The 121896-nt window shown below is 36.8% G+C and overlaps 1 protein-coding gene across 1 annotated transcript; it reads right to left on the reverse strand.

Annotated features, from left to right (window-relative positions):
* Window positions 1–57198: 57198 nt before the first annotated feature.
* On the reverse strand, window positions 57199–120856 carry GRB14 (growth factor receptor bound protein 14). Its single transcript, XM_074910969.1, has 14 exons — window positions 120849–120856; window positions 119501–119633; window positions 85107–85263; window positions 79330–79451; window positions 77252–77326; window positions 70761–70898; window positions 69628–69738; window positions 69338–69433; window positions 68679–68759; window positions 66347–66463; window positions 66187–66244; window positions 66008–66095; window positions 61662–61755; window positions 57199–57580 (listed from the first exon to the last, which is right to left on the reverse strand). Exons 1-14 carry the CDS (start codon window positions 120854–120856, stop codon window positions 57434–57436), a joined length of 1425 nt encoding a protein of 474 aa, XP_074767070.1. The 3' UTR covers window positions 57199–57433.
* Window positions 120857–121896: the final 1040 nt, after the last annotated feature.

The following is a 121896-nucleotide window of genomic DNA, read 5'->3' on the forward strand; positions in this document are numbered from 1 at the left end:
TCCTCAATCCGTTCCTTATCCCTTTCACCTCTCTTTCTCACTCTCACTCCGTCCCCTTGATCCATCAGACACAGCCAAGCTATCTGACACCTATGCCTTAAAGTAATTTTGGACAGAAGCAAAATGCCCTAGAATCCTTAGTAATCCTCCTCAGATCCATGTACTGAGCCCTGGTTTGGCTCTTTTATAGCCACAAACAGTCTTTCAGCTAGCTAGCCTGGAAACTGAAAGCTGTTTCAGTAACAGAGGAAGGACAACAAGTCCCGAAGAAAATGAGCCTGCTCAGGAATTAAAAAAATATATATATCTTTTTTGGTGTTAACATTAATATAAGCTAGAACAAACAAAATGATCAGAAAATGAAAGTTAAGGAACTCTAACTATAGGAGGTAAATGGGTAGAGAGTAAGTTCATGAGAGTAGGATGTGTCTTTTCATGGCAGTTGCATACACTCTGTGTCCTGGTACAAGACAATAGTTTATAAACACCAGTGGTTGTGTGAATTATTGAAACAGCTACAGCATTCTGTAAGCCCGTAGAAAAATGTCTTTCATCCCTTATCATTCCCTATCGAGTCAAAGTGTAGTTTTTGACATACCAGAGTGGGATTTTTCTTTGTCCTTTTCTAGCACAACTCAATCGAAAGCCGTATGGAATTCAGCGAGATAAATAAAAAATAAAACACAAAAATCAATAGACTACTGCCAAAACCCAGAAGATCATACTAAAGTCAGAGCTAAATTACCTTTCATGACTAAGCAAGAATCTAGAAAAACTGAAAAGACTACTTGTACTGCACTGAGTTACAAAGCTGCTCTCCCCCAGGCTCAGGGTGTACCGGCACTTGCACTCTTCGGGTACAAAAGGTAGATTTCGGTGACAGGCTGTGGGTCCTAAAGCTATCTCATCTTTGAGAGGAAAAAATATTTGACAAACTTACACTTCTCGGTGTGGGAACGTAACAGATCTTTCTCTTTGCAGCCTAATACAAGGTCTTGTTGCATCTTCACTTCCTTATCTTTTCATAGAATCATTTAGGTTGGAAAAGGCACTTCATGAGGCAGACCTTCCCAGCAAAACAGAACAGTTGGATACAATTAGGGAACATAATACATGATGAAAAGCAATGAAGGATTATCTTTAAATTATGAGTATTCGTACTGAAAGAATGTGGAGATTTTTGGAAGGGGGGAATGAAAGAGCAAAGAGAAAGAAGAGGAGGAAACCAAGGAGCCAGAAGCTGCTTCTTTCTACCAAGGCCCATCAGGCTTTGGCAAGTAAGGAGACATATAGCCAGACACCATGCACAGAGTACCTCAGGGTAAAGACTTCATTCTGTCCTCAGCTCTGCCTTGTTCCTGTAGTAAATCCCCAGGGATGATGGATGCCAAAAGACTTGCATCAGACTTACTCTAGCATAACAAAGAGCAGAACCTGACATCAAGTTATAGCAAATACAGTCAGATGAACTAATTCTCAACATATCTACCTGCTGCTGATGTTAGATTAGATTTTTGCAAGTTAAAAACAGAAGCGCACCCATTCTCTGCAATTAAGCAATCAGGCATTTCCAAACCTACTAACTGGTATTCCTCTGCAACAAAATAAAGAAAAAAAAAGATACTGTACAAAACTTCTTTTTAAAAAGAAAAAAAAAAATCATCACTGAAGTGGAACATACCTGTTACTAAGAGCTACAATAGCGATATAGCCAGCCCCCAAAGAAGCAATTTACAACCTTGAGAGGACATAAGTCAGGGGATCAAATACAAGGGAAGTTTAAAAGCAGGTTTTGTCCACAATAGTGATGCAACCTAATGGGGGCAACAACAACTTAATGCCATATGAATCCATTTTTCTGGTAGAGCCATAAGGCTCTAAAACAGCTTGACAGTTGATTCTACCTTTCCAGGATGTCAGCAGGCAAAGCTCTTTAGAAACACACAGCCCAGACCTAAGAAGCTTTGCTCACTCTTACTTCCTCATGACGAGTTGCAGTATGTGCCACATCAAGAGGCAACAACTTTCAACACTGCCATGTCCAGTGCTCATAGCATTAAGCTCTTGAATAAGTGGGGTTTTTTTCTGAAGATCCTGCTTCTAAACTCAACTTTTGCTTACAAAAAAAGTGGAAAAATACTGGGTAATATAAGTTTAGTAAATTAGAATTAAATAAAGATACACTACCACAGAATGATCATCACAGAAGACATGAGATTAGACAAGTTCATGATTTCAGAAAAACCTAATTTTTGACTTCTTTAGTCTGGCAACAACAATTATTTGAGAACCTAATATGAACAGAAGATGATCTACCTCACATCTGTATGATCCTCCATAATTAATGGAAAAGTTTAGGAAGAAGAGTGTACGTGAGATTCTGGTTTACTGTATTTTGCCAAAACAGGCATTGTCAAGCAGGAACTCGACCGTAACTTGTGGATGGCTGACTTCAAAACACATTTGCTTAGTCTGCTTTACAATAGTCATTAACTTATCTCTCCAGTACTATAGTAACAAGGTAAAACTTTTAGTTGCAACCACTCTAGACATCTGTCAATATAAAAAAACATAAGTACTTCATTTGCAAGGGTCAGTACTGTGAAACAGGCCAAAAATCAGGTATCCCTGTTTTAGTTCTCACCTACAATCTAGTCAGTCAAGATACATGTACGAAGACATTAAAATATCAATAGTGTTTTGCACACACTAAAATACCCTGTACTCTGTTTTCTTTAAAAGGTTTGCCTTTATACACTTTGTCCACAGCAGCAACATATCCGCTACAAAGCAACAACAAAATCCATACCTATAATCTGCATTTTCTCTGATTGTATTGGTGCACCAGCTTCCAGGCATTAGCAATAGCTGAGTTTAATAGTTTATTTCTCTTCCGCTACCTTAGTTGGAAAAGAAGAAAAGCTTTTTTTTTCCTTCTAAAACATATCTATTGATTCTGAAAGCATCTGCTCCTTAGCATGTTTGTTCCAATAAACTGTTGTTTTCTTTACTCCACTATTCTTTTATACAGTTATAGTTTAAAAGAAGCAGTTGCTTTCTTCTAAGTTTTATATGGGGTTTTTGTCTTTTACTTATGGCAGTGCTTTATCCTTAATGAAGTTATAGAATACACCATATTTTGCCATATTTTCACATTTTCATTTTGTAACTACTCTTCTTTCTGAAAGTGTCATCATTCACAGCAATTTTTAAACAAATGCATGAAATCTAGCAAAGTTTTAATTCATTAATAAATGCAATTGACAGATATATACAGTTGTACACCTGTATATCTGAAAAAAAAAAATCTGTTTTGTTGCTAATAATGAACCATTATTTAATGCTATTGTATAACTGGAAAATTCTAAACAAACATTTCATTTAAACATATTTAAGACGACTGGACCTCTCTTAGCAAAACAGCTATCTGTCTTCCATTGCATGTGTAGCTATGAAAAACAATTGCTTAGGACTTCAGTGGCCTTGCCCAGTGCACCAGTCAAGCTGATTTTTGCTGAATCAGGGTCTTAGTTCTAAATGATACCAATTTTTCTTTTCACACTTCAGATTTCCTCTCTTTGAAAAAAAAAAAAAAAAGAAAAGAAGTTGTGTGTTGGGGAGCAGTTTATCTGTTCAGAAACACTGGAATAGTAGAACCTCTGTCAGTCAATTAAAAAAAAAAAAAAAGAGGGGAATAGATCTACTTTTATCAGAAATTTCCAGTAGAGTTACTCTGATTCAAAGTCATTAGTCTTAAAAAACAAAATGGAAACAGATAATTTCTATGACAAAGAATAATAAGCCAACTAGTAGATTAACACCATTGTTACTTCCATATGCTAGAATATCTTTACAGCATCATTCTGTACTCTTAGTTGTCACTGTTATGATAACAGAAAATTATCTGCAAGGGGCATGGTACAACTTCATTCATGTTGTTTTTCACTTTGGAGAAAAGTACATGAGAATAATCATGCCAGACAACTGAGAGTTTCTATAATGACAAATGTAATTCTTAAATATTCTGGGCCAGAGAAACTGAGAAAGTATGGCAATTTTGAATGGCCTTTTTCTTATTAAATTCTAAATGACTGTTGGTGTTTGCATTTTCCAGTTCTCATAAAAATACCTTTTTAATCATGAAAAAGTTTAATATTTGGCTAAAGGAATGTTTACATCAGTAATGGTATTGTCCATTTTAGAAACTTAACTTTTCCCAGTATGTTTTATTTCTAAAGCAATATATTGCCACCAAAATAAATTATTCTCTCAGTTCTTTTCAGTCGACAATGCTGTCACTAGAAATCTAGCTTCCATGTTAATGTATCACTGGAGATACAGATATCTCTTCATGCAAGCTGGCTGTACACATATCCATACATTTTATTCGAACTACAACTAAACATAAATACGTATGTATTCTTGCCTTTTGTCCTTTTCATCCTCATTTTCCTCCATAGTCCAAACAACTGAGAATTGCACATTTCGTCTGTTGCCAGTGCCTCAATAATTATGATGGAGCTATAAAGGAAATGATACACTGTGCAGATGATTAAATCAGCCTAAACATTCTACTCTCATGATTCATTGTGGCATGAATGAAGACACCATATTCTTAGCCTTATATCTGTCCTGCTAATTTTCCTTAGCTTCATTATTTTTTTGCCTGGTATCTTTGACCCTTCTTTTGCTTCCCCCCATCATCTGTCTCTCTCTTTTTTTCTTCTAATTAGGCCACTTCTTTTTTTCTGTCCTTCTTGCTCCAGGTATACTTCTGTCCCTGCTCTCACCTCTTTTCCACATTATCTCTTTCTAAGCACAATACCAATGCCACTTTTTTTTTTTTCCCTTTCTGATTTGTGAAAGTCTTTCTTTCCTCTGTCCCTGCCCAGGCTTCCTACCCCCTGCCTAAGCTTTTCCTTTCTCCTCTATTATGAGGTATGGTCTCTCTTGTATTTCTAGCTCTAAAGTTCACTGAGCTTTTGGGAAGAGAAAACTACAGCTGTGGTGAAACAACATAGGTTTGTCCAAAACTAGTGTTAGCAATTCAATTCAGTTATCAGCTTTGTTTGTTCTCAATAGTATAATTGCCCTAATTACTGGAAATTCAGAAATTAAATAAAAACATTTAAAAAACCAAACAAACAAACAAACAAAAAAAAAACACCACCAAGACAAACCTCTTGGGGAAATGCACTTACAGAAATAGTTTTGCTAGAAGTTTCACAGACTGCCTACACTATGTGGTTGTTATTTAGAGGTTTATAACACAGTAAAACTCAACAGAAATTGCTAGACTTAAGTGTAGATTGAAGCATCTCTACTAACAACAAAACTGCACTAACATAATCCAGGCGAAGAGCTAGTTCTTAAAGCATACAGTTATATGGTTATAACCCTCATGTGCAGCATACACCCTCTACACCTATTCAGTTCAGCTTCTCTGATATCTAATATTTCAAATCAAAGAGAATTTTATTACCTTATTTCGTTTTCAGTACTACATAACATGTAAGACTGAGGAAAACAATGATCAATTGGTCATCATTTGCAAATCCTTAGATAAAAGCACACCAAGGAAGAAATGCTGTAATTGTATATTCATCAGTGTCATACTTTGTCTTGAAGTATGCTGCATTAAGACTGTTGTACTCTAACAATGTAAACCAAAATTACACACCTGCACAATGCTCCTTACAAAACACCTTCTTTTTCAAGACAACTCTTCAAGCTAAATGTAGACACTTCTATAAATCTTTCCTGATTTGGCTCCTACATTTTAATTTCCTTGTAGCCTTCTCATTTTTAAAGATATTCCTATTTCTACTCCCATATTATCTTATATCTATACATCTTTTCAGCAGAAACACCCATTGCTACAATACCCTCTACTGCTATCTTGCTACAAAACAAAAGGACAGGGAAATTTTTCTGGAAAATTAAGTAATCATAAATTACTATTAGATTAATAGATTCTTTTAAATGTTGCCTTTAGCTTTCTTTTTGTTTTGTCTAAGGAAAGAAGTCAAAAATAGGCCTTTGTAAAGTAATCTGTAATGTCAAACAGAGGGTTTTTTTGGATTTATAGCTTCATAGTTTAGTAACTTTTCCTTCTTTTCTTGACTAAAAATATATTACTGGGCAATATTTCCAAAGCTTGGTATTCATATACCCAAACAGAAGTGGCCAGTTCTCAGAATTATTATATTAAACACCTGAAGAAATCTTAATGATCATATGAAATACACGGAAAAGAGGCTAGGAGTTCCTAAGGCATAGAAGATTTATTTGCACATCTAATTTTAGGCATCCGATATTAGAAGCTTTGAGGTGTAGAAATTATGGTAAACTTTACAGGGAAAACATACCTGTACATAAATATGTTAATTAGTTCACAGAAACCATTATAATCAATTTATGGTCTGCCACTCTGTATTCAGTAGAAACATACTTGAAAGCAATTCAAAAGAGCTAAACTGCAAAATGTAAGAAAGAATGAAGAATCCAGCCTTTACTAAAAAATGCCATAAAGCAGCACAGCATTAACGAAATAACAATATCTCACATACAAATTCTGGAAGGACTTTATATTAAAGACTGAGAAGCAAATACACAAGATGTTTGACTGCTTCTGAATGCTATACACTGGATGAAGTTTTTGCACTCGCCCATAAATTAGAAGCAGAATTTGAAGTCTTACATTGCAGTAGTCTAGTTGGTGCAATTCTACAGCCCACTTCAGGAAAACTGTTAACACAAGCTCTAAAAAAATTATATTCCACTCACTGCCCCTATATATTTTAGAGTCACTTTAAGATAAATAGTGCTGTGATAAGAGGAAAAAAAGCATTAGCACTAGCATTTCAGCAAAACTATTTTTTCTGAAGAGTTCTGCAGAAATCACACTATGCCAGTGATATTTAATTGTAACATAAAAATTAAACACCATTTACTTGATATAAAATTGGGATAGTATGTAAATTAAGTAAGTTTCAATTCATGTCTTCTTACTCACATCTGTTGGCAGTTTAAATAGTTTTACCGTCATTAATTGTTATAAAAGTGCAAGATTTGCTGTATGCTTGCCACTTAGGACCAAAGGCACAAAAGTCTAATTGAACTAAGTAATTAGTAATTTGTCATTTCCTATTGTCAGCAATTACTTTCCATTAGAAATCCTCACTGAAAATTCTAATTTGAAGTGAGGTTTGCATTTTATTGCTGTCCATCCAAATTAGTTTAAAATTGACAGCTACATTTTCATTTAAAAATTTCAAGATATTAAATATGCTTGAAGACACTGAGGCATATTCTACCCCATGTGTAGTTGTGATAATGTATTGAGGCTCGAAAGAATGAGAAGGAAAATCAAAAATATTTCTTTTTTTGTTTCCTCAATAACAAAGTATGCACCAGCATTACATAGTAGGCCACATCACACTCTTGCTCATGTGAATAGTCCCCTTAATTGGCAATTTAAATGGGTAACACAAACAGAGTATGGCACAAAAAATTATATAAGGATTCAGTGGATTTCTTATTCACTTTTACACAGGAAACCAGAAATAGGTATCAAAATTGCAGGTGTAGTAGGAATGGAAGTTTGTATTTTCATGCCTTCTCCTAGAGGCTTTTCCTTGTGGTTTTACTGTAAGAGCAATTTTTCTTTTGTTATTTTTCAGACTTGTTAAAGCAATCAGCACTGTCCAGTTGTGAAGGCTTGGCGTGCAGCATGAGGCAGCACTTGGGAGGGCAGGAGTGCTGCAGGTTCCTCAGAAACGCACAGGGCTGATTAGCCAAGAGGAGGTAGAGATTTATAATTAAGATGTGTCAAACAGATATGTACCATCGTTTCAGGGCTCATAACATGGAACTGCCTAGCAAGCAGCAACTTGCTGCCTGGTGAAATGCTTCTGCTGCCCAGCCTAGACTAGTACTGAAACCTGGGGACAACTGGATGTCTAAAGCGGCAGAGTGGTTCAACTTTACTCTGTTGGCGGAAAGGCAAAAATACTAATGGTATAAATTCACCACTGTCCCCGAGCTCTTTTGCAAGCAAGTTAAAAATCTGAAAGCAAATAACATGGGGTTTTGTTTTTAATGTAAAAAATGCTCAAACCCTGAAATAAGATAATGCTTAGTGACAGTTGACAACATTTTCAATGTTAAAGCTAACAGTTTAGCAGAGGTTCATACTAAATGTGTTCAGAATACACCAGCTGGATATCAGTTGTTATCCACTTGCAAGTAAGCCTCTCATAAAAACACATACAGAAGATAAAAAGTATATGATAAGTTTTCGCCATAAAATGGGGGAAGGGAATTTGCTGTATAAAGAGTTGGCCAAGTGTGTAGTGATATTTTAATGTATTAGTTTACAGAATTAGAAAACTATTAAGTCCAGAAGACATTGCACAATTGCACAATTGTATGTCTAATAACAGAACAGTTATTAGAGGTATTATCAAGCACATTTGCACTTCAACTGCAGGTCTATGGTATACTGCCATCTTTCTTTTTCTTAATTTATGTGATACGATAATTAACCTTTAAATCTAGCAGTGGTGATGAATTTTCCTTAAATAGTTATTCTACATCCATATTTCCTGAAAGCACACATCTTTCACTGTAACTCTCTCTGATAACTAGTTAATACACATCACAGATCACTAGCACTCTATATTAAGCACACATTAATTACTATTAATTCAGAACATAATTAGTATGAAGAAATATATCCACGTGCTTACAAAAATCTCATCACAATTAATGCTGTGAAAAAGAAAATTGAAGAATTCTAAGGTTTCATCACTAATAAATAACAGGCATTGTCCACAGTGCTTTCACAGCTGAAGTGGACTGTACCAAGGAATCTCTCAAAAGAGACAGTATCATAGGCTTCTTTCCTTAAACTGATTTAAGCACTACGTTCACTAGGAATAGATTTGTTCCCTCTTGAGGGGAGGATAAAAAAAAAAAAAAAAGAGGGCACCAAAGAAAACAGAAGGGGAAAAGGTCAACTGGACTCTCAAGACAACTCCACTGGACTGCCAGAAACCTCACTGAAATACCCCTCTCACCTTCCACTGTAATCAGTTTTACTTCATACTGTATTGGTAGGAGCTGATTATAATTAGATGTTTGATATGTATTAAAGAAAAAACTGATCTACAAATGCATAGACTGCTTCCTAATTATGTGTTTCCTAATTCCATGAGGTGCTCAAAGCTAGGGTTTCGAGGTATTTTCAGAATAATAAAGATAGCGGGTATATTGCAAACTATTATTCTGCCATTTCTGCAGCTGTGTTTAATTGCCAATAAGGCACTGAAGAAAACAGAGAATTAAATTAAAAGTTCAATAAACACTGATCAATATTCTTGTAAATACCAAGTCTATAAAATGATCTTCTCTTTAAATGTAGTTATACTACAGGTACCGTGTAGATGATCTGCATTTGAATTTCACGTGTTGCTAGTTAAATTTCCAGTCTAGTTAAATTTCTTTCTAGTAAAAATGTTTTGAATTTAGGAATGTTGTCAAAAGAGATTATAAACCTGTTTTTATTCTTAAACTGTTGCTGTCTTCTGATTTCGCATTAGCTCACGATCAGCTGAATAAAGAAGTCATCTTCTGTCTAACATGTAAATAAATCATCAGCTTCAGTTACTTTACCACTAGCTGTTTGTCATTCAGAAAAATAATGGTTAATCAATGACTAATCAATGAAGATGTGTAACATATTAGTTTGCAGTCCTTCATCATCCTATTTTCCTCAATTGCCTGGGGGTTTGTGTTCAGTACTTACAGAATCGATTACAATTGTGAGTGATCATTCAGCTCATGTTGAGAGCTGTCAGCTGTGCTTTCTGCTAGGAGTTTTTACCCTCCTGTTTAATACAAGATGCTAATATTTAGCTGTATCTGACAAGCTAGATACCATAGTAGAAAATTTTATAAGAAGTGCTTAAGTAACTAATTGCAACACTACATGTCACTTGATGAAACTAAACTTTTCCTGACTTCACAATAATCATAAGCATTACTGGCTTGCTGTGGAAAATTAAAGGAAAATAGCTGTCTGCTTGAGTCTGATCATGCCTGCAGGGAAGGTCTAAGAAAGGCAACTGACAATGATGCCTTTGTGCATAACTGCAGGGAGAAAACAGATAATTCTTCAATTTTCATATAAACTGACATTCTTCACCATATGACATTCATGTGTGCACTCAATTTCCTACCAGAGCCACTAGAAAAGTTGGACCACAGACTTTTGATACACAACAACATAAATGAGTAACAAAGGTTTCTATAACGAAAGTAATGTTTCACTGCTTGACAAGACTGTTTGCTTTGAAACAGATTTAAGCTTGTCACCAACATAAGGAGAAAAGATTGGCTGTTGTTCCCACACACACGCCAAATATATTACTACCAACGTATAGGTTTATTCACTTTAATTATTGTTTTCATACTTCTCTTAGAAAATGCATGTCAGTAGTAGTCATAGGGTGTGATGGTGGAAACTAATAATTGTTAATGTATTTCATTAAATATTTAGAACTGAGCAGTATTGATTAAAACGGCAATGTGCAAGTGCGCATTTCTAGTAGTTTTAGCTCCAACAGCTCCCTCTTGTGATTGAAATGTCAAAGCTCTCTTGCCTAAGCACCTACGTTTGGATGCCATGCTAAGCTTAACGGCACTTTTTCCATAGCCAATATTAAGAAAAAGAGGGAGAGAGAAGTTGTCTTACCAGAAAACCATGCTAATATATCTTTTTAACTTAAAACATTGCAATGTAATTCAATAATCAAGGTTAATATCCAAATTTAATCTAGAAAAGTAAAAAGAGTCATTTCTCCATTAATTTAAGGAATATAACTGACCTAAGAATTATTTTAATACTGTAGGGCTTTGTTCAGTTGCCTTATTTTTAGCTGATGCGATAGATGGAGAAAATAGCAATAGATTTCAGGAAAAAAGCACTTTCTTACCACAGAGGATAAATGCTGCACCGATACCCATGGTACTGAAAATACCATGACCGGTGTTGGGTTTTACATAGTGCACAGAAACAGTCCAAACACATTCCCTATTTCAAAACAGTGACCCATTAAAAATATCCACGAATGCAATATTATTACCTTGCTATAGAGAAGAGCATTCCCAGCATTAAATCTTATTTATTTCTGTGGTTTTGTCCCTCATCTCTATTGGAAATCAAACTACCTCTGGCAAAATAATAGGTATTCAAAACTTTTTGGTAGTGTATTCATCATTACTGCATACAGCAAAAATAAAACAAATTAGCTATTAGTTACAAGACCGGTACTAGACAAATAAAAATATGAGGCCTACAAGTTATGTGTAGCAATGATCTCCCTACAATCAAATGACAAGCATATATTGTAAAGGAGTAAAACCACACAGCTATATAGTCACATTATCCACAACAGTTGTAAAAGCAAGACAACAATCATTATATTTAGCCACCGTTTTGGGAGAAACTAGCGTTGTAACTTAAGACCATTTGCCTAAGATGCCCCCAAGGATCAGAATAAAATTCCTACTTGATAGCTTGGTTGTTTTCCCCCTAAAGTTTCCTATAGCACACAGAAATATTTAGACATGGTCAATTCATCTTAACAACATCTTGAACACGCACCCCAGCTCCCAGCCCTTCAGAATGACAACACAAATAATTGCTCTGAAATCACAAAGTAAAGGAAACAATATTTTTAAATCATGGATGGCATTTTTAGTGCAAACTCCTATTGTTTCTCATTTCTTAAGTTCCTGCCAAAGACTCAAAAAACACAAATAGGCAAAAAAAGATCCATTCCCTCTTAGTTATTCAGTGTATACAGCATAGCCGTATTTTGTTGGACCAGTTAAGACAAGAACAAAAATACTTGTCTGTTTATATCAAGTTCATACTCTGGATTACCTTGCTTTGTCAGCTGACACTTTTTCTTTTAGTCTGGAAGGCCCCAGCTCATGGTACTACTATTATCAATAACAGTCAGAGTATGGTGACTATAATCTTCTCATTTATGACTTTGCAAGTGAAACTGTTCTGACATTTCACAAAAATGCATTTCCAACATACTTTTCTTGAGTAAAATTGTTAATCTTTGTGTTTAAAATGAAACATTTCCACCAAAACATCTAAGCAACTTCATTACATAAGAATGACAAGTGCTAATTTTATCCAAATAATTGCTAAGTCTCATAAAATATGATGTGATTCCTCATGCACAGAACATTTTTCTTTTTTTTCCCCTTTTATTTTTAAAAGATATAATCATCAAAACAATGACAAATGAAAGATTCAGAAAAGGTTATGACTTGACAAAGTAACATTTTTAAAACTTGGACACCAATCAAATTGATACAAGCATCAGTGATGCAACACTTTCTGACACTAAAGTCTTTACCACTGTCTAAAATATATAGAATAGCCTATTGTGATTGCTTAATGTCAACTTTTGTTCATAAGCTCTTTCATAAAAGTGAAACAGGGAAAAATGATTTAAAGCAGTTCAATTTGTCTATTTACCTTAATCTTTAACTATTCCCATATGTCTTAGCTACATGATGTATGACTCGCCATAAACCAATTTTTCAAAGATATACAAGACAGAAAAAAGTCAGGCTCCTAACCTTTTATGCACTGAACTTTCATAGACAGCTGGCAAAACAAAACACTTCTAGGCTTCAGGAAAAGCTGAAAGGTTATTTTGCTCTCCTGGTTTTACAAAATATTTGTATCGTTAAATAAGAAATATTTCATCATTGCAAACAATCTCAAGGGAGAACGATCTTTTTTAAAAATTTGAATGAAACCAAAAAGTTGATAGCTGCTATTTTAATACAAAAATTAGACGTCAGTTTTGGAAGCGAACACCAGAGTTGTGTATTCTTTTCTGAAAACCAGCCTGTGACACTGTACGAATCCTGACATTAAAAATCACAAGTGGTGCAATCTCACTTTATGGTCACATGCGTAACTCACAGCACTAAGTCTAAAAACTGTTTTTCTAAGTATTTAGTAGTAACAATCACTTTAATATGCATAAGTCTGAAACACAGGGCAATGCAATGCACACTTTTGCTTTAGTTTAGCAAGACCTTCACTGGCAATTTAGAAAATAAGAAACACACTGCAGAATGAAAGTGTCTGACTTACCTAGAATGGTCGGTAGACTGGAGCAAGGTAGAGATGTGTTAATTAGCAGGAAGTTTTTGTTCTATCCAAGAAGTCGCAGCATAGCATCCATTTGGGCGTTAGGAGCAAGCAGTGTACCAGGCAGGATTATTTGGAAAATTATTACTCCCACTCTAAAAAAATTAAAACCAAAAACAGAGAATAAAAATATGCATGCATGGAAAAGGTTTAGTTTTCTTATATACAATAAAAACCATTTCTAATTCTGTGTACTGTGGTAAACCAATTAGAAATATAATCTTCAATTTATATTAAAAAATGTCATTCATATATATTTTTTGTTTCAATTTGAAGTATTGAAATAAACTTGCACTTTAAAGGACGGAACTGTGAACTTCATAGCTCAAGACAGCTTCTCATATCAAGAGGAGCTAAAGCTTTTCAGTAAGTCTAGCAACATACTTATTGTCTGTAATTTGGTATCGCTATGGATTTCAAAAACATTTGGTGTCAGAGACAGACCAGGTAGAGATATTTGACAATTCAGAGTGGGGGGTGGGCTGTGTGTAAATTTTATGACTGTATGTTCAGAAACCTCACTGTCATAAAATATGTTTGTGTTAAAACGACAAGAATGTGTATATATAGAAAGAGGAAAAAAAACCTCACCTCTTAAACTTACAACTTTAGAGAAAAAAATAGTTTTAATCCAGAATATATATTTGTATATATATATTGAATCCTAGAATTAAAATGGTTGTTTTTTAAACTTCAAGTAAGCTTGAGAAACTGACTGTAGATCATGTATACAATGTAGGGTCAATGCTGTATTGAATTTCTAGACCATTTTCAGACTACCTTCTGGCAATGGAAGCATTTTGACCACTGACACTCCCTATGGGTATATCTGACTATCCTGGTACAATGCACCATTCCCCATTATTGAATCTACAACAAACTGCTGTAGGTTATTCATTGATTGAGTGTTTAAGTGTATTCTTTGGGAGCAAATGGAGAATGAAATCCGTAAACAATCCCGCACACAAAATCAGCAGAATTCTTCACTTGAAGATGGTTTTCAGTTTCAGTACTTAATTATCTGTATTCTTCGATAAAAACTCTGTCACTTTAAATAAAGATGCAGAGGAATTTTGCTTTTAAAAGATACACCAAGCTACAACGTGGAGCTGCACATTTTATCTCAAAGAAAAATTAAGCCATCATTGGCCAATATGACTACATAGGGACATAAGGTTTTAAGCACATCTGCCATACTTTATGCCAACATCTTTATCTAGATCAATTACAATATGCACTATCACTGTTAAATAACCAATATAGATGCAGACTGCAACTCTATAATGTTCCTAATGGAGGTTAGAACAGATATTAAGAGCTACATTTTCATAGCTCAAGCAGTAATTGTGTGTACTTGTACGCCTGTGCATATCTTCAATCAAGCTGTATTTTGATATCACAAGAAAATGTTCCTTTTTCCACTTTAATCAGTGAAAAAAACCTCTTCCTTTCTCATATTTATATCGCTCTGAGTTCATTTGTACAGTTTGTCTGCCACTAAGTATTTATAGCTATTGCCTGAATGAGTGGTTCATACAGTACCAGGGAGCTAAAAAAACCCAAATAAGACATTTGAAGCTTACTTCATCATCTTTTCCACCTTTCATTTAAACAAAAAATAAGAAAAAGGGTCATCCTGAGAATATATACAAGTGATAATGATTTCAGCTTGAGAAAACTGTATTTGTATGTGCCACTGCAGTGCAAAAGCATAATAGAAAGTTTATATTTCTTATAGTTAAATCTTCAAGGTTAATTTTACCATAAATCTACAATGCAGCTTTATTATTCCCTCTCATTCTCACTGAAAAACTGTAACTACATCATATAGTTATTTTCTATTTCAAAACAGCATCTAAACGTCAGGGATACAGGAGCCTTCATCATGTGAATTCCTTTTCATACATGTAGCGAAGATTTGGCTGTGCTTCAAAGACCTCAAGGCTGAGTAGCTTGGAAGAAAACACACATGTTGAAAAGAACATTTTTGCTCTATGAACTGAACTTCAAACTACATTACAATTCTGTTACACTAAAGTATTGAAGGGGGAGAGCCTGCATGCTCTGTGCATGAAGACATTGCAATTTAAGTTGAGCACAGACTAGGTTAAAAAAAAATAGGTGGTTTATAGACAGATCAGACACTCTAGGTATGCATATTTACAGACAAGAAAATCCACAGGTATCATAATAAAGCATTTTAGCTGCACATGCACTGCAAGACAACACTCCTCTGTGCCTGCTGGCACCAGACACATATGTGTGTCTGGTGCAGGCTGGAATGAGGTCTTCAGCAGGGTCCCCTTGGAGCGGTCCCCTCAGAGAGAACCTTAAACTCACAGTCAGTCCAGAAGGATTCCATTCAGACAATCAGAGAATAAGACTGCAGGTTGCACCATGAAGAACATCTGTTCTGCAACTCAGACACTCCCAATAGGTGCTTTTGAGCAGACACTCAAATGTGTTGTTAAATTGTGGTAAGGTATCAGTTTCCTCTGCTGTCTGACAAGGTTCAAATCCATACCTCCTACCTCCCCAGGGGGCAGGTCAGCCATCTGCCAGTAATCCCAGCCTATGCTTTTCCTTCCACTTCAGTAGAATCATGCACACATACTCAATGGGGTGTTGTGGGACTGGGCAGATTCATGTTCAGATATTCAAAAGTATCAGCCTCTAGATGCTTGCTTAATTCCATAGATGTCTAAAGCTGTGCCCAGGAATGGGATTCAGTTGCATCCCATTACATGTACTTTTGTAGCAATCCTATTTTTCTGGTCTCCAGCTGCCACTTCAGAAACACACAGGTTTCCCATAATATGTCTTCTAGCTACGTGCAGATTATGTTGAATGCTCCAAGACTGAAACAGCACAATCTACATTTTGACACAGCCTACACTTAACCCACAATAGACTATAAGGTTCACAAGGCATCTCAGACACCAGAAGCAGTCTAACCATATTAGCTTTCTTGAGATGTGAGAATTAGTACAGTCAGTGTAGCCACAGCTAATATGGTTTCATTTTTTTTAGCCTGTAGTTCAGGTATCTCTTCAGACACTCCTTGGACCATGGTGACTTACTCTCTTGTTCTGCTTCTAAATATGCCCAGAAGCATCTTATTCTTGAGCACTGAACAACCATATATTCATATAGCCCACTGGGAAGTTGCTTTTAAGAACAAGATTTCATTCACTTTGTAGGAAACAGTTACTGGGTAAAATACAGTCACTGGAATAACCAGCAGAGTGTCCCAGCCAGGAGTCCTGCTTGTTCCCTTCAGGCCAATACATCTTATCTGCAAAGAACGAGGGGAAGAGCAACCTCAATATAAGATAGTGAGGTCTCTCTCTGAAAGAAGAGATATGGGCTTGAACCCGATATAGGTTCAAGTCTCTGTCAGTCTGACCAATGCTCCTTCTGCTGAATACCTCATGCCAGTGGAAAGAAACTCCTTTCAGAAAAGGAATATCCTGTTTTGCTTTCTGTAAAGAAACAGCTCCAAGGATCAAATACCAAGAGATTACTTAAGGATATAAATATCACATAGAGGTAGATGTTCAAGCTCTGAAAAATTAATGCAGTGCTTCGATATTGCTTGTAATCGTGATTTCTTATTGACTAATTTAGATGGTCACCTTATAAGTATCGTTGCATAAATGAGATCGGTAAATCTAATGGTTTATGCCAGCAGTAAATCTCTATCAGACAGAGAAGCCGATGTAGAGGTTTCATGTCACAAATGAGGCCCCTAAATGTCAGCTATTGCTACATCCAGTGTCATAACAGCTGTACTGTAACCCTTTAAGGGCACATATATCTGCTGGTCCAAACTGCGTAGGCTATACAGAGAACTTGGAAGCACTTTAAAACTCACCCTGAATCTCTTGTGGCTGGCTAACTTCATGTTAATTCTATTATGTCATAGGACTTCCTTTGGAAACCTCTGGAAATGAGGGGTTATGCCATCAGAGGGATTTTCATAATACTTAAAAGCAAGGCAATCACAAAAGCAGATATAGCAACAAGTTGAGGGGTGTTGATTGTATGGGGTATTTTATAGTTAATAAAGTTCAATGCACTGATAGCTATGCTTTCCTGGTAAGCTCATCTTATATTTTAGCTGGTAGGTGAAGAAGAGAAAAAGGAATTTCTTCCTCTGCATACTAAACATGTACAACAAAGCAAACTATCTTCATAAAGAATTTTTCCTTTGGGACAGTTCTCTGCACATACCTATCTTTAAATTATATTAACATGGAAAAACTAGGGCATTCAGTGCCTTGCTGCACAAAAATCTATGATGTTCCATTTCCCATCCTGAGGAGGACACGAAGACTGCATGTAATCACTTTGTCAGTGTTCCAATTTAAGTGTGGTCAGAACTTGTGTTGTAAACTCCCAAAAGCAGGACTTAGTCATTTGATAGCAGACATTTCACTCCCCAAGACAAGTCTGTTGAAAGAAATTGGCTCTCCTGTAATCCTCATTTCTAAGTTGTTTTGTTTTAAACACAGGGAACACTTTACACATGATTACATCAAAAGGGCCACATGGAAGAAGTCTGATTCCATTTGGGTGAGCAAGTTGAAATCTGGTAGGGATGTGGCACTTGCCATTAGGGCTGCACTGGAAAGAACTCGAAATCAGGAAGTGGCAAGGCTTGAGACTGCACATACTATATTAGCTCTGCTCCTGGATGTGCTACAATGTAGTCTTGAAATATATGGTCATTTCCTTTTTCAGTCAAATATGTACTTCCTATAGGTAAACACATGTAGTAACCTATGTTACATATTTCAGGCAGAAAAAGTGTACATCCACAATGTACGCATACAATAAGGAATATCATTCTAGAATATAGCAAACCAAGTGCAAACAACTGGTTTATGTTTTCATTCCGCCAAATTCTTAGTTACCTGCTTCTACCTTTTTTTGTGGCACCTAGAGAAGTCCTCACTGATGGCTGAAAAGAAATTTGTACCATGGGGAGAAAGACTTACACCTTTAGGGTGTACCACTGCTGAATATATGTTACTAAGATCATCTCAAGTTTTACCAAGCATGGGTTAGTAGGCACTGTTTTAGGAACTATGAAGTAAAGGAAAACCGGATTAAATATGCTTTTCACAAATAGTCATAGTCAAGACGGAAAACAAGTATTATTTTGCTTTCCTTTTAAGGAATGAGAAGAATGTATGACATACAAAAAACTCTCTGAATGTTTAGACAGGGGTCCATCTTGACTCCCTAGTCCTGAGTTACTGCCCACCTTCTCTTTCAAGGAAAGCTTTTTCAGTTCCCATTATCATGACTTGGAATTTTATCTATTCTGTAAAATTCTGTAGTAAGAAAGGCTGAAGTAACAATTTTTTTAAATAATTTTGTGTTACTGCTTCTACTACAAAATTTAAGGGGGAATGGCAGAAGCAGGCAGGGCAACTTGCAAGAATCTTGATGAATCACAGACTCATTTAGGTTGGAAAAGACCCTCAAGATCATCAAGACCAACTGTTAACACAACACTGCCAAGTCCTCCACTAAAATGGTGATATATGACTAGTCTGGTTCTCTGCCTGGACAACTGTTAAAGTCTCTCATTTGGGAGATAAAACTCAAGAAGTAAGAATAACCTCAAAGTCCTATATATCAGGAAATCTGCAGAGCAAAACACCTCAGAAACAGCCTTTTGAAATGACTGAATTCTGATCAACCCCAACAAGAACAATTTCCTTCTTAGAAAACTATTTTAAGAGGAAAAAAAAGTGACAAAGGGAAGACTTCTGTGTTTTTGGAATTAAATTACTTGCAATTAGTAGATTTTCTGAGTACAAGATAGTCTCTTAATAATCTAAGACCCTTTTCTATGTTAAAGGTTTGTTGGTCTTGCACCTTGACAGATTCAAAAGGACCAGGATAGAAGTAATACAAGCATTTACCTTATACCTTTTAAGAGTTATATGTTAACAAAGGAGAAAAGTGATTTTAGAAGCTAGACTATAACACCTGAATACAATAAAGTGACTTCTGAAGGTGCTACATTTAATTTGTATAAAGCATAAATAAGGTGAGTGGATTTTTTTTTACATCACAGATCAGAAAATAACTGTTGATCTAGAACAGCTGGAAAAAAATTAGTTATTGACACATCAGTTTAGAAAAGGCTTAATGCATAAGGACAAGGAAAGGGGTTGCATGTTTAACATTAGCATAACAGAGTGACACTGCAAATTTAATTACCTAATATACATATTTGAAAGTTGTCTGAAAATAATCACCAATGACTTATTGTAGTTACTGAAAAATTAGCAGCTCCAACTGCTAAGGATACTAGAAGCTGACAGAGGCAGCGTTTGCTGCTGTCAGAACAAAGGGAGAAGCTGGTGAGAACATAGGCTCTTTTTGGTTAACTAAGGTGCAGATAGTGGGTAAACAGTCAGTTCCAATGGAGCATAACAGCTAACAGTATCTGATAGACCCTGAAGAACTTTCTCTTCTTCCTCCTTCTAATAATTCTCCTCTTCCAAGTTAGAAAGAAAAAGCCAAGTATGTCTAACATGGTGGGGAATCCAGAAGAGAGATATAAGGACACCTGACTGTTGCTCACAAAATTGGTCCTTTACTAACTTAGGAGAAGCTAGTCAAAACAAAAAGACTTTGCCCTTAGTCAACTGAATGCACCAGGTGAGCAGGGATACCTGTGATTGATAAAACATACAACACTTGGAAGCTCAGGAACAGACTAATCCATGAAATACAAACCTTCAGAAGAAAAATAAAAAAAAAAAAATCAAAAAAAAAAATCAAGCCTTCCACTCCCAGACCAGACTACAAGCTCCTCCCAAGGAGAGATGGATAAATTTTATCTTGTGCCTTTTGATGAAAAACAGCTCTAAGGATGGCATATCTACATGGTTGTTAGAGAGATACCAGCCACATAAGCACCACAAGCCAGCAAATTAGCTTGATCAAGGCAGAAAGGCAATATAAAACTCAGTAAGAGCTATTTTAGTCTCTTCCTAAAATACTTTACTGCTTCTGTATCGGTCAGCTAAAAATCACTGAAAATTAAAGATTAATGTGAAATTATACACATGCCACTAAGCAACAGAAGTCAAATTTAATTACATTTGGCTGCTTGGTTCAAATATTGCTTCCAGACATCAGATAACACAATTCAGAAATCAGGAAGTTTAGACTGTGATTATATTTACCCCATATAAATAGTAGTCTTACCTAATGCTTTCACTACCTAAATAATCTCCAAATGCCAAGGCATAAGACAATGACCACAGTCATACAACAGGGTTGTACTGCCCTCCTTTCCATTGACTAGGATATGCATTTATCCATATTAGGATTACAGAAATGAAGAAGGGTTGTGTGACACAGTATTACCTTGCCTTATTTTTTTCACCTGTAGCATAAATAAGGTCATTTCGTCTGTAACAGAGACTGGGCATAGAGAAGAGCCCATTTAAAAGTTTTCCTTGATGCCGGAAATTAAATTGTAGCCCTTTCTCTCCAGCAAAAAGAACCCAGAAGGGAAGAATGGTAAATTTTCAAATCAGATTAAAAGTGTGTTTGATTTCTTAGGGATCTGAGCTAGACACTGTCACTTAGAAGAAAAAATAAAAAAATGCTTACGAGTGATTTACTGCACAGCAGGACTTTGGTTGTGGTTACTTGCAACCTTCTCCCTGACAGCTACTCATCCATTCTGTGTTCAGTGAGTCTCAGAGCAAAAGGAAACACTGAATGCTTGTTGTTAAAATTAAACTGCTTTTAAAAAAAACAAGTGGACATCAAGCATCCAGCCCTATTAAAACATACACAAGAGTCACCTGGCTCCTTCAAACACTGTTTAAAGTACCCTGAATTTCTGATCAACAGAAGATTGGTTTTCTTCATACAGGCACAACTGCAAAGGGAGCATTTGTTTGAAATTGATCTCCCCATCGCAAGTTTTAATGTGTTGTTGAACTCAGCCATTTAAACGAGAACCGGTGAAATAAAACTCTGATGACTCTTAAAGAATTTAAGATTAACGCAGGAGGAAATTACCTTGCCTAGTCATGCCTACTTTTATTAGTACCCTGCAGTTGTGTTTCATTTTGAATGTGGCAAAAGTATGATTTGAAAGTCAAGAAGGCAGCTTCTTGAATTTTCTATTTAATTATTGAACACAGAACAATGCTAAAGCCGCATTTCCTAAGTTTGTGGTGGTGTGTTTTGCAAGTTTTGCTTAATAAAACTGCAGTCACGGCAGTAAGAAACTTTGCCTTCCCACAATCATACTGAGAAAGAGCATGTGTATCTTTGAATACGTATGTCTGGTAATTATACCAGCATTGCAGAATTTGACAATTTGCCTTTTTTTTTTTTTTTTACTTCTCTTATTTTTAGATTTTTTTTTATTACAGTGAAACAGTCTTCAAACATTTGAGGAGGTCTCACTGATTTCACACATGGAGGACAAACTTTGAGAATATTCCTGGTGTATTACTTTCAGTTTTTATTGTAGTACACGGTTTTAAGTAGAGAGCTAGTTTCAGCTTATGGTGAAGCTGGTTTTATTTATAAGGCTACAGTGTACAGGGAATTCATTAGCAAAATGGCAAAACAAACTAGAGCAACTGGGTTAGAGAAGTTCTAAAACATTTATCAAGTTCTTCAGATGAATTGTACTCCCCTTGGCACATCACAGCACACTATGTGGACTTCTCCCCGACTCTCTACTCATGAGCACTACACAGCTATATTCTTGTGCAAATGTTTCGGTGCCTAATCATTAGGTGAACAGCTCAAAACATATTCAATATATGAATTATTTTAATTTAAAATTACTATAATTGGCTCTTTACTTAGCTCTGCCTTTAATTACAAAGCTGAACTGAATAAAGCAATTTTGTCACCTCCCTTACACACTTATCTTTTCTCTACCCACTAAAATAAGTCTCCAGAAAGTGCCTTATCAAAATACATGTATAATAAATAGCAACAGGCTGGTGGAAGGCAGTGCACTGGTGAGAGACACTGAAGAACAACAATTTTTATTGTAGTGGTGGTGAATACAAGAATCATACAAAAATAGCATTTGGTGTTTCAGGATTATATTTTGATCATTGTTCATGTGACCAAGAACTAGAGGAAAAAAGACAAGTAGCAGTATTAGATTTCTAAATATTTCCTAAATATTCTTTTCTTCTTTTTCTGGTCATAAGAGGGAGGAACTTTACAGAGAAGAGTAGCAAACATTCTTCAAAGTACCTTGAACTCTTCATAAAGAAACATGAGACAAATAGTAAAAATCCTCTGAGGTATGAAATGCTTTCATCATGAAAGAAGCTATTACATGCTGAGATTCAAACTTCAACTATGAATTACGCAGAACTCCTTTTAGCTGTTTGTGTGTGTGCGCAAGTGTTTAGCACAAGGTCAACAGCTCTATAGAGAGCTAAGCAAATGGTGACTGTCTTGAGTCTACACTTAAACCTGTCTGGTCCACACTGAGGTCTTTATACCACTCAGCATCACCAGGCAGTATTTTGGGGAAGAAAATATAGAGTAGATTTTCCATTTGAAAACACCAAAGACACTCTTAGGAAAGCAAATGCAATGACAGAAGCTGGAATTTGGCCAGGTCATTGGCATTATGTTTCCTCCTCTTGCAAAAAAAGAGTGCCATGAAGTCTTCAATGACTACAGGTGGTCAGGACCTTGAATTTGCATCTTTCCTGAAAGACCTGAAGTGTGTTATGCAAGCATGTATGAAAAAAGAAATCCTTGAGCTATCAAAAGGGTAATTCCTCTAGTTAAATTCAAATGTCAAGAAAGACTTTTAAAAACCCCTAACACTATCTGATCCCTGAACTCTTAAATTCAGTGAGCACTTTTTATTAAGTCACTAAGAATAAACAAAATCAAGTTTTAGAAGTTTTATTTTGTGACCTAGAAGTTTTACATGCCTTCACTGCAGATCGGACCTTCATCTGAATATAAAGGAAGCAAGAATATCAGCAATTTATTAAATCCAGAATCTTGGTGGAGGTGGGAGGAGGAAAAAGAAAAAAAGTGGAGCTAGAGAGAGAAAATACTGCAACAACTGAGCATATACTAGGAGGGCCAAAAAGGAAAGCAGTTGATCATACCGATAAAAATTCATTTCTATATTCAGAGCCATTTACTTGGAGGCAAGGGGAGGGAGAATCTGTGGGATTTTTCAGTTGCTTTATTCAACAAATCGCAAGGTGTAACTGAGCATGACATCATGCAATACCCAGTCAACCTCTAAATGATAAACCAATCCAGCCCGCTGACCAAATGAGCACTTGTCTCAGGGTTAGAAGGGACTCAAATTCTTGAAAACAGATTTTGAAACATGAGCAAGACTGATTCCTAGCCTTTTTTTCCACCTTACCAGGAAGATGTATTCACCAATATTTACCCGTTTCTAGTACACCAGAGTCCTGAGCCCAAAAAGGCCATTAGATCAGTAACTAGCTTTCAGACTTTAGAAAGAGATCCGTCACACCACAGCTGTTTGAAAGCATTAGCATTATAGAGTAGTTTGTCACCACAAGCCACTTTCATCCTCTTTGTTGCTTTCTCCAGCACAATCAGCTGTTCCAGGTCACTCCATAACAGTCATTGCCTCTTGTTGTCACCAAGAGAGGGGACCAAACCTACACTGGAGTCTTCACCTCAATAGGCAGCTGTCACATGCCAAAGCAATTCCTACCCTAGACTCTGACAGCAGCAGGGACAAGAAAGTTTTCCACCCCACAGCTCCCTTTGGGATCAGTCCTTCCTCTTTCTGTAACAAGAGCCAGCACTGTCCATCATCTCAGCAGTACTGGAAGGTGCCAGAGCTCATGCTTACAAAGAGAATGCAAGAGTGGAGGTAAGTAGGTAGGTGCCTGGGGGAAAATTAATAAATACACATTCTGAGGAAATAGTGAGGGATAGCTTCAGATATCCTGGCAGGATAAAAGTAAAAAAAGAAATCTGTTCCCCCAACAACTGCATCCCTCTCAGGACTTCAAAACCAGCCCTTCTCCCCAACTCTTCCTCAAAACCTGTCCTTACCATCACCAAAATTATTTAAATTCTGCTTATTCCATAAAGAAGTCTTATGTCAGCTGAACATCTAGCAGCAGTCTTCAACAGGACTTAAAAACCGTGTACAATTAAGTATACATGCAACTTCAGCTTTATTATGGAACACTTTCACAAACATTTGCTGCATTTCTCCTTTTGCCTAATTTCAGCCTTTTGATAATATAGAAGACTCCCCTTTTACTGCTTGCTCTTAATCCCTTGTTAAATCCTTCATTTGCATAGCCACACTATATGTAATGATAGATTATTTTTTAAATCATCTCCAAAAGTCAGTTCCTCCCACACACATACCCCAAACAGGATTTTTTTTTTCTTCATCCAGACTCCTCTTTCTTTGTGTTACTATAAGCAAGTAGGATTGAACAGCAAGAATGGCTAAATTTCATCACTACTTTGGCTTAAGTAATTAGATAATTCATAGGTTCTTGAAGATAACTCCTTTACTTCTCTTTCTGAGGATTTCTGGTCATACTTTTTTCTTAGCAGTCATCAGGCTTAGTACACAGAACATAATCCCATCTCTGAACACAGCAGGAGGAAATCAGACAACGGAAGCTTATTTCCTCAGAGTGAAAGACTTTTTACTCACACCTAAACAAAAAAAAAAGTCCCTGTTTAGCTGATAGAAACAGGATATGCTGTTGGATCTGTAGGTTTGGAGTCTTTTCCTCCTATATTTATACAATACTACATATAGCTGCAATTAAACTGAATTTGCACTGCTTACCTACGGCATGGGAAAACCCTTCTGCACCACAGTTCATGTGCAGCCCTCAACAGCAGCTGATTTGCTTAGCCAATAGTTACATCTCCATTCAGACATCATTAAACAAGCATTTAATGTTTCCCTCCTGCAGCCTGTCAGAAGGCAGCTTGCACAACCAATAGTTCTGGGGAGATGTTGTGATTGTACTGCCAAGGGTTGAGCAACACTTATTGATGTGAAACTGTGCTAGACTTTGTGGTGTTTCTGCTTATCTGTGTGATATCTAAGTATTTCTAGGGTTTCTGCCATTGCAACATGTAAGCCTACACTTAAAAGCTTCTCTCTGTACTCTGAGAAATTGTGTTCACTATGAACAGGAAACAGCCGAAGGTACTGAAATCACAGCAGGACAGTGTTGGGAACATCAAAGGAGCAACAGTTGTGTCACCAGTCAGGCTAGCAGAGCCAGCAGGGAAGCTACACAGAGGATAGAGAACACTAGGTGTAATAAATTTCAAATTTTGAAAAGTGTTATAAAAATTCAAAATTAGAAATAGTACAGTGCGAGCAAAACAAAAAAAACCCACACAAACAAATATACCTTGGAGAAGAGGGACAAGTATTTCAGAAGACAAAAATAGGAAGAATTAAACAATGAAGGTTCTAGTGAACAACCAACACACAGCATTTCTCCAGGCATGCTAATAGAATCACAGTATTACAAGTTACACTCAGGATGTCCAGAACCAAAATTTCCCTAAGCTCATGCACAAGACTAAGAAGATCTGAGTCTCCAAACATACTTATGCACCTGTGTTCACTAATAGTGGTGCTGTTGTACTTAATGTTCTACATAAGTAGAAGAGGTGACCCTTCTTTGGACCCTTCTTTGGAAACTTAGCTTAAAAATCCAATTTTATGTAGTTTGATTAAACAACAGTGAGAAGACATACAAGTTTCCAAACACAAGTCCTGCTTCGGGTGTTTTAACTTGTTTCTAGATTGAGAGCTATCGCTCTTAAATTTCATTTGATTAATTTGAAAGAGATTTTCTAATCCCTCTAATAGTTTCTCTTCAATAACAGTTTCTGAAACAACAACATGAAAAGCACAGTCTACCCAAGCTGAAAAAAAAAAAAAAAAAAGCCTGCAGACCACCTACTCCCAGGCCTCCAAACACAACAAAAATTGCCTGAGAACAAAGACAGGCTCTCAAACACTGCCTCACTTGGTCTGAGCACTTTGAGCAACCCAAGGACACTTTGCAGATACTCCTTTAACCCAGACTCTTTGGACTTTCCTAAAACCTCTAGGAGACATGTGACTCCTTCAGAGATGTACTGTGTACATACTCAAGATAAAGAAGCACACAATACATCTTTACCCTAGATTGTCATCTATCAGCTTTCCTTGAAACCTCATTAAGCCATTACAATTTATACTAGGAGATCACACCTCAGAAGAAATTTCACTCTCAGTGGAAGATTCTGCTTTTAGTTTTCAAACCCTGTAAGTCTAAAGCAAATCCATCACTGTAATCAAATACCCCACAAGCCATCCTTCACCTAATGGAAGCAGGCAATCACAGAGCAGTCAGGACAGAGGATGGCCATTAATTGCCATAACTACACCATCCTAAAGTTATTTACACCTCTTACAAAGCCATCCATGGTTTCAGCTAATTCCTAACAACCACTGTGAACCTAAATATGAATAGAGAACTGATAAAAGGGACAGAAATACTAATAGTTATTGCAGAGGGGTTTTTTCCACAAAAGAACCTTTCCATATCTAACTTCTCAGCCCTGAAGTGAAGAAGAGCTTAAGAAACAAGTAAGGGACAAGAACAGAACTAACATTCACAGCTCTACAGTGACAAAGTGACAATGTTTTTTTGGAATATTATAGTTTATTCACCAACCTTCTACCCCTAAATATTGCCTTAATGTTCCACAAATGATGATTATCTGTCTCTTTCTCTGTGCCACAGAGGTTAGTGACCTTGTCACCCCTCTCCTTGTTAATACTTCCCCTTTGCTCCACGGGTCCAATCACCTTTTCTTTCAAATTGCCTAATTGATGAACATAATCAAGTTAAGCTCAGAGCAATTGTTCTCAACCTATATTTAATTTTGAAGGTTTTTTGCTTCTATTTCAGACACTAAGAATGGCTTCGTGTTGAAAGGTTTTTTTGTCCCTCCCCCCAACTCTGCAGCTACAGCAGTTGTTTTTTATCAGTCTTATCAAAGAGCTTCATATAGGGAATAAAATTTGTTCAAAAAGCTGAAAACCATACTGTTATTACCTTACTTAAGCCTTCAGATATGTGGAAACTTTACCTAAAGAGTCAATTTATATCTGTAACCTGAAGTTCTGGAAGAAGAGATAGGAGAGCACCACATAGTTTTCTGTAGTTATTTTTTCTAGATCAATAAAAACACAAGCTAAGAACAAGATGTATCTAATGCAATGATAATAGCCCTAAGTGTGATGTAGAGTCTCATGTTAAGATAATTCCCTCCCCCTCGACCTCTAAATCAAACTTATCATGGCTGCAGCAGCAGGCTTTATGCCAAGCAAAACACAGAATTTTCAAGGTATCAGTGGCACACAGCTATGGCTTTTTTTTTTTTTTTAAGAAAAAAAACGAAGAGAGAATCTTAAATCTTCTTCCACCTTATTTCCAGCAAAACTTGGGGCTCCTAAGGTATCTCAGCTCCTTTGAAAATATTGATAAACTTTCTGTTGATGTCAGACGACACTGTTTTGAGCCAAGCCAGAGACAAAGACCTTCCCTTCCGAGTACAGGGAAATGATGCCAACTACTGTTAAAAGTCCCTCAACTGCCTGTTATTCTAGTGATGGGCCATGAGGCACATTAGGATGGTATAATTCATTGATGGGGTCCAAAGAATCAAGCTGAACTTTGTCAGTCCTAATACACACTACTTCTGCCAGAAAGCTGTTCACGCTCTGTAATATCAATGGCTCCTTGCTAGTAAAAGCAAATGAAAACTTTAAGCATCATTTTGAAGTTAATCATTGTATCATCTTTTCATTTCAGAGCTTTAATTTTTTCTTCAAACTGCACTGACTTTTCCCCATACAAAGTGACTCAAGTTATACATTTATCATACCTTACAGTTAAACACTTAAATAGCATATATTTGAATAATTAGTCCAACATTACCAACAAACCAGTCCAAATCACTTCTGCAGCTTTCAATTTTAAATGCCCTGGAAAGAAAAATAGCTATTTTACAGCTGAGGCAAGACTAATCTATTGCTTTTCTCTCCGTACTTTGGAGTTATTTTATTTCTGCTGGAAGCAACTATCAAATTATGTTTGCCAACTTGCTTGTCACTGAATAGGCATCTTCACATAAGCAAACCAAGCTATCCAAGAGCTGTAGCGTCCCTGCTTTCCAGCTCTCAACATGCTTATAATTGAAGCTGCCAACTGTACTGAATCTTGTGGTTTTAGATGGCATCTATACCAGCAGCAAGAGAGAAACAACCAAACTCTTTTCAGCACCAGCAATATCAATAAGATCTGAACTCAGGTCTGCTGAGGTGAAAGGAGAGTGTATCAAGCCCACCATACCACCTAGCCCTCAGTGTATTAAGATATTAATTAGTCACTTTCCTTATTATTCAGTCAAAATATGCTGGATTGAAACAAATTAGATTTTTAGCACATATTTCACACATTGGATCAAGTCTTGCAAGGGTTTTCTTTTATTATTTATAAGATCATGTGCTGTCTTCCTGCTGAAAATGAGATGGTCTGCATGAGGAAAAAGGTAAAAGAAAAGCAGAGAAATGAAAATCAGATATTCCCTAATGATATTTAAAAATAGAAATTTTGCTACTGTTACATACAGCATGTTCCATCTTTTGAGATTTAATGGCTCTCTTGTGGTTTAATGGAGAATTACTTTCAGTAATTGATTATTAAAATTTAAAATTGCTAACCATCTTCATTATTAGATGAGCGAACATGTTATCCTTGTAATTAAAAAAGCTTGAGATTCACTTTCATCCTGTTGACAGAATGGGCAGATAGGCTCAGCACTCCAGTGTGATGGTTTCAGGGTTCTTGTTTGACAAAAATAGCCAGCAAGTTATTTGATGATGAAAATACAGAGCATCCACAAAGAGTGAGCAAAAAATAATGAACAAAGATAAAATAATAACAAAAAGCCCTACAAACTAATTAAAGTTTTCAGTCCAAACTATCACAGGAAGAATGCACAGAGTATTTTCCAATGAATTTCAGCTGAGTTCAGGAAAACAAAGAAAAGAAAAATATATGCATATTTTGTGTTACAAATATATATTATGTGATGCATTGGAAATTTTTTCCTAGATGCAGGGCTATTTTCACCGTTTGGAATTCAGTGGTGGACTTTCTACCTGCAGTAATATACAGAAACATGTCTGGGATGAGTCTGAAGATGACCATCTTCCCCCTTAAGAAATCCTTATATCCGAATGAAGGGAAGTAGACTGGCCTGGTACCTTCAAGTCATCTTAGATCCTAAGGAAGGAGAACCAATTTTAAGATAACTTTTTAAATACAATCCAAAGGGCTAAGTGTTTGCACAAGGAAAGTAGTTCTTTGGCCTTTCTCTTGAGACCACCAACAACATTTTAGGTCCTAATACCATAGGCAGAACTGAAGAAAAATTGAAAAAAAAAATATATTTAATACAAAATTTTAAAGTTAAAAAGCATACAACCTTTCTGAAACTGTCCGCATTATGCTGTCAGTTCCCACACTTTGGAAAAGGATAAAGGACCATCAAAAGTTCAACACAGTAGCAGAGCTTCAATCAGCATGAGAATCATCTTTTCATCCTATATATTTAATAGTAGTTTCTTTGCCAAAGACCTTGCTTGCACGAGTCTGTTGGTATATTTACTCCAGTTTATTCAGTGAGATGAGAAAATTGCCACCTACATTGTTTATCCCAAAAAGCACATGAATTTTCCAAAATATATTGCAAAGATGCCGAAGAACAATTTTCCCATTGTAATTAGAGTAGGCAATATGCTCTTTTTACTATCATAGTGTGTGATCTTTCTAACCAAACTGGAAAACCAGTATCAAATCTCTGCTAACTATATCAAGAGCACAGTCCCCGTAATATTTATAAGTGAATTCTCCTGGCTATTCCAGGTTCTGTTTTCTTCCACTCAGTTCTTTTCACCTCCTCCCAAAGCGTAGGAATGCTACTTACTCTATGTATATGTCAGTATAGGTTGCACCACCTCAGCACAATGCAACAGCAGATTGAGAATAATTAACAGCAGGCATTGACATGTTGTTCACCAGTAACACCCTGGGACATAATGTCAATAATACTTTCAAATATGCCATGGAGGGAAATCCCAGATCCTTAGCAAAGTATGCTCCAATACATAATGTATAAAGTAGTACCAGTTTTCTTCCGTATAACTACTAGCAAATGAAGAACAGCAAGTATATTAACTGTAAAATAGATGCCATATTGCTTTCTAGTGTTAAAAATACATTCATGTTTGTTACTGTATCTGGAGCGGCTTAACCAGAAGCAGCCCTTCTAAGCACTAGTGCTGCCTTTGTTTTAGTGATTGAATATAATACACCATACAATACCATATCCCTAGTCTAATTCTACAAGAATTATGCAAGAGGCATTAAACTATAGTTTGAAACGCAGAGTAGGACCAAATAACCTAACTTCAGTACACCTACAAATCACTATTAGCTAAAGTGTATTAGTAAAATACAAAGTACAGATCTGTCAATATCTGGTAACAGACAACCCCTTTCTGATCCCGTGTCTGTGAGACGAGAAGTGTGCTTTAAGGATCCCTTCTTCTATTTACATTATCCAAATGAGACAAAAGACTTCAAAGAATTTTCCTATTTGAAAGGAAAAATGAATATGGTTTGCCTAACAGGATGCAAGATGTATACAGCCATTTAAAAACAAACCATAGGGGTTTTTTTAACATAGACAAGCTGGAGCTTAAAGAGCTATGGGTTGATTTCATGTGGTTCCTGTTACACGTATAGCTCTAAAAATTACCCACAATTTACATAAAAATGTAAATCTAAAATCTCTAAACATTACCTATATTTTACATAGATCTGAGATTCTCTTCATCCTCCAAACTGCAAAAGTATTTACGTCAGAAATGACAGAATCACAGAACAAATTTCAGTGGCTTGCAATGAAAGAAGAGTTCACTATTTCAAAAACCTTCCTGCATGAAACATTTTGTATTTTTATGTATCCCTGATTTGAACACTAGACACCTTGAGACTCACTGGCAGATAACAAAATTCCAAAGTTAAATTATTTCTGAGAGTGAGCATTGTAGGGTTAAGACTAGGGAAGTACAAACTGAGATGCCAGTAGGATTGTTTACAGGGATAGAACCAGAAGAACGGAATCTTTAATTATAAAAATAAAGTTCTCCCTGTGTTTTCAAAAATTATGTGAAAGTTGTTTGCATATACCTGTGATATTCCACAACATTAACAACCCTGCTGTCCATTTTACTTCATTATGCCTGCATTTCACATGAGGTATTTAATGCCTTAGCAGTACAAGGATGAGGACAACTTCCACCCTCTTTGACTGCAGGCAAAACCACATCACAGAGATATATTCATGCCAAAGACATGGATGGGCTTGGGAACATTTAAAAAAATGTCGTGAACAGGTCTGTTTTCATCTTCTCTTCATCCTGTAAGGCACAGAGAAAGCAGAATATTGGCAGACATCAGCAAGGTTTTAAGAGATACAGCTATTTTTGCACACTCAAAACATCAGCAGATCACCCGTTAGGCTCAGATTACAGCTGAGATTAAGGTTAAACAGAAGGATGTGAAAAATTAGATTCGTTGATTCATTTGAGCAGGCTATTACAGATAGCAGGAAGTACTTGGAAGCTATCCAATGGGTTATGTTTTATTTTGATCCTGTACAAACTGGTCCAAGTTATGAAGGCTTGAAGAGATGGGTATTGAATGGACTACATTTGGTAATCTCCAAATAGTCCCACAACTACAAGTACTTTTGGGGGTAGGGAATGGAAGGAATCAGGAAAGGTACAGATGGAAGCATGTCTCAAAAGCTTTATACAGATACTAATTCCAGTATGATCCACAGAGCCTAAAAGCTGAGTCAAAGATGGGGGGGGGGCAATTTACATTTGCTGTAATTTGCCCTTTATTTTAAGGGCACTGAATTCCTGGTAAACAAGCTCTACCACAAGCAGTGCCAGCATGAAACATCTTTTCAGATGTCTAGATATAAAGATCATACCTCTAAGGTTTGTTTTGGGAGAGGACTGGTGGGGGGAAGGAGCAGGGGGCAAAAACTCCCAAAAGGTACAGATACAACTTGGCAAAAGAGCCTCAAGACCCAGCTATCCATGATAAGCAGCCACACAAAGCTAGTGCAAATATTCATACAATCACACAACTACATACAACATATGTAAAAACAAAACCCTGTGCATGTTTGTGCTTTGTTTTTCTCAAGTAACCCATCACATTCTCTTGTATGAAAACACTAAATCCCTTGAACTCCACCAAAGGATCTATTTCCATACGACACTTATTAAAATTACAGATTGCTCTAATTCAGTTTGTCATTAACTAATGTTGTTGTGGCTGGATTACAAACCCATTGTCACCTCTGCACGTGATACACTGGATATCAGATGGATGTTTGGCTCTGTGCCTGGTTACAGCATGGGAGACCCAAGCCTTCAAAGCTGGCCTCGTGTCCTCCTTCTCTCCTGAGAGGGTTTCTCCTTGTCCTTACATGGCTCTGCTGTGCTCTTATTATAGGAACAGAATACCTAAAACCTAGTGCAAAGACAAATAAATCTCTACCAGCAACAACAGAGTAGAAATGAGCTAATTGGGCAACATATTTTTTCCAGAAGTCCATTAATCTCACATATTCCTGCACTTACATTATGCAATGTATATGCATTGCTTATGCATGCAGGAAACTTTTTCCTCTACTTGTTTTGGTAACTGCGTGCTCAGTCTTGGGTCCAACATGCATCACCCTACCCAAGCTGATTTCCATTCCACTAATATTCTAAATTACTAGTTTATACATAGTTTTCCATACAGTCAGTCAGCAAAAACACCCTAATTGTTTTCCTTTGAGTGAATCAGCTGAAGTTATGTGTAATTTAACATGGATGTTTCTTTAACCAAGATGCAGAGAAAAAAATTTTATTCTTAAACTTTTAGAAACACTATCAGAAGTCTACTTGTACTGACTGCAAAACCATGAAGTTATATTTTAAAGAAACATTTAAAAAAATAGAGAAGCATTTACAATGGAAAAGTCTACATCAAGTTTCACAGAGGAAAAAAAAAATAATGTATAAAACCAAAAAATTAACTTTCAACTCTAATTAGAATCTCAAAGATCTGAGAGAATACTCAAAAAATCCCCACCACACCAAAAACCTCATACATCATCTTTTTCTTCTTCTGGATGCAGATGAAATCTGATGCTAGTGACACTTGTACTAATATTATAAACTGTTAAACATTACCATTATAATTTTTCATCTCTATCTACGTTAATTCAGGTAACAAAATAATCTATCATATGGCAGCTAATGCTTCATTTAAAAAAGGATACACAAGTGCCTAGGTACTGCATTTGGAAGGGATGATTTAAGACTTTAGTATGTTTTTCAGTACCTTAACTATCAAGACATACCAAATTCACAACATTACAACTGAACTACTAGTTCCAATATTGTCTTAAAAACATAAAGGGGAAAGGTGGAATACCCTGAACACTGTTTTCCAGACAGTACCAGTGACACAGGCAGGTATAACACAACTTATTCTACTGATACATTTCAAATAAGCCTGAAAAATAGCATTCCAATTAAACTGATAGTTTTGTTAAAAACTAATAACTTCAGCTGATAATTATAACAAGCCAGAACAGAATGTTTTTTCTCCCTATGAAGCTATAGTGTACGTGCTCTAGATTTAGAAGCCTATGCCACAACCTTCTGCAAGTACAGTAGAGTGTCACCAACTGAAAAAAAGACTTCATTAAGAGAGGTTTGCCTTTATTTCAATCGTCATTAAGGGATTGAAATATTACAGTTATCTTCACCCAGAAAGTTTGATAGGCTTTTTCTTTCTGTTGTAACCATGATAATTCCTAATTATAATATAGCGATCCATTTAAAAGTATTTTCATTAACATAAACAGTATCAACTTTTCTCAATTTTGATCTTGCTGCAGGTAATAAAACCTTCAAAAGATTATCTAACTAGCTAACTAAATTTTCATACCACAGCAAACAGAACAATTGGTGTACTGATGCAATTCAACAAACAGGACTTACGAAATTCCTCCAGTCAGGTTTTTCCATTGCTTTAAACCTATATCTGTTCAACTTGTAGGATCTGCTTTAGCTTGCTAAACTCCTGCAAATCCAGTTCTATTACAGTGCCAGAGGGATTTATATGTGGCTTTGCTTTTATAAACTGCAGGCTGAACACAAGCAATGTTTGTCTGAGAAAACGATCCAATCTGGCACACCAATGACTATGAATTAGCAGCAGGTAGATTTACTGGACAGACATGGGGAGCCTTCCTGGGGTACATGAAGCTACAGTCACCTATCCCCACCACCTCCAGGGAACTCAGAGCTCTACACCAGTCCCACAGCATTCATGTGCCCTAGGGCAGGGGACAAGTCAAGCCTCTGAACCCAAAAAGCAGCTCTGGAAGCTCCTGACTTACATCAGCTCCCTATCTTCCTGCTGCCACTGCACAAGGAGCTCTGCTCAACCCTAAGAACATCTATTAAGATATTAGGTCTCTCTTCAAATCATTATTTAGCTGAAAATGGAGTCTCTTGGGTCTTAGATCAAAGTACCACATGATCCCATTCATCTGCTTTTGTTCTCCTTTACCAGCAGAAAAAGACAATGGTCCTCAGCCTACAGTCAGCTCCCATTTAACTAAACTGTTCATGAACAAGAAACATAAACTATTACCTTCACAAAAGTCAAGTGTTGCTATGAAGCATCATTGCAGTAAGATGTCTCTAAACCTGTTTTAGTTTCATAGTTTTAGCAGAAGAGGTGAAATAAGTAAATAAAAATAAATTATTTAAATGCACACATATAAGTCCAGAAACAAATACCATGTCCACTCATATCAAGGCTTTGCTAATTAAGCAATGAATCCACCACCTGCACAGTAATTAACTGTAGCATCTAGCCCACAAGATTGAAACAAGTTTTTCACCTTAAAATAAACAGAAAACCTGATGTACCTGCATACACAAACAAAATATTCTTAGCTTTTTACAGAAATCATACAACACTGTACTATCAGAAACTGCGCAAACTGAGCACCAGGTTCTAGTCTGATAGCGCGATAGGTATACAGATGTGCAGAATCTGACCAATGTGGTGTAGATATCAGATATTATTTTATGGGAGGCACAGTGGAAGCAACAGTTTTTATTTGTGCTCTCTGCTGATTTTTCCCCCCCTCTCTGCAGTTTATGAACATTGTCACTCTTTTTACAGAGAATCAATGAGTTGTGATTTGGTTTTGTTTGTGGGATTTTTAGGAAGGGTTTTTTGGTTGGTTGTTTTTTGGGGGGTTGGTTTTTAGTTGTTTTGTTTTTTTAATTTTGAGTGGTCACCCAGACACACCAACTCAGCACCCTGGGAGCTACATATCCTTCATTACAAAATGTCCTTGGACCAACAGAACAGCATGGCAGCCATCATTTAGAGTCACAGGAAAGAGCAGTTAAACCGCTGCTACGTTAACTAAAAAACACAGTGCACTGAAAATTGAATTTTTTCCCATTGCTTGTATGGTTTATATTTTTTCCATTCCATACATTTGCATAAGTACTGTGCAAAATCCAAACTGTTGTACACGGTTTAGTACTCAAAGCTTATGATTTAAAGAGCATGACAATTCATACTAACCAGCACTACAAAAATCAGTGCAATGATTATAAAAGTGTGCTGACCTCTGAACCTGGGTCTATTGTTTAGTCATGGACTCTACAAGCATTTTGCTGTTGCTTCATAATGTACCAAATAGCTTAGGTTACAGATGTTTGGTTTCTCAGTCCTGCCTTTGCAAGAAGAGTGCTGAAAGCCTGTAGCCAGTCTCAGACTGCAGACCAGGAGAGTATGTTACAGTTCCCTGCTGTGCTCAACACACTGATGCGAAAAGTGTAAGAGAACAAGGACAAAGCTTTGCCTCTCCAGCTCTAACAGTTCTGGAGTGCCCTGTATTAGAGCCAAGACAGCAAGGCTTTTATTTAACTAGACCAACCTAGAACATAGAGTACCGGCTATCAAAAAAAAAAAAAAAAAAGAGGATAAAAAGAACATCATCTCACATTAACTAAGAAAGTGAATTGAACTATCAGGTTTTATCCAGAGTCAAAGCAGTGTAGAAAAGCAATTCAGTGGCTGCCAGGAAGAAATAAGTGCTGCTTCCAAAATTGATTAGGTAAAGAATTGAAATTTTAGGGTGGTGGGAGAGAAATAACAGACTGACAGATATTTTAGTATTGTAAATGTGTGTTTTCTTACACACACACCAAAATCCAGCAGCTCAAGTGGAATATTTTCCCTTTACTGAAGGATTTTGAAAGAGACACCATTTTGATTAAAACCTAGGGGCAAGCTGAAGTGATAAGAGCAGAGGGAACAGCTCCTGCTCAGTACAGTGGAAAAACAAAGATCCTGTTGTTCATAACTGCCCTGATCCCAGGTCATGTTAGCTTTTTGTGGTATTAGGCAACGGCCTCTTTAAAAACTGTCTTTCTGCAGTCCAGGGGACAAAAACACAGCAGTGTAGATCATTACTTTTCTGATAACACTAAAAAACCTAGGGTACAGTTGAGCTGCTAATAAAGCCTGCAAAAGCCATTTTCTCACACCCCACATACTCTTCTGGTGTGTCTTCAAGGCACAGTTATTCCTTTTTAATCATATATTACCTGTTAGCAGCTCTTCGTCAAAAGATTCCCAGCCTCTCTTCCTTTGCTGTGTAGGAGGTAGCTATCACCCAGTCTTTTAGCTTTCTCCCTCAATTCCTGCAGAAAAATCTCACGCTCCAATCCTTGAGTCACAAGTGTCCCTCTCTGCTCAGGGACCGTCACCACCTATCTTCTCTTGTCTGGTTGCCCAGCATGTTTGATTCTCTCTCGAAGTAGAGTTGAACAGCCTTTTACGCCTGTCTCCTTAGGGCTTGCAGATGCGCTGCTCAGCCAACCGGGAAGGTTTCTAGGGTTCTCTTCTTGGTAGAAAGGAAGTTGTTCTGTAATTCTTGTTTAAGAATTACTAAAGCTTACGATCCTTTTGGATCTTCACATCACTTTTACAGATCTTCATCAGTAAACCAAGTACAGATCTGCAACCTTCCTCCAGTCTCTCCTGAACTGGAATTTCAAGTGCAGTAATTGCCACATTTTGTTTCAATAGGATTTTTACTGCTATTAAATTTAAACCAAGTATGAGTTGCAAATTGCTTCTAGCCTAGGGCAGACACATTTTACTCCAGAGCTTAATACTTCATTTGACCCTAGTTTGACTTGATATCAGGATCTACAAGACTAATCAGATGAGTAGCTTCAAAGAAGCTTCAGGCATTAGGTTTTTAGGCCTTTTCCTTAGAAACTGTTCCTCTAAGAACAACCGCAACAATAGTAGTCAGTGTAAGAACAACAGGGCAACTGTTTCCACAAGCTTTTCCTTTTCTTCCAAATAGAAACACAAGACTCAAGGACCTGCAAGTCCTCTATAAACAGCAGCAACCTTACCCAAGAAACATTACACATAAGGCAATAACACAGGTACTACAAGGTAGAATACTAATGTGTACAAGCAGCTTAATATGTGCAATACTCAATTTATCCTCTTCAGGAATTCTGACCTCCTACAAACAGAGTCAAGAACAAAGACAGACTGTGCCTATAATAAATATGGCTATAATCAGCAATAGTCATATTTTGCATTTACAGTAAACTCTCTAATGGATGCAGATACATAGCCCTTAAAAGGTCTGAAAGCTTGGGAACTTCTTGTTCAGTTCATTGCTTAGCATCTGGAAGGGCTATAAGGAAATCTTTCCCCTACACATTTTTGACCCTTTTGCCAAAATTCATACACTTAGTATCTTATGTACTGTGATAGATGAAGCTGCTTTTTCACCTCTGTTTGCATGTCATCCCTAAAACTCATGACATTATTAACCTCTGTTTTTCAGCATCTAATAGATGTCACCAGAAAAACAGGTTTAATAAATGCATCCTGGAACATTCAGTTTGGAGCTAAGGTACCATATGTGAAAAGGAAAAAAAGAATGATAAGTGATAAATGGGATAAAGATTTTAGGGAAATTTTATTGTATTTAATTAATCTACCATTTTTACTAAGTTGCTTTCAAGTGAAATGGCTTTTTACCAACTCCTTTCGAAAAGGTTAGAAGGGTATTCCCTGAGCTACAATCATTAGCATATAGATGTCTCTAAGTGTTAATTTCTGTTTTCACTGAATGAATGTAATTTAAAATGAGGCCCTTTCAAATCAGTTAACTTTGGCCATTTGAGAAAGATAAGAAAAACGGACTCAAGCATGAACCCCAGCACAACGTGCTTCTTAAGGATAAATATGTGTCACTATTTAAGTGTCTCTATTGCCACATGCTGCAAACGATAGATTTCAGGAAAATTATGGGAAAGGGTGGGTGCAGGGATTAAACTCCCACCAGTAGGTGATAGAATCCATTAATAGGGTTAACAAAAAAGAAGGGTTATTTTTATAGTTCATTTTTTAAAAGAGTTGAAAACCAGCCTGGAAATTAGAGTTGTGGCAATTAGTTTTATACCTACAGCAAAACTTGTTGAATTCCTTCTTTTTCAGTTTTATGCAACAAAAGGAAGAATAATTTAGGAGCTGACCCAGCTCCTAAATTAATGAATGGTATACCATCATCTTCAGCTGGATCAGGCTCAGGAGCATTCTGAAGTTTTCATTTTAAAACAACATAATTCAGGTTCAGTATGAAATACAATGAACCTCTGACACAGATGTCTATCCAGGCATGCCACACTCCCCAAGAAAAGAGGCTTGCCATTCAGCAGGTCTCCAGCATATATATACACTCTATAACATAGTTAATAAAGACAGAGAATATTTGTAGTTAAGCATGTCTCATCCCCCATTATAAAGTCATATCCCCTCAAAAACTTTCCCAAAATTATGTTTTTCCCCAGAGTGATAATTTCTTGTTTGAATATCTTTTAACTCATGGGAGGGAAAAAAAAAAAAAAAAAAAAAAAAGAAACAACCAACCAACTTCAATCTTGGAGAACACACTTTCTCATGAGAATTATGGAATTTTGGAAAGTGAGTTTCCCTAACCTACATAGAACTTCCACCTGTTCTGGCAAAGCTACAAGGCTTTTAATTGTATTTAGTTTGCACATACTAAAATGATTATTGCCATATTTTGGCAGTCATGTCCTCAGAAAACACGTTTGCTCTGAACATACCAGAATCTGGAGAAGTCAGACCCAAGTCACACTGTTTTCTTGGCAGCAAGAAATCCCTAAGGCATGGCAGGCACCAGAAAGCAAACCAGGAAGACCATTCTTTGTTTTTAATCCATATAAGATAGCATTATATTAGGGAAGAAAACAGTGCAATGATCAGAAAGTCAAAAACAAGAGTTGGTAAGAGGAGGGACTAATGCCTTGTCAGCCCTCTTTCCATAAAGAGAAAGCAACAGCAGCCAGAAGACTGTCTGAGAGATGAAAGTTGAAGGGACAGAAAGTCAGACCATGAATACATCACACATATCAAAAATATGAAACAAACAACCAAAAAAAATAATCACCAGAACTCAGGTTCTACATTCTTGTTCATCAACTGAGATTAATAGTATTCTTCTAAGTTACTTCTTTTGCCACTTCTACAAGTTGCTCCCTTAAGTCAAATGAAAATTCATGTAGGATATACTAGATGGATTGGCCAAGAAATAAGTCAATATTACTCCTTTCATATAAGTTTTCTATTGTTTCCTACTTTATAATCAAAACCAAGTAATTATACTGAAATAGCATTTAAGTCAACATTCAACAGGGAGGAAACACTACATTAAACAAGCACTGATAATTACAAGTGCCCAACCTGTTTTGAGTTCAAATTGTTTGTCTTTCTGAGAAAGGTAATGTCAGTGCAATCTTTCCCCTCTAAATACTCTAGTCAACGTGTCTCAGCCATGCTCGAGATCAATTCTCTTGCCTCAGCCTTCTCTCTCCTCTACCAAGAGCCAAAAGGCAGGCCAGCTGATGTCAGCTGTAGTATAGACACAAACCTATTTGGACTGGGACTAAGACCAGCAACATGGTATATGAAATAAATTGAACAGATGGTAAGATCATTCAGCTTTGATATTTTTTTTTTTTTACCCCAGTCACTTTTCTGCAAACTTGCTTAAAATATGCTGACTATGCAAACCCTGAAAATGAGCTTTATAGTTTTCAAACAAATATACAATATTAGATTGGATAATATATGTAACAGCAAATATATAAAAAGACCAATACATAGCTAGTATTACCCTGAATCCTTGCTAATAAATCCAGCTTAAGTCAGTCATGCAGTGGCACTGCAGGTACTCCAGTCTCTGCTCTTGAATATGAATTGGCCACAGAGGGAGGGATTTCCCACCCACAGAATTCTTAGTAAGATTTCCCAAATTCACACTATGTATAAACATTATCTACAGCGCGTATTGACTTCAACAGCCCTGTTAACTGAATAAGAAGCATTTACATGTAAAAGGCTGAGTGGAAGTTATGAAATCACCTTCACAAGTTACAAGCATATCTATGCCATCCTTTGTCCAGTGCTTTCAACAAATTCTAACTTAGATTTTGGTTTCTATTCTGGAAAAGCACAATATCCTCTTGATTCTTATTTAAATCCCTGCGATTCTATTTTGCTTTTTAAGTTTTTCTACGTATAGTTCCCATACAGTTTCAAAAAAGTTCAATAGCTAAATTTCTTCACATTACCTCTTCCACAACAAAAATGTAAGCATGTTTTTAGCACAGCTGTAAATAAAAAATGCCATCATATTCTGTATTTTTTGCAAGGCTCTTCATGCAAGCAGAATCCTTGTGCTCTGTTACTGTGTATGAAATGCGCACAGTCTTTAGAAATGCAGATAATCAAAAAAAGAGCCACTAGGGAAACAAAGTAATAACATTAGCTAATGCCACACAGTAATGTTTATTTAACAAATCTGTGTTGCATGCCTGACATTTCCCCTGGCATCAATTTATTTTGTTTTGCTTTTCTCTGATAGCAGCACAAATGCATTTAAAATGTAAACTTATTTTACACCTACCAAAGTGTATACACAATATAATAAAAACATATACATCTTTTTTAATATCTTATGGGAATACATACTGGAGATGTGCAGAAAGCCCACCAGCGAAAGTAAACGATCTAGATTATGGAAAATGTTCATTTTTAGCTTTCCCAATAGCTACTAAAACTGCAATTGTCAGTGCACTGTACATCACTGTATTATGTTATTTATAAAGTGCTACAATGTGACAAAATGATGCTATCCATCAGGATCCAATCTTAACTGAAAGTGGCAGGGGAAGTGGAGTGGATGGAAAGATATCTTCGCAGTCCATTCAAACTGGCAGTTTGGAATAGTTACAAATGGCAATTTTCAGAAGTTTAATTTGCTGGTCATTTGTAAAAGTGTACACAAATGATTCTAAGAACAAAATTAGAAAAAAAAAATTTCTACTTTCAAACTCCTCTGTAACCAAGCTGTCTCTTGGTCCACTTTCCTTCCAGCCAAAGATCATACTGTTTCATTCATGCAACTCTTGATTTCTTCATTAGATCCCTACATTTATCAGCCTTTCTTTTCAGTATCAGTACCTTTCTTAACCTAGAAAGTCAGTCCAGCCAGCTGTCTCCAAGAAATCCCCTTTAATTTCCCTTTTCTTTGCTGTCCAGCAGTCTTTTATCTTTGCTACCTCACTGGACTTTTTCAGAACACTAAAATCCCAAATTTTATGTCTTCTCTTCTAAAACATGCAAGTTATGTCAGACAATACCAAGGACAACACACCTGGGAGGACAACATCATCCCTCACATATACCCACATACTACCTTTGCAGTAAGTATAATTTTTTAAAAATAGAAAAATTAAAAAGTGTCATCAAATTCAAAGTAATGGTGTCATGGTTTGAGCCCAGAGGGAAACCAAGCCACTAACTCACCCCTTCCCCCACCAGGAATGGGAAGGAGTAAAGCAAGCAGAAGTTTCAGGAATCATGATAGGGACAGAGAGGGATGATTCGCCCATTATAGTCACAGTCAAAAACCAGACTCCTGAGGGGAAGAAAAAGAACACCATTTTAATTGAGACACTAACACCACCAGCACCACTTAACAGAGTAGGACAGTGAGAAGCATTACTGCATCTTAGAAACACCTTCCCTCACCCCTTCCTTCTTCCCAGGCTCAGGTTTGTTCCTGATTTCTCTACCTCCTCCCCACAGCTGCACAAGAGATGGGGTTACAGTGAGTCCACTGCTCCCTCCTCCTCAGATTCTTTCCCTGCTCCAGCGTGGTGTCCCTCTCACAGGAGACAGTCTTCCACAACCTTTCTCTGAGTCTTTCCCACGGGCTGCAGCACTTCCCGAGTTGCTCCAGCATGGGTCCTTCCCACATGTTGTGGTCCTCCCACTGCTAAACTACAGCAGTGGGGCCCTTCTTCCCACAGAGTCCCAGCCTTCTTCAGGCACAGCCTCTTGCTCCAGCATCGGGTCCTCCACAGGCTGCAGGTGGGTAACTGCTCCACTAGTGACCTCCGTGGGTGGCAGGGGGGTGGCCCTGCCATCTCACCACGGGCTGCAAGGGAACGCCTTTGCACTGGCACTCCTTCCCCCTCCTTTCTTCCACTGACCTTGATGTTCACAACTCAACTCCTCCTCCCAGGTTCCCCTTCTTAAATATGTTTATCACAGAGGCACAGCCACCATTGCTAATCAGCTTGGCCTTGGTGCAAGTGGGTCCAACTTGGAGCTAGGGGAGCTTCAAGAAGCTTCTCACAAGATGCCACCACCCACTACTCACACAAACCCAGCACAAATGGGAAAGAACAACCTGAAGTATGCACATGCAATGATTAGCCATAAGTTAGATACTACCACTCCAAAAACACCAGTTCAGTGCTCAGAGGTCAGAAATATAAACAGAGTATTAAAAAAAAAAAACATAAAGAAGGAAAAATGAGAACAAGACAGTAAAAAAAAAATCAAAATATTATGTGACTTTGTAAATCCAAATACACACAGATCTTTCACTCTAAGTGCAGCTCTGATAACCTCATTAAAGGAAATCAGAGAGTTCAGAACAGCACAAGAAGAATCATCAGGAATATAGACAATGTTCAAAAGGGAGAGAGCTCAACTCTTCAACTAGCCTCTTTCCCAGCAAAGAGGTGTTACACCCATGTTTGTAAGGTAACAGTGAGGTAAAGGTAATGACAAGTCACCTTCTCACTACTTGTTGCTTATAAACATCTAGTAAACATATCAAGCAGCATGTTCCAAAACCCACAAAGAACTTCCTTCGTGTAACAAGAAGTGCAACTCTTTGCCTGAGAGGTGGTGGAAGTTGAACATATAAATGGGACCAAACAGAGCTGAAAATAGTTCATGGTCCAGCAATGACTAATTCAGAACAGAAAAGATGCAGCCTACTGTAAGGAAGTTCTCTAACAATAGACTGGTTCCAGAGCATGCACAACAGGCAAGGTCCCTCCATACAGCTCCTGTTGCCTATTCCCTCTACCAGCATTTACAACTGACCACCTGTAACAACAGAACATTGAGTCCATTTGACTTACATTACTTTGGAGACATTACCAAAAATCATAATAAGCATTCCCCACCCCATCCAGCATTTTGGAGATGAGGGGAAGAGGAAATCCTTACTCTCGGAGTGGCTGTTCCTAGAGGCAAAGTGTACTCACCCTTTCAAATTGTTTAATCTCATTTTTTCAGCACTCCATTGTGCTTTTTCCATCTCTCATATAGAGCCAGTCATCCTGTGTTTCCACCTCTGGCAATCATTAGCAGCTTTCCAGGTGCAAGAATTTGGGGCAGAAGGTTTCACAGGAAAGAGGATACATCAAAATTATTCCTTGACCCAAAGGAAATTAAAGCCTTCAACTAATCTGCATGGGCCCATACCTCCAGGTACAAGCCAAAGTGTTCAGGAATTGAAGAATGAAAGCAAGATGACTGGAAAAGGAGGTTTAACAAGGAACCATGCATATCTAGGTAGTTTTGACTAGACTATGAAATTAATACTGAAAGGTTTGTGTTTTGTTAAACTAGCCTTAAGAAAAAGGCCTGGATATAGAAGCTATTTTATAACATAGGAGTCTTACTGCTATTGCTGCCACAGCAGAATCTGGAAGGATACACTAGGATATGCTGCCATATGGTCATATTTGCTCAGTTGCCCAGCTCCATCTATTTTCTTCTCCAATACAAGAGCAGCTTGTGTTGCACAAAAAACTCACCCCAAAACCATTAAATGAAAAAAGGTATTCTTCTAGGTATAATGCATCATTTAAAAATCTGTTAGCCCAGATATAAATACCACTGTTTACTTACTTGACTGATAACTTCTTTACCTGGCACAAAACCAGAATGTGAATGCTTACCCATAATATGTTTTGCATTACAAAAAAAAAAGTTAATGTCTGTATGCAATAATAGTCACAGCTGAATGCCATTAAATGTACTAATAGCACATTGATATATTTGGTACACTGCTATTCACTGTTAGCATGTACACAGTACATAGGTTATACTTCAGAATATTTTCTGCTCGGTACCAGTGGTAGAACACCTGAACAAGTTCTATGCAACTATTTTGAGCCTACCATCTTAAAAACACTTCAGCTAATGTTCAATAAAAAGCAAATAACCAAAGCTCCATCTCCTTATCTGACCCCAGTGCATAACATCAGCACCATTCTTTTCCGTCTGTCACCAAGATCAACACTGACTAAATCAGTAAATATCTCAGTTATGAAGCGGAAGACACCCTCAACGTCAGGCATGTGGTATTTTCTTCCAGTTTCACATAGTCTCGTCCTCTATTACCTCTGCAGAAAAACACCTAATCTTTTTCAGCCAGCAGAAGAAAACTGAAAAATCTTACAAAATTAAGAATTTTAGTCACTATATTTATTCCACATCCAGCAGCTTGATATAATGAGCCTCTATCATTTTTCCTTCTAAATACGATATTTCCAGGACAAACACTGGGCAATGAAGAAGGGTTTGTGTCAGATTGTGTCAGCCAGTAATGTGTTACTGGCTGTAGTCTACACTGCTTTCTTTTCCTTCTTCAGTGCCAGTGTTGTTTATTCTCATAGACCATCACTCTAGTCCTTTCTCTGCCACAACTGTTTTTCCTAAACTGTTAGTTGCCCTTATCTGGGTCTGTTGTTGGCTCTATCCCAAGTTCAAAACCTTTGAAAAGTTTCAGACAAGATTTCCTATTGGAAGGCCATGCTGTAATCATAATATGATTTTGCAAGTGTCAGCTCTAGAGAATGTGCCCAAGCCACTACCTCCTTGAAGGCTCACTTTTTCTGGGGTTTCTACTACGTAAAGAATTTCCTATGCACACAGGACTCCTTTGGTTTGGATGTATAAGGTGGGAGGTTTTTTTAATATTATTCATTTTTATACACTCATATTGGAGTTAGTTTCCCTGCCCATGTCAAAGATACCAGAAAACACCTTACAAAATGTAAAACTGAGGCAGGAGTCTAATTCAATACACAGAAAAGTAGTAATGCCCTGGGACATACTTGATTTAGGTAAGAAGTTTACTCTTACTCCTCTTCTCACTAGCTACAAATAGCATACGCATATATGATCAGAGATGAAAATCTGTTTGAGACCACTAATTAGAAATAAAGAAGTTCTTTGCACAAACAGATTCTCTTTTACCAGATGGTTTCTACTAATATTCACTAATAAAAAGCCTATCCGAGGAGTTTATGTTCAGTTAGATTGGAAGAGGCCAGAAACAGCACAACTGTGTCAGCAATTAATTAGAAAGATTCTGTGTCAGTTCTGTCCAGAAATCCCATTGCTTTTACAGCTTCCTTTACTCTGTGCCGATTTCATTTCTGCAGTGCAACACACCTGACAACCTTTCTGTAGCAAAACTGTATTCTTTAGCTGTTAAGAAAAAGTCTTAAATGGAATCTTATCAATATTTGAACATGTATGTATTAATGTGAATCCTTGAGGATCCACCTCATAATTCTACCTTGGTCTTCCATTTATTATCAAAGTAAACATGCTATCTACTTGTCAAAAGTTTTGAACCACTATGTTATGACACAGTTCAGTTAACATATCAAAACCTTTATCATAAATACTGTTTCTACTTGCAAGTTACTGATTCATCTCAAGCGTCATCAGATTATTTTCAGCAAGAGTTTTTTGCTTCTCCTGTTCCTTATTACATCACCACTCAGACAGGAAGTCAGAAGAATATATTTTCTACAAAAAATATTTTAATTCAAGTAGTAGGGAAAACAACACAGCAGTGGTCATTTTCAGAAGATCCAAGGTAACATACACATTTAAGCATGAAATGCAGCCTTTCCCAAACAAAGTATCATCAGGTAAAACCTCGAAGCTCTTTTCTAAATGTGAAAAACTACAAGTAATCAAATTGTACACACACATTTTGGATATAAACAGTAGCCACAAAAATCCCTACCTACTGAAAAAAAGGGAATACCCCCACCCCACCCCCAATAAAAAAAAAAAAAAAAAAATCACACCATTTCTTAACGCCCAAGAACCATTCCAAACCAAGGTTTTGTCCCTTGCTCAGCTCCTCTCAGTCACCTGATGATTTTTTGCCATCTTCCCATGCTCTTTGTGGCGGGATTTCTCATTACTGATCTTCATTTGAAATTATTCTAGCTTCTAAATACCATCTTATCTCCACCCACACAGAGCAGACCAAACGAATCGTTCCTCTTCCTTCCTCCCACACCAACAAGAAAACAAACCCGAGGTCACGACTGGTTGTTTCTTGTTCCTCAGAGTCTTCATCCACAGGCAGAATACTCAAGTCTCTCTGCACCAAATACACTTCTCCAAACTGGGTTAATATTAAGTCCCTGCTTTACCAAAACCAACTTAAATATGCACGTACCTCGAACGTACTCTGATACAAAGGTACTGAAAGAAGAGACTGTCTGAGGTCATCTTGTGCACACTGTGAAGACTTTATTATGTGTACAGATACAGTATGAATAGAACAAGAGAACCCCTTCACCAAGACTAGCGCTGGAGCCAAGAGATTTAAACTCACATCACTAATCTCAGGACACAGGGGTTCTTGGCAAGAACACTGTACAGTCTATGGACAGGTCATTTTGTTTCTTTTCCCTTCTAAAGAATGGCATTATTGAGCTTATTTGACACTTCAAGTCATTATGTAATGTGTGCCTTTTTAAAAATAATCATCTGCATTATGAAGTTTGTGACATCACGAAAGATTCTTTACAGTACTTTTTAAACTGTCCCAGTTATATATGTGAAAAGAAACTATAAAAATCAGAATGAAAGAACAATTCTTAAATTAGTACAAGGGCAGAGCAACAGCTTTTTTCAAAAATGGCTTTTATGCTGAACATGTTTGCAGTTTTCAAATTTATGGGTGTAGCTGTCAACATGTATATTCACTTTTAGAATATCGTCCTGGCTTAATGAGGTCTCCTGGAATGATTTCTTTTAATAAAAAGTTAGCATGCTTACATATGTGGTTTCCACCTTTCTACTTTTTTTTTTTTTTTTAAATATCTACACTACTCTTTAGCAGAGAGATCACAGCAAAGTTTACTTTAAAACTTTACAGTGCATTCAACTACTTCAACACTTCAAAGTCAGTTACTTGAAATTTTCAAGTAACAATTGTTATAGCTACCCCTTAACAAGTATAGAGCCATATCTTCAACACAGGAAGCCTAAGCCAGAGTAAAGTCACAAGACAATTACATTTTAGTTACAACTACATGTCATCAGGAAATGGTGCCACATTACTAAATAGAAATAAGAATTCCTACTAGTCTCTCCATCTTTGGTCAAGCCCCAAAATTGCAGCACATACCACGCATCTATCTCACTTCTTTTTGTCTCACTATCTTTCCACCTGTCTCGAGTTTATGATGCCATTTCTGTAAGGCAGAGTATAAGAAATTAGATTCAGAAAACAAACGCACACACCTCTCAACAAAACTTCTCCCACAACATCAGGCTGCTGAATAAGTTCAGAGTTATTCAGTAAAAATACTGGTGTTACAGTACTAGCTCAGAATTGCTCCATGAGACTCCACAGGTGAATACAGAGTTGGTGACAATTTTCAAATTCATACACATCCCTGCTAGAACACCTCATAATCATGGGTCAAAGAGATTAAGAATCCTCCCTCTCCTGCCCCAAACAGCTGAAGTAATTGTTCTCCAACTTCTTCCCTTCCATTTCATATTCCCATTCACTCTTTCACTTTTTGGTGGTTTTCAGAATTGAAACAGCCACTGCCTACTTGGCTAAACTGCCATGGTTCTCTAGCTTTTACTCAAAACTTGTTTCCTCCAACCTCTTCATCATCACATTGTCTTCAGGAGCTCTCCATTTGTTTCATTTTTCTTCTCTCAAGCTACCCACAAGTCTGATATGCTATAAAGGCAAACCTCTCCACTATAAAGATGTTCTGTTAGCTCAAGTCTGGTTTTTTTTTTTTTGTCTGTACAAACTAGCATAGCAGAATTTCTCCACCAACACATTTCTTTGTGAGGAGTCTGCATAACATCAAATAAATTTTTCTCCTACTGTTATGACTTTGAAAGCATCCTGAACAGTACACATGCATTAATCCATTTAGTATCATGCTTTCAGCACTAGATTCAGCAACTGTAGATACAGAATCAATGCTGCTTCCAGATTACATCAAAAACTTTTAAAAGATCTGCAAACCAACAACGCTCTTCATATAGCAAAGATGGTATTTTCCTCTTTTCTATAGAATAAGAATTCTATAATCCTTATTATAAGAATTTCTAAGAAAATAAATAACTTACAAAAAATATTTCAAAGATATTAATTTCTGCAAGTAATAAAAATAAATCTAGAAAGAATTATACACAGAGGGAAAGAAAAGTTGTAAGCCTGGAAGAACGTCAGTAGTTAACGTTCTTGCAGCTCCTTGGATCAACACGATGGCAAAAGCATATTCTTTCTTCTCTGTGTTTCTAAATTCATGCTGAGTGATATGGCCTTATTTCAAGTGGAAGTAGGAGCAGAAGTGGAACACACGTTCCTGCAGACAAAGGAGCATTTCACATTTTCACAGAACAACCTAGAATTCATTTGCTGCAAACCCTCATTATCTTAAGCAAAGGGGTAATACAATTCAGCTGTACTTCTTTGCCTTGGGGAGGCCCTTTTAAGGGCCACCTGTACTGCTGGTACTCTTTGAATTAGTGTGTTAGTTTTATTTCTAGTAAAGAAATAGAAACAATTAGATCATTCCCATAATGCTTTTTAGTTCCTAACTCTACAGTGCTGAGGAATGAGGAACTTCTTCAAAAGTATCATACATCTTACACTTTCACAAGGCCAAGGCCACTTCAAATATAGACTCCTACCACAAATCCTTTCTTGTAAAGAAGGCTTCAGGGTTTTCTTGGTTGTTTTTTTTTGTGCATGTTTTCTTAAACACACAATACAGGATAATAAGTGCAAATAGTATTATCGGTGTACAAGTACTAAAGAGGAAAAGCATTCTTAATTTTTAGTGCAACTTCATATACTGCTCTTCATTTACCTCAAAAAAAGAGATGGATATTGTTCAGTCACAGTGAACCCAGTGACCACAGTCCATCATTAAATATAGTATCAGCTACAATTTCCACTTCAGCACCAATTGAAGTATCGCCTTATTACACTGTGAATTTCCACAAGCCCTCCAAGTTATTTTTGACATCTTTGACTCTGATCCTGCCAACACTTACATTATCTTAAGCACACTGAAATCCATAGCATTATGCACAGCACACAAGCACATGCATCATTTCAGAAACTAGAACTTCATTAATTGTTCAGTACAGAAGCAAACTCCTCCAGACATTACGTATACAGGTTAGGAAAAATCACTCCAATAGCATATCTATTGTTGTTTCAAGTGTTAGTATCTTTTTAAATTCCTTCCTTACCCTTCCACCCTCCTACACATATCACCTCCTTTACATTCTCCTTAAATGCCTAAAAATAACTAACTATGCATATGGTCTGAGCACCACAGCCCTATACCATGTAACTGGGGAGAAAGTATTTTAGTTTGAATAGCTGACCTCACATCCATCATCAGAAGAGATTCTTCAGTGAGTTATTTCCCAAAACTTAAAACATTTAGCAGAGACTGTAGGTTTGGCAATTACAGAATTCTGCACAATTTAATAGAATAAGGGTTTTTTGGTTGAAAAATACCACAACAAACTACAAATAAAAAAACCCAAGCTGTGAAATCTTCATGGGTTTTTTCATCTACCTGCATCCTCTTACACTATATATAAAAAAAAAAGTTATGTATCTTCTTTCCCTCAGTTTAAGGATTTTACTTAACATTAGAAAGTTTTCACTGACAATAAAAAAACAATCTTACCACTCAGACACAAGAAGGGAAGCAGGAAGCACTTCATTCAGTGTCCTCTCAATATTTTCTACCAACTTGCTTACCCTAGTTAATGCTCTTTCTTCCGCTCCTTCTCCTTCCTCAAGTAGATAGCTGATGTAATAGAAGGGGAAGTTAAAATACATTTGTGAAAAGTGATGTTGCAACTTAGAGCAAGAAGAAAACAAGAAAGGAAAGTTGTATATGAGTCAATGAACTGCCCAAATAGCTAGCAAAGTGCTTCCAGGACCATGCTCTAAGGAAGTTCCAAGGTCACAGTCTAATTTCACATCTTCAAATAGACATATCTGCTATTTTGGATAAAAAAAATCCATTCTTTTTTATACTCACCCTCTACAGCAAGACCTTAGCCATTCAGTTTCAGTGGTGATGGCAATACAAACATCTTCCTTGGGTCTTACTCCAGAAAGAGTTGGATCCAGTTCGGCTGCCTACTATATCCATAGCTAGAAACATTCACTGTACTTCATGTAACTGAAGCCTGAATAATACTACACAGAGCTTTGCATTTGAGAACAAAGGTACTCTAATTTATAAACAAAACAGGGGGAAAAAATGAGTAACGCAACAGGCACATGGCAATGTCCCTTCTTGCTTTTTCCCCTCCCTACCTCTAGCCCCCAACCTCAAAAAATAAACAATTTCACACACTATTCATGCCAGCCTCAATTTGATCTATAATATACCCCCTCCAAACACGCACCTACTAGTCAAACCCAGATGGGCAACTCATTAATTCTGACAACCTCCACCTGGTGGGTCTCACAGCCTCACCTGCGGGGTGACGCCTCCCTTCCCAGGAGGCAAAGGGCACAGTAACAGCTCCTGGACTGCTCTCACCCACCTTTCCACGAGGCCCCCAGGAGAAGGTGGGGTAAGCCCTCGCTTTCCTTCAAGCCTCATCCACAGCAATTCACTCCCACTGGATGCCTGTCTTTGGTGTAGCTGCACCAGGCAGGTTTGTCAGTAGAGCTGGAAGGAGAGGGAGAGAAAAGTGAGCTTCAGCTCTCCCCCCTGCACAGCGCAGCGCCAGAGGGCTGCTGCCTGCCGCCTCCCCCGCTGGGCGCTGCTGCAGAGGGATGGCAGCACACAGCTCACCCCTAGGCATCCCCCACACCCGGGGCATGTTCCAGCTCCCAGTGCACAGCCAGGTCTTGCCACCTCCGGTACCCTCTCACAGAGGCGTTACAAAACATCTCACACATCACATGGATCCACATAGGAGCAGGTGTCAAAAGCTAGTGTAGCCGTGTGGGTTCCCTCTGCTATCGCCTTTGCTCTCCAGGCCGCTTCTATGCTGCCATGAGGGTTCGCTTCTCTCGGAAACGTGGAAAGCAAAAAGCCAGACCCCAGGGCTGCCTCTCTGCTTCAGTTACCCCTTTAATGAGTAGTAGAGTCGTATTTTTTCTTTCCCGCACGGAAGGGGAGGACAGGCCCATCCCCTGCAGAGCCTGTCCCAGAGGGTCCCACCTGCTGCCCTGGGCACAGCTGTGAGGACACAGGCTCTTCTCACCTCCCATCTCACGCCGACGCACATCACCTCAAAAAACTGGTGTGGGGGACAGCCCTTCTTTCAGAAACTTTGCCTGGCATTTGCCACACTCCCTGGCAGTTCCCTGGCAACATTAATGTACCTGAGCGGCTCCCCTGGGGTTACTCACATGCCCAAAATCCATCATGTGCTTAAACGTTGTGAAACCATATCTTGATATGATCTAGTTTTTAACCATAAAGTTTAGGGGAATCGTCTGTATTATCAGTGTTAATCACATAAAGTTCTGTTTTGAAAATACAACTCACCAGTGGATAGAGTTTTCCCAAATTGCTTAAAAGATTAATAAAATAATCAACTTAGCAGAGAGGAAAAAAAACACAAACTATTCCTGTAAGGAAATCACTTTATTGCCTATACATGTGAATGAGCTGGTTTAATACTCAGGTTCACTGCCTCCTCTGCATTTAATCTCTTCCCTTTTATGTCCTACTCTGATTTTTTTTTAAAGACTTTCAGGCTTTTTTAAAATTAATTATACAAATCATTAGTATTAAAAAGGTAATATAATGGTTTCAAGAACAAGCTTCACAGACTATCTGCATATTTAATCATCTCTGCTAATAAATTTTTAATCACTCATTGAGTTCAGGTTCTTGTCTTGAAGCTTAACTTGATAACAAACCTAGCAACTGGTAGAACTAATTGGTACAGAGTAAGTGAATAATTTATAAGAGGAAAAAGCACTGGGTGTTCTGGAGGTGTGCAGAGACCACAAGTCACAGATATTTCTAGGAGGAAGCAGGAAAACAGCGGCTGATTACAGGAATTTCGTGATACACTGCTGACATCCAGAGGCCAACAGTCAATACTGTTCACATATGTGAACAAGGCTGTAAAGCGCACTGTAAAGCCAGATTCATTAAGCTTTAAATATTCATGCATTTCATTAAAGTTAACATTAATTGCACTACCATACACATTGATTATGCATAGACCATAAGTGTTTAACCTCTGAAAGCTTGAAAGTATATTCAAGTAATGGGGTATGTCCCAACTTCGATGATTTCAGTGAAAGCTTCAGCTACAAAATTGAAATTAAAAATGGAATGCATTACAGTACTAAAGAATAGTAGTTTGAAATATCAGAACAGTAAGAAAAATAATTATTTTACTAACCAGAAACGCTTATGTAAGCTGTAAATTACTTTCCATTTCTCTGCACAAAAGCGGTAAGTGTAACAAAAATTATGTATACATTTCTTATTGACAAATGCTAGACTGATTTGTAAACTACATCTATTAATTAGGTTTAAACATTTAAAACTAATTGGTGGCTGAATGGCTTCTATTTAGATGAAGATGAGTAGCTTTTAAACAATGTAACAACAACAAAAAAAGGCTATTCTCTTGAAATAAGAGGATTTGTGTCTTAAAATGAGACACCTCAAACCCATTACACTACAGAATAATTCTACCCCCAGGGAAGCACAAAACGCTACAATTCTTAAACCAGGATGTAACAGACAACATTTGACAGAAATTCAATTATCCTAGAAAGATCCCACTTGTAGTTAGCTACATACGTAATCCTCTTTTATTTAATGGGTTAAAGCTCTCTTTCAAAACATTTCATCTGATGAACTGAAGACTTGCTACATTTCAAAAATTTCATTAAGTGACTTAATAAGATTGTTAAGTAAAAACACTCAGAAGTTAAAAAATGTCATTTAATGCTGCCTGTGCAACCTTAATTCTGGCCGTGTATGTATATGCATTATGAAACACCAGTGAATTAACTTTTAATCTCCTTTGAGCCAAGAAGATTTTAAGATTGGAAACTAAGGCACAAAGGGCATGCCAACAAATACAATGCTGAGCTTTAGAGCAATCTCTGAACTAGCTCACATCTTGCAGAGCATACCCCTGCAGGGCTAATTACCCCAGATAGAAAGCTGGCCTTGTAGTTATACTGCTTCTGGTACCTCTGCATGGCAAGCTCAGTTCTCTCTTCCTGGCACTGCACTGCACTGCACACATACACTCACAGAAGTAGAAAATTTTAAATCTGAAGAAAGTATAAAGTGTTTTTCAAATATCATGCTTCACATCTGGTGCTTTGACACTGATGCTCCATCAAGGAGTTTAAGACTGTAGATTCTGACCTCCCCAAAGTAAAGGTAAAAACATATCACTTCCTTATGTATTAAAAAAAATATCTCTGCACAGGGTACTAATTTCAGTAGTAATTTTTAAAAAAAATCAGTCTCAGTCCTTAAATGCTCTATGAGGTAGATATAAAATTGTTCATATTTTGTAGAGAAGTAAACCGTTGGAGACAGATAGACTGGCTTGCCCAAAATAGTACTGATTTCTTCCTGAGCTGTTAAGAACTCCTGATTAGCCAATTTTCTTTGTGAAGGTGGGCACCAAAGTGTAGTATTCCTAATTAGAAGCCACCGTTAACACACTGAAATTCTGTTTAAACAGCATTGCCTGTAAGCCTATGTCCTCAAAGAACTTTATGGTCAGACATATCCTGGATGGTATAAAAAACCTTGCAATTTTTCTGACAAGAAACTATTGGTTGCTAGCAAGGATCTTGCAAGTCATATACCAAACAGCTGTACCATTTAGCATGGTTTAGAGTAGTCAGAGTTTTGTTTTGTTTGTTTGGAGGGGTTTTTTTGTTTGTTTTTTGGTTTTGCATGTTAGGACTACCTCCTTCATGCTTCTTCAGTAATATTTAAACAGGAGGCAACATTTTACAGAGTAAGAAGGCTTTGAAGACTTGCCAGTTAAAAAGTTTTAAGTGTCCAAAACCATGCTCATTAAATAATACTTTTACTTGTTCTTTTTTTTTTCTTTTCAATTTCACCTGTGAAAAAAAACTGAAAAAGCAGGCAAAGATTTTTAATGGTTGATGTCCCTCCACCACATGACAAAATCCCCACATTCTCTTTTCTTTTCTGATAGGACCAAAGATGACAGGTACTCACCGAGCTTCTCTACCAAGCATGCTATCAGATACATGCACACAAATGAAAATTATGGCAAAGCTTTCACATGTCCAAGTAGAAATGGACTACAGTAGACAATTCATTCCATTTGTCAGAAGATGATCAAAAAATCGGGGATGTAGAGGGAAATGTTTCTCCTTATTCTATTCCAATCTCTGAAATAATACTAGGCCCGAGAAGCAATCACATTATTAAACTAAATCTGAAGAGGTTTTAATAAAACTGATATTTTTGTAATTACAATTTGAAATTGTATTCGATGTTTTAAGAGTTAAATTTATTAGACTGTGAAGAGTTTTACAAGGCATTCCTAATGTAATGAGCTCAGGCACCACATATGTTGCATCTTTGGTAAACGTTATGAAGAGTTGCTTTTTTAATGAGCTTTAAAAACTGTATTTGCATACCAGAGGAAAAGGTCAGTGATGTGTGGATCAAGTCAGTAAATTAAGTATCACAGTATTATGTTATTATTATTGCCTTCCACAGACACACAATAACAAAACCATAGGCTATAGTTACCATACTATTCTAATGCTTCCATCTACATGACCTCATTGGCTTATGCACACTGCCACTGGGTCCATCTTACTCCATCTCTTGCCTAGGCCTTCTTCACCTTCCCTCCCCACCAACTCCTACAGCAGAACAGCTGGTATGTCTGACAGGCAGAGAATCTAAGCAAGCACAGGAAGGAAGGGTCAGATTCAGTGTGATGGCCCATCTCCAGGCACTACCTTGCACTCCAGCCTTTACCCCAAGTGATGATGCCCAGGACCTGGTCCTGAACCCCCATAACAAGATCAAACCTATTGGAGAGCAAAGCATCAGGACAGGGATGTCTCTTTCAATACAAGCCCAGTTCCACTTGGTTCTTTTTTCAAGGATGCAGCAGTATGATCTCCATTTTAAAACACAGATACTGAAAGTACTACTAATGTTATGTCCAAAATTTGACTCACTCTACCGTAACAGTTCTTTTTAGCTGGAATGCTAGATGTTTGGTAATCTCTAAAGACTGGTTGACTGGTAGCTATATTGACATTTTTATTCGGTGGTGAATAATAAAATAAGCTAGGAACAGACTGCAAATACACTCTCACCAGGTTTACAGCAAAGAGTAAAGTTCACTGGATTTACCTTTATTTGTAAATTTGTAAATATTATAAGATTATCTTTATTTTTTAAGGGCAATTGAAGTGATTCCCTCCCCAACTCTGTAACGATCCACAGTACTTAACAGGTCTCCCCCTCTCTGTAGGTATACACTAAACCATTGTGCACATGATACTTTATGCATGTTTATAAATATCACAGCCAAGTAAGTGACACTCCAGCTCTGTATGAAGATGTAGATTTAGCCATTAGAGAAAAAAAAAATCCTTTAAAATATTACAACAGTAACAGCACAACTCCATACAAATGATCAGTTATAAGTAGTTTTAATGACTTTCACTTTTTGTATATGATAATCCTCAAAGTAGCATTCAAAAATATAGTGCAAAATATTTATTCATTTTATTTACAAATAAAATGTGCATTTCAGCTTATCCTCACCACAGTAAATGTTATTCTTCTATGTGATGAATAGAAATTATGAGAAACATTTGAAGACAAAAAGTTAATTTTAAACCTAAGAACAAAGATCGTCCCTTCAGTTATATTTTTGTAGAAGTTACACAATTAGCTTTTAAAATTGTTTTCAGTTAAAAAAAAAAAGTCCAAGACAACACTAAAGAATTACATAGGAAAGAATGCTTTTTTTTTAAATCCATAAAGTTAATTTTGCTGTGACAATCACAAAGCAAAGTTCTTATCTATAGAATATAAATTTTTTTGCAGCTTAAACATTGAATCTTTACAATGCAATGCTTTTTCCCTTCTTACTATACAAATTGCCTTTAGGGGAAAAAGTATTCTAGTATCTTCCTTTCCCTCTGATGAAACCACAGATGCTTTGGTTAAAGAGCAATTCGTGCACAATAGTGTTTTAACTTGCAGGGTAGTACTCCTTTATTAAGCTGGTAGAATTCCACTAGCTGGATGAGATCAGTAAATCTGGTATGACCATCATCAAGGGTATAGAATAGCTTCCCATCATCTTCCAACTGTAAAAATGGAAAAACAAGATAGAATAAAATCTTCTTTTGTACAGTATTTCTTCCCAATTGAAATACTTGTTTGAGAAGTCTTCTTGTAAACCAAGATATTCATAATCTTATGGCTACCGAGAGAATGAAGAATACAGTCATCATTCACAATAAGATCAAAAATAAACAACAGATAAATAAAGGGGAAGTTAAAGAATTAGTTAAGTTAGATGCATGCCTAAAAGGAAACAGATAAATAAGTATAGAAATATTCTTTCTGCACTAACAATACTACTTTATGCCTTTGCTTTGGCATGATAGCTGGAGTTAATATGAACACTGAGTTTTTACAGAGTGACAAGAAACAGCCAAGTTTCAACTCACTCATAGATTTCAACCTTTACTCCGTTCATATTCTGTGTGACTGCTACGTTTTGTACCACTTCTTTTGTAAGGTGCAATGAGGCTACACACTAGTGCACTGGTGTACTGTATGATATTTGCTACACAAAGAAACCGCCCATCGCAAAAGTAACATGGGCGATGTAGTATGCTCTTTGTTGTAGGAGAAAGAACTGCTGCAGCTCCAAACGCATGTATCAGCACAGATACAGAAGAGAAAGAAAGTGCAAAACATACCTTGAAAGATTACTTTTGTATTTTAGATGCTTAAAAATTTACAACCAGTACTTTCCTATTCTAGGTTACTGAACATTAGCTCTTGAACAATTTGCACTGCACTGCACACTACATGCCTTCTTATTTCCTCTACTGCTGATATTTCTAATATCAAGAAGCTTCAGTGCAATAGTGACTAATTAGTATTAATGTAAATAGAGGGCAAAAACCCCTATTTAAACCATTTTAAGAAAGAAAAGGAAAAAAGATGCTTTACAAAATTGAGAGAGTAGTGAACAAAAGATCCTGAAGTAGGGCTAGCCTGGAGTAGCAGATGATGTGCTAGGGAAAGATGTAACTACCCTACTTGAGTACAGGGGAATGGAGAAGATATAATTAGCTCTCTTACCTGTAATTAAGATTTCTCATCTGAAGCAGCTGTTGAACTGCTTATGACTCCTGGTTATTCTACCCCTATCTATCATGTGTGGAAGTAGTTTGTAACTCCTCGTTATTCTACCCCTATCTATCATGTGCGGAAGTAGTTTGTAATTTCTTTATTCTCAGGCTTTGGTCAATCCAGGTCAAACACTGCTAGTTAAGGAATTACCAATGTATACATGTGTAAATTCCTGTGCTCCAGCCAAGAACCTGGAAATGGCATATCATCCATCAGACCTTCCTTATGCATGCAATTTTCCTACCAACACACAGATGAGGAAGAGTTGACAGTTCAGATGTCTGTTGACTGGGATTTCCTTTTCAGTGTAATTTTCCCCTTCCAAGTTAATGCCAAACCTTGAAGTTCATACCAGATTGCTAATTCTAAAGCAATCCATATTTTGCAAAGTCAAACAAATCAAAGTTATGTTGCCCAGGAACCTAGAGTCTTCTGCAAGCTAAGGTGGCTGTTATGAGAGAACATTTATTGGAAAAAGAAAGTCCCAGAATGTGTATCAATTGTTGTTCTTTCACATGGACTACAGAACAGCTAACTTCAGGATAGACTACGCTGAAGTTAACTTGTATAAGCTCAGAGAAGTAAGGCTAAAAAATACATTTTAAGATACCATGTTCTCCAGTTTTCACAGTATGGGATCCCAAATATATCCTAAAGGTTTTCTCTTCAACTTTTTACAATCAATTCCCTGCCACCCACCTGCAATACCTGTTGCACATGCTACCAATGTTGACCTGATGTATGTGGGGAAGCTTGAACTGGCAGGCTGTGTGCCCTATCTGAAAGATGTTTTTTAATAAACTATAACCTGAAGCAAATTAAAATGTAAGAAACAAGTAATTAATTTAGAGACCAAATGATTTTTAACTTGTAAAAAGACCTTCTAAATGCCATTTATTTATTTCTATTTAGTAGGGAAGTTTATCTTCTCTTCCCAATGACTGGAAAAGGCAAGGGTTTAGAAGAAGAGTAGGATTTGATTTTCAAAAAGGTAACCTTGATCTCCAACTAATAAACCACCAACTTACACCAACATACACAAAATGCCTTGTTTCTTAGAAAATTATAGCTTCATTTAGAAGATCAACAACAACTAGAAGCAAAACCTTTTCCCCCTCAAAAAATACTTTTCTGAACTCCTTAAAGAGTATTGTCCTAACAAAAAACAAAGCATGTGGTAAATCAAGGTATTGAGAATGGCATGAGGGTACTGAATGAGACTGGTAATTAAACTACAGAAATGAATCAAAATATGCGTATGTTTAGGGAACTAAGTTTCCATATTCACATTTTCTCTCTTGGATGAAGTTGTTCTCATTACAGATTTATTTTTTCTAGTAACTAGCATAGGACAAATTGCTTTACTTTAAAGACAATAAAAAAAATGTCCTTCAAGCAAGACAGGTTTTGCACTGATGTGGTACAGGTATTCTAGACTACCAGCATGGAAAAACTGACACAAGTCTGTAGACAATCTATGTCAACTCCTGGTTGCTCCAAAGACCCTACAACAGAAGAGCAAGGTTTTAGCATGAGTGTGTATGATTAATTCCTTAAATGTTCTGCTTACATCTGCAGAACATTAGAATTGACTGGACAATTTTTTTAAAGGGAAGAGAAGAACCATGCAGCTCAGAGGAAAGTGGAAACTGCAGCTTCCTGCTACCTCTGCTCTTAGAGAAGAAAGGGTCTGTTTCCTGATAGGGAAAGAAAAAGTGGTCTCTTAAATCTGAGAGTTAAATTACATCCCAACAAAGTAGAATCAGACAGTATTTGTACAGAGTTTAGAAGGCTTTCTAAACCACACAACAGTTACCCCAAAGTATTGACCACAGTCAATAGAATCATAGAGATCTTACACTTGGGATTCTGATGCTCATATGGGATCCAGGGCATGGCTATCACTTTTGGGTGAAGGACTCCTCCCTTGTTTGTACCTAAACACAATGAAAATCCTGGACAATTCTTTTAGCTAAGATTGAGTCACTCCTTTCCTCCTCCTCCCCCAGTATTGCTTCAGTTTTATTCTACAGGAACTTTTATAGGGGAAGATATCAACTACAAGCCCTAGGTTAAGGCATTCAGAAATTTGGTGAACAATCACAGGGGATCACCTACCAAAATAATAGAGATAAGATCAGAAACAAACAACAAAAAAATGCCACTACACTAATTTCTACTGAGAAACAGCAGAATCTCTTAGAAACTTCGGTAGGAAGAAACATAGAGGCTAGAGAACTATGTGGTCTGGAAGAAAGGTTCTTGTGAAGAGAGAAGAAAAAGCTAGAGGTCAGCTCAGTTATGTCAAGCATCTGTGGCTAAAACACACAACGCTAAAGTGTTTCTCATCTCAACAGAAGCAAACTGTAAATAAAACAGTATAAACCACGTCTGGAGACAGTGAAAGCGATGGAGAAAGCTGGCCATTCTGGGAGGAGAATTGGATGATATCTTCAATGAAAAAACAGATGCAAATATAATTCCTATTCAGCTTACCAATAAGTAGCTGGACAAAATAAGGATATCTTTATTTTGCTAAAATTGTCCCCTGAATAAGATTGGACATGAATATACCACAGTAACATGAATCAAGAAAAGTCAGCAACAAATGTTTAACTCCAAATATTGAGAGAAACTATACTGAACAGATGAGTCAGCGAGATGTACACACGTCGTAGTCCACCTAAACAGATGACTAAAAAGAGAAATGAAGATGCAATATGACCTTCATTAATACATGATTTTCATGCCATCAGGGTTGCTTCTACTCCAGTTAGAAAAGATTTATTTATTATTTCAAGATACTTTTTAGGATTTAGGATACTAGTCAATCTTTATAATAAAATCAAACAGCAAAGCTCAAAAGTGTTCAACTCAAGAATACTGATTATTTTTAGTGATATAGGTATTATGTTTACATCTTCCATATAACAGCAAAAATAAAAAATCATCAATATTGTATCACAATTATTCAGTTGTTTTGTTTTACAATTGCATATATAAACTGAAAAATTTACTTACTGGTACAATTTGAAAATGCTTTATTTTTAATCCATGACTCAATGACAATACAAATGTTTTGGGGTTACTTTGGCTATCACGTACCAGGAATACCCTAAAAGAGATTGAAAATTTTCACAGTAAGATCACTCTGGAAAGCCTTCTGTAAACATCCAGTTAAAACTGTTGTAGATTCACTACAGTAAGTATTAGTGAAAAAAACAGAGCTAATATTAATTACCTAAGCTATGCTTTTAATCAGTATTTCTTTGCAAATGTGTCACTGGAAATGCTTTTTCTTAAATTCTTCCTCACCTTGTCTATTACATGAAAAATATGCATTCTCAGAATGAATAACACTGTAGGCGTTAGTTTTTACACTGCATAGAATTACAGTGCATCTCTTCAGACAGAAAAGCACCCTCAAAGTTTGTGCTTTGAACAAAATTTTTCTTTGGACTTTGACTGTTACCTAAAATCACAAGCGTTATAGGGAAATTCAAAAGGTAGTTCAACAGGAAGTATACAGAAAAGGTAATGAAAGACAGACGAGAATATTTTTTGCATCTGGCCAATATTCATAAATGCACACTCATTTCTGCACATTGGCAAAATTCCCAGTGAGACAGAGCTACACTCTGCTCACTTTATGGCATCATTATTCAAATCACAACACTCAGAGGCCAACAGTGTCACTGCCACTAGTTTACCGGGAACCTAGCTTATGCCAGGTTGTAGACAGACATAATTTTGCCATAATCCTGGTAGGATAATCTGGTACAGGCAAATGATGATTACCAATAAGAGATATCTTTTATTGAATCACTGAGTGTGGAATATTGGCAGAGAATAGTTTGGAGGACAGGGTGAAGTACCTGATCCACAGCTTTGTAGTAGAGAGTCTGACCTGCTTGTACTGTGCAGGTCTGGAGCATATAGAACTAACCAACACACCAAGGAAGGGAAATGGAGAGACTGCCATTGGCAAGCATGCTCCTCTTTTAGGACACAAAAGAAATGGACAAGATGGACTTGCAGATCTCAACCAAGTGAGCACTAGTGGCCACCTACTTTTGCCCAACCACATACCAGGAACATATATATGAAAATAGAAGATTTCAGGAGAAGAAAGGCATACAGTGGATTTTCACTTACTAACAGCATGGATCCAAACTACTAATTTCATCCTCAAAGTTTTTAAGAATTCTATTTTTACAAAGTAAGAAAATACCTAGAATTAAGAAATCTGGAGTCCATAATCATTAACATTTCTATCAAAATTCCCACCCAGTCTAATTCGGAGCTCTGCTATTAATTCAGTTATTAATGAGGGATAATTGCCAACTCAGCATATGCCTTGTAAGAGCACACGGCAAGTATAAGGACAAGTAAGACTTCTCAATAGATGCAGGCTCTCCTAACAAGCTCTCTCTCACCACCTAGTGGCCTTTCACCCTCTCCAGGACATGAATGACATTATTCAGAGCACAGTTAGATCCTATGCATAAACTTGAATTTTTTACATGTTTGTCGTTAAGGACTGGCATTTTATTCTATTCAGAAAAATGACACTAGGAATGCACCACCTTGCAGATATCCAAAATGGAGTCTCTACACCCAAATACTGGGATCCACATGACATAATACACAAAGTAATCACATTGGGTAGGAAAGAAAAAACAGGTTGAATAGGATTTATGTTCACAGTCATCAGTTCTTTTAAAGTCCTTTTCTTTTACTGTTTTCCCTGTTTTAACAGCAAATATAAGCAATATTTGTTTTCCTTCAAATAAAAAGATCTTTACTCTTTTCTAACCTTATTGCAATAAACCTACTTTGGTTGTCAAAGAACCTTTAAAAACATTATTATGAAGAAAGGGTTGTAGCTCACAGAATCTTAAAAACGTTGGTTGGAAGGGAGTTTTACAGACACTCTGGATGACTCCAAACAACTGCTCCTTCATAAACTTAAGGAATTCTCGGAATGACCAGTTGCATTTTGTCATGGGCCTTCTGGTAATCTATTACCCCATTCATCGATCAGATTCCAACCAGTTTGCAATCCTGTCAACCATTTATCACCAAAAAGTCTTTGAATATCCTTTCAGGGATAAAGTATGAAATCAACAATATTGCTACACAAACTTATTTAAGAAAGTTGGGTTTATACTGTGCTGAGTTTGTATGGTGGGGTTTTTAGTAGTGTGGGAGGGGGCCACAGCAGTCACGCTCTGTGAGAAGCTTTTTGGAGCTCCCCTAGCTCCAAGACAGTATCCTGTGGGAAGGACTTACACTGGAGAAAGTCTGTGGAGGACCGTCTCCCATGAGAGGGTAACTATGTGCAGCAGAGGAAGAATGCAAGGAGTGCTCCCCCTGAGGAGGAAGGAACAGCAGACTGACTATAATGCCCATTCCTTGTCCCTGTGCTGCTGGAGGGAGCAGTTTGAGAGACTGGGAACAAAACTGAGCCCAGGAAGAGGGGAGGGGTGGGGGAAGGTGTTTTTAAGATGTGGTAATGCTTCTCACTGTCCTACTCTGTCTGTTAAGTGTTGTTGTTAGAGTGAGTCACCCCTCACTGTCCTTACCTCAATTCTGGAGCCTTTTGCATTGTTTTTCTTCTTCCCGTTCCTGATGGGGAAGGGGTGAGGGAATGGCTGTGTGGTGCTCAGTTGCCCTCTGGGCTCAAACCATGACATACACCAGAACAGTAGATCCAAAAACTTTATTCCTTCATAGCAAACCTTAAGACTGTTGCTGTCCCTAACTCTGTTATTGGGCTTTGCAAATACTGAAACTATTGTAGATCCTTTATATAATAGTCCCTTTATCTTCTATAAGCCATCATGAGCAGCATATTTGTTGCTACATATGGTATTACAGAGGTCCCATGACCTCTGTCCTATACAGAGATCTCCCAGCTTGGGATCACCATAAAAGGCTCAACATGGATTATTTTCCCTGCCCCTGGCCCCAGAAACTAAAATCTTATTATTCCCATTAAAAGCTTCTGTATTTTGGGCTTTCAGCCCATCAAAACTCACAGCGTTTGTCACATGCTTTAAGGTATTCATGACTTCATTGTAACTCCTGAATACAAGCACACATACTAGCATGTTCTAATCAATTCTAGACAGTCCAAGCAAGAGTATCATCCTCACCAAAACCACAATGCATGTCTATGAATAGATGCAAGAATATAACAAACAACACCGTACTAAACTAATGTTAGCAAGGTATTGACTTTCTCATCTCAAACACCACTGCTCTTTACTTGCCAAACCTACTGGGTTTCATTTAACAGTATGTGCGTGTACCCACTGAAATACAGTGGAAGATTCATCAGCCTTAGAATGACATGCTGCTTAGAAATACATGTTGGATTCACCCAGATGTCCTGTACCTCCCATGTAACAAATGCAAAAATTAATACAGCGTACAGGAGCAGTTTCAGGATGATTATCCAGGCTTAAAAACCAGACTCCTGAAATTAAAAAGAAGAAAAAATCCAAAAAAAGAAAAAATACAAAAGAGGAAGTCCAATTAGCCATCCTTGCTGAGTATGACTGCTTTTTTTCCCTTTCCTTCACATCGCTTTTGCCCCTAGAGCCCTTTCTGCAGATGTAGAAAACATACTTAATCTAAAACTGAAGTAATTTAACCACTAGTCTGATGTTACAGGTACCTAACTGGAAACCGAGTCAGAGAAACTTAGAGTTTTATGGAATTACGCACTGAATGAAGAAGGCCCAAGTTTACATTTAATACAGGAGTAAGGATAAAAATATGGAAATGAAAAACAAGAGGATTTAAACATAAAATACCTACTTGCTTTGTTATTTTTAAAAATTAATCTTTAAATGAGAGAAAAATAGTAATCTTATCCTAATGTTTATTGTTTACCATTAAGGGATAATACAATTTTTAGTCATATCATGAGGAAAAGCATTGAAAAAACTCCTCTTTTTTCAATGACTGTCCCTGCACAGTTCATCTTAGAATAATGTTTTCAGGCTTTCTTTCATTCTTTCATCACTAATAAGAGATACAAAAGACACTGGTGCCAAAGTTGACAGTTTCCAGAGAGTACTGTGCAAATACAGAGCTCAAATGCCTGGCTCTGAGCGGACATAACTAATCTGTCAGTGACAGTATCGAAGTGTTAGATCACTACTTTATTGCTTCCAAAAGATATAAAACAGAAACCAACTGATCTCCAGATAGCCCTATATAAAAGAATTTTTATTTCTATTACGTAAGTCCAAAATCAACCTTCCTCAATCTCTCCCCCCCAATAAGTAATAAGTACACAAAAATATCAGTTGTTGACTAGAAAAGTGTCAGAAGAGTTATGTAAAGAATTAACTTACCCATCTACAAGTCCATGCTGCAAAATAAGTCTCTGAGCCTCTTCTCTAGAGATTTTATGATGAAACCATGACTGAGATCTGTGTATAGCTGTAGAAATAAAGACCTTTAAAAAACATTTTGCCTTCATTGAAAGAAACAGCTATTCCATTTCTCTGTCAATGAATTAACTCACACATACCCATGTTAGACATAGCAATAGGACTACCATGTGAGTTGAGTCGTAGACACCCTCTCCTCTGTATGAGAGAGAAATAAAAACATAATTTCAAATCTTTTTTGTTTTCTCAAAAAAAAAAAAAATCAGAAAATACTATTCTGAAAAGCAAAGGTGTTTATACCCGCCATGCTAATCCTTCTTCAACTGCAACTGAAAGGGCTTCTGTTGGATTTTCTATAACTCTGCTTCTGTTTCCTGAGAAATCCATTGCTACTAAAGAATTTTCTGAAATGCTTCTCTGCAACGAAGAAAAATAAATTTAGTTTGTTCCTTTTTTAAAAGATCCATCATTTAAAAGTGAGCTTCTGAGAAAACACTGTTTTGTAAGTGGTGTTTCAAGTATCTGCAGTGTTTCCCATCAGAGCCAAACTCTTTTTACCCTAGGGAGCATTTGTAATTCCAGTATGCTGCTGCAAACCTCAATTTTAAAGTCTGGCAGGACAGATCATCTTTTTACATTACTGCACTGGACGATAAATATATCGTTTTACCATAAAATATATTTATATTTTTAACTATAACTAGCCCTTTGCATACAAGTCAGGAAAATGTTATTAAGTTGTCCAAGTAACAGAAAAAAGATTAAATGCAAAATTCTTATACATAACCACCAGATTAACAAAGATTTGAAATATTTTGTTACAAATATGTCAAATTTTTATATTATCTAGATAAACTTTCATTCAAAGTTCACTGGATTTAAGCACTGAAACCAGCCATTTCTATGGAGCTTAACTTCTGTCTTAACATCTCTTCTAATTCTTATCACAGACTCAACAACTGTAGGATCTGTTATAAAACAATGCTTGTTTCTTTTTCTCCCAGTGAAGATCAAGTTTGTAACAATAGAATAAAAAGCACTGAAGCCTCGCAAAACAATCTTAAAACTCACCAAAATACTTCTCAGAAACCAAGGTTTACAAAGTCAAATTTAATATGGATTGTAGCAGCTCAAATATTGGCAGGCACTGGAATATCAAATAATTAAAAGAACATTCTAGCATTCTGTAAGTTGAAACTAACATCTAGAACCCAAGAGGCCCAGGTTTCTGTAGGGTTAGCAAAGCTTCCCATTCCAGAACCAAAGGAGATTTCTTTTGTTCCTGTTTGGTTACACACATGAATATAACTAGAAACAGAAGATGGCAATTCTGTAGTTCACTGTAATTCTTGACATTGTAGTCTAAGGTCTGCCTGAGTAACTGTAACCTGTAAAGAACTTTGCAAAAGTAAAAAAACAAGGGCAAAATAAGAAAAAATGTTAGCCTCTAGGAGAGTGGAGGGAACTCCTTATAGCTGACATGGTTGAGAGTTATTGAGGAATGTGAAACATGGAAGTGTTTCCCCTGTGAATATGTTCATTACCTTGTGAACTTAATTCTCAAGTTTACCCAATCTGCTGTTTAATCATGAATTATACACAAGTAGAAAAACAGTACCATGCTTAATACTGGTTATAGATTCTGCCTGTATCAGAAGTTACATGAGTTAAACACATGCAACAGTGTGAGAATCAGTAATGGTTCCCAGATCCATTATAAAAGCAGCAGCTGGCTATTGTAACAGCTTCACATAACAGAAAGTAAAGACATAGTCAGTGTATTAAGCACAGTTTTGAATCTATACTTATTATCTTTATCACTAAAAACTGTTTTTGTGAATATCTATAATAGCAAATGCATATTTTAGGCATTTTAACAGCAAGAACTGTAATAAAAGCTCAAAAAATCCACCATAAAATCAGTCACAAGTGCCAGCAACGAGTAATTTTTACCCAATTTAGCCAACAAAAACCACAAAAGTGATAAATCATCCATAAAAAGTCTAAAATCAAATGACTCATAAAGAACTGGGATAACATAAGATATTAAAGGGCAACCTGATCCAATCCCAACTATCTGACTGAGAAGATGGACACAGCATCCAGTATAGGCTGTTGTCCCTCCAAAACCTAGTTCTGCCAAAATATGGTGTTCCCCTGAAGTCCAGTCAGATTACACCAGCTGAAATTAATCTCAAGTACTTAATATTTTATGTTTTTAAAGGAATAATAAAATGGAGGTATTACTGTATACCAGAAAGGATTTGTTATAGCTTGCTTATTCATCATTTACAGCATGTGTAACCTTAAACACTTCGCTTCTTTTTTAATGCATTTATAGTTCTGCTGCTCTGTTTTCAAAATCCTCTTTCCATTATTTTTGACTGTGACAGTAAGTCAATTAATACCCAAAACACTGGAGATTTGACAAAGGGAAAAATCCTGTTAACTGGTCTGAACTACCCAATTTGTATGAGGCAAGTTAATTAATTAATTAATTAGCTCTCTAGTCAACTCTGTCAGTCCTAAAGATTTCGACAAGCATTGGCACATACAAAGATCTGCAGGACTGGGTCAGACAGCGTGACGGCAGAAACAATGTATTTATTCATGGAGCTACCGTGGGACATACCATAGGTGTTATATTCAAAGGGCTGCAGACACTTCTACCTTGATATGGTTGCATGTAATTCTGATACAGCTGCATCCCATACTAAAACCAGAAAATAACATGGTTAGCATTTTAAATTAGAATCTTAAACCAAGTAAATCTTTTTCCAGATGTAAAGATAACACATGCTTTTCTTTACCATTAAAAACCAGGGACAAATGCTGTTAGGATAAGGAAATGCACAATATCACCGTTGTTGCTGTTGCCTTTATAAATGTACACTCTGCATTAAATACAACCCATTTAATACATCAACCTACCTATTCTTTTTTTTACAGACACATTTGAAAAACATAATAAAGTTCCCTTCTTGTGCATTCTTGTCGCTTTGTTCAACACTACACAACAATCTCACTGAATTCACCATGGTTACATAAAAACATATGCTTGATGTTACATATTTGCAGGACTGAGGCTTCAAGATATCATTCCATCCCCTACAAAGCTTCCAGTAATTTCGTCTCTCTGTTTGTTGGGATGAAGAAAAATAAGCTTTTGGAGTAAAAAATCAATACCGCTATTGCATGGGAACCTAGAATTATGTTACTTCTCTACCACAACAAGTCAAAATTTCACACAGTAACCTTAAGCAAGAAGTTAACTCCACACAGAAAAATTACCTTAAGCAACCTAACTGCTGTCATCCAACAGGTCCTACTTTGTTCATCATCTGCACAGAGCTGTTTCAGGTCTCTGGTTCCTCCTGATTTGTTAGGCTAGAAGGCCACAGCACATTTTTTTAGCATTAATGCATATCTTGAAGATAATACCTGTTGAAATAAAAGCCACTAATTCTCCTATTTTATAATAGACAGCTGAATATTGTTTTCAAAAACCTTAAAGAAACTTAAGCTTACCTAAAAACTGTGGCTTGCTTTAATATATATATATCAGAATAATAAGCTTGTACCTTAAAGCAGAATCCATAGTTTGTTGGTGCTCCAGAAATCTTTTTGCCTGTCAAAGACATGTACATATCACTATTGCTGAATTCACAGAAAAACTGCAGATGCCTTGGCTCCTAAAAAGAAGAGCAATGTAATACAGTTAGACTATTTTTAGTCAGCCTCTCCAGATAAGAAACTCAGAAGAGTGTAGTAGTTATCCTGTTCTGAAATAGTCTTGCGTATTGCAGTTTTAACTGTGACATCGTGAAATCTAGAAAGAGACAATCCAACATTAATTTTATAATGCAATGAAAAAACACCTCAGACTAGTCAAAAAGATCATTCTTCCAGAGAGGGAGAAAAAACAAAGTACAGGTGATATAATTTCTGGGAAAACATCCACTAAATTCAATCTACAGTAATATTCTAGTAGGATTCAAGTTCTGAGCCCAGTATGAATTTCAAGCATCAAAAATAAAATATAATTTCATAATCTGGAAAACAACATACTGTAATAATTACTGTCAAGTATTATTTCTAACCAGTATCTCCATCCACTAAGGTTAATTAAGTCAAGGAAGCAAATGAGAAATTTGCTGAAGGATACAAAAACACCTCAGTGAATACTCTGGCAGTTAACAGAAAATTCAGGATAAGAAAAGACACTGAATTAAGTGCTTTATGTAAAAGTTATCTCAACTCCAATGTATCCATAATCAGGTTTAAAGTACTAAATGATAAATTGTCCAGTGACAAAATCTGAGAACTCAAAATCTTCCTATAAAATACTTTTATACACAGGTTTTTGTTTATTTTAGAGAATGAACCATTATGTCCACTTTTCAGAGCATCTGCTTATACTTCAGGATTTTAACTACTATTTGAAAAGGGTACTCTGGTAACTGATTGAAAAAATACTAACCAGAATGAAGCAAAGTTATAAGGAAAAAAGAAATTACTGTTTCTAAGACAATACTTTCCCAATTTTATATCTCAATATCTCTCTAATTTTTATTTATAATAGATTTTATTTTTTTAAATCAATATAAGTTGAAATTCAAATTTTGGTTATTATTACAACAAATGATAAATACATACACATTTGCTTTAACTTCATAGTTCTCTTTTTTTTTTTTTTTTTTTCCCCTTCCCTTACCTTAGATGTACCTTTAGTGGAAAAATAAAGGCCAGATCTTCTCAAAAAAAAGTACAATTTTTTCCACGATTTTTTTCCCTGCTCCTTTGCGTGCAAATAACCATGAATCTCAGGATACGTGCTGGAGCTTAAGAACATCTGAAAGAAAATATCAGACATGCACTTTTCATCTGAAACCAGCTTTCTGTTTCATTAACATACTCAGACAGGACTAAGGGGAATAAACCCCTAAATCCACTATCACAGCACAGTAATTTAGTTATGATTGCATCTAATCCCATTAAAAGTACCTTTGATTTAAGGCATGTAGAATGTTACACAACTCCAAGGTATGCTAAGCAAGTTACATATTTATATGGAACATATGGTTTGAAATGAGAGCATTAGTTATGCAATATGTTGACTTCAGCAACAAAACCAGTATAAGAAATTCTGATCCCATGCCTCAGACCCTATTTATACAAAACTACCAACAGAATTTAAAAATAAAAAAAAAAAAAAAAAGAGCCATCCCTCTCTCCTTTCTGTTACAAGCCAGATAAGAGAACTGATCCAAATTAGAATTAATTCAACAAACAAGTCACAAAATCAGAATCACAAAACCATGCAGGTCAGGCAGATATTAGCATTTTCAAAAGGAGGGAACAAAGGTCTCAGGACCTGAAGTGGCACTTAAGGAGCTCTAGCTTTAGGAGCATTAGCTGAATCAAAATCAGGAGAGGTTGGGCCTGTCACCAAGACAGCTCCTGCCTCTACTCGAGATATTCAATTGTCAGAGTGCAACACAGCTGTTACCTTGTTAAAACCAAGCACACAGTTCTACTCAGTCTGCAAAAGCACCCACTAAGAGCTGGCAACCACATTAACTTTTCTAATCCCATGTAACGCATTGATTTTTATTATTCTTCCAATAAAACTACTCAGAACTATGACTCACAGCTAAACATACTAATGTAGAATTCTTCAATTTCCATATATGCAAAAGAATCTCTGTTAGGGAGATTAACCTTAACCTCTGTTAAGGTCTTCAATGAGCCTTGCCCCAGGCTGGCCTGCAGTATCATAAATATCATATCATCTAGCTTTATACAGAGGGAGGGGACAAAGGATTTTCTGGTTGATATCTGCAGCTTTCATTGCTGCATTTTCCTTCTGTCCACTGCCACTTTCAGAAAATCTGATTTGAGGACACAAAGCTACAAATTACCAGGCAAGAGACAGACTGGCTAGTACCGGACTGCAGCAAGATGATGAAGTGATTGTGATTTTGGAAGTACACCAAGTTCTCTAGCCACTAAATAATGCAGCCCAAACAAGATACACAAGGTTTCTTTCACTTTCACTGTTTTCCTACCTTGTAGTCAGTTGCATGACTGTACTACCTGTAGACCAGCCTGAGATAATTAAATTCAACTGGTGTGAATGCAGTAACATGGGCAGGCTTCATTTGACAGAGAAGTACCCTAGCCCACAACTAGGAATGCATTATGAATTGCTTCACGGCTATTCACCTGAATAGTTATACAGTAAGACTAGGTACATCTATTCACATGTGTTGCTGGCACACAGATGTGTGCAAATGCAGTTTAAGCTATTTCAGCCACACTGAAGCAGATGGGTAGGTCCTAGTAGGTGTTCCAGCCTGTTAATCTTCCCATTTGCCACATATTAACAGGTTCACTGATGGTGAATATAAAGGCTGAATTGAAAAAGTATTTTAACTCTATAAACAATGTCAAATGGGAGCTTAGGAAAAAGAGTCAATGTATGTAAAAATAAAAGAGCATCTTGTTAGGCTTTAGCATCTCTGCTGAAGATGAAAGGAGTGGTTGGCTCCCAGCCTGCACAAGTGTTTTCCCCAGGATTTCTGCCATAAGAGCTCCAAACTAGAAGCGCTGTCAGGAAAAATGCTTTTCTTACTCAGCAGACCAAAGTGGAGGAGCAATACAAAGCTCAGCTTCGACAGTCACTGCTGTACACATGCTATCAATTAAAGTAAAGTACCAATAATGCTAGGAAAAAGGCAATCCTAGATCCATCTTTTTCTTTCTAAGACAGCTGAGGACTGCATGAGAAAATATAACATGAATAAACTGTAGTCAAAACCATTAACTGTCAGAAGGAATGAGCAGTAAAAATACTTCAGAGTGAGAACTGAATGTCTGTAATAAAACCCTAAAACTAAAGATGGTAGAAAAGATAACTTCCTTGGCTTTTTTTATTGTGGTTTTGTTTGGAGTTTATGTTGAGGTTCTGGTTTTGTTTGTTGGGTTTTTTTTCAATGGAAGTACATGCAAGTTTATTACAGGGGAAATTATCCCTGCTTATACAGATAAGAAGTAATCAAAATAAAACAAAAAGAAGAAAAATAAGAAAAGTCCTTAATATAGGAAGAAGAAGTGGGTAGAGTTAAATGATGGTATGCTGCAGACAGGGATTACTGGTCACACAATATGCAGAAATAAGCTTGCACCCTCTCTCCCATGCAGTGAAATATATAACATGGTATGTAGGGTGGTGTCAAATGTCACCATATCTGTCAGATACTAATATATTACAGCACTAAGGACTTGATTATGATTTGATTAGCTGTAAAGCCAACCAATTTAAAACCAATCAGAACAAATAAAAGAAAGCAAATAAATGTCTTTTGGTAGGTGGGGAAATAAAATCAATCAACAAGTGAAAAAACAACAGAACAGGAAAAACATTGCACTATCTCATATGAATATAATAATAAAAACTGCAGAAATACTAGACATCACTGCTTGCAATAAAGACTGAGAGCAGCACTCCTAACTGTACAAATTATTTGTCTGCATCTTCAACATTTTCAATGAAAGAATGGTTGCAGCAGAAGAGGCAACAACATTTGCTAAGGTGGATGCTTCTTGAGTGCTTATACACTATTTTTGAAAGTTAAAGAAGCCATCATTTTCCTAAGACTCTGTAAAACAAGTTTGAATTTGATGACTGATTTCTTCAAATATGTGATGACAGCTGGCCATGATCCAGCCCAATGCTACTGGGGATGAGAAGGATTTTCCCTTGAACCTGATGATAAATTTTGGGGACACCAAGTAATTCCAGTGAAGAAATGATGCTGATTCTCATTGTTGTCTCCTATAGACTTCAGTCAATCTGAGGAGTTTAGACTGGGAGAAAGGCCAGCAAAACCTAAAGTCTAAGACAGGGAAAGGCAACGGACAAACCAGAACATGTCTAGGATATTGACAAGAGACTGAAAGTCAGTGCATGACCATCTCAACCTGAAGACTGGAACAGAGCCAGATGAGAAACTGCTCAGGGAAAAAGGGACTTGCTGTGGCAGAAGGATTAAAGAAATATAAACTTGAATCTCAAATTGTGAAGGCAGAGAGTGGGAACAACTAAGAACACGGGGCAAGAGACATCAGTTGGGAAAGGGCAAAAGGAAAAGATACTATCAGTCATCCTACCTTTCACAAAATTATGAGTGTTTGTGTTGGTAATCCTGTTCTGTCTTTAACTTCATTTTTGCATAATATAACATTTACTTTTTAATGTTTATTTAGGAAAGACATATTCTTCCTTCCTTAATATATTCTACATCAGATGCAAGTTTTTTTCATTGCTCTGGAAGATGGCTTGGACATGTGCTATCTACAACAGCTTTTTTTAATGTATTCACATTATATGTAAAAAGCTATTAGAAAGAAGCAGCCAAATTGGTCAATAGAACACTTGAACTCTGAACTTCAAGTCTACCTACAGAAACTGAATATCAATTGCATCTATTAAACAATGAGGAAGGAGTGGGGGGATAGGTCTATTCTTAAAGCAAAACCAGAAAAAGGTGTAAATACCCAAGTAATTTCAACCTTCCATTTTGAAGATGTTACTGTTAAATTTAAAACATACTGTGTAGTGAAAAAAATTCTGTTCCAAATACAATTAAAGATTTAAAAAATAGAATTACAACACTGGAGAAATGTTCACAGACAAAATGAAAGAAAGCCAGGATAAAATTTTGATACTTCAAAGTTAATAAAAATTACTGCCTTCAGGGAGGCTGGGATTTTACCCCCTAACGCAGGACTCAATCCCGTCAATGCTATCTATGATGTGCAGTGTATTCATTGGAACTGCTGCCATGAATAAGACTACAAGAGGATCTAGTGCACACATCAATTAATCTAAAATAAGAGTTGTTCCAATAAGCAGATGATGTTTTAAACAAGTCATAAGTCCCATTTAAAATTACATTTAACAACAGTTTCACATCTAATTAAACCAAGTGAATTAATTTGTTGCCCACCTATGAAAATTGATAATTCTGAAGATTCAACCACCAACCCATCCCAAATTCTGAAAATAATAGAGTATTTCATTACTATAGGGAGAGGCCTCAGATTAAAATCTAAATACTATGTCCATTTTTGACATGTTTTAAAGCATCCAATTTGCAAAAATAAGCTAAAGCAAGTTCCAAGTGATCCATACTCCCTACCACTAGACATGTACATACAGTGTTGCGTCTCAGAGCGGCCATACTCTAATCAAAATAGTGACATGCTGCTGCTTTTTTTTTAGGCTGAAGATCTTCATGACAGAAATTAAACCTCTCTCTTTGGTATACATGGACATTCGGTATATGTCAGACCTGGTAATTTCACTTAGCACATGCTAAATGGATAGGAGACGGGTAAACTTTTTCTGTTTTTCTTAGGCTATTTAGATGCTCTGATTTAAAGTCATCAGCCAAAATACTCACTCTCAGTGAAAGTCAAGAAAAACATACTTGAAAAATATTTTACTTGTTTACAGTTCAATCCACAAAAAGCTATAAAAGTATCAGAAGTGATTTTTTAATCACTTGTGAGCATTGACTTCTTAAAACTAATGTCTCTCTTGATATTTGACCAAGCACATCACAAATAATAACACAAGCCCATTAACTTGTCTTAATGAAAGTTTCCAAGGAAATAGCAACTCAGTGTAAACAATTTACCCAAAAACTTCTGCCAAAACATGTACAATGGCTGCACAATTCACAAAGGTAATCACTACTTTGTGCCTAGTAAGTTTTATTTGATGAAATACAATTAAACAGATGATACAGCATAAAATAGCAACAGAGGAGAGTTCACAACAATTTTTTCAAGCTATCAAAATGGGATGTAACTATATATGTTTAGAAAGATTCTTAATCTTACCCACAAGCTCTACATACATTCTACATAACACAATATGGGCCTAAGGAAGTTCTGTGCAAGACTATATGGCAAAGAGTTCCATTATAAAAGTCTTTTTTTCAAACGACCAAGTTACTTTTGTGAGCAAAGAATATCAAGTTCTATTAATACAGGGAACAAGATTTTCTAAACAAAATGGTTATGTTAGACTGCAAAATCTATTTGCTATTTAGGTAACAAAAGTGAACTGATTTTCACTAGATATGCAGCATATTTTGAAGTTATAAAGGTTTTATTTATATTTCTAAACATTATTTAGAGAATCTAGCACGTCATTTAATTTTAATTTGAAACATTTTTTACTATATTTGGGATAATTTTAACTTCCTGAGTAACATCTCCTTCTATAAGGATTATAGCTATTTAATACAGAAGAATGCTTTGAGAATTAGTTCTTCAATGTTTTTCATTTACTGATGGATGCTAAGGTAGAATTTATTATATAGATGCAAAAATTTTGGTAATTTCAGTTCTACCTTAAATATCTTGTGTTATTATGTTGCCTTTCCAATCATTCTTTATCCCAAACACTCACATGCAGGGTTGTTGTCTTAAGGCCAGTGAAAGTTCTTCTATTAATTAATTTTTCTAGTGACAAGCAAACAAGAGTGATGTGTATGTTTCCACCTTTATTACTCATTTTTCCCCTCTTTGAGAAGTAAGACGATGATCCCTCCTGATATGGTCATTCTGTGAAATTATTCCCATTGTAAATTAAAATCTTGTGTCTGCTTAAATATGACTAACACTGAGTGACCTACCATATTTTTTTTTTTCAAAGGCTACAGTAGCCTTCAAGCTAACAAATCATACCAGTCTGTCTAAATTTTCTACTCATTAAGTTTAACCATTTAATTCTTTTTTACACTCATTTGATTCACATTACCAGTTCCTCAGTATTCTACTCAGGCCTGCTGTTAAGTATTGTGCGAAGTACTGCAGCATTCCGCCTTTTTAAGGAAACAGGGTATTTCACCTGAAATACCCAACAAAGGTATTAACCATTTTTACTGCATTTTGTCTGGTTTGGCACTCCTTGATTCTGAAAGAATGTGCAAGTTTCCAACTGTGGTCATATAATAACTGTCTGGAAGGGACACATCACTTCATATCTCATAAGGAAAAGCAATTAAACATGTTTTGAGTTATTCAAAAAACAGCAACAGAACCAACAGTGACAAAGAACTATGCTCACACAACACAGACAAGGGGAAATTCTAAGCTAAACTGGCTCATCTTCATTCAAAGATTACATACCTGTAATATCCCAGAGTGACTTACAGCTGCATTGGTCTCACTTGGAAAAGATATCATACGATCTGGAAAAAAGCTCTGTAACAATAATAATTTGTATCAAAGTTCTGTAAAATTAAATATAAAACTTCCTATCTCTTTTGGTTGGAAAATTAATGTTCCCAGTGCAGTGCAAGACACTGTAGATTCGCTGATGCAATAATTTCAACTTACCTTAATATCATTCCTAAATTGGTGACATCTTACATATTATTTGCTGAAAAATTTAGACTTTTGAGAAAACATCAGTGGTCTCTGGAAGCAAGAGGGTTTCATACATCAGTGCAAGTCATATTGAGTACTTGGCCCTTAGTGTTGTTTTTCTAGTAGTAATTTCTATTTCTGTTGACATATAAGGCTTGCCTGGGGATTCAAGATGCTACAAATACTACAATATATTTTTCAGCATGCTACACCAACATGCTGAAAAATATATTGTTTTCTCTTGTTTTCATTACACTAGAAACCCAGTAAAATATTTTGGGATAGCTTCCATTAATAGAGAACAAATCCTTTCTGGTTTTTTTTGTTTGTTTGTTTGTTGTTGTTTTTTTTTTTTTAAATTGTCCACTTTGTATGATATGAATGTGAATTAACATCATGATCTGACTACCTTAATACAGTGTGGTTAAGAACTCCACATTTAAAGTGTCAATTTCATTATCAAGGAAAGCTCAAGGGGTAATTTATGGGACAGATCTGCAGCTGGGGAGTTCAATATAGTCATCCTGATACAAACCTTCCAAGTTTGACCATTACTAATAATGTTTTCTCAAGGCTTGGACAAGTTCAAAGCTTATATTCCCTTGACTATCCAATGTCCACTGACTTTCGTTTTTAACAAAACTGAACTACTGGTAGGGCTAATTCATATAATTTCTGATAAAGCATTCTTGCTACACCTGGGACCACAGTGCCCAGAAGAATGACTCAACAGGAACAGTAATGACTCTGATTAGCCACAGCTGCTGATGCTAGTCATAGCTTCATGTCTGCCACATTCCACAGGTATTTCCACTCACTGGTTAACCAATATACAAACAGACTTATTCTTTGAAAGCTTCTCTACTAGAAGTTTGAGTAGACCATCTCAAACTTAGAGTTTTTCACTAATGCAGTAATATCTCCATGTCAGGTGAGTACATGATTTACCCAGAGAAACACAGGCAGAGAAAGAAAAAAAAACCAGACCCACCCTTAGATCTCTTCTATCTTTTGGTATCTTAATATTTGCCTTTTCTCAGGTAGATAATTTGAGTTCCCTTCCACTTTTTACCTTTTAAGTCCTCATACACTTCTGCTATTTCTCCATTTGACATCTGAAACAAGCTGGCTTTATAAGAGACAGCATTAGGAGTGATCCAAATACACCATGCATTGAACAACCAGATGGTGTTTCTCCTGCTGAGCCAGGACTGCTTCCATAGCTTTTGCCATCAGCCAAGGTCTGAATCAGCAGCATTAACCTCTGGCAACATCCTTGAGTTACAAGTTGTCTCTGCTCTCTTTCCATTCCTTACATACACTAACTTTGGCTTCACTTTCACTTATTCCTAACAGGTTATGGCTGCTCATTGCCTGTTGTGTCAGTTGTCATTTTGATGCAGCTATGAGAAGCTGCCATTGGACACCACTGGGTCATAACATTAAATTTTCACTTTAACAATAAAATCATATTTGCTACATATGCCCCTCCTCACACTGCTTCATTTTATATTTTGTTGTCATTTGATGGAAACCACTCAATTTAAAAAATTTTGTCACAGGTCCATGTGCAAACTTCAATGAGGTTAAACCCTTGTCTGCCCCTTCACCCCAAAAAAAGTACAAACATGGATGTTTTACAGTTCCAACAAAGGGACTGGCCAACAGTTACACGCACTGTAATATATTCCTATATCCCATATATTCCTTCCCAATTATTCCTTTTGACTAATGTTATACTAACAGCTTTACACTCTGCCTGTCTGTGTGTAACAAGAAAAGACTATTTTGCAGCAACAGCAATTGCACTACTTCACAGATAGAATGTTAGGACTTACCAGTGGATTTTTAAAAAACTCATACTTGGCATAATTTTTTCTAAAATACAGTTTGTTTTCCTCTTCCATTACCCAATTTGACTGGACTTCCATCACTAATTCATGGTCCTCTATAGCTCTTCCTGTAAAAAAACCCAAACAAATTAAAAAAGAAACACATAACCTGTGCCTAAGAGCCTACGAGCAGAACATAAAAATACAAAGGTCAGATAATAAAAATATTATCAAATTAAATTAATTTAAATGAATACAAAGCATGAAACAAGCAATCTGAACACAGTCCATATAATCAGGTCCATGTTATACCAAGTTACTGTTCTACCCCAGTAGGGACCAAGTTCTGAGGTCTGTCCCACATGGGGGTTTTCTGTTTGTGTTTTGTTGTTGTTTTCTTTTACAGGGGCAGCTGAGGGCTTTATTCCATGTCACAGCCAAATCCATGTTTTCCCTGCAGAAGCCAGGCAGTTCCTGCTGGGTGACACATGGGGCAGTAGGCAGCAGACCACTTCAGCCATTCACTCAGCCTGTCTGGGATGTCAGGGATGTCTTTCTAACACTCCTTGCTCTAATGCCTCATTTGTGAAGTGAAAGTTATCTGCAATATAGAAAATCATTCATTTGCCATCTTCTCCCCAGAGTCCCACTATGTCCTGAAGCATTTCTAAAACTGCAAATGAGATTAGGGCATTTCAGTGTTTTAATGTTTTTGCACAAACCAGGGATACTGAGCCGTAGAACTAGCATAGGCAAAAGGAATGGTAAAAGTAAGTAATGAAAAAAAAAAAAACCACAACACAAAACAAAAACCTGCAAAGTGAATCTTAATGTGTAATTTGGTTTTGCAGTGGGAAGAGAGGAAGAAAAGGCAAAGAATTCAGTTATTTGTACCACAGCACTGGCATTCAGAATCGGTTTTCTCACTGCTTTAGATTGCTTCTGCCATTCAGGTTCAATTTTATAGCAATATGAAATGCATTTATAAGAAAGATACGGAATTTAAGAACTTTTCTGCGCTGTGCATGTTTACCTGTTGCATACTCTGAATAATGTAGTGGGACTACATTAGTGCAGAAGTTACACATAAATCCTGAAAGACTATGGATAATTTCTGTGCAATAATATTTGTATGGCCTTTTTTCTTTAATAAATCTCAGCAGCTTATGAACTCATGCCACAAAAAAAAAAAAAGGATGAACATAATTCCAAATGAGTATACAGTTTTTGTGGCCACTTGTTCTTTTTTGTGGACTCAAACTAACGAGAACAAGATGGAGTTGAACAAAGTTGTAGATTTTATTTAAACGATCATTGGCACCTCCAAATTTAAATTATACTCTAACAATGAGTTACAGGTTAAGAATAGATTTGAGATTTGAACTTATGTCTCCCTTCCAGTTATGGGGTTTTAACATCCAATTCTGATCATGGTTTCAAAGGGAAATGGCAATTAAAAATATATTATAAAAACTATGTAACTCACAATTTTATGATCACATTTTCTCCACTTCATTGATTTATCATAAAAGATCTTACTACGTACTTTAAAGGAATGTTGAATGTTTTCAAAAAATTTTTGAAAATCGTAACAGATAAAAGACTAGTATGTTTTTTTTAAAAAAACTTAATTAGACATAACATTAATTTAATATAAATGGTGAATTTTTGCAAGTGAACCTGGCCAAGCAAAGAGCCTAACTTTCATAAAGTGTAGCATGTACACCTTCTAAGAGATAAAAATCAAGCCTCAAATTTGAAATCATTAAAGCCTCTTTAGAACTACAGCATCTTCTTATTGATCTTCTCTTGCCACTTCTTTTGCTAGTCACTGCTTCATGCTTCCACACTGTTCAATCTGGTGGGTAACACCCTTATGGTAGCCTGCAAATCTATAAACTTCTTCAGGAAGTTTCCAGCTGGAAAATTTAGAGACAATACACTCATACAGCTAAATTTCACCTCAGTAGGAAAATATCAATTCATGACTAGCAGAAGACAAAGCACTCTCATGATCAAGAAGGGAAAAGTTAAACTTCCATTGAATTTAACAAATTCTTCATTGACTTTAACTCATTCTTGAGCCCATAAAGAGACTGATTAATGATGCTACATGAAACTCGCATTTTGTAACCAGATCACAGGAAGCAAATAAAAACTTATCAGACAACAAAAAATACCTCAAAAATACTGAAAGAAAAGTGAGCATTTTAAAATCTTGTACAAGCTGCTCTACTCGAAAACACTTTCTTCAGATGCAGGGGTAAAAAGACACTAAAGAACTGAGGCTCTTACTCAAAACCAGCATTTTTTTTCCCCTTCAGTTTTATAGAGAGAAAGCGCTCCTCTGGGATGACATTTAAAACTCTTAAATGCTTGGCATTGTGACATTTAAGAAAATAGCATTTCCTCAAGACTTACTTCTCAGTACAAATTAAGACATTCTGCATCACCCCAATGGATGGGTAAAGATGCTAGTATTTATTTATTTTTAAGGTGTCACATCACAGAATATTTTACAATTGATTCAGCTTACTTTCTTGAAGGAACTGAAGGACTGAGCTACTGCCCTCCAAAACACAGACCTGTAATCAAATCCCTAAATGCTGCCATGAAAAAGCTGCACTTTGGTTTAGTTAGATCATTTTTTCTCTTCCAGCTAGACTGAAGAGTTTCTACCTTCCTCTCTACCACCTCTTTATTACTACTATCTCTAACATTAGGACCACCTGCTACAGTCCAAAACAGAGTCTCCTTAACTATGGGAAGTAACTAAAGCACATGAAAGAAAATTTAACATTGAAGTGCATGACAGAACACATTTCAAATAGCCTCCTCTCTAGCCACCCAGCAGGGGAAAAAAAAATGATACTAAATAAAAATCAGAAAAGCCATTGTCCAGTACTATAGCACAGATAGTGTTTTGTGAGTCTTCCCACAGGCTACCTAAAAGAATGCAGACAGTGAAATCAAAACAAGAGATCGAAACACAACAATGATGGGTCTGGCCAAGGCACTATCGCCTACTCAAAGAGGAACCCTTCAACACAAGTCTATTGAGCTGCAGAAGCAAATGGAAAACTGTTTACAGTCAACACAAAAATTTCTCGCTAGAAAAGGAAAAATTTCAGGGTGAAGACAGTACTTTCCTTGGAAAGGAGAACAGCTGTGGAAAACTCTTCTGTTTTTGTAGCCTGCCCTGTATAGGGAAGTTGCAATGGAAGCACGGGACTTCAATACCAAGGTACCTGGTGGTAAGGATGACATGGCATCATCCAAATCTAGGCATACCTCAGCTGCCTTCAATAACCTTAGACAAGGTGAAAAACATCCAAGGATTTCTTTGAATTCGATAACTTGAGACAAAAAGGACACATATTTGAAGCACACAGTTCTGAAATACATTGCGATTTATAGTGCTGTAATAATCATCATACTTCAGATATTTGAAATAGAGCCCAGGCTACTGCAAAACTTTGAAGATAGGTAGGAAGGCTGAGATCTGGATCCCAGATGATGAGGCAGCAGCAGCAGGCTGTGTGCAGTGTGGGTGCCCCAGGGCAGGCAGATGGGGTGCACCAGCCAGCGTCCTGGGGAAGTGGCGCAAATGGAGGAACCATCTGCCCTGCCCACTCACCCTGAGTCAACACAAGCTGGCCAGCACTTGCCATGCAGTGTAGTGAAGACATGACCATGCTTAATGTTAATGTAATATAGCTCCACACTAAAGGGCATATAGGTTTGTGAAAACAGGAATATTCAGACCATGGTTTTATGTTTTGTTTTTATGGGGTTTTTAGGATTTTTTTGTTTTTTACTTTTTTACTCTTCACATACAGATGCCTCCACACAGCAATGAAGGCACACTCTGGTGATGTAATTAATGTCTGTCTTGATTAAAAACAGAATGTTGTGCTCAGCTCACTAAGATTCATGCAATTATATCTAATTCTGAAGTATTCAGACAGCTGTTAGATATTAATGTTCACTAATTGATGAATGAATTATTAATTCCCATCATACTGGAATTTACAGACACACATACTCACTCACAGTACTTCTCCTTTCTATATCCGTTCATTTAACTTAGGAGCAGAAAAAAACTGTCTAAATTTCCATGGGTAAAACATACAACAGAATAATAAATAGCAAACAGTCCAAAACTACATTAGCATTTGAAAAATATGCTACTCATCCAGTGCTTAAGAATATACTTAAGGCAAGTCAAGATCAACACGTTAAACCTTTCAAACAAAACCAGATCTAACAGTATCATAAATATAAATTCTGAATTGCCACCCTTATCATTTAGGAAATAATTTATTTTAAAAATGAACAATTCACCTTTTTCTAAAATTATGGCCAAAGCAGCTGGAGCAACCAAAAGACCGTATGGTGAATGCAGGTCTTCACACTTGCACACCAGCAATTTTGAGAATTTCAGAATCTTAGAAAAAGCAGCTTCACTAATTATTTGATATTGAAATATTCCAATAAATCCTTCAGATTGCAGAAAATACACTATTTGACAAAATGTATATCGTGCAAATAAATAAACCTGAAGAAACAATGCCATTATTCTGGCATGGTTTGTCAAAAGTGTCTTCTTCAATACTTACTACACTACTTAAAACACCAGCCACACTATAAAATACAGAAAACACTTCTACGTAGCGTTGTATAAAAGCTATTTTTATACCTCCTCTTCTGTAGCAGTCAGTCATTTACAGCCTCGACCCAGATTTAACTCTGACCTTACTCTGAGCTGGGAGCATCTTACAACTGATACATTCAGTGCAAAAGGTTATAAATATCTTTGAAATGTTACAAAGCAAGAAAAAAAATTTGAAAAACGTTTGTGGCTGCCTTCATAGGATAAAGGAGCAGAAAAGGGCAGAAAACAGTTTTAGCTTTTGTAGTTCATCTTTAAAATACAGCTGTTAAACATAATACAGCTGGAGATGTACAGTCAAGTTTACTTTACACAAATCTACAATTCCAGATTCCCTAGATACATACACAGAAAGGAAGCTTAACAATAGCTTATAGCCATATATAAATATCTGGGGGGGGGGGGGGGGGGGGGGGAAGGGGGGAGTATTTGGTTTTTTGGTGGTGGTGTGAGGGGGGTTTTTAATGGACAGTACTGCCATTACCAGGTACCAGTGGAGTCTCTTCTAAGAATTAAGAACTCCAAGTAGTTTTTTATGTTTTTTAGAATGCGGGAAGGCCCCAAAACATCCCTCTCAAGCCACACTTTGCACTAGCAGCCGGAACTGCCCTTGAGGTTGTGGAAGTACTACCTTTGGTGGTAACTCTAGTACAGTGCTAAAGTTCAAGAATAATATAGAGACTTTGAGTGACATGAAATGAAAAACAGCTTTCTGTCCTTGATGTCAGCGATTTCACTCAGATGTTTGGAACAACTAAGATTTTATTTGCAATGAAAATAATGCAAGTCTTGCTAGAGATAAGCAGGAAATACCAATAAAAGAGGAAGAACTGCCAAAGAAAAGCAAGGGAGAGTGAGGAACAATTTGCAGTAAGAACCTTAACAATCAGTGTCTTACAAATCACTCTTACAGACACAGATCAAGCAGCGTGAGGTAAATGTACTTTATAGCTATGCTTTCAGCAAAAGAGAAGCAGAAACAATAAACTCCCAAAAGAACAAATTCATATAAGCCCTCCCAAGCCTTTCTATTACAATTGTACTTCTATGTAAAAAAGTGAAAACCAAACACCTTATTTACTGCCATAGCATTATAGAGTACTAGTCTTACCTAAACCTGTGTGGGTAAGTTGTTCAAACAGAGTCCAGCTGTGGTCATCAATGTAGTGGTTCTTCAATATCAACAGCTGACATACATCCCTGGCCGTTATATCACTTGGTACTTCCAAAGCTCTGCTAGTATCATCTTCACTATACACTTTAATTACCTGCAATAAATAAAAAAGCTAAAATATCCATAAGTTTAATCTTTGATTCAGTTAGTCCAAATATATTTCTTTCTCAGCTTCATGACTGAGACAAGAACCTATACACGTAGGATGAAATACTAAAGACAGCCATTTTTCTTTAGTGCGATGGTGTAATTGAGTACAAAACAGCTGAGCAAAGCATATCCCGCTTCTAAATTTGGCTACTGGACATCCATTGCTACAGGACACTGGACAGATTGGTGCATTCACTTTTTTTTGAAAAAAAAGTAATGGAAAGGTAAATAAACCTAGTGAAACTGTACATTCTTATACAAACCAAAGAAGAAACCACAGAGGATAAACAGTGAAACTCAAGAACTCTGTGACTGCAGAACTATAGAAAGATTTGATAGAGTTAGTTCAGAAAACAGTAACCAGATTTCTACAGACCATAACAGTAATCACAACTCTATAGTCCATAAAACCAGAAGATGCTACAGAGCTGCTTCAAATTTTGACAAGCAAGAACTGGAATTATGAGTAAATGAAGGCATATATACATATATATAGAATCAAAAATATCATACATAGAAAAGAATTACCATCATATGAGGACCAGGAAAGTAAATAAAATGTTCTAAAATATGTACATGAAAAAAAACTTAAAGTAGACAATTTTCATCATGTTTTATCTCAGTGTATTTTCCAAGATTCTTTATGATGTTGGGGGGGGGATACAAATTCTCATTACTTACCCTTTTTCACTTTAACATTTCAGTAAAAAAATGTTCTTTTCAACATTGGTACACATTTTAGAGTCCTGAAGAATGAGTATCCACTAATTTCTGGAAGAATTGAAGCTAAACCTGCTTATGCTTAGTTTCAAATGAAGAGCTGAAGGTGTCATTGCATACTGACTGACTGAAAGAAGGCATGACCATTCAGGTATTTTTTTCTGTATTTTCTTTCTCTGAAGGAGAATGAATGAAATTAATCAGATGAATCGGTGAATTGGATGGAACTGATGCAAAACACTAGTGCTCTGTCTTTATAAGCTCTGCACATTAAAGTCAATACGGAAGATTTTTTTTTTATAGGAATAGAAAATAATTTCATATTCCTCACACCAGTCAAGAAACTCAATACTCTGTTAGATTTCCTCTATTTCTCATTAACAAAAAGTGAAAAATATTGAGTCTCCTGACATGAGAATCAACTCTTATCTGTGGTACTGTATGTTGGAATAGTAACATAGTTCCTAAAATAAAACAAATGTTTGGGATTTTATTCTAAACACAAATAGGCAGGTAAACAATACTTCGGCCTTGCATATTAAATCATCATGAAGTCCAATATGATTTGCTTTAATATTTCAGCTAATAAATGATGACAGCTCAAGAATTCCACATGAGGTTCAGCCACCCTTGTCATGACACTGATCTCCAGGATATAACAAACACTAAAATCATGCTTCTAAAGTGGTTAAAATCTGTCTCATCTCAAAGCAGAGCTTTCCAGGGAAAACAGGCAGACCTTGGAGAAAGTTGATTTGACGTCACCACAGGCCTAAGCTATAGCCCAGTACTCACGTTTAATACAAAAGGACATCAGAATTGAATTCAGTGATCAGTACTGCCAAAGCAGCCATGGTTGATGGCTATGGTTGCTCTTATAAAATGCTCTGGCAGCATTTCCAATGCTAAGCAAGTGAGACCAGTAGCAACGTAACCTGCTTGCAGTAGGGTGTTGTTCCACACACACACAACTTAAACTCCTACTCTAACAACACAGAAATTATGTTCTGCAGTGCAGGATAAACCAGCATGATTTAAATTCCTGCAGTATTTACAAGGATTCAAAGACGAAATTAAAAGACATGTCTGGTAGGGTGCACTGTGAATGGGATGGAGGATTGTACAGGTGAGCAGACAAAACAGCATCCCATCACCTTAAGACATGTCCTACTCTGGGCAGAACTGAAGGTCAGGGACAGCTTCATTAGCCTCTCCACTAAGTCTGTGTCAGGCTGAATCTAAAAGATTTTACAGGCTGAAGTGCCAGAAAGGAGAGAGACAGTATAGAAAGGGAAAAAAAGGAGAGAATTAAAGCAACTACAACTTCCTAGTATTGGACTGGATGATCATTATAGGTCCCTTCCAACCGAAATATTCTATTTGTCAATATTCTTGCAATAAAGCCAGGTTGAGAATCCACACCGGTGCTCTGGCTAGGGACCCTGCCAGCACATACTAGCAACTGTAGTTTTCTCCAGGTACTCATCAAGTTAGGTGGTGTGCTTGTTTTACAGCAAGAGCACGTACAGCCCATGCTGAGGCCCTTGGCGGACGATTTTTACAGAAATTCTTTTTAAAAAGGTTAAGAGTTGCAGTGCAGATGACTACACTCATTGCTGAAGAAATAGAAAAAGACTTTTTAAGATGCTGAAGACAGCAACACAAGTCATGATAATGAGCTGCCTGCAGCCATTCAACTCAGGGAGCAGGAAGCCTTGGAGGTGGCCTTGGACTACAGGAGCACAGCTAAAACAAAACAACACAACAAAAAAAAAAAAAAAAAAAAAAAAAAAAAAAGGAAAAAAAACCCAAGTTTATATTCTCTGTGAGTATTCTTACTTGGTTTTCTCAGTATAGGGAAATAAATCCTGTGCAAGTCTAGAACAATGGATCACCCCAGTTCACAGCTATGACATGTGCTACCATATAAAACACAAACGCTATGCCCTTTTTCTCTTCCTTGAAAGGGATTCAAATACAGCAGGAGACAACAGACATGCAGTCACCTAATAGACCCTTCTGAACTTCTGTTACGGTTTTAGTTTAATGAATTGAATGTGATGGTGTAAATCTCATCAGTTAGAGTGACCTTTGAGGGGTTTTTTAATTAGAAAAACTTGCTCAGTCTGTGCTTTCTGCTGTGTTTGAAGCAAAGTCTCTTGTAGGATTTGCAGGGAATGTATTTTTTCCAAGGGGAGTGGATTAGATGAAAAAGAGTAAATTCAAAAGCCTGTTTTTCCTTGGAAATATGTTGCAATAAATACTTCTCTTCCCAGAAGTAGAGGATGCTCCAAAAACTAAAGGGTGGCAGGATTATGCTAAAGATGCAGTTATGCTGACTTCCTATAGAGCTGAGGAAGTTTGAGTGACCACTATTTTATTTTTATTAGCAGTTATCATCATGCATTAGGCTGGCCAATCATCCCCACTCTCTTCCATCTTTTTCCCCTGAAAATTTGTTTGAGAAGTAGCACATAAGAAAAGAGCTGCTAATTGAGAACAAGCTGTCATTATAGTTTTCATTTCCATACACCCTCAAGCTTTGTTCTAAAGCTATTTAACTTCCCTTGACTATACCTATTGGTAGGCAGAAAAAGTTGTCTCGGTAGTGCTCAAATCTTCTTTCCTGTCTAGTTTATAAATACAAGGAGATTTTAGTTCTTCCCAAGGTCAGGAAAAGAAACATCTCAACAGCTTCCAGTTAAAGCCAGAAGTAAGAAATTAGTAGCTCCAAGATCATCTTATAAGAGGAAAGCACCAAGATGAGCATGACAAGCATTAATCATTTTCATTGCCTATCAGAGCTGGCAAGGAGGTACAGCTTTCCTATGCATCCTCTTTCCAGTTGTCAACATATTAAAAATCAGCCAGGATCCCAGAAGTATGTGCAATGCATCTTTATCCTTCCAAAACACTATTTTTATAAGAAACATTGCTTCAAAATAAAATATATTATTGTTTGTATTTCACTAATCATTTGAGCTCAGAATGTAAAATCGATGTTGACAAATATAACCTAGTATTTAACACAAAAAAAAGGAAAAAGGAAACCCTAGATTTTATACTAAAAAATAATCAGAAGGAGCAAAAGAATCAGGAACTGTTTAAAATAATAAGCAAAAGAGCACATAAGGTAATCAGTGTGGGTGGAGGGAGGAGTAAGAGAAGGCTGGGCTCTACTCCCCCGAGTCTTCTTCCACACTCAACTGTCATCTCCACTACAATAATTAAATAATGTGTTTCATAGACTTTTAAGAGGGGGTGTCCAAGTTTCAAGTCTGATTCTTCAGAATCTTCAAGCCATCTGTTTTGGAAGTTCCAATCTGCAGAAACAGCACAAACATATGGAAAGACCATACCCTGCACTGAGGAATTTCAAATTTCAAACTAAGTCTTAACATGTGAAAAAAGCCAGGTAGATCCAATAGATAAGGAACCACCCAGCACATGGAGTCCATATGTAGAAGCCTACATCAAAATGACCTGACATTTACATGATTCTTAATGTTCCTGCATAGCCATTAAGACCGCGGAAGGTCAGCACCTTTAAAAAAAAAAAAAAAAAAAAGGCCATTTTTATTATAAAGATACAAGCACCTAACCTTAGCTTATCTTTCTACAACTATTTTCCCCCCATGAATAAAACATCACACATTTTGTACTTGCATTACAATTTCAGTCACATTTATGTTAAATGCACAGTTATTGTATGCAAAACCAGGCCTTAAAAAGTCTTACACTCCAGGGTGCCATACTTCCCCTGAGATCCTGCTTGATACTGTGCTAACCTCTATCTTTAGTGTTAACTAACAGGCTATTTGCCTGAAGCATTTGTTCTCCAACTTCCAACCTTGCTCTCTGCAAGACATTTTTTTGATTATTGATACTGGCAGAAGGTTGGGGAATTTGGAGTGTATTTGAACTACAACGGAAATGCTTGGAAATTTCTATCATTTTGAACCATTTTATGACCGCTAGGAGTAGTCTGTTTTGGGTTTAGAGAATCAGTAAAATCCTGCATTCATAAAAATATTTAAGAGCAGGCTAACTCATGATATTTAAAAAAAAAAAAAAGGCGTGTTAATAACATTTACTGTCTTCATTATCAGGTGTGAATGCAAGACTTTCCCTTTAAATATCCCAGTCTACAGTTAAAAGACCAGCTTCCAATATTTCCTCCAAAGGGAAGTTTTCCAGACCAAAATTAATATTTTCTATTAAATACAATAATAAATATTAATATTTATTAATATATAGGCCAAAGTTAATATTTTAGGCACACAAAACAAAAATGGTGGTGGTTAAGCCTGTCAAACTCTCATCTGAGGAGGGTTCACAAGGCAGCACATGATTTCTGCATAGACTTGTCAATGTGTATACTTGGACAGGTATGAACTGTCCCCCAGTGATTAGAGACAATTACCTGGAAGCCCATCTATAGGGGAAGAGGGCAAAATGAGTTCCAGCATGTAATCCAAAAAACAAATTTATGTCAAATGCAGGTCCCAGTGAATCCTGACTTCTTATCTGGAACACAGTATATCTTCAAGAGGCAGCAGGATCACTGCTCCCATGCAGAAAAAAATACAGGACATATATATAGTAGCTTAGGTGACAAAATCATTAGACTTAAAATCTCTGTCATGCACAGACTGTATTCCTATCAACTTCAGGAAGGGATATTTTAAGATACTGCTGCCAGCAACATTTTCTATTCTATGGCTCCAATGTTAGAATACCTTGCTTTCTTCTTAAGGTACAAACCAGAAAATTTATAAAAAACAGCCAAAATAGACACTTTAGAAGTGACATGAAATGAAACGGTCATCTTCAATACAACCATTAAGACTATTAAGGAAGAGTTAAGCATGTTGTATGGCTTGTTAGCCATATATTGAAGACTTGGGAGATCAGTTCAGAGAAACTGATCGTAAGTAAAGTCACTGATTACGAGTACAGCAAACATCAAAGAATGAAGTAGTTGCCCAAAGGAGAAGGAGCTATTCTTTCACATGACCAAAAATTAACTTTGAACACAATATCTGTTATTGATAGATTGAGGTATGGTCCCACAAGCACTAAAAGATATAAAATCACTAACAGTCAATTATGTCTGTCTTGCAATGAAACCAAAGTACCAAAAAAGTCTAGGAAAATTGCCTACCTTTACTACCACAATCCAGAAAATCTCATATTGTTTCTAAATTCTCACCATTTTTAAGCTGACACTTCAAAGAGCAAAAATAATGTCAATTGCCAGCCTTTATTCAAATATAAGACCACTGACAAGGTCGATTTCTCAAGCAATTAATGAATTTGTTGCCTCAAAACACATTTTTTTTAGAACTACGTATTGTTAAAAGGTATTTAAAAATGTTTAATTTCACAGTAACAATATACACACATTATCAACTAAAACAATTTCTATTTCTTTTCTATAGTAGTCTTCTGATAGCTTACTATGGCACTAATGCAACTGTCTATATTATACAGCTCATCCAGTCACTTCCCTTCCCTGTACTCAGTACAGATTCTGTGCCCCACCTAATCCAGCACAAGATCGACCATCTGATGAATGAAAAAAGCACACACAAAAAAAGGAACTAAATAGCAATGTGAAGAAGTAACAAAAAAATATTTGAGATTAGCTATAGGCAAAAAAGGTCCAATTCTTACTTTTAAAATACGTATTTGCCATCTGACTTTGGGCAAGTCGGTAGTAGTCCCTCAGTTTCCTTTTTGTAAAACGGGGCAGGGGAACTGAAATCTGTTTCTGTACAGCAGGGTAACAGATTGAACTCATTAAGATTTGCAAAGCACTTCGACTTCCTCATATGACTACTGCTTTAGATGTATAAATATGTTGTATCATAAAAAGGGAGGTTAACTTATGCAGATCTCCAAATTATAATAAGCTATGTGCAAAAATATACCAGTAAAGTTCTTTCAAACGAAGGTTATGACAATCACATTATGATATTTTAAAAAATGGCAGAATGAGGGCAATGCTGACATGCAATCATCTCAAAGACAACATCAGTAAAACTGAAGTGAAACAAAGTTTGAAAGACAACAGGAAAATTAAAATATAAATAACATTATGTAATCCTGAATTTGATACATTCACTTTTTTAATATTGGTCAACAGAAGCAAAATGTAGTTATAAATATCAATAAAATAATATAGACATTTCATTTCTCTGTATAAAACTGAACAAAAGGCAAGGTCTAAAGAAAGCAAGCTCCACACTTTGGACACCTAACTCCTAGTACAACTACTTTTAGAGCAGGAAGTGAGATTATTGTTAACTATTCAATAACTATAATTATATGATACTTTGCTGAAAAAGTTATTTAATCCTCCAGTTATAGTAACAACAGCTACATTGTGAAGTTCAACATACTGTAAGAATTACAGTAATAAATAACATGTAGATTAAACATAGAAAATGACAGATTTATCACCATCAACAGCCATTATTACAACAAAGGACCAAATCAGCAGTAAGAAAAGCAGAGGGTTCTATATAAGTAAAAACCACAATAAAGTCCTTAAAAGAATGCACATTATTTTAAAGGAAAGGTGGGGTTGGAAGGGCCAATTTACTTAAATAATGAGTCTTAAATTATTTTGCTTTAAAAGAGATTTTTTTCAAACTGGGGCTTCCAGACAAAAACAGCTAAAGAGGCATTTTAAATACAACTGGTAAGATGTGTATGAACAGCTTAAAAGCTTTGAGGAAATTTATACATCATTAGCAAAAAAATTCAAGTAATACAATTCCATGGAATAGCAGAAATAAAAGAAAATCAGCAGGTTTGCCAATGATTAAGCAGTCAAAGGATCACTTATACAAGATAAACACACTGCAGAGCAGCTAAATTATTTATTTGCATTAATTATTCACAACGGATATGGAAGAACATGTTCCCAGATCTACTCTTTACAGGTGAAATAAAATTGCCAGTTTAAATAGAGGGGACACTGGAAATGAAAAGGCAAAAACCAGTTAACAGAAGGTTATACAGTCTACATTTAAAGAAATTTAAATGACAAACCTCAGTCTATCCTTACACCAACAGAAATGGAAGCTTAGGCTCCATCTATTACTTCATCTGATGTGCATAGTGTACAAACTTCTCTTCAGTCCTGTGAAAGAGGAAAAGCCCAAGGGCTACTGCAGCAGATTAATTCTGGGGTGTTTCATGGTGAATTTGTGAGCCACTGTTGCCAGGCAGATAGTTAAGAATCTACTAACATTACCTGAATCTTAAAGTTATGAAAACGCTTCCCCATCTTATTCACAGCAGTTACTAGAACGATTTAGTAATCATCATACTTCTGAAAAATCTCAGTAGGGTAATGCAGTTCACATTGACTTGTACCAATAACTTTTTCCAAGTCCTTCAAAAGAAAAGCTATTATGAAGATTAAGAGTTATGGAGAGATTGTAAAATAAAGAAAAACTTGGAATGACTGGTTCATTTTTTGAATATAGCCAGGTAATTTCTGACTCTTACTCATACTAACCTTTACATTGGAGTGGAGAATCCATGTCTTACAAGCCATGGTAAAAATAAGTCTTAAGTTATTTTTAATTACATTATTGAGCACTACCAAGTGTGTACATTTACATCTGACACAAAGCTATATGAATAACCTCTTGGCCCTGGGAAAGATAAAAGGTTCACTATTCCTGTCTTCTATGTACCACTTACAGACAGTAATCTACTAATCAAATGCAAACCTACTAATCAAATGCAGGTCACTTCTCAACCTCAGTGTACAGTACGTATGGCTTCCTGGTTAATCTAAACCCAATACACAGACATGTGGATCTCAGGAAGACAAGAGAGTTTTACATCTTTCTAGACACTAAAAATAAACAAATGATGATGATAGTCCAGTGAAACTTGGGTAAAATTCTTTAACCAACAAAAAGTAATTGTAAAACTCAGTGGAGAACAAAACATAATCCAACTTCTGAACAAGTACATTTGTACACAAGTTATTTTCCATTCTAGCCCTGCACACCCACCTCTTAGTGTCAGAATCCCCAGGCTCTTGCTCTTTCATATCATTTAGTATGTCCAACCCATACAGCTCATGGTACGAAGCTTAAGTTATTTAGGCTAAATGTACATGCTTTATGACCCAATATTTTGGAGCTACCTTAATATTTCTCATGAAATCCATAGAAAATAGCTAAAATATGTAGCAAGATAAAAAACTCATCTTGGTAGTGCCAAGAGTTTCATATTTTGTCCCCAAACCAAGTCCTTCAAAATAAAAGTTCAAAAGTCTTATTTAAAGAGATCAATATTCAGACCAGACTTGATTATTGTATTAAGGTTAATAAGAGTGTACTTTCACATGAACTTTTCTTCATGAAAAATTAATTTAGTGCAGGTGAACAGCTTATTAGCCATATTAGTAAACTTACTGAGTTTATCTAGTTAATAGGTAATTAGTATCTTCAGTCCTTTGTTTTCACACTGCCTGCTAAGTCTTAACTTTACATAACTTTTAGTAATAATACACAGTTTTATATTTTATTTTATACAATAACAACATTCAGAATACTTAACATATACTGATGGAAAAATATCCAGTTAGACTAACTGGACTTAAAAAGAGGGAGAAGATAGAAAAATTATACTAGATTCAAAGAATCTGACTTGAAGGAAGAACTTCAGTATTTAATTTAAAAAAAAAAAAAAAAAAGTTTGTGAAATAGAAAGTGAAGAGAAAATGAAGAAAGTTCCCATTGCAAGTGTTCTTTATCCCCCAAACTAGAAATATAGTATAAATTATTCACATACTACTCTACTTTTGAAAGAAGTCATGTATCAATATTGGAGGAGAAAGAAATTTAAATATAAAATATACTTCTGGTTTTTGTTTTCTGTGTACAAGAAAGTTAAGGGCAGAATGTTATCAGCCTCGTGTTTGAATAGCTTGTCCCTATTTATGTCAAAGCACTAACATTATTTAAATGAGGCTTGCTGTATTTAATAGTGCAGTTTGTCCAACATATCCTTCGCTTGTCAGAGATAAATAGAATGCTGTGTTCCAGCACAAGAGAAAGCAAATCTGTTACTGCCACGTTCTGGCTGCACTCTATGTTTCTGAAGAGATAGCAGCTATAAAAAGAAGTACCTATTGTTTCTACCAGGTTTTTCACACTATGTTGCTGGTTTCTCAGTAGAGCAGATCTCTTGTGGAAGCTGAGAAAGACCAAGTCTCTGAATAACACCAGTAAGAGACCAATTGGTTTCCATTTCCTTTGCAGAAGCCCTAAAATATTTTTTTTTTAATTAACGAAGAAAAAACTATTTTTCTTTCTATTAGAAAACTATTCTTTCACTTTTACAATTTTATACAGAAGTTCTGCCTTGAATTACAACACAGTTTCAAAGCAAAGAATGCCTCTGTCATCACCTTTATCACCTATGTATTCCCATGGAGGTCACTAGAGGAAAAAAGCATATGGACTCTGTAAGACTAAGCAAAGTTTGGATTTTTAGCTAAAGAAGATACAGTCTGGAAATTTTCTTGGAATTTCTGGAGTGGTACAAGGAATGTTCAGAGCACATATGACAAAGGCTATGTAGGTTAACCGCTATAATAAATAGTTGGTTTAGAATGCTGAAACACTTTGCCATTTGGTATAAGACCAAAAACCATGCTTTACTGGGTCAGACGAAAACATCCTTCAAGCCCACTATTGTCTCTGGATATCTGTTTCTAGTCACCGGTGGTATATAACAGCATGGTTTAACTGTTGTAGAATAGTTATTCTGACAGAACATTTTATCCCTCAGCACTTTTCATCTTGTTTTTAATTTTATTCACATAGCATTGTTACCTCTGCCCAAAGCAGAAAATCCAGATAAAGAGTAAATCCTGCAATAAAGCTAGTAATGTCTACTCAAATCATGTAAAACCTTCAACTATATCCTCTCACATTACCACAGAACTGTCAGCAAATTTTGCTGACAAATCCAACCCACTACTGGAACAGAAAACAAGACCAGGAGCACCTGGGCATGAAAATCAGGCCCTGTAGTTGTTAGCAAAAATGTAGTAGTCACCTAGTGCAGGAGACACGCACTAAAACAAGTTAACAAAGTAGAATAGAAAGATGATGGTAAGTGGATGATGTAGTAATAAGGTGAGACTAATCATTTCAGAAATTCAAGTATTTTGACAATATTCACCTCTAATCATCTGTTCTAAAACAAAAATGGGGTATGTAGACTGAACAGCCTTCAGTCATACAGGAAAACTGAGAAGTCAGTAGCACATTTCTCATCTCTACACATGCTGTGATACCCTACATTCATAGGTCTTCTGGGTTTTCTGGATGATGCTTCTCTTTCCCACACACGATCAATGATCATATCATCATAAATGTACATGTTTTGTGCTGTGATCATCCTAAAAGTCTTGTCAAACAGGATACCCAAAAGGATGGTGACAGACACCGATCTAACAAGTTACAATCAACAGGACCAAAGGAAAAATGATAATGTTGAGGGCTTGCATAGACAGCTGGTTAAGTCTGGCTGTCAAGCTAATAGAAGGTAAGCAGAGGGCTCCAATTGCTGTTCAGTGTAGATACCATTTAATTGCTAATCTCTTGGAGAAGGGAATTATCTGGTTCAGAAAAGCAGTCTAAGTGGTCTAAGAAAACACAATATTATGTTAGGGCAAAGGTTGGAGATGATACAATACGCAACAAGAGTGATGAAAAAGACTGTGAAGAAACCAGAGTACACTGAAGAATAGTGGGGGAAAAAAAAAAAAAAAAAAAAAAAAAAAGGCAGATTCTAGAAAGAAATAAAGGAAAAGCATTAAGGGTTTCAAGTGAACACTTCCTTCCAGGTCTGTCCTTCAGAAGAATTTTAGTGGTGCCAAACAGAAAAGGTATTAGCAAAGACACAAATTGCAGGAAGTTGTAACCACAAGGATGGGAAAGAAAGGAACCAAAGATGTTTCTCCAAGTTAACATTTTTGATGGTGAGGCATGTGTATTGGTAGAGATATAGGTCAGCCATTAGGATCTGTCAGAGAGAGGAGATAAAATATGTTACAAGAAATATGATGAGAGTCTATCAACTCTGGCTCAAGAAGCTGGATATGTTTTCTTGGAAAGCGTGACTTGAGAAGTTTGATTCGCCTTGCTTTGTACTGTTCCCTAGGCACCCATTATGCACTGTACTGTGACAGAATAAATCTGTTCTCATAGAACTACTTTTAACTGTAAAACTTGAAATTATATAAAGAGAAATAAAGGGTTGAAAGCAACTGAATAAGGTCAACTTCAAAACAGAATCTTTAGGAAGTTACTACCAAGTGTAAGAGACTGAGATGGACTGGAACCAGGGTAAAATTTCCAGTGTTATGATAGCATTATATTGGTTCAGAAGTTTTGATCTGTGGTGGGTTCACCCTGGCTGCATGCCAGGTGCCCACCAAAGCCATTCTGTCACTCCCCTCCACAGTTTGACAGGGGAGAGAAAATATAATGAAGGACCCATGAATCAAAATAAGGACAGGGAGATCACTCAGCAATTACCATTATGAGCAAAACAGACTCAACTTGGAGAAAACTGATTAATTTATTACCAATCAAAATCAAAGTATGATAATGAAAAATAAGGCCAAATCTTAAAACACCTTCCTCTCACCCCTCCCTTCTTCCTGGGCTTAACTTTACTCCTGAGTTCTCTACCTCCTCCCCTCCAGCGGCACAGCGGGACAGGGAATGGGAGTTCCAGTCAGTTCCATCACATGTTGTCTCTGCTGCTCCCTCCTCCTCAGGGGGAGGGCTCTTTACATTATGTTGTTTCTCTCACATATTCTCACACCTCTGGCTGCAGTTGCTGCCCCTTTCCCTGCAACTTTTTCCCCTTCTTAAATGTTACCCCAGGTGCTACCTGGGTTAGATGCTACCACCATCACTGCCTTGGCCAGCACTGGGTCCACCTTGAAGCTGGCTGGCATTGGTTCTGTCAGATACTGGGAAAGCTTCTAGAAGCTTCTCACAGAAGCCACCCCTCTAGCCCCCCAATCCGCTACCAAAAGTGGGCCACACAAACCCAATACATGATCATACAGTCATAACTTTTTTAGGTCCTTAAGGCAGGTTGTTCCTGCCTCTGTTTCTGACCCCCTGGCAGAAAAACAAGGAGTGAGGGAGCACGGGGCATGGCCAGTACCCATAGCAACAGCATGAAAATGAGGAAGAAAGTGAGCTTAAACATGAATAATTCCTTGGTGCAAGGTGATGAATTTTCTTTGTATTCATTAGTATATCTTCAATTTATCAAAAGTAAATAAAATACTCTGATTTTTTCCAGGTACTTGTTTATGTATTGCAGCATGTAGGAAGTAACACACAGAAGACATAATAAGTAAGGGAAATTAGATTTTTCACACAGGACTGATGCCAACACCTTGTGCACAGTTTGTTGAATTTCTCCCTTCATATACAGCAAAGCAACATAATCAGTATGGGGTTTACTACCAGTAGAAATAACTATTCAGCAATAGCTCTTGATATACTTCAAGGCTAGATAACACAGCCTGAAGGTCAAGTTCTGACTTCTTGAAGCCTAATTTATTCAAGAGGAGACTAAAGTACTAGAGCTAGAAAATGGCCAAGCACTTTCTTCAATTGATGAAAAAGCTATTTTTTTTCCAAAGGATTTCTGCCAACAGAAGAGGATTATGAGCAGAGTAGGGCACTAAACACTGCCAATTTCCTTGGTTACTGTATGAAGAATGTTAGATGTTCAAAGAAGGCAAGAAGAAACTGAAAAACATATCAAAGATTTGTTCAAGGACTGAAGACAGAGAGGAGACAGAGTGCAACGTTAATTGTGCCACTAAACCTTGTCAAACTATACAAGGGACAAGTAATGACCAAGTGCATTAAACCACTGAGATTTTAAAAGACTTTTTAAAAAACTCTGTGCACTTATCACTCATCCTCTCATACACACACACATCCCTATCTGCCTTTCATGGCAACTATGCAGCATAGTGCTATACATTTTAAATTCCAAGATCATTGACAATTTTGTATACAAAATGCTCTGTAAATTTTTATTGCTTGTAGAGACTGGAATGACACAGGATAGAAAAAACCTGCTAAAGTTAGTCCCATTTTGATTTCATTTATCCACGTGGAATCATTTTTATACACAATAAAATGGTAGGAAGCTTTACCGGTTTCATGTTATTCAAAGTAGGAAAAATTACTGGTCAACCAGTATATGACTGCTATACCAGAATTCATTTTTAGGTGACTGCTTGATTATAAAGAGTACACATTCAAAGCAAAAATTAATCCTAGAACCATTCTCAAGTATAGTATCAGATCTAGATTTATTTGGCCAACATCATCAGAGAGGGGAGGAGTGCTGAAATACCTTCCCCTGAGGAGGCCCTGTCCCTAGCTCTCTTCTAAACAGTCCCTGGACCTATTCAGACCTCTTCCACAATGACAGAAAGTTCCAGTCTGTCACTCTCCTTCTTCCCTGTCATCCACAAACTGAATCTCTAGCATCATGTCAGCCTCTATCATGACTAGGGAACTTAATGTCTGCAAGTACAGTATGATGGATGACTGAATTCTAGGCAGTTCATGAATCCTTTCATAGTTAACATGGAAGTTGTATGCTTCCTCAAACAAGTATCTGAGATAGATACTTGTAAAACTAGTTTCACACAGTTTTTATGTATTATCAAGAGGAAGCAAGAATTCCAGATCACCTCAAACAAAATAGAGCTATCTTAACACATTAGATACACAAAGGTGGCAAGACCTTTCCTTGAGCCTACATACTAGCTTGGCCTTCCAGCAATTTTAAACATAAGCTTCTTTTGAAAAACACATTACCAGTCTCCTGAATTCAGTTTGAATCTTTGCCCACTCCCATATATATTCGTCCTCCTCAACCTTCTTCAACTCTTGCTCTGGCTCAAAACCTTTAATATTTGTATTAAATTCTTCCAGTAGCAGCATATCCTGATGCTTTATCCCAGTAATTTATCTTTGAGATCTAATTCTATATTGAATTTCCAGTCAGGCCCATCTTACTGCTTTACCCATGGTTACCACCACTGTCTTCTCTCAGATCCCCCAATAAGTCATGAAACAAAACATTCCATTAAGCATAAGAACTTACAATGATTGAAATACTTCACCTCAACCACCACAGGTTTTCCGGCCACTGTTCCTAAAATCTCTAAAGCACACTCAAGTGAATCTCCCACTTAAACTTCTCATCTGTCTTCAAATCTTTGTGGGATGTTACTCCTTCTGTTATTTTATTTTTGTGTTTCTTTTATTACTGTACAAAAAGGGCACAGGTGTTGTTTATGCATCTTTAAATGACTATTCTTCAAACTGTCCTTATGAAGACATGTTTCATACATGAATGCTTTGTCTGCCTCCAGTTATTTTATAAAAGGTATCAATTTAATGACACCATTATCATGTCACTTAAAGTGCCTTATGTAATTCCTCGATTAGCACACTGGCCTTTCATCTCAGGGAACCCAAACGCAAAATCCAAATATTACTTTTATGCTCTTGGACTTGCAGACAGACATTGCTAATTCTCTGTACAATTTGCCTTAAGAGACCATTATTCCTTCAGGGAGGGGCGAGTGTTGATTAAAGCAGCATGTGATTTCAAGCCAGAAAAATAGAGGGAATAAAGATGCAAGAGAATCTTGAAATTTGCATGCTTATACCAGTCCTAGATTTGAGCAGTGTATATACATCCTCATTTTCTAATCAATATTTCTTCGATTTAAAAGACACTATGCAATCTCTAAAAGAATCACTGGAAATTATTCAGCTGCAATACATACCACCTATGTACACAAGACTTTTTAACACTGTGTGATCTAGTATGCTATGAAGTTCCCAGCTGCTGTGGAAAAAACTACAACTCTCACTGTTATACACCTTGCATTCAACATCAGGTGCATAAGTACTCTTCTACTTACCACATATAAAGTCTAATAGACTTGTGGGTGTTTATCTTGAATAAATGATTGGTCTTTAACTGTAAAACAATGTTTTGAATGATTATGACCTTTTAAATCTCATTTCTTAAAAGCATTTTTAGGAGTACAAGGTTTTTCATACAAAAGACAAAGAAGATGTTTACTGTAACCATGTTGGATTAATTATATGTCCAGTCTACAAATCTGGTTGTAATAGTACTCAGTATGCATAATTCCCCATGCTTATTAAGCAAGTCATTTTTCTGCCTGTGCTAAAAGACCTTTTGGAATCTAAACGAGGCCCTGCAGCTTTAGTTAAAAATACATTACTTAAGAATAAAACACATCAACTGTAGTAAGTACTTCATATCAGATTTTAAAAGAGAAAGAAGTATGAAATAACTTTGGACATATTAGATGTTTGGAATGAAAATGAGAAAAACCCATGTATTCAACAAACTGGCAGAACAGCCAGATTATCACATTGATAATGCAAAATTTTACCTTTTATGAAGGAAGAAAAAAAAAGACAAAAAAGACTTGCAATTTTTGCAGTACCATAATTAAACTAAACTTCTTACACAATTACCCATTCCATAAATTTAAGAAATAATGATTGGGGGTGATCAATAGCTTAAACAATATTCTATGAGTTAATGCTTAAGTTCTTCTTGACTATGCAGTGCTAACATAACATCTTTAAATTTCCAGATCCTTCTTGCACTATAGAAAAATAGAAGTTGAACTATTTTAAGTCAAAGGTGGCGTCTACGGTTCTAATGTCCATGAGAAGCAAAAAACATGCATGTACACATGCATGCACAAATGTTACCCCTTACAAGCAAAGCTCTTTCTTTCCTGCTTTCCTGTCTTCCCTCCCTGCACTACTCCAGTTCCAGAAATTAGGGTATTGTTACAAAAATAATAAAAGCACCTTCTGAGGAGAGAAAAGAGATACTTTCAGGAGGAATTCTACATGCATCGATACAAACACCACAAGCATAAATAGGACTATTAAATTTGGCATATAGTGAGCCCTCAGTGAGGATATATATGCCTCTGAGAATTTTTGCAACTGTGTGTAACCCAATACATACCTACCTAAGGCAACATCCTGCACTTCCACCTCCAACTTCCATTATTTTTATTTTGGGGTTACAAAGTGCACAGATAAATAGAAGTTTACAGCGAATTTGATAGTAGTGTAAAAATATTTGTGTTTTAAAACAGGAGAGAATGCACAGAAAACAATTTTACTCACCATGCATTTGTCAAAAGATAAAACCCCTTAAGTTTCATCGGAGAATGATGCTCACCTCTCAACAGCAAAAAAAAAAAGCAAAGCAATCCATTAAAATATACAAATCAGTTAAAACTGAGTTTCCTAGCCTTCTGAATGCTAGATTGAGCAAAATTACACATCTCTCCCCTCCCACATAGCACCAAGTACTGCTGTGTGCATACCAGAGGGTCCAACACAACTACACACTGCAAGAACAAAGACTCTCATCTTCTAACATACAAATAATGAAAGAACAGCCAAAAATAAAATAACTGTGACAACTGAAGATTTGAGACCAGGTGGGGTGTTGGGGGGAGGAAGAGAGGAAGGGGAGGGAACCGCAGGATTGAGAGGATGACAGCTGAGAAGTTAAATTTAAAACAATTTTAAAAGAGTATTTTTGAGGCATGTAACAGAAATATGTCAAATTGTTAGGATAAAACTGTGTAAGAACACATCTTGCACACATCTAAATCTGAAAGGGAAGTTATACCAGAAAAGTAGTATATGATCATGTTATTAAGACAGTAGTATAATCTAATCTGTACCAATCAATCACACTAAAATTGTACGTTCACTGGCTTCCCCTCCAACTCAAACAATGAAGTAATCTAAAAGAATACTGTATGTCCAAAATCAATAAGAGTTATGTGTTCATGTACTACTTTAGACCCACTGGACTTATGCCAGAAGAAATATATGCTGTTCCCTGCGTAAATTGCTCATGAGAACCATTTAATACTGTAGCAATATCTCAATGAAATTCCATTTTTCACACTGCTGGTATATTAAAAGACTGTGCATAACAGGAAAGCCTATTAACAGTGATTCGGGCACATTATGCAGCAATGGATTTTTGAAAAATACCTACACATTTACAAAATAAATCGAACTAAAGAATTCCTTACAGTTTGTTTGAACTAACTTCTTAGAAGGTAATATATCTGATTTAGCAGAGAGTGGTATTTCCACACTTCACATCCATGCGTATTTTTAACTTCATAGATACCCCCGATGCACAGAGTTACACTAGACAATCCTAGGGCACATGGGTGTGATGATTTTGCATTGCTTCTGCTTTTTAGGAAGATCAAAAAAAAAAAAAAAAAAAGGCAAGCTACAGCGGATATGGAGAAACACGATACAGAGTTATCCTGATTCCCAAAATACACGATGAACCATCCACCGTTAAGGTGTTAGCCAGAGAGGGTGAGGAAAAAGTATGCTGTGTTTAAGGCTGATCCAAAGCCTGTGTAAGAAGACTCCAATAATCCTCCATTAGGAACAGTGCATTAGCCTTCCACAGAGGCATATTTTACTATTCTGAAATGCAATTATGACACTTTATATTTTAAAATGTCATTCATCTGTAAGCAAAATCAATTTCTTACACAGGGTACAAAATTATAGTAACAGAGAAAAAAGCACAGTAACAAATACTGAATTATGTACACATATATATATCTATGTATAGTATGTAAACATATATTTCACATAATGAAATTAAAAAATCTACATTCATCAGAAAAGAAAAATTCTTACTATACTAGAGAAATAAAAAATAAGTGAAAAATTAAATATAGCCCTCTTTATTTTAAACATTGTTTATTTACACTAAGCAAATGTATTACCAAACCATACTAAAGTCTGAATTACAAGACTGATTTAAGTATCATACCCATTTCTGCAGAGTTAGTGGCATAACTGTAGACAGTGTTACTCTTCTTGAACACAAACTCATGTCGGTTTTTCACAGAACTCTCCAACCTTCACCCAGGTGATAACATGAAGCCGAACAAAGTAGTTAGCAATATTCCTCGAAGCCTAACTTCTCATAACTCAAATATTGGAGAGTCAGTGCAAAGAAAAGACTAAGGATTTAGTAAATGTCACTGTTTATGTGAATCTAGTCCTACTCAAAACCAATTACAGAAGACACTGGGGTAGGACTAACTAGAAATCAACCAACCAAAGAGCTTGAAAACTCGTCTTCTGTCCTTGGAAAGGCCCACACTGATATCTCTGGCTATAAAAATAAGCAGAAAAACATGCATTTCTATCACTCAGAACCTTGTCTTCACTGCCAAAACAAAACCAAAAAACAAATCGTCAGACTGTATTCTAGCACTTTACAGAGTGGTTACAGTGTTGGGTTTTTTTTCCCCCCTGGCTTTTTCCAACAAACAAAATACTCTTCAGTGCTTCTGATCTTAGGGTTTCAGTAAAGTAACGGAGCATAAGAATAGATGCACTGAATCCATGGAGTTTAATTCTATAATTCTTAACTACCTTTATTCAAAGCAGCAGCAAACTCCCCTTTTACTTAAAATAATGCAATTTCTACTTTTGCAATGCAACAAAGGGCTGAAAATGTGGCAGGTAAAATGTTACAAGTCAAGTCTAAGACTGTTTTCTGAACTCAACTTGTTGATCTCCCCCCCTCATGTATTTACTTTATGTATCAAATATCTGCATAACAGGTCTGGTTTCATTAACGTGGTTCTAAGGAAGTCGGGGTTTTTTCTTTCCTTCTTTGTCAAAAAGGGTGAAATATTGCATCGCCTATAAGATAAGGCAAGCTATAATCTTTTTGTAGAAGTCTCATAATATGCTTAAGAGCAGAAAAACAGTTTTCTGGTTTTATGTAGCATGACTAAGCAATAATCCTGTTGTAAAAATTATTAAACAGATGTTAGAACTGTGGTATTGGATATTTCTTTTAGAACTCGAAGAAGCAATTCACATCAGTAACACTGCTCACCACAGGTGAAGACTGCACACATCCTGAAAAAATTGTTTCTGTTAAGCATTTAGAACATCTCAAACAATAATGTATCAGATAGGCAGAGTACTGTAGTTTCACAGGAAGTTACTGCAAGTATATTATTTAGCACACATCTAATGTATATGTCCTAGAAGCATTCAGAACTGACTTGGCAAATACTACAATAATCCATGATAAAATTCACTAGATCATATTGATAGTCTTTTTCCATCAGTAATTGGAGATGAGCAGACTCTGTAGAAATCCCAAAATGTCTAGGAAAAAAAAATCTCATCTCCAAGACATAAGAAATTATATATTGGGAAATTAAAGATAAACAATGTGATTTCATGTAATTTTCTGTTTTGAGAGTTTTGTAAGTGGCAAAAAAATTATAACAAGTCACTGGCACCAGTAAGATACTTCAGAATCCATGGATTCAAAGCACCTATTTTCATGCTTAAATCACTTTCCTGAAATCCTAAAATCAGTAAAGCTTAGGCAAATTCTGTTGATGAAGAGGAAGAACAAACACCATAAATGCAAGAAGAATACAGCTCCTTCCCAAAAACTAAAACCTGCAGTGCACTGGCATTTTACCTGCAGATTTCAAATAATAATAAAATACTGCCAAGCATGGGAAGTAAAGACAAATATTTTCCTAAACTTTCCAAACCTGTTGTCCTTGACTGAGACATACAGGATGGAAAAAAAATGGTAAGAAACTGATGCCAAGTCACAAAGAAAAATTGTTTGGAGACAGATATTTGATCTTTGTTCAGTTAGCTTTAAAAAAAGAGCTTTTAAGAAGCTTTTAAGAAAGCCATAAAACCCATTTCTTTGACTCAATAATAAAGGTTCAGTTTTAACTTTGACTCATTTTACGTTGAGTCTATAGCAACAATACATCCCTAGCAACTAATCTTTTAGGTTTAAGGTATTATATTTATTTACTTTTGTTTTTCTCTCTTAAGCTCCAGTCCAAAATCTTTATCACTGTTATGAGAAATCGGAAGAATAAACAACTATTCTAGCAATCAAGTTTAAAGTGTTAATTCTGTAACATTTGGAATGAACATCTTTTTCTGCTAGAGATAGCTACAATAAATGTCAAGTGTTTGCAATTATGTTTTTACCTTTCAGGCACACAGTTTTTATTTCCTATGGGAGCATGTTCACAAAATTCTATAATACAGTTCTTCAAAATTTTGCTGTAAGATTCAGAAAACAACTTGTGGTACCAGAGCCTGATCCTGTAGACATTTTACTCACAAGAATATTAGAAATGCATATGTTTGCAGCACCAGAAAAAAAACCTCTCTCTACAATCTTTTTCCCTTGGATCTTACAGAAAATTATTTTGGAAACAGTAACTGTAAAGCTTAGTGCATTGCATTAGTGGCTTTATTAGGAAAGAACAAAAAAAAACCAAAACCAAGCCATTTTTCCTTACTCCCGGGTACTGAAGCTTCATGTGCAGCTTTTAATTCTATGAATAATATTGACCTATTTGTCTGCAAGGTGAAGCAGAGGATTATTTTCCCAGTGAGATTATCTGTATTTTATCATCTCCACTAGATACACAGACCAGACCTAATTAGTAAGTAAGCAAAACCTTAAGTGTTGTGTTTGTCTTTGTAATAAAAATCCAATACTCTCACATGACTTGATTTTAAACAAAAATACTACAATAATTTACATATACTAATGAAAATACACATAAATTGCACTGAAGAGTACTAAAAATGGCATTGAGGAATACTTCACCATGTGAAAGTCAAGAGGAGTTCTGTTGATGTGACATACAGAAAGACTTTGAAAACCAATTATGCTTTCAGAGAAACATATATATATAATGACTTTTTTTTTTTTTTCCTACAGGTAAAAGATTTGACTTGTCCATGGCAGGTTTGACTTGTCCACGGCAGGTGTGCAAAGAATTTTGTTGGGGCCGATAGACAGGAAGGAAATCAGATCTGGCTCACTTTCTTGAGAGCTCTGTAAAATGACTATGTTCATGCAGCTTTTCACTCCTATTTTTGTCACTAAGCTACCAGATTCAGTTCTGAAAACACCATGCAGATACTTTTTAGATGCTTCAAAATATAAACCACTTCTACTTCTTGCCACTAAAGAAAGCACAACTAAATTGAGTGGGCAAGACTTGAAAATCTCTTAGTAAGAGTTAGTATCTCCAAGTAAGGGTTTTATAACAACATATGGAATAGAGATATCCTGCTAGTAGAGGAAGGTCAGTGATGTACTTAAGGCACTGGATATGGAGTCACAACAGCTGATCTATTCCTGGTTCTGCCAGACATAACGCAGGAATGTGGGCATTTATAGGTAACAAGAGCAAATCTCACTCAGCTTTTGCTTCTGTTGATAAAAAAAATAAAAATCTAGAGAATATAAACTCATTAAGGTTTATAAAAAACTTTGATTCTATTTTTTGTACTTGTTTTTTCTTTAAGCTAAGACCAACATAAAGTCAGGTAAGTTATTTGTAGTACTATCTGCACTTCCTTGAGAGAATACTCCTGCTTGGCACAGCCAGTCACTTTGTCTCTTTACTAGAAGAAGAGTCTGTTAATACCATCAGCATGACTGTGGAAACACATACAGGGTACTTTTTACATAGGTACACTTGCATACGTTTGGCAAATAACTATTTTCTTTAAAACCACTTCACAAGTTTCAAAGTGATTGAGTTGCCTTTCTACTCCTATAGTCCCTTATACAAAGAAATGTAACAAGGTCATATTCCTCAGATAGGAAATACATTACACCTTCTTAGAGGGTTGATAATGATTGATTCCTATGCAGAAACAGTTCAGTAAAACAGACTATATTACCTGTAATGCAACATACGTATTATAATGTACCTAGGAACTTCATAATGAAGTTTGAGCCATTGTTACCTCTCTTCTTCTCTCTCTTCATGCAATTATCCACCTATTAAATGCTTCTATTTTAAGAGACTAAAACACCACAAAAAAGAGCGACCTCAATTCATAGTTTCACCTCTTCCTCTTCTACCCTTTCCATGGATGAGCATTACAAACAAGTCTAGGGGCAAAGCAAGATAACTACAGATCCCAAACCCTGCACTGAAAAGCCATCTCCAAATACGTAATTTCATAGCTCTCAGCAGACCGCTGTCTTTTTGCTGGCCAAGAAACATGCATCACATGAACTTTGAACTCCTCCTTTTTAATGCTAACCTTCAATTACTAACCCATGTGTCAGCTTCCCTCTTCCCCCTGGTTATAGCTATGATACACCTGGGTCAAACTGACTCTTAGACATACTTAAAACAAGATTCTTGGATTAAAATTCTCTGCAATTGTACTTTCTGACAGTCAAGATTACAGGCTGGTTGTATTAGAAAACAATTTTTTATCAAGTGCCAGTTTTCCCACAGGAAAATGTGTTTAATCATACAAACAGAACCAAAGCAAAGAGAAGCACTGTTGCAAGAAGGAAGTGAAGACAATGAAGAAGTGGACAAAGACACATAAGGCAGCTTCTTGATGCCACAGCTGAATCACTGGCTTCAGTTTTACTGTCTCCATATGTTAGTGTTCTAAAGGAGATAGTTTCATTTGAGAAAGAGAAGCCCTTCTCAAGTTAGTATTTCTGTTCCAGGTATCAACTAACAAAAGCAGTCAGTCAAGCAAGCACAAGAGCTCCACAAACCATGTATTTTCCTCATTGTACATTGATACTGCTTGGACTGAATCAGTAACACATTTTACCTTGGAGTCACAACCGTATATATCCTCTTAAATCTTATTTAGAGGATTCTATAAGAGTCTATAAGGTCATTGTCTCATGGGCAGACGTACAAAGTATAAAACTTCCCAAGTAGTAACTTAAGGGGAATTCTTTTCCAAAATCCTTTCAACTCATATTAAGAAGAAATAAAGCAAAACAAAACAAACAAACAAAGCCCACAAAAAAATCCACACCATATCCTTTTCACTGTTGCTCCTCATTTCCATGAATAAGGATAATATCCTAAGACCATACTAATTATGTGGACACTTGGGTAAAAATGGATCTCACTGCCCAGAGAGTTGCCCAGAGAAGACAACAGACAAACTTCCTTTGAAAGCTCCATGTTCTGAAGTTACCTGAATACAGTAAACTCAAAGTAATTTACTATAACCAATGCGACTAACCATGGACTAGAGCCTACAATGCCAATTAAAACTTTTAGCTGTGAAGTCTCTCTTTTCTTTTTTCTTTTCCCCAGAATTATTGGTTATAAAAAAAAAAACACTAAGAAGAGCCAACTTTTCTCATTTTAGAGTAATGACTTGCTATCTAGATCACTTCAAATTGAGGAAAGGATTTAAACCTTCTTCAGCATCACAAGCAGGACCCTTAATCTTCAACTCTGTAAAACACTCTTATTCCCTATTTGAGAAGTCTAAATGACCTTGCTCTCTCCCAGGTCTATTCTAACTAAGCAATTCATATTTTACCCATAAAATTAACATCTTAACACAAATCTTAACACAACACTACAGCAGAAGTAGAACAGCTTTCCTCGACAATCTGAAATTAGACAGCTGTTGCCTCCTGAACAAGTCTCTCTCACACACACACACAAATATCCCATACTTTGAGAAATTTTCAAAGAATAAAATCACTTTAAAATATAATTTAATGAGAACAATCAGATATAAATACTAAGTGGAACCAGTCAAAAATTACAGATATGGGAACTAAATTAAAGTACGAAAATCAGGAGATGGACACATTTACTTTAGCCTCAATGGGTAATTATTGTGCTAGATAGAAACTAGGCAGATTCTGTCTGCTTACCAAAGTGGAAGAGACTATTTCTGTCTCTACATGAATTATTAGCTACAACACACTATTCAGAGAGGGGCGGATGTTAGAGAAAAGCCTAATAATGAAAATCACACCATCCTGGAAAACATCTTCACTCAACGGATTATTCATCTCCCCTCTTATGATTATGGAAGGGTTCACATTACAAGAACATTGCAAAAAGCTGAACACTGCTCTCTAATGCAGCTCTAAATTTCACAGTATCAAAGAGCATAATGCAGTTTTCCATCCTCACCAGTTCTCCTCACAAACTTGTGGGATCTTAAAGCCTTGTTATGAACATTCCCTGCAAAGATTTTCAGCTGCCATTTTTTCAATCAATCGACTCAAGCCTGATTGAAAAGCACACTGATAACAAAGTCAATTGAGTTACAAGAAAACCCTTATGGAGTTGCATGAACTTCCCTCTCACCACACAGCAGTAAATTTTAGTGATTATATGAATAAATTCTTGCAAACTTCCAGCCTGTTTCTCAACAGTTGATACCATTTCTGTGCCATTATCAAGCGCTTGCAGCTGGTTATAAACTCCAAGTCTTAATGCAATCAGTAATAGGAGTTATCATAACATAACTAATATAAAAAGGCTAGTTATAACCTAAGAATGCAGTCATTGAAAAATCCAATTCTGATCACAAGGCAATCTACTGTATCTTGTTTCCCTACGGATAAGAAGTTAGAAGAAGCAAAGAGACAGACATACTAGTATGAAGCACATGCATATATACCAGAAACAGGCAGGAACAATCCATCAATATCCTTATTAGAAGCACAGGCACATCTCTAAGATAACCAATATAGATTTCTCTCTCGAGACTTAAGTGTTAAATATCATGTACACTATAGGGCTAAAATATGAGCTGATTAAGTGCAAATGAATGTTCTGTGACTGAAACAGGAGAAAAGAAAGTTCATGCTGTTACTAGAGCAGAGAGATCTAATTTCTTCTCCCTCCTAATTCCTCCTCCCACAACAGCTCTTCTTGAAAAATTTTATTTGGCCTGAATAGCACTTTTTTTTAGTCTTCCTGTTTGAGATGACTCCCATTAGCACTCTAACATGAGAGACACACTTAAGTACATTGTCACACTGTTCCCTTTATCTTCATCTCCAAATTAAAGGCAGTCATAAAGGCGTGAATTCCCTCAGAAGTAACAGCTTTAAAGACGTTGAAGACATAAGAAGAATATGGTCAGTGGTCAACTGTCATCTCCCACTTAACACTGTAGGATTTCACCACTTGCTAGAGATATATCCCATCTTGTTAACAGAAATAAAATCAGCTGCTAGAGAAGTTTGGAATCATGGCGCCCTGAAATCCCCAGCTGGAAGCTGTATCAGTTCTTGAATCTGCACGCACACACACACACACACAACCCTTATTCTAAAGATACTCATCTAACTAATCTGCAGATGTCAAGGCATGGATATCAGTTGTTGACTACTACACTCTATGAAATAGGTTTATTGTCAGTTTCTATATTTTTTCTTCCACAAAGGAAACTTGGTCCTGAAAGCAAAGGCAAGTAAAGCACAGAAGAGATGTAAGAAAATGAAAAGTCCTTTTTATATCCTAATAGTCCTGTATTCAATTGGTTCAATTTCTGTTACAGTTCTAGCTAGATCTCTTAAATACACTGGCACAGCATAAAGATTACCACTGCAAAGAGTTAAAAAGATCATGAAGCAAAAATTGGGGAAAAAACACCCAACCCTGTATTAGTGGCTCTGGAATTATCATGTGAAAGAACAAATAAATCCTCAGCTATCAACTGTAAACAACTTACCAGAAGATACACATGTGTAAGAAATATAAAATTGTTTTACCAATCACAAATATTTAAGACTGTTCTCTATACATGATTAAGTTAATTCCACCTGGTGAAAACTAACCAGGTTTAATGTTGATATTTATGCAGAGGTATGTTTTGTTTATGTAAAATCTAAGTTACTCTTATTGTAGTATTGTACAGAAGTAGGATGGGGATATTCCTCTGCTTGTTTCTATAGTTCTTAAGTTCTTATTTGAATAGATAATAACTTTCAGAACATCAAAAATGCAACAATCTGAAGATATGCTAAAAAGTACACCAAAACTAACATAAATTGATCTGAATTTGAGCTCCATTCTTCAGTTAATGCCCCAATACTAGGATAACAAAGTTCTACTATGATAAAATAGTAACATTTCTAATAACCTTATGTTAGTTTAAGTACTGTAAAACGTATGGTAAACTACTTGGTATTTTCTCCATCTGTTGCACAGCTTTTAATTCAAAGCAGGTCAAAGTTGTAAACCTTCAATAAGAAACATCCAAGTTGCCAGCTTTACCAGAGCTGTAGCATTTGAGGCAATTTAACTATTCACCATTGACTACTCTCATCTCATTCAATAATACACAACTATTGAATTGTTTATGTTATAAAAATAGCAGAACACAAAGTAGAGCAGGTGTTTACAATACTGGTCAATGAGATGACAAAAGCAGACCAGAACAGGACCACAGAGTTTTATAAGACCAGAAAAGAACGTTGAGGAAAAACAACATGGATAAAAAACACAAGAAATACAAAAATATGTATGGCTCATTCTCATTTTTATCTGGTTGAAAATAAAAACTGCTGTGGCAACAAAAAAATAAAATTATCTATGGAGATTTCATACACATAGAGATATGAACTTTAATTCTAAAGGTATATGCTTAAAAACACTGTAATTTAAGATTTCTAAGACTGTAAAAAACAATCCCTTGGGGAATTAAAAAAGCTCTCAATACTTTGGGAGGACTACTACTTCAAAAAGCAACAGAATTCAGGTCTTCTAGTTTAATAATGCCTTTAAACAACAATCCACATAATTTCTTCAATATGAATCATAATGTTAATCTAGAATAAATGATACAGATGTTACTAAAAACTATCCTGATTAACCTAGACTGTCTGTCACTGAAAGTCAGATGAGAATGTTTATCTATTTTGATTAAAAGACAGTTCAGACAGTGGTCTGTAAAAGGGAAGATGTCAATAGCATCCTGTTGTTACAATACTGACATCCTGAATCACCCCTTACCACAGTATCACTTAGTGACAACGCCACCAGTGAGAAACCACCTGGAAAAAGATCTGTCAATAAAATATTTATTTAATCATGCATCTGTCTATGGCAGGTATGGAGCTGCTACAAAATACTGAACTTCTCAGTGCTCCAGTCTAACCCTAAACAAACGCACCCATCCCTGGGAACACTTACCAATAAGAACCGTGCTAGTACCTATCACATCTCATTCCCTTCTGAAAATTATGAGGATTCAAGCTCCATTTATCAGAGTTTAATCTTATAAAGCCAAACTCAATAAAACTGAGTTATCAAAAGTGACTCAGCAACATTAGAGCAGAAGTTCCCTGCAGTTTCTTGGCTTTTAACTATCAAGTCTTTTGTATATTCAAAGAAATTGAGACTGGTTTTATCATTGTCTGCCCTAGCCACCTTGTAATTACACAGTACTGTAGAAGTGTCACAGGACCAGAATACCAGGTAGTCAACTCAGAATTAAAAAGATTAATATTAAACAAACATTTTTTGGAGAATAAAAGTTTCCACATTTACAGAGAAGGTTTTTTTACACAAAGAATTAGATCTACTGCAATGTACCAGAGGTTTTTTGTTCCAAACATAATTTCCCACATGGCACAGAAGAGGCAGTTTTTGTATTGAGAAAACAGTCCTAACAGAAAAGACAAAAAACTTCAGTTTTCACTTTCAGGCTGATGAAGCCCAAAACAATCAAAATCAAAGGATGATTAAAATCATTCCAATTTGACAAACATTAGCAAAACATCTACCAGAATCTTTGACAGTACTGATGATTTTTTTATAGCTACAAATAGTAAAAATTTAAGCCTAACATTTTCCTGATGTAAGTTAAACAAGCTTGCAGAGGCAATATCTTAGTAACCAGAAAAGTCAGAATGACCTTGTTTTCTTGCTCATTAGAAAGGAAAAAAAAAACAAAAAACCAAAAAACAAACTAACAAAATCCACGCTATTTTTTGTGAAGTTAGAACGTTTAGAATCTTTGTTTGGGTTGTTTTTGGACAGTAACAAAAGTACAAGGTTAATATGTAATAACACTGAGGGTTGATGTGAAGTTTGGCAGAAAGCGATTTATTTTCTCTGTAAGAAAGATACACTTAGGAATGAACCAATGTAAAGAAGATAAAGTAAAATATAGAAAGAAAAAGACACAAATGGGTGATTATCCTGAAGTTTCCTCAGGTTGATAGACAGCTTGTGCTAGGCCACCTCAATATAAACCAGGTGATATTCCTTATTCCTCTTGATTTTTACCTATATAGACCTGTGACTTTCTGCCACAGTGTTAAGGTGACTGGTCAAAGCACAAAGGTACATGCATTAAAATAGCAAGTTTTGATAGGGCTCTAACTAATTTTAATCTACTGTAACAGCAATAAATCTTTCCTTGGTGGGAGGGTACAGCCATTTCAATGAAAAACAGCACACAGAAACTGGAGCAGAGGACCACCAGATGAGACACCACAAAAAGGAGTTCAACTGAGCTTGGACCTGAGTTGTTCAAATTGGTTCTGTACAGGATGCTTTTTCTGTTAATCTGTAAACTGGTTGGAAGGGCTCTTTCCCCTCCCTTCTGCTTTTCAAATTCTGTCTTTTTTTGTGTAATTTAAGGGAAAGACATGGGAAAAACAGATATATGCTTAGGAGCTGGAAGGAAAAAAATATTGAGAACTGATAAAGGAGGATACGTGCAATGCTCTCCAACCTGGAAAGAAATCTGGCAAGGAACAGACCAACTGGTATTGCAGAGTATATTTAACTAATGCATCTTTTGGTTGGAAAAGATGTTTCAACCCTTGGAAAGTCATGAATTTCCATTCAGTTATTACATTTCAATTAAAAAATCCTTTCATTTTTTCATTGTTTAAAAGTCAAGAGAAAACAGAGATTTCAGCCAAAAAAATCTGTCATTAAAATGTCTAAGTACCAGATATTTAGCCATTTAAGTCTGGTAATAGAATTACACACAAAATTTTGAAGAATGATGTTCCAAGGGGGTTCACGGTCTCCTAGTGTACTATAGCTGTAAAAAAATATTAATGGTCATTCAATTACAACCGTCAATGCTCAATATTATTCATAAACTTAGAATAGCACACATTTAAAGAAACATCTGCTCTTTGTCATAAAGTTCGTCTCAGTTCTTCTTTACCAAAGAGTTTTACATTAAAATCTTTGTTAATGCAAAAAGAGAAGTGATGTTCCACTACAATCAAATGTGTATTTGAGGTCTCTTTATACAATTGATTTCCTGGAAAGAACATCGTGGGCGTATATTTGGATTCTAAATGATAAGAATATCTACTTGTTTAAAACATCAAGAAAGACAAAAGAAGCAAGATAAAACTCCAAAGACTTGAGTGTTCTTCACCTTGAGATTTACTTGAGTTTTATTTTTGCACTTCTAATTTAATTTAAAGAAACAAGGCACTAATTACCTTGAACTACTTTTGTGATGAAACACTTTCTGGCTTATCCTTGAGCAGGGCAAGAACTGTCATTCCAGTGCAAATGATTCAGGTTTTGTTTTCAGAAAGAAAAAGCCAAGCTTTCATAAAACGATAATAACCTGGTTTTAGTTCATTTGACCAAAGAAAACCAAAAGTATACTGAAGACAGAAAATGCTTTCTTACAGTTTACATTTTCCCCTACTATTATTCATTTTGACCACAATTAGAGACAAAATACAAAGTGTTTTATATTTTCAGGTCCTTGTCACTTCTTAGAGAACAAAGACTCTGAGACACGATTAGATTTTCCACATGAGTTCACAAACTCCACCTAATAACAGCAAATGATCAATTCCTCAGAGGAATTGTTGGCCATGCTGTGTGGGATGTGAGGGAAAAGCTGGGGTTTTTGGCCTTTCCAGATACAAGTCTTCCACCCTGAAGAATAAAATTCAGCTTTTCTGAACATATATAAACGTAACATTATTCACGCAAAAAGCACCCAACTCCCTCCTGTATTTCTTCCAAGGATACCAGACTTGATGATTTCTTATGGAATGGATTATGCAAAATCCACAAGGTGGTCTTGCTATCCATACATTCAGCTGTTGATTTCATCTCCATATTATTCCCTTCAGGATGAGGATGTTAAATACATAATCCCACTCCCACTTGTGAAATGTCTCAAAGTTCCACCTTCCCAAACACAGGTGTGACACCATGACATGAGCTCCACAGGGTCACCTCCATGAAATGCTCCACAGAGAACAGGTCATCTGAGGCACAAATCTGCACGTTCTCAGCAGTTCAGTGCAGGCCTGCTCACTCCATTCTCCCAGGTGCCAGTCCTCCCTCTAGCATGATAAAATTTGACACTATGCTGACTACACTTCTACTTCTTATTTTGATACCCATCATTCCCCTCCCTTCATTTTTAAAATTAAAAGAGAAAAAAAAATAGTCAAGGTTGCCTCTTAAAGAAAGTTCGTTCTAATTACTGTTAACTGGCATGATTATGAGTCTGAGGATATAACACAAAACTCTTCCTAACTGAAGGGGGTGAAAGGAGGTGGACAGCTGTGTTGATGAGGCAGACTGAATAATGTTCAGACACACAGATGTCCTACTTCCCAAGCACAGAGTCAACTCACTATTCTGCTATGTGGCTTTTGCCAATTTTCTTTTATAAACTTATTTCCAGTAAGTCAACTCCACAAACAGACATGCTGTTCAAGCAGCATGTTCAATGTTTTGAGAGGCTTATGATAAAAGATCATCAGAAGACTGTAAGAACTTCAGCTTAGAAAAATAAGAATTCAAAATAATGTTAATAATCTATTTAGAAGAGGAAATATTTCAGATGTCACAGGTGCTATGAATAAGGAAGAAGATATTTGTGACGACTTTTTTTTTCCCTGGAAGTAGAAAATCTTTTCTGGAGAGAAAAACAAGACAGAGGAGGAATAACTTTTTTGTTTGGTTGGGTTTTTTTTTTTCGGAAACACCTGTTTTGATGATAGTTACCTACGAGTCGTAAGTAGAAATTCACTCTGTAATTTTTCTTTATTATGCCTGAAATTAACAATACAGCAGGAAAAAAAAAAAAATCTAAGGAAGAATCACTGAAAACATATGTAGATCATCACAGAGGCAACAGAAAAAATTCTGTCAACACTATACCAAAAAAGTTTTAAGCATAGCTGGTTTCTCTTAAGAATTAGGAAACTAGCAAACTGTAATTAATATTCATGACCTTGGGGGCTATATTCAATGACATCTTTGTACATGGATTAGGTACTTGCAGACAGACCTGCGACAAAGTTGTGAAAATAAGAACGCAGGGTGGAAATGAGACATTTGCACAATCTCCACAGCCAACTGTGGGAAGTCAAAGTCACAGCCAGTTCATTTCTCTTTGCACACCTGCCTAGCGTTCGCTTTCTCTCCTTTTTAAATCAAGTAATTTTAAAAACATAATTGAAGACTTCAACCTGAATTTAAAGAAAAAGTTTAACTCAACAGTTGACATTTGGCTTTAACCTTTAATAATTTTAGATGAAGAATTTAGCAACAGTCATGCTGAGTGTGACAAAAGGTCTACTTAGCCCAGTACCATTTCTCCTGCAGTGGTCATAAACACACACCTAGGTAAAAGGCGTTTTGAGAGAAACCATGGTCTTGAAATGCCTCCAGAAAATAACAGGAAGACTCTTCTCAATTTTTATGGTAACTGGAAAATTGATCAGGCCCTCCACAGACACTATTACTACTTTAGCTCACTCCTGTCAGTAAACCTGATCCTGCTTTTACCAGAGCACGCACTGTATTCTTAAATGGAAAACTGGGAGAAATGGAAAGACTGTGAGCAGAAATTGCCACAAAGGGTATGACAAGAGCCTCTGTGAAGAAACAGAAGTGAAATCAGTGAAGCTATGTACTTAAGTTTCTGAAAGACTGAAGCTACCACTTAGCTGGCTTAACTGATCAAGCCAGTCAGTAATTTTAAACACGACAGGCCACAAAAACAGATAGTTGACCTTTGTGTGTTAAATCATACTTGGGAAACCTACTTTCCAGTTGCAGGCACAAAGATTACCACAATTTAAGCCAGCAACATGAGTAATTTAAACTTTTTTTTTTTTTTAAATGTGACTTCTAGTCCTTATGTTCTGAAAGATAATGTTACCAATTCAGTGGTTTTCCTGCCTCTGCAGAGACAGTCAATGCTTCCGCCTTGCCCAAGCACGAAACTAGCACAATTTTATCCCGTACATTAGCAATGTTTAGATACACACTGACCAGAAAATACTTCAGGTTAGTACTGCTGTTGTAAGAAAGAACTAAAACCAATAAAAGTAGTCCAGAAAGACACCATGGCTATTTTTAGAGAACATGCAAAATACGGCAAGATAGAATCAGTTGTTTCCCAGACATACACATGTTTTTCACTGGAGAAGCGGGGAGGAGGTTCCTGCTTAAAGTGCTGGCCAAGACTTTGCTAGTAAAGTTCTCTGCAGGTGCACAGAAACAGACACGGCTGGTCAGCTTCAGAAAAGTTAATACAGCTACAAGAAACTTCAACTTCCAGACAACTTCTTCATGCAAATCTAAAAACTGAGTAAGCAGCAGTGTAAGTTCTTATACCTCCAATGTCACTACTAAAACTGTGAAGACAGGGATCTTGCAGACCACCAAAAAAAGAGAATGTGAAGGAGGTAATACCCTTAATCCCACACGTGTTCCTTACCAGAACTCTTTCCAGTCTCAAGAAAATTGAGGTGAGACAGATAAACTTTCAAAGAATGAAACAGATCTTTGACACCAGTAATCTCCATTAACTGGAAACTCTTCCTCTTCAACCTCTACCCCCTGCTCAGGATAACAAATACACTGTTCACACATACCAAGAGCACTGCCAGGTCTGTCTGCCCACTCAGTACTTCCCTTGGCTTACAGTTTAAGGTATTTATGGAATTACAGTAACATCAGCCATACACAGATAAACACACATGCATATAAATTATAGACATGTACACATCATTTGCTCCTTCCTTATCAATTTCAGTTTTATTTAATTATCCTAGCAAAATTAGACCTTCAGACAAAAGAAGCTGCTCAGTGACTGTTAAAACCCTCCATGCTATAGCACTGATGACAGTAATTGGAGGTGGGGAAGAAGGGAAGAAATTAACTTCTCATTTAAGGACATAAAGTACTGCCTGCCTGCCCCTGATTCTGTTCTACTCGAAAAATGTGCACAGTCACATGTGGACTCTGTGAAAGAACAGTCACGTCTTAAGTCACAGATTCTGAAACCTCATTTTCTACAACCATCAATGACCTACAGAAAAAATTTCACCATATTACAGAAATATGGAACACCTTTATTAGAAGAATAACTTCATATCTAATTGAGCTTTTCCTCAAGCTTTCATGAAACCAATTTAGAATTTGTCAAATAATAATTTATAAATCTTACCTGCTTTTTTCTTGAAGTTGCCTTGGGCAACAGACTGGCTGACAAAACTGATGTAAATGGAGAGCAACACAGCTCGGGAAAAGGATTTGGAATTGATGGGATCTCCAAAATATTGTCATCTTTCTTTTTTCTCCTATTTCAACAAAATAGAGAATAGCAAGTGATAATTGTAACAACTGCTGTTAAAATTGCAATATCCAACCACAATGCATTAAATCCTAGGGCACTAATACCATGACACTTCCTGGTTGCAGCAATTAGCTTTTTTGTGCAGGTGTTGTTTTTTTTTAATCAGTAGGCTGAATCTATTAACATACAGTGTTTAACACTACTTGAAAGCAATCCAAGTATTCAGCTCTGAATATATAGCTTTCTGAATATGTGTAAGTCTTTGCAGAGTAAGAGCACAGATATATTTATATTGGCTCCTAAGGGCATTAGTAAATATTTTGTTGTCCCTGTGTTCATGCCATTCCCTATGCACACATATTACAACAGTGGATGCATGTAACTTCTCATTAATACCTCCTGAGTACGTCACAACTGTATTTTAAACAACTTTTTTCCACCAGAATCAGGAGTCAAAGTGACAAAATAGTGCAAAGCAATACACTAATTTCTGTTTTGAATTAGTTTTGTATTTGAATATCCATAGCTCCATCATAAAATAAATGTCTCAATAGTTGCTGGCTACTTAAATCTGGTTGTCTTGGAAGTATCACCAAGCAGCATTTTGCAAGAGTAGTGAAGATAATCACTACTGTATTTGCTGAAGAGCTCAGTTATGCACCAGTTTATCACATTAATAACATGGTTGTTTAGACTGCTGTGTGCATTACGGTGCATGGTTTTCTCACATAAAATATTGAACAGCACTTTTCTCACATAAAATATTGAACAGCACTTTGTCTACTTGATTTCACGTGGAAAGCACCACCCAAAGCACCTCAGGTATTTGAGTCTGTCAACATATAATCAGATTTTTCTACATGTGAGTTGATGGCTCCAAGATTAGTATTTATTGCCTTCATTACGATAATTCCCCATTTCACATACTAATTGGTACAAAGTGGGGAAAACCGTCAAAGTAAGGTAATGATGCAGAATGAAGATGCTTTACTTTCTGGAAACTGTCACCGCATTCATTTAAAGTAGTATTTAGTGTCAAAGAGTGAAAAAATCCTCTGTGCAGGATTTTAAGATTTTGTAAACTTCAGCCTACCAAAACTGATCAGATGCTTCATGAAAAACCTAACTCACGATTTCCTTTAGTAAGAATAGAGGCTGAATGCCTTTAAGAACAGCCTGAGAGGTAAGAAACAGGGTGCACATCACTGACAGCAATTACAGCGACATCGCTAACGGTGAAGAGATTTATCTCACAAACACGTAAAAAAGACACTGCAATGAGAAAGTAGTGGCTCGGTTCAGTCAGACAAGGCAGACTCAGCAACGTCGTCTCTTTTCACCTCAAACTGGGAAACCTCTCTAAAAAAAAAAAGAAAAAGCGGGGGGCGGACGACACGGGGGGACACACGGGACGACAGACAAACGCATCCGCAGCGCGGGGAAGTGTCTGCAGGGCCGGGAAACAACTTCTGAGTTCGAGGGGGGAGCGAGCCGGGCCCGGGCCAGGCCGCTCCCCTCCGGCGCTGCGCCCCCTCCCCAGCCCGCCGCTGCCCAGCCGCGGGGCGCCCGCACCCTCAGGCCCCCCCGCGGGACGCCTGCCCGCCCCTAGACGGCAGCAGGCGGGCCCTTGAGGGAGCGGGCAGGGCTGGCGGCGCCCGCCCCGGCTCCGGCCTTACCTGTCGGGGGGCGAGGGCGGCGGGTGCCCCCCGGGGCGCCGGGGCAGCGGGCAGGGGGAGCCGGCCGCGCCGCAGGGGCCGCCGCCCGCAGGCTCCGCCGCCCGCCCCGCGCCGCGCGGCGCAGCGGGCGGCACAGCGGGAGGCACGGCGGGCGGCGGGGCGGCCATCAGCGGCGGCGACGTCCTGGCTGGGCGGCCGCCCGCGCGGGAGGCACGTCGGCGAGCGGCCCCGGCGCTGCCGGGCGTGCCGGGCGGAGGCTGCTCTCCGCTCCCGCTGCGGAGGAGGCGGCGGGGAGGGGGAAGCGCCGCCCGGGCGGCGAGCGGCACCGAACGCCTTCCCCGGCACACGTGCGCGGGCGGCGGCGGGGGCGGGCGGCCGCCGGCTCCGCGCTGCGACGGGGAGGCAGCGCGGGGCGGGCGGGGGCCGAGCCGTGCCCTCGCGGCTGCCTGCGCGGCGGGGCGGGGGGGTGAGCGGGGGACGCGGGACCCGCGCTCCGCACCCTGCCGGCAGAGCGAGGCGGGCCCGGCAGGTGCGCCGACCCGGGAGCCGCCGCGTCAGCCGGACCGCTCGGGGCGCCGGGCTCGGCCTGAC

This window comes from Athene noctua, chromosome 7, assembly GCF_965140245.1.
Source record: "Athene noctua chromosome 7, bAthNoc1.hap1.1, whole genome shotgun sequence".
Taxonomy (NCBI): Eukaryota; Metazoa; Chordata; class Aves; order Strigiformes; family Strigidae; genus Athene; species Athene noctua.

Coding starts and splice junctions, on each gene's coding strand:
- GRB14 (XM_074910969.1), bottom strand. Junction 79,452..85,106: donor ACTTACCCACACAGGTTTAG/GTAAGACTAGTA, acceptor GTTTTTTTACAG/GAAGAGCTATAGAGGACCAT. Junction 69,434..69,627: donor ACTATGGATTCTGCTTTAAG/GTACAAGCTTAT, acceptor GTGGCCTTCTAG/CCTAACAAATCAGGAGGAAC.